The 121896-nt window shown below is 36.8% G+C and overlaps 2 protein-coding genes and 1 long non-coding RNA gene across 15 annotated transcripts; 2 read left to right on the plus strand and 1 right to left on the minus strand.

Annotated features, from left to right (window-relative positions):
- The first annotated feature begins 6353 nt into the window (after positions 1-6353).
- On the plus strand, positions 6354-47919 carry N6AMT1 (N-6 adenine-specific DNA methyltransferase 1). Of its 13 annotated transcripts, none has more exons than XR_003137858.3 (9): positions 6373-6539; positions 8903-8989; positions 10157-10247; positions 15737-15820; positions 19189-19330; positions 29839-29999; positions 37497-37645; positions 38366-38531; positions 41748-47912. XR_003137858.3 is itself a non-coding variant. In XM_049104675.1 (7 exons), exons 1-7 carry the CDS (start codon positions 6406-6408, stop codon positions 41787-41789), a joined length of 741 nt encoding a protein of 246 aa, XP_048960632.1. In that variant the 5' UTR covers positions 6373-6405; the 3' UTR covers positions 41790-47913. The 13 variants fall into 13 exon arrangements, 9 of the variants coding, with proteins under 9 accessions (XP_025305480.1, XP_048960632.1, XP_025305478.1 ...); XR_003137861.3 differs by having other exon boundaries at positions 37507-37645; XR_003137860.3 differs by having other exon boundaries at positions 43083-43213.
- Positions 47920-54359: 6440 nt separating this feature from the next.
- On the minus strand, positions 54360-120379 carry LTN1 (listerin E3 ubiquitin protein ligase 1). The gene is made up of 30 exons (XM_025449646.3): positions 120216-120379; positions 114543-114746; positions 113898-113996; positions 113169-113399; positions 110539-110591; positions 109650-109830; positions 101991-102164; positions 101224-101414; positions 100360-100495; positions 98578-99387; positions 98133-98174; positions 95422-95611; positions 94710-94949; positions 93754-93907; positions 92832-92976; positions 92157-92343; positions 90436-90595; positions 89137-89241; positions 85039-85181; positions 72118-72253; positions 71765-71909; positions 70498-70711; positions 69786-70023; positions 69428-69502; positions 67336-67522; positions 60598-60769; positions 59316-59536; positions 57138-57332; positions 56261-56428; positions 54360-55704 (listed from the first exon to the last, which is right to left on the minus strand). Exons 1-30 carry the CDS (start codon positions 120255-120257, stop codon positions 55642-55644), a joined length of 5301 nt encoding a protein of 1766 aa, XP_025305431.3. The 5' UTR covers positions 120258-120379; the 3' UTR covers positions 54360-55641.
- On the plus strand, positions 120374-121455 carry LOC118353042 (uncharacterized). Its single transcript, XR_004811179.2, has 2 exons — positions 120374-120587; positions 121238-121455. It is a non-coding gene; the product is annotated as an uncharacterized LOC118353042 (long non-coding RNA).
- The last annotated feature ends 441 nt before the right edge of the window (positions 121456-121896 follow it).

Raw genomic sequence — 121896 nt, forward strand, 5'->3', positions numbered from 1 at the left:
AGTGTAACTGAAAACCTCAGAGGGATGAGAATGGATACTGGATCCATGAAACCAGAGTATTTTAAGAACCCCATATTAGAAAAAAGAAAATGCTTACCAAATAAAAATCTCAATCAATAAGCCAAAAAGCAGAGTATATTCAACTGAAGAAAGGATATGCTGGCTGGAAGCCTAAATTTCTCTCAGAATGACAGAGATGGTGTAATGGGTGCTGTGGTGCACCACCCCAATCCCTGCGGAGGCCACAAGGCGCTCCTTCTGCCACCCGTTGGCTGCTGGCAGCTCACAACCAAGTCTCTCTCCAGGAACTGCCCTCGGGAAAGAACTGCTTTGCCCAAGGTTATGTCCTATCCCCAAAGGTACACAAGTCCCGTTGCTTGAATTCAGGACAACCTGAATGGTCATCTCAGCCCCAAAGTTCCCTGAACCATCAGCTGAGGCCTTTGTTACAACTGCAACACAGCTCAACTTCTCCCTCTACCCTCCCCTCCTTATCCTTCCCTCCCAGATATTGTCTCTTGGAGACCTTTAGCAATAGACCTTCCATCTGCTGATCTCCATCTCAGAGTCTGTCTCCAGCAGCCCAATCTAAGGCAGATAGAAAGAAAAAAATAAAAAGACCTGAAGACACCTAGTGTGTCTCCATCTCTATGACTGGAATTCCATTAGACAAGAAAAGAGAATGGAGGGATGGAAAAATCAAAGAATATATAGATTTCCCAGAATTGATGAAAGAAAGAAACGGATCATATTGAAAAGGTCCACCAAGTATCCGACAACATGAAAACTAAAAGAGATAGATAGATAGATAGATAGATAGATAGATAGATAGATAGATAGATAGATAGATGATAGACAGACAGACCCTGTATTATTGGTCAGTGTTCTCTAGAGAAATTAAACCAAGAGGCTATGTATATATATTGAAAGAGACCACATTTAGATTTAGATTTATAGAGGGAGAGAGTTAAGAAATTGATTTGCATGATTATGGTGGTTCACAAGTGCCAAGACCAGCAGGCTAGAGATCCAGGAAGAACTGATATTACACTTCAAATCCAGAGGTTATCTGATACAGAAATCCCTCTTGTTCTGAAGAGGGACAGTCTTTTTTCCTATTCAGGACTTCAACTGATTGTATAGTCCACTTACATTACAGAGAGCAACTGCTTTATTTAGAGTTCACTGATTTTAAGGTTAATCACATTGAAAAACACCCTCACAGAAACATCCAGAATAATGTTGGACTGCACAACTAGGCACTACGGCCCAATCAACTTGACACATACAATTAAACATGTTAAACATGTAGATATACATATGCACATGCACCTTCTACTTTGAGACTTTCAAAAAACCAAAGATAAACACTTCCAGGATCAAAATTTAAATGATCTACAAAGGAATAAGACTCAGACTGGCATTATACCTCATCAGCAGTACTAAATGTTTTCTAACATGAGACAGATATTTTCAAAGTTCTAAGAGAAAATGATTCTCATCCTAAAATGCTTTACACATACAAACTACTTTTTAGTTATAAGGGTGAAATAAAGATATTTGGGATATTACTGTCAGTAATAATTAGTAGAGGACACATTCCAGCTAAATGTGAGTCCTAGGAAAAAACGTAGGATACTATAAATATGTGAATCAGAAAGCCAGTAAAGCCATTCAGTTAAAATCACTGTTAGTTGTTTTAAAAAAACAGTAAGTATCAGGGGTGCCTGGGTGGCTCAGTTGGTTAAGCATCTGCCTTCCGTTCAGATCATGATCTCAGGGTGCTGGGATAGACGCCCCCTGCTCAGCAGGGAGTCTGCTTCTCCCTCTCCCTTTGCCCCTCCCCCTCACTCATTCTCTCTCTCTCTCTCTCTCTCTCTCTCTCTCTTTCAAATAAATAAATAAAATCTTAAAAATGGCAAAACAATAAGTATCATCCAAATTCTCAGGTGATCTCTCTCACAAATAAATAAATAAAATCTTTAAAAAGACAAAACAGTAAGTATCATCCAAATTCTCAGGTGATCTCAACATGGGTGTTTGGAGACATTGGAAAAATAGAAATAAAGGCATGCCAGAATTTTAATTTTTCTTAAGAGAGGGTATGATGTCGATCAATAGGAACACTGTGAGAAAGTGTGTGTGTGTGTGTGTGTGTGTGTATGTGTGTGTGTGTGTTTCAAAGTTTAAGGGTAAAAGAATAACAGTGAAAGAAAAATGCATATTAAGAAAACAGAAACAAAAAGTCAGAGTTGTATTCTTAATTTCAGGCAAGGTTAAACTGACGATAAAAAGCAGTAAGCAAGACAAAGACAGACACTTCTTAGCAGACATAATCCTAATCAAGATGCTTTAATTGGAGTGCCTGGCTGACTCAGTCAGTAGAGCGTGCAACTCTTGATCTCAAGGGCTCTAAGTTTAAGCCCCACATTGGGTGTAGAGATTACTTAAAAATAAAATCTTAAAAAAAATTAGAAAAAAAAAGGATACATCAATCACAAATATTGATTGCTATTGGCATACCATCAAAATTCAAAAATCAAAAGCTATCAACACATAAAATAAGTGGACAGAAGCAAAATAAATTTGCTTATTATTTTATTACATTTATAATAAACAATTAAATCACCTCATTCTCAGGCCATAAAAGATCAAGTAAATAAAAAATAAGATTCTAAAAGAGCTAATGGCCCAGTAATAAGGTAGATCCAATTAAAATAATGAAGTATCTATGCTTTGAAACCAGAAAATAAGCTTTTTTTCAGGAGCATTTTCTAAGCACAGTACAAAAATCAGAAACAAACAAAAAATAGATTAGTTTTTAAATATCTGCATAGTAAAAAATACTGTGAACAAAACAAAAAAGCAATAGCAAACTGGAAGAAAGTGCTCACCAACCATCTGTGAGACACTTCAACGTAGTAGGCATTTTGTGTTTCTGCCCAGCACCCATATCAGCACCAGGATTTTGCTCTTGGGGTACCATTCTGGCTATCTGGTGGTGATGATGAGGCCTCGTCCCACGCCCCAAGACAGATGTGAGGAAATCACTTCATCTACCTGGCTACAGGGTCAGTTGGAGCATAAGCATAGGACCATTTCGGGCCAATAAGAAGGAGTGAATGATAGGATTTTAGTGCAAGCAACTGAAAAAGACTGCCACTGAGTTTGGTGGTGTGAGGCTGTGAAGGTACAGCCATCCTGGTACCAGAGCAAGAGCTAGCCTGAAGATAAAACTGAAGCAGAACCAAGGGATGATTCCCAGAGACATATTGGTACCTAAATAGAAATAGCCAGAATGGTCAATGTCTTTAAATGTATTGGGATGGGATAGAGGGCAGATAGGGGGTAAATAGAAAAGATTTGAGGCTGATCTGTGATCTATAGAAAACTATGCAAATGAAAGAGTAGTTATTAGTAGGTGTTGTGGATTAAATTACATTCTCCAAAAAGATATGCTGAAATCCTAAACTCTCCCCCACCCCACCATTATACACACACACACACACACACACACACACACACACACACACCTACATGTCTTATTTGCAAATAGTGTCTTTGCAAATATAATCAAGTTAAAATGAAGTCATACTGGATTAGGATGGGCCCTATATCCATCCAATGACTGGTGTTCTTAGAAGGAAAGAGATTTCGAAGAAGAAAAGACACGGGAAACGGGTCCAATAAAGACCAGGGCAGAAATGGCAGTTATGCACTGCAAGCCAAGGAAGGCCAAGGATTGCTGCCAACCATCAGAAGCTAAGACAAAAAAAAAAAAAAGCTAAGGCAAAGAAGGATTCTTCCCCAGGGCCTTCATAGGGAGCATGGCCCTTCCCCCACCTTGATTTCAGACTTCTGTCCTCCAGAACTGAGAGAATAAATTTCTGTTGTTTTAAGCCATCTAATTTGTGAGATGTAGTAGGCATTTGTTATGACAAACCTAGGAAAGTAATACACCAGATGATTATTACCTTCAAGAAAACGCAAAAAGTTATGCAAGAATTAAAAGTAACAGGTATGATACAGAGAACAGTTCCAGGTAGCATTTCTATACACAAAATAATGTAAAATAAATAAATCACAATATAACCATATTGGTAAGATAGGAAGAGGAGGCCTGGTAATTCCATTTGTTTATTGGCAACAGGAGAATCAAATTCTTGTCTTCTATCCTGTGAACTTTATCGTCTATCATGGGAACTCAAAAGATAATGCAAAAATTGATAAATGAAGCAACATCATTATAACTTGGTACATAGAGATATGGATAAATGGCCAAAGAAACAGCTAAAAGTTGAAAATGGTCATCTCTGGAGAATGAGACATGAGAACTGGATGTTGGTGTACTAGACTGGACTATTTTTCAAATAAATCACGTAGCACTATTTGGCCTATTAAATTATGCATGTATCAACTTTGGTGAAATTAAAAACAAAATTAAAAAGGAAAAATAAGCAAAAATGAACAGACTGTTCACAAAGGAAGAAACTCAAATGAAGAACATATGAACACATGCCTAAATTCAATCACAATTAGGCCAATTCAATTTAAAATAAATTTTTAAAATGTCTAATAATATTAAATCAAATATTAAATCTGTCACCAACTAAGCACAGTTAGTTTGGAAAGAAATTTGGAAATTTGAAAATGTTTAGTGAAACTGAAAATGTGTATACAACACTGCTGATCCATTCTGGCTTGAATCCCAGGAAACTTTTGTGCAGGATCAGAAAAAAAACATGTTTGAGACAGTAAACTACAGTGTTGTTTATAATAGTGAAAATCTGGAGAAGATTAAATGTTTACCAATAGATATTTATCCATTCCAGATAGGACATTTTATATTTTCATATAATACTATCTGGCAATGAAAAGGAATAAACTAACTGTATGAAAACACAAAGTGATAATTTTGAGTGAAAAATAAATGAAAAGAACAGTTTGTCCAATCTATTACCAGTGAAACAAATTTGAAAACAGACAAGCCATATGCTGCTCATGGATATCTGAATGTAAAAGCATAAAAACACTGATTAAAGGGATACACACTAAATTCATGAGGGAAGTCAGGTTGGAGAGAGGTTTACAAAATGGAACGGCAGGTGAATATAGAAAATACATCCACTTCATCTGTAATATGTTAGTTCTTATATTTAAAATCTTTTTTAAGAGGTGGCAGGGTGGCTCAGGTCATGATCTAAGGGTCCTGCTTAGTGGAGATCCTGCTTCTCCTTCTCCCTCTCTGCCTCTTCCCCTACTCTCACTCTCTCCTACTCCTCTGTCTCAAATAAATACATTTTAAAAATTAAAAAATAATAAAAACTGTTTTGAGGTTGGGAAGTTGGCTCTGCAGATTTTGGTTTTGCCAGTCTCCATAATCATGTGAGTTAATTCCCTATAAAAATTATATTTAATATACATATTAAGTAGTAATATACAATATGTATTTAAAAAATAAAATAGAAACTCTTAAGGAAATATGAGAAAGTACTATTAATTGTCAGTTCTGGGTGGTAGGTACTCAGGGTTTAAAAAAAAAGGAATCTTCAGTACTTTCCAGTACTTTTATTACTCAAATTTTAAAAAATGTGTCATTGGGAAATTTCAAAAAAAAGAATGCAAATGCAAAAAAAAAAAAAAAAAGAATGCAAATGCCTGAACAGTCGAATAACCTATAGAAGGTGACCCAAAACAGCAGACAGCCATCCATGAAAAAGAAAAAGCACTATATCCAGCCAATTTTATGGGTGAGTTCTAACAAATGTTCCAGAAACAATGTCCTAACTCATCCTGTGAGGACAGCATAATCAAAACAGAGCTAGATTATCAGCATTCCAAATTCAGCAGGGTATTAAAAGAAAAAATCATCTTGCTTGAGTGAGGCTTATAAAAAGGGTGCATTCATGATTTAACACCAGGAAGGTTCATTTTTATAATATACCACAGGAAAAAAATTAAATTGAGTAAAAAAAAAAATCTTAAATTTAAATCTCAAAGCTTTTCAAAGTTCAGTTGATGTAAAAAAAAAAAAAAAAAAAAAAAAAGTAGAATTTAGCAACCATTACGTATTTTTCCAATTCTTTGCAAACAAGGAATAGAAGAAAACACTCCCTTTAGTCAAAAACAATCGAGGATGCCCTGCATCAAGGACCAACCTAGAAAATGAAATAAATCTAAGTATTCGAATAAGAAAGCAAATGTCAGCAGTTGCAGATTACATAACTGTTTACTTAGAAATTCCAAGAGCATTGACTGATAAACTGTTAGAAATAACAAGCCCGGGTTCGCCTCTCGGCCTCTGGCCCCGCCCCCCGAGGCCCCGCCCCCGCGGCCCCGCGGCCCCGCCCCCTGCCGCACCTGCGCACGCGCAACTAGGGCGCAGGCGCGCAGGACGAAGGGAAGATGGCGGCCCCGAGCTTCCCCACGCCGCTGCACGGGCACGTGGGCCGAGGCCCCTTCAGCGATGTGTACGAGCCCGCGGAGGATACGTTCCTGCTGCTGGACGCGCTTGAGGCAGCGGCGGCCGAGCTTACGGGGTGCGAGCAGGGCGAGGGTCCCCCCCGGGAGAGGGCTCCGGCGTTCTGGAGAGGCGGCGGCGAAGGAGGGCCCAGGCAGGACGGACGCTGCCCGCCGCTGCCCCGAGAGGAGGCGGAGCCCGCGTACTCGGCGAACGTTGACCCCGGAGCGCCCGGACGGCCGGTTTCCTTGTAGATCCCTGTACTGAGCGGGCCCGGGGTCCATCTGCTCTTGCAAAGGTGTTGTTTTGGTCCCAGGAGCTGCAGAGCTCCCGACCACGCCGGCAGGGGTCTTCTCCTGTCAGCCCTTAGTCTGAAGAACACCAGCCCCCGAGAGCAGCGATATCATAACACGCTCACAAACCAGATTTTCCGGAAACATTGGTTATTAGTATTAACTTTTTATTTTTTTAGTAAATATTAAAAGCTGCGTGGCATTGACTGTACACAGAAGCACCCTCTAGTAGCCGAAGGGCACACCAATGACATGAGGTGGGGGAACCCGGCTGGAGACGTTTTTTTTTTTTTAATCTCCATAATTGGCTATAAATACCTTAATATTTTTCAAAGACTTTTTTTTTTTAAGATTTTATTTATTTATTCATAAGAGACACAGGCAGAGGGAGACGCAGGCTCCATGCAGGGAGCCGGATGCGGGACTCGATCCTGGGTCTCCAGGGGCACGCCCTGGGCTGCAGGAGGCGCTAAATCATTGAGCCTCCCCGGGCTGCCCCAGGTGGAAAAAAAAAATTAAAAAAGACTCTTTTTTTTTTTTTTTCCAACTAGAGAAATACCCTTGAAAAATAAGTATTTTTAAACCCACTGAATGGCTGACACTGCCCTTTTGCAACGGCCGGTTAGCCACGTGGGCTGCAGATCCCTTGACGTGTGGTTAGTACGACTGCAGAACTTAATTTTTCATCGAACTGTAAAAAAATTTAAATAGCTACATAGCTAGCAGCCTATGGAATTTTCCCTAGCGCTCTATAAATATTAAACTTGACTTGTTGAAGGGCCCCATAAATTTTACATGTTTAAATGTGAATGTTACTACATTAGAGGAATGAATACCTACATGGTAATTTTTTAAATGATCATTTAAAGATCAAGACTTGAAATTGGTGATCTCAAGAGGAAACAGCTGTCCGGCTTCATAGATCTATATTGTGTTTATCTGTCTTCAACCTGGTCAGATTTTTCCATGTATAAAATGTTCCAACTCTTACTAAAGTAGCTCTTCATTGTAAACGATGGCACTTTGGGATTTACTGGAATGTGGAACGGTACGGTGCTGATTTGTAGAACTCGTCTCATAGACTCGAGATACCCCAGAAAGATTTACAAGCGCAAATTGCATTGCAAAGTAGGCTGTAAAAGGAACTGATTTTGTTATAAAGTCGGATTATTTCTGGTCTTGGAATTCTCACTGTTTATGAAAGCATGATGGTTGTTTTCAAATAAAAGCCGCCTAGTAAGATTCAACAGACCTTCCCACAGAATAATAAAGTTTCGTTGGATGATGTGGACTGCCTCCAAAAGTTAGAAGCTTAAGAGTTTCTTGTTGGATAGTTGTTCAAGGAGTTCGTTGCCAGGGAGACCTCCTCAATCCCATCAGACCCAATTTCTGTGATGGAGATCATTGGTGCTTTTGGTGTATATGTAAGATTATAGGCAGGGAAATACATGTAATTGAAGGATAAAATGCAGAATAATGAATTTATTTAGAAGCATTTTAAAGTTATTACTAATATTCTAAGATCAGATACTCTTCCCAGTTCAGTGTACAGCTGTACAAATAGGGAATTTCTTTGCTGCTCTTAATCTGTTAGTAGAGAGGGGACCATTGGCCACCCCCCCCGGCTAAGATATGCTAATGGTTTGGAATGTTTTATAGTTTTATTTATTTTATATATATATATATATATACATTTTTTTATAGTTTTAAATGAGAGAAAACATCTCTCATAAGTAAATATTGTAATGATACTAACCGTATCATTTTGGGAAATACTGAACTAGGAGCTTCTTGTGGGAAGGGTTGAAGTCTTTCATATTAGTATTTTCAATCTGAATGTTATTGCATAGTTTTTTTTTTAATATATTCCATAGTTTTTATGTAATGTTTTGTAGAAATTAATTGAAAGCCATCTATTTTATGGACTTAAATTACACACCCCAAACAATTTTGAGCTAAACAGTATTAAATGAGCACGAAGTGGTTTTCAGAAACTAGTGTGTTTATAAATTTCTTTTATATTTCCATATATTTGTGGGTGAGTGATAATGCTGGAGAAATATATGTTAAAAGTAGGATGGGAGTCATTTTATGTGATGTATATTTTTATCCTACTATACTCATATTTATTTTATTTTGCTTTTTTTAGAGTGGAAATATGCCTTGAAGTAGGGTCAGGGTCTGGAGTGGTATCTGCATTCCTAGCCTCTATGATAGGTCCTCGAGCTCTGTACATGTAAGTGTAAGTATATCAAATTCATCTACATTTTCCACTAAGAAATTCACTAGGGGTATGACCACTTGAATGAAATTATTTTTGTAAATAAATAGTGTATATCTGAATGGGTCTACTTAAGTGTAGTAAGGGCTCAGATTGTAAATTATTCTTCCCTAAAAATTAAAACTGCATGTTCGCAACTGTTCCATTGTACTACATAATTATAGAAGCAACACAGTAATTTTAGGTCATCTCTAAATTTGAAATATTTTATGTAAATAGTCTGATTACCAGGAAAAATCGAAAACTACTTACATTTTTAAAGAGAATTTGAGAATATGGGACGTATAAAGAAGGGGCGCCTGGGTGGCTCAGTCAGTTAAGCATCTGCCTTCAGCTCAGGTCATGATCTCGAGGTCCTGGGATTGAGCCACTGAGCCACTCCCGCTTCCTTCTCTGTAGGGAGCCTGCTTCTCCCTCTCCCTCTACCCTTCCCCCTGATTGTGCTTGCTCTTTCTCTCTCTCTCTCTCTCTCTCTGTCAAATAAATAAAATCCTTTTTAAAAAGTATAAAGGAGAAAACAAGAATCACTCCTAAATTTTTTTTTTTAATTTTTTTTTTATTATTTATTTATGATAGGCACACAGAGAGAGAGAGAGGCAGAGACACAGGCAGAGGGAGAAGCAGGCTCCATGCACCGGGAGCCCGACGTGGGATTCAATCCTGGGTCTCCAGGATCGCGCCCTGGGCCAAAGGCAGGTGCTAAACCGCTGCGCCACCCAGGGATCCCCACTCCTAAATTTTATCACACGTGGTCCAGGTGTGTTTCCTTCTTTTTGTCCCATTTCCTGTTTTTCATTTAATATTGTATCAAGAGTATTTTTCAGAAATTCCTTTTAAATTTCATTTTTGTAGTGGCGTAGTATTCATTGGATTCCCAATTTAATAAATTCCTTCAGATGTGTATGCATGTATGTGTATTTTTCTACGCTTGCACATTATATCAATATAACAAACTTTTTCTTTAATATAACAAATCTTTATTTTTTTCCTTCATTATTAAAGCATTTTGATTATTTTTAGATCTGCTTTATGTAAAAGCAGTGGAACAGTCTTTAATTTTCAGTAATAGATTTATTTGCCTCGTGGTCAGAAGATACAGTTTTCTTTATTTTCTGTTTATAGGTGCACTGATATCAACCCTGAGGCAGCAGCTTGTACTCTGGAGACAGCACACTGTAACAATGTCAGCATTCAGCCAGTTATTACAGACTTGGTGAGCTGTTGATCCTTGTCCAATAATAGTTAATTTCCTTTTAAAATATATTAAGGTTAAGATGATTTAGGTCAAAGAAGCTTGAGTGATTAATTAATTAACTTTTAATCCACTAAATAGTATACCCCATAATTTACAAAGTGAATTCTTGACTGATGTAGTTCATCTTGTCCAAAATTCAAAGGAAATTTGTACTGTCTTAGAAGGATCAGTCATCTTTTGGTCAGAAGTGACAAAGAATCTGGAGTACCTGGGTGGCTGAGTGGTTGAATGACTGCCTTTGGGTCAGGTCGTGATCCTGGGGTCCGAGGATCGGGTCCCACATCAGGCTTCCTGCATGGAGCCTGCTTTTCCCTCTGCCTGTGTCTCTCTGCCTCTCTCTCTCTCTCTCTCTTTCTTTATGTCTCTCATGAATAAATAAATAAAATCTTAAAAAGAAGTAGTAGTAGTAGTAGTAGTAGTAGTAGTAGTAGTAGTAGTGATAGACAATCTAGTTAAAACTGGCTTAAATAAAGCCAGTGTGTGGCTTCAGGCACAGCTGGTTCCAGGAATTCAAATGATATGATAGGCATCTTTTTCTTAGTTTTGAACTTCTCTCTTTATTGGCTCTATTTCTGGATAGAAATCTTTCCCTTCATGGTGAGAAGGTACTTGCATCTCTATCTATATCTTATTTCTCAGCAAACAGCCTCTCTTATCCCTCCAGGGAAAGAAACTCTTTATATTCAGTTAGTCTGACACGCCCCAAAATGAGCATTGCTTGGATCATCTTGGGTCATACGCCATCTCTCTACCTCTTATTGTGGCCAAAGGGTTTAAAATATGGAGATGACTGATTTAGGCCTAAGTCATAGTCCCACCCTGGCAGCTGCATTGGGATAAGCCCTATCCAAGCCACATGGACGGAGAATGAGAGGAACTAGAGCTTAACCCAATAGAGATCAAGGAGAATAAAATCAGAAGAAAGAGGGGAATGAGGCCTGGGCAGGTAAAAACAACACATGACAAATACAGAACCATCATTTTATTTTAAGTTACACATTATATATTTTCCAATCACAGTTCTCCTTTAATGTTTTAATTAGTGAGACTTGGATATTTTTGGATTTTTGTTGTTGTTATAAGTGCTTTTTTGTAAGCAAAAAATCCTAACAGCATGTACCAGATCGGGATAAGAAATAAAAATGCTTTCCGTGCTTCTTGACCTGTATTATTGTTACAATGGTAAGAGTATTTAGATTTTCTGCTTTTTTATAATTTTTAAAAAAGATTTATATTTATTAGAGAGAGAATGCATAGCTGGGGAAGAGGCAGAGGGAGAAGCAGGCTCCCTGCTAATCAGGAGCCCAGTGCAGGGCTCAATCCCAGGACCCTGAGCCGAAGGTAGATGCCTAACCAACTAAGACACCCAGGTGCCCCAGTTTTCTGCTTTTTTAAACTCACAAGTGACTTTTCAGCTTAGAAGGAATTAAGCCAAATAGGTAAGAAATTCTTACCTATTAAGAACTTACCTACTGGTATGAAAAACTAGATTATCAAGAAAGCTACTCAAGTGATTTACATGGGATCACTGTGGTGGTTTTGCCCTTTAAAATTTTAACTTGTTTCTTTAATGTGTCCATGATTAGTTTTACATTTATATTTTCGATATAATAATACTTTAGAGATACAGAAAATTCAGAATTTTTTTTTTAACAGAGGTAGAAACTGAGTGGAGGTTCACTTTTTAAAGTCATATAACTAATAGAATGATACAGAATTTAAGCCCAGATCTTGGGAATTTAAATCTAGAGGTCTCACAGCTGTTTCAGGGCATGGCTGGTGGCAGTCCATGCCAGATACTCTGTCAGTGATTCGTGACCCTGAGTGCTGACACATGACAGAGAAAGCAAGAAGAAGTAGGCATTGGCGTAGGCATTATGATCTACTTGCAAAACTCTACGTTTCTTTATATCCAGAACACTGGGTATAGATGATCACAGCAATGATACAAAATCAGTGTTTTGGATAGCTAAGCTTACCTGCATACAAAGTAGTACTCTGTATTTTGTTTCTTAGTTTTAGAAAAAAAGGGCTTTTTCAAATATGTTATATGCCTTTCCTTACATTCCTAAAACGAACTAAATATAACTACCTTTGATTGATGAAGGGTCATTAATATGAACATTAGTTACTATTCTGTGCTAGCTGTGATAATGAGGCTGAGTCAGGGATTTTTGCCTTTACACTGAGTAGCTAGAGCCTGCAGTAATTTTGAGTTTTTATTTCCTCTCTTTGTCTACCTGTTTGCTTGCTTTCTGTTGTCTTATTTTATTGTCACCTGTTCATGGCATTTCCTCTCTCTCTTGTCACATACTCTGTGCTAGAATACCAAACAAGTGATTCAGTCAGACTTCTATTTTTTTTTTTTTTTTTAAGATTCTATTTATTTATTCATGAGACACAGAGAGAGAGACAGAGACAGAGACACAGGCAGACTGAGAAGCACACTCCATGCAGGGAGCCCGATGTGGACTCGATCCTGGGTCTCCAGGATCATGCCCTGAGCCCAAGGCAGACTCTCAACTGCTAAGCCACCCAGGTGTCCCTTAGTTAGACTTCTATTTAAACTAAGAGCTCAGGGGCTCTGAATAAGTGCCTCTCATATGAATAAAGTACATTTTGCTGTATGGATTTAAAACTTCTTGTCAGAGGCCTTTTTTGCTTACTTCTCAATTCTTGGATCTGTTCTAATGCTCTGAAACCACCCACAAGTTGAATATGGATGGGTGAGGGTGCCTGTGATTAGATTTTATATTCAGTCTACAGTGACTTTTTTTTTTTTAAGATTTTATTTTATTTATTCATTAGAGGTGCAGAGAGAGAGAGAGAGAAAGAGGCAGAGACACAGGCAGAGGGAGAAGCAGGCTCCATGCAGGGAACCTGACGTGGGACTCGATCCCAGGTCTCCAGGATCATGCCCCGGGCTGAAGGCGGCACTAAACCGCTGGGCCACCGGGGCTGCCCTACAGTGACTTTCTTATTTAAATCCATTTTCTTTTTAAACTACGTCATTTTCCATGTTTTTTTATCATTTTTATTTTTTTAATTTGAATTCAATTTGCCAACGTATAACACCCAGTGTTCATCTCATCATGTGCCCTCCTTAGTGCCCATCACCCATTCACCCCATACCCCCCACCCGTTCTGCAACCCTTTGTTTCCCAGAGTTAGGAGTCTCCCCTGGTTTGTCTTCCTCTCTGATTTTTCCCCATTCAGTTTCTCTCCTTTCCCTTATAGTCTCCATCACTATTTCTTATATTTCACATATGAGTGAAACCATATGATGATTGTCATTTAGTATCATTTTTTCCCTACATTTAAAATCCAGTACTCCAAACATTTTAACATGTAGAACCTAGGGCCATTATAAACAATTACAAAGCAAATTCTTTTCTAGTTTCCTTACTCAACATTCCTGAGAAATTACCTTCTGGACTTCTTACAGTGTGAGAAACTTAATTTCTTTAAGGACTTGAAAATAAAGCTTTTGGTTTTTTCAAATGTATCTCCTCACTCTCCAGTGTCACTACTGAAAGGAATGGCAGATTAACTAGCCATCTTCCCACTTGCAGACAAATGTACACCTGAATCACACTTCCCTCAAAAATGTTACTTTTCTCTTTTCAAATGAATAGAGAAAGAAAAGTTACTGATATAACATTTCCTCAGAGGTACTATTCATGTGCTCTCTTTGAATTACATAGTTAACAGGCTTTTTAATAAGATGACAAACAGAGTTGCTTTTAGAAATCTGGATAAAATGGAAGTTTGTAAGGTAGTGTTTCATGCTGTATGTAAACAGTCCAGTGATGTGCCCAGTACTGAGATGGTATGACTGAGTATTAAACAACTATGAATCACTTAGTGTAAAAGCTGTTAACTCTCTAATTCTCCTTCAGCCATTGTGATCACATCTAGGAGAAGGTCTTCTAGTTTTAACACCTCTCCAACACTTGCAAATGTCTCTTTAACAAAGAGACAGATGGCCTGGGGTCACTCTCAGACTGGCAACAATAACTATAACCATAACGTTTTTTATTTATATCCCATTTATCCTTGTCATTTCTACTTCCAGAAAGTAATACTGATTTCCCTTTAGAGCAAATTTATTTAACAAAAAAAATCCATTTAAAGAAAAAATATTTAGTAAATAATGATATGTACCTGTGCATATATGGGAGAATTATAAGAATGTTAATAAAATAGCTAACACTTTGGACACTGCCTTGAAGTACTTCAGCTATTTCATCTCAAGAAACAGCCTCAAGAGGGCACCTGAGTGGCTCAGTAGGTTAAGCGTGGACTTTTTATTTCGACTCAGGTCATGACCTCAAGGCTTCTGGATGGAGCCCCATGTCAGGCACCACACTCAGCGGGGAGTCTCTTTCCTCTCCCTCTGCCCTCCCTGGTCCTGCATGTGTGCACATGCATTCTCTCAAATAAATATATCTTTAAAAAAGAGAGAGAGAGAAGGAAGGAAGGAAGGAAGGAAGGAAGGAAGGAAGGAAGGAAGGAAGGAAGGAAGGAAGGAAGGAAGGGAAGAAAGAAAAAAAAGAAAAGAAAGAAAAAAGGGAAAAGAAAAGAAAGAAAAAAAGAGCCTCAGAATTCATGGATAAGAGTCTATATAAAGTGGTAATTGAAGGAAATGTCAGCGTGAGAACCCATCCAGATACGGTGTTTTTACTGTGGAGGTGCAGGGTGACATGACCAGACGTGATGTTTTGCATACTTATTTAGTTCAATCATCAGAGGAATCAAAGGAGTACTTGAAATGGCATTTTGCCCTAAATGCACTTTGTTTAAAATGACATTTTTGTTGTGGTTCCACAGAAAATTGCACTCAATTGTTTAAAGATTTACAAAATGCCAAACAACTGAGATTTTTCACTCTCTCTTCCACTTTTTTCAGTCCTTTCTTTGATATCTAATTGTTCCAGCCAATACATTTATGAGTGATTAAAGTGAAAGCAAATATATATATGCATGCATATGTGTATATTTTTTTTACATATGTATCTTCTGATGTTCTTTGTCATCTCATAAAACATTTCTCTTGGTTATGGAAAGTAAAGTTTAAGTTATGGAAAGTTTAAGTCAGAGCAATAGCTTTAAAGCATGTGTATATCTGTGTAGAACATAGAACTTGCTTCCTTACTTAATCTTCTGTAAGTGAACCGAGAGTGTATACATATGAGCTTTTGAAACACAGAGGCTTTCTTGAACATTGTATGTTCATTCTGATAAATAGTTTAATTTCCTGTTTTTAGGTGAATGCATATAATCTTTATCTGAATGAAAATGTAAAAATATTTATCTCTCTGTCTACAATTTTAGCCCTCTAACACATTTTTCCCTAAAAACATGAGTGGAGAATATTTTTAAATATTTATTTATTTATCTATTTCAATTCTGAGTCCAGCTTAAAATTCTGACTTTTGAACATTTAGGTCAATGGCTTGCTACCAAGATTGAAGGAAAAAGTTGATCTTCTAGTGTTTAATCCCCCCTATGTAGTGACTCCACCAGAAGAGGTAAGACATGTAACAGAATTTAATTATTAATATTTTCAGTTATTTTCTTTAAAAAATCACATGAGCTTGATTATTTGACATTAGTGAGCTGCTGATTAACACAGACTGCTCTGATTTTACTCATAATTGTCAGTAATTAAGTATGTTGGTAGACCTAGGAAAAAAATCTGAAACTAATGGAAATACAGTGACCCATATTCATCCTTAAAATTCCCATCAAAATCAAGCTGTGTGTTTAAATATATGTGTGTGTGTCCTTTATCATGAATGGCAAATTTGCAAAACAATATTTTAATCATCCTTAAATTCATTATAGGAATTCTTTCTGAAAGTCTCAGATTTCCTCCTTTCACAGGTGGGGGGTGATTCATATTTCAGGTAGGGAAAAGAAATCATCTTGAAATATATGATTTGGAAAATCTCAATAATGAGGAGATAAATCATATCAACCACTTCCCAGTCTAAAGAGAGAATGGTCAAGGCAAACAAAGTAAGATTTGCTTTCCTTGAGTTATTCATGATCCTGTTTTATTCATTGATGAATCATTTTCTGGCAAGATGAATACACATTATATTTTCCCTCTACTATTACTACTAAGGGCGGCTAAGCAACTAAGAAAGAACCTGTTGTTCCTCTGACACAGGAACTCATATGAGAAGGAGAGTCAGTGTTACAAGGTGAACAGAGGCTGAGGGCAATGCAACTTCATGCAACTCTTTGAGAAAGGACTATGTGAGTAAATATCAAGAGTGATAAAAATGTTTCAGTCCAATAATCTCAGTCCTTTAAATATAATTTAAGAAAACATTCAACAATAGAATTAAAAGTTGACATTCACAAAATTATGTTTATTGCATGTTGGTTTATGATGACAAATAATACAAACCTATATATGTAACAGGAGATGCAGATCAGTAAATCATGTTTTATACAAAATAAAACATTAGAAAATGAATTTAAAGAGAATCTGGTCTATGTCAAGACCTGAATTGGTGTTCTGGTAACCAGATGAAAGATTTCAGTGCACAGAGCATGAAGATAAAAGAAGGAAATCATGAAGGCATAAAGATAAGAGACTTAGAGTTAGATCCTGGAGATACAATATTTAAAAAAAATAATGAGAGTTTGTGCATATAAAAAATTGTGACTGTACTTACTAGTATATTTAGAAACCTGAGGTTAGATACTGTGGCTTGTGCCTATGATCTATGAAGGACCAAGAGAAGGCACAGCAAGGCTCAGGTAGCAAGCAGGCAACAAACCACCAAACACACCTTCCTGTGAAGATGGAAACCCTCCCTGTGATCTATATGAATGTGCTTGGTGCCAGATCTTCCTTTAGGGGCATTTCTAATGCAAGCAGATAAACCTGGCCGAACATCCCTGGGGAGGCATGTAAACAGGGTCTACCACAGAGGAGTCCTAGGCCATTCTGGAAGAGAATGACAAGAGACAGACTTGGCACAGCCTTTTCTCACCAGGCACTCTGTCCACAGACCATTGTACCTGATGAAACATCCATAGAATGGGCTCAGCCAAAATAATGGTGTAAAGCAAGGAAGACGAAGACATGAGCCCCAGAAAAAGAAGTTAATTCTAGGAATCCCAGGAAAGGGAAGTCTCTAGTGGAAAGTCTTGACAAAAACAAACAAACAAACAAACAAAAAAACAGGAGCTGATAAATTTCCTTATATAATTTACTTTGTGGAAAATTATATTAAGAAGTTTATGATAGATATGGGAATAGTTTGAATTAGATACAAAAAAAATTAAGCAAATGAATGCATTGGATGCTCATCAATAGCTTCATAAGATATGATACTTTCCATTATAAAATCTTAGGCAAGCCATTAAAAGAGTAAATCAGAACCATACCTGATCATGTGAAGACCTCATCATAAGGTATTGTTGAGTGAGATAAGCAAGATATAGGGTAAGAATGTAGAATATAATCTTGTCTTTGTAAAACATGGATGAAAAAGAAAAAAATGTGTGAGGGATGTGTGTGTGTGTGTGTGTGTGTGTGTGTGTGTACGATGGAGGAGGAGCAGACAAGGAAAACAGTAAAAGGGGAAAGTACAATTACAAATTATATTTGTATATAGTTATCGGTATAAAGAAATTCACTTTAATGGAGAAATATATAGTATTCAGATGAATAAAGCAGTAGGCATGATTGTATCCAAATAGTTTAAACTAAAATATGGATAAAACCATTGGAGGATATAGAAAGAAAATAATTGTTAGGGTTAAAATAGTTTTGTTTTTTAAATATTTTATTTGTTTATTCATGAAAGACAGAGAGAGAGAGGCAGAGACACAGGCAGAGGGAGAAGCAGGCTACTCGCAGGGAGCCCGACACAGGACTTGATCCCAGGACCCTGGGATCACACCTTGAGCTGAAGGCAGATGCTCAACCACTGAGCCACCCAGGTGTCCTGTATTAAAATAATTTTTGAGTGATTTCTTCAAAATATTCTTTAGTTCTGAAAACAATGTACAATGATAAGAATCTAAAGATTTTTAATACCATATGAACTCTCATGGGTTTTTGCTTCTACAAAAGAATTAGTTGTTAATGCTTTAGTGAGCCTTTATATATTAAATGGGTTCTTTATAATTCATTCTTTAATCTAGAAGAGACCCAAATGCAATGGGACATGCTGAAACGAACTTTCTGCAGATAGATTTCTTAAAATGCAAGATCTCCCTTGTAGTTTCTTCTTGATTGTTCAGTATTAAGTATAGGAATCACCTGTGTCTATCAATATAAACATCACATAAATAGTAACAACCAGGAGAGCCTGAGTGGCTCAGTGGGTTAGGCCTCTGCCTTCCTCTCAGGTCATGATCCCAGACCCCCCGGATTGACTCCCATATCGGGCGCCTACTCAGTGGGGGGGCCTGCTTCTCCCTCTGACCCTCCCCCTCTTGTGCTTGCTCTCTCTCTCTCTCTCTCTCTCTCTATCTCACTCTCTCAAACAAATAAAATTGTTAAAAAATAGTAACAACTATTACTAAGCACTTGATATATGCAGGTAATTATTTTCAAACTTCATATATATTTCCTCAGTTATTCCTAACAATGGAAAAAATTAATTTGTTATCACTTTTCTACTTTCACAGTTGAAGCTGTTGTTTTTCTGATTTTACAGATAAGGGAGGAAACTAATTCACAAAAATGACAAACTTCCATATTGTCACAGGGCTTGAAGATGGTGGGGCTCAGATTCAAATTTTCTGCCTCCTAGAGGGCAGTAAAATACAAAGTATATACTTGTCTGGTGAATGTTACTTGTCAAAAGATTCTTTTTGTGATTCTAAATGTAACTTGAATCAAAACAGTCTTTCTTTTAAATGGTCACAGGTAGGAAGTCATGGAGTAGAAGCAGCTTGGGCTGGTGGCAGAAATGGTCGGGAAGTCATGGACAGATTTTTCCCACTGGCTCCAGATCTTCTTTCACCAAGAGGATTATTCTATTTAGTTACCATTAAAGAAAACAATCCAGGTAATCCAGACCAGTTTATTTTTTAACCACTTACTTTGCTGAAATCAAAAATTAATAATGTTAAAGTCTGTAATTTATGAAGTAACCTGAAATATTATAATCACTGACAATAGTTCACACAGATGTAACATTCATATTGAAAGAAGAGAGAGATGTTTAAGATGTAGTTTTTTTGTGGTTTTAGAAAGTACTATTTAAGAGGAAAGGACAGTTTTTCCCCTAATTGATAAACTAATATTCCAACACAAACTCTGTAATTTCTTCTTTTAACACCTCACCCTGAATATTATGAATTTTCTCTTTAGTTCATGTGAAAACTAGTTCATGGTACGGATTTTTAGAACTTGGTTTTCAGATGACTCCGTAACTAAATCGACTATAATCTTCCCTTTTAATACATGTTTGATTTTTATCTTATACCTTATATCTTCAGCCCCTCAAATCACATCGTGATTACTAAGTTTTGTTTTGTTTTTAACTCCCATTTTCTTAACTCAGTCTTTTTAGTATTATTTATTTGCAAAAGGGAAGGTGTTGCTTTTTCCAACATGCCTGAAAGAATAAGCTACCTCATTGACTTCCACTGTTTAGTATCACTGTTCAGTCTGCCCTACTTTCATTGACTTTTTTCATCCCAAAGGAAGTGTGGAAGGCCAAGATTGGAGTCAAGCAATTAAACCAATTACTTGCTATAATGACAAGTGTAATTAATGTTTCTGTTGAGTCCAGAGTAAGCCACCACTGCAAAACAAGTCCATTCAGTCTGATTAGAATTCTCTGTAACACTTTAAAAATACGAAGTTGCTCCAATTTGACCAAAGTCCTTTTTTTTTTCCTCTGAAGTCAATTTTAATAGAAATTGACTTGGTATACATTGTTTTCTCTGATAAGTAGAATTTGTAAATAGCCTGTGTTTATCATCTTATTAAACTGTTTAGTGATCTTCACTCTTCACCTGATGACTTTAATTGGATGTTACCTTTTGTTTTAATTTTTATTTTAGAAGAAATTTTGAAAACCATGACGACAAGAGGTCTGCAAGGGACTATTGCACTTTCTAGGCAAGCAGGCCAAGAAATTCTGTCAGTCCTGAGATTCACCAAGTCCTGATTTACAGTGTGTGCTCTGTGCTGTGTATTAGGCTGAATATGTATTGATAATAGGTATTATATTGAATATATGTACATATGAATATATAGAGAAAGAAGCTAAGTGTATTTGGCATATTTTGAAACTGCAGTCATTTCTTGGTTAACAAGTAAAATTGTCAGGTTATATAGAAAAAGGTAGAAAATGTACAACATTCCTTTTTACCCAGGTAATCAAGCCTATGGAAATAGTTGCATAAATGCTAATAAATGCATATATAATATATGTTATTTGCACTTTACATATAAAATCTGAACATGAGTGATACATTCAGCCACTAAATATGAGTCAGATCTGAAGGTATTCGTAATGTACCACTGAGTGAAAAAAAGCAAATTACAAAACAGTATTACCCTGTATGTATAATTTTGAAACCTAGCAGAAAGGGTATGTGTGTATGTGAACATAGGGACATTTCAGAAGATAAATGACAGGAGGGAATGGAGGGGAGGGACTTTTTCTCTTTTTATGGTAGTATTTGAACAATAATAACATACTACTTGTATAATTTTAAGAAGGTTTTCATTTAAAAATCTTTTTAATTTACTTTCACTTACTTATTGTCTACATTCTATCAAAGTTATTCACAATGCCTTCTGCTTCCATGTTTCTCACTGGTCAGATTTTTCCTACCTTTTATCCTTTGTTATATATTGCAAACTGTTTTTTTCTTGCCTATATATTGCAAACTGCTATACATTTTTTTTTTAATCAAGGTGAGTTGTCTATAAATAAACTCAACCACCCTTAGGTTAATCACATTTTTAACACTGACGTGTGTCTTTCAGGAAATATCAGATTACCTTTCACTAAGTTTAAAAACCTCTTCTTCCATAATTTCTATACCATTTAAAAAATATTTTTCTTTTTTTTTTTAAGATTTTATTTATTTATTCAGAGAGACAGAGAGAGAGAGAGGCAGAGACACAGGCAGAGGGAGAAGCAGGCATCATACAGAGAGCCTGACGTGGGACTCGATCCAGGGTCTCCAGGATCAAGCCCTGGGCTGCAGGCGGCGCTACACTGCTGCGCCACTAGGGCTGCCCTAAAAAATATTTTTCAAAATCAATGAGCAGGACTGTATAGGATCAGAGTGAGTGGAATCTAGAATTTATTTTTAATTTGGCTACATTCAGAATCAACTGGAGAAGTTTTTTAATATTATAAATTCCCAAACCCCACCTTAGACCCATGGAATCCTCTGATAAACAGACCTAAAAACTGCATCTTTTAAAATGTGCTTCCCAGTGTTCCTCAAGATAGTACACTAAATTTTAGAACTATTGTTTTAAATTGCATTCTTATGCAGAAAGAGTGGAATTACCCTCCTTTGATGTTCAGAAAGGTCAGCTTGTTCAAAGGAGCACAGTAGTTAAAGGGTAAAGCCTTATGGCCCCGCTGATGACAGATCTGACTCCCAAAAGCTTTTGTTCTATTTGCTTACACTGCTTTTAGCAGTAAAGATGCCAAAATTAGTATTTACTTGAATCTAGTATCTATAAATATATTCCCATTCCCAGAAATAACCATCTGAGATTTTACAATTTAAAAAAAAAAAAGGTTAAAAAAACTAACTTTATTGTGTGCTTTTAATTATAATTTTGGGGAATGGGGTCTTGAATATTTTCAGTTAATGTTTGAAACACTTTAAAATTAGCATAGAGGAGGTGCTTCTATCAAGATAGGAGATGAAAAACATAGAAATGCTTACATAAACGACCCCCAAAACTTCACATGCAGAGCTGGTAATGGATTGTTTCCCACTGAAAACTCAGATGTTGGGGTGCTAACCCCCAGAACCTCAGAAGGTGAGCATATATGGACATGGGCCTCAAAGAGGTAATTAAAGTTAAATGAGGCCATCATGGTAGGCCCTGATCCAATCTGACTGGCTTCCTTACAAGAGGATAGGACACACAGACACACTGGGGATGCTCATACACAGAAGAAAACCACAAGATGCAGTGAGAAGGCAGCGGTCCACAAGCCAAGGAGAGAGACTGCAGAAGAAACCCAACCTGCTGACATCTTGCTCTTGGACTTCCAGCCTCCAGAACTATAATAAATTCCTATTGTTGAAGACACCCAGCCCATGGTATTTGTCACAGGGCCCCTAGCAGACTAATACAATGATCAAAGACAGGAAAATACCTACAGTCTGTAAACAAGAGAAAGCAAGTATTAGCGTGAAAAGTGGGTGCTGTGTCCTGGTGGTTGGTAAGAACTGTGGCCTGGAGCCTTCAGGAGGAGAGTTCCAGATCCAGCTCTCCGTGTTCAAAAAGAGTTGTTAAATATAGGAAAAAAGAGGACCTGTAAAACTACATCATTTGGCCCAAGGGAAGCAGCAAAAAAAATCTTTGTCCCTTGAATGAAACAGAAAACAGTAATGATCAATTAATACTCTTATAAGATTGTGCTACCTTTTGTGGAATTTAATTCATACTATCTAAGTGAGGTAGCAACATTAACATGAAAAAAAAAATAACATTAAAATACCTAAGCCATTGATCATGGAGAAGCTATGATCCATGAAAGCAGAAAAGAAAGAGAGAGGAAGGAAGGAAAGAAAGAAAACAACAAAATTGGACACCTAAGGGATAGAAACAGTGGAGCTGTCATATTCAGGTTGTGGAATGTTTGAGGTGTTTAAATAATTTACATAAAAGCTCACAATAAGGGATGGCTGAGTGGCTCAGCGGTTGAGCGTCTGCCCTTGGCTCAGGGTGTGATCCTGGTCCTGGGATTGAGTCCCGTATCAGGCTCCCTGCAAGGAGCCTGCTCCTTCCTCTGTCTATCTCTCTGCCTCTCTCTGTGTGTCTCTCATGAATAATAAATAAATAAAATCTTAAAAAAAAAAAAAGGGCTCACGGGAAGGTACTATTTAGAAAGAACAAATTGAAGTTGACTAAAAAATGAGAAATAGAGACACAGAAATGTATGTGTTAATTTGTGCTTACCAAAAAATACAGTGTATTTTAAAATACAGGAGTGATACTATTCCATTCCAAAATTTAGTTGTAGTTCTTTTACTTATTATTTTTTCTTTTTCCCTCATACTGAGAAGAAAAAGGAATACAAATTAAGATAGAACTGAAAAAAGAAAAATTCAGACAGGACTGAAAAGACTCAGGAAAAAATTAAGAGAAATATAGCCATGGGAGGAACTCTTATGACTAAATGTAAATCATTGTATGTGTAGTTTGTTTCATATACATGCACTAAAATTACTTTGCATATAAAATATATACCAATGCCTATATCCATTCTGTTTTCATTTTTCTTTCTATGTAAACTTTGTATTGAGGTGGAACATACCTTATAGATTGTGTATGTCATAAGTGTCTAGTTTGATGGATTTTTATAAAGTCAATGTCCATTTATATTACACCCAAATCAAGAAACAGAACATTACCAGCATTCCGGAAGCTCCACCAGATTCTCTTCCCAGTCATCACCTCCCACTCACCAAAGGAAACCAGTACCTGGATTTTTGTCTTAGTTTTTTATTTCTACATAGCTAACGGCTCTAACTTGACTGACATTAGCACAAATTTATGGTCTCACAGTATCTGTGTCAGGACTGTGGATATAGTGAGTTGGATTCACTCCTTCCTACAACCAGGCTGTAGGATAGGTGTTGGTCTTGGCTGTGATCTCATCTGGAGGCTCAAGGCCCTTTTTCATGTGGTCATAGGACTAAAGTCACTGTTTTCTGGCTGTCGGCTAGACATAAATCTCACCTACAGTCCTCTCTTGGATCTTTGTACCATGATCCCCTCCACAGGCAGTTCACAAAATGGTCACTTGCTTCATTATGGCCAGCAGGAGAATTTCTCTACCTTCAAATCTATAGTGATGGCCTAGAATCTCTTTGAAAGAGCTCATCTGATTAGGTCAAGTTCACCCAGTATAATCTTCATTTTAATTAATTAATCCAAAAGCAACTGATTAGGGACCTTAACTACAACTGCAAAATTTCTTTACCATTGCCATTTAATGTAGCCTAGTCACAGAGAGAAACCGAGTTATTCACAAGTCCAACCCACAATCAAAGGATGGATGACAAAGTGCATGTACACCAGTGGGAGTGAACCTTGCAGGCCATCTTAAATTTTGTTATATTCCTTATATGACAGATCAAGTCCTCCTACTTTGAACCTGTATTAATGAATCTTGTACACACACACACACACATTCTGGTCAGTAATGTTTTAATGAGACTCTTCCATGCCCTTGTATACAGCAATGACCTATCCACTTTCATTTTTGAATATTCATTTTTGTATATTCATTCTCATTATCTCCATTCTACTGTTGAATATTTGGGTTGCTTCTAGTTTTGTATCATGACCACATTTGTATCTTTCAGCCAACATGTACACATTTCTGATAAATACATACCTACAAGTTATCTTCAGGTTTATTAAAAAGTTTTCTCAAAAGTTATTTTAAAAGAACAAGAAACAGTTCCTAAAATCAAAACCCACATGGACAGGGTGAACAGCCGGAAAGAGAATTAATGAAAAAAATTCATAGAGTGCTGCCCAAACGAATAAAAGGAAAATATGAAGGAACCATAATGATTATGAAGGATAGAATGAGAAGGCCTAGCAAAACAAGAGTCCCAAAAAGAATGTAAAAAAAGGCAATATTTGGAAGGGTAATGGCTAATGTTTTTCCAGAATTGACTTTTTATAGAGAAGATAGATTCTAGAAGCACAAAAGGAAATCCACACCTAGACATATAGTGGTGACATTGCAAAACATCAAAGGCAAAGAGATCTTAAAAGGTAATCAGAGAGAAGGAACCATTCACCATTAGGCAGAGGTTGGCAAACATTTTTGTAACTAAAATCTTGGAACACAGCCATGATTCATTTATGTATTGTGTGTAGCTGCTTTGGCCTTCACTGGCAGAGCTAAGTGGTTGCAACTTAGACCATAGGAACCACATGGCCCACAAACCACAAAATACCATTTACCCTTGAATATGTTTGCCAAGGCTGCTACAAAGGAAGTATAATTAAAGAAATGATTTAAACAGCAACAAGGAAAGCCAGAAACCAGGGGAGTAACAGTCCTCAAAGTGTTGGGAGTGATGGTCCTTCTTTCCTGTTCCAACAAAACTCAGACCAGGTTTTTAAAAGTAACATTTTGAGATAAAAATGAGGGAAATTACCAACAAGAGATCTACAGTAAAGGAACTTTTTTTCTAAAAGTTGTATTTGCAGGAAAAGGAAAAACATCCCAAGTCTCAAATGAATTACTGATGGCAAATAAAATGGACATGTACATAAATGCAAATAAACATAAAATACTAATAGCGTGGTTTATATAGTTTGAAAATAACTAAAATACTGAACAGTTGCATGGAAATTAAGTAGGGCATTTTGATCAATAGGGTAAAAGTGTTCTAAATTCTTTGTATTCAGAAGGCAAAGGAATGGCTTAATTTTAATATGTATGTGTGGTGGGCAAAATAGTAGTCCCCCCCCCCCCCCCCCATGTCCTAATCCCAAGAGCCCTGTAAATGTTACCTTATACGGCAAGTTCATGGGAACTTCATCCTTAATCCCCAATTAAGGGTTTGGGCATGGGCGATTAGCCTAGATTATCCAGGTGGGCCCTGAGTACAATCACAGTGTCTTGTAAGAGAAGAAGAGGGAGATTGTAAATCAAAAGAAGAGAAGGTATTGTGATTTTAGAGATGGAGCAAGGGACGATGAGCCAAGGAATGCAAAGAATGCACCTGGGAAGCTAAGAAAGTCAAGGAAATTATTCTTCCCTGGAGCCTTCTGAGGGACTCAGGTACGGCTGACACCTTGGTCTTGGGCAGGAGAAACCCATTTCAAACTTGTGGCCTCCAGAATGTGAGAGGATAAATTTCTGTTGTTCTAAACCACAAAAGTAATTTCTTCCAGCAGCCCCACGAAACTAATACAGTATGGCCAGAGTTCAAGGGTAACTAGAAAATAGAAACAAGAGAGGTAAACAGCAAATTAGAAAACAGAAGGCCTTGGGGGTGCCTGAGTGGTGCAGTCGGTTAAGCCTCCAACTCCTGCTTTCAGCTCAGGTTGTGATCTTGGGGTCATGGGATCTAGCCCCATATTGGGCTCTGTGCTCAGCACAGACTCTGCTTGAGATTCTCTTTCCCTCTCTTTGCCACACCTGCTGGTGCTCACTCTGTCTCTCAAATCTTAAAAAAAAAAAAAAAAAAAAAAAAGCCTCAATGAAAACAAATAGTAAAGGGGGAAGCAAATCAAAAAGTAAAGTGATAGGGGCACTTGGTTGTCTCAGTTGGTAGACCATGTGACTCCTGATCTTGGGGTTGTGATTTCAAGCCCCACCTTGAGTAGGTATATAGATTACTTGAAAATAAAATCTAAAAAAAAAAAAAAAAAAAAAAAAAAAAAGTGATATAATTTAGAATATCTTAGTTATCCAAATAATGGAATTAAACTAAATAGAAGACATGTTATGATTGTCTTTAATTTCAGTTATAGTGATTGGACACTGGAGGGCACCTGGGTGGCTCAGTGGGTTAAACATCTGCCTTAGGCTCAGGTCATGATCCCAGGATTCTGGGGTCAAGTCCCAAGACAGGCTCCCTACTCAGCGGAGAGTCTGCTTTTCCCTCTGCCCCTCCCCCCTGCTCATGATCTCTTTCTCTCAAATAAATAAAATATTTTTTTAAAAAAGAAAAAAACTGGAAATAAAGGGATGAAGGAAGATAGACAAATCAACAAGGTGAGATAACTCCCTTAATAGCTCATTGTAATGGGTTGAATAGTGCCTCCCCCTACCCCATTCATGTCCAACCAGAACCTGTCAATGTGACCTTATTTGGAAAGAGGGATCCTGCAGATGTAATCAAGTTAAGACGACATCACACTGGATTAGAGTGGGCGCTACGTCCAATATGACTGGTGTCCTTGTGAAAGGAGGGAGATTTGGATGTAGAGACACATACGGAAAATGTCATGTGAAGATGAGGCAGAGATTGGAATGATGAGTCTACAAACCAAACAATGCGAAGGATTGCCAGCAGCTACCAGAAGCTGGAAGAGGCAAGAAAGGACTCTTTCCTAGAACTTTCACTGAGAGCATGACCCTGCTGACACCATGACATAAGACTTCTGGCCTCCAGGACTCTGAGAGAATACATTTCTGTTGCTTTAGGCCATCTGCTCAGTGGTACTTTGTTACAGTAGCTCTGGGAAGCTCATACACTGACAGCTGGTCGAAAAGCATTGTTAGAAATGGGCCACTAAGGAATGATAAAAGATTTACACTTCACCACGCAGATATTCACAGTGCTAACCTTGAGTGCAACTAGTAAACTAGCCTCAAACTCTATAAAATAGAAATACAAGTAAAAATTGACAAATCTATCATACAGGAAAATTTAAATGATGAAGGTTGATTTACAACATAGAACTCTGGAACCAACAGAGAATACATAAGTATACACGGGATGTTTACAAATCTAATTACATATTAGACCAAGAGCAAGTCCCTATAAAATTAAAAGAATCAGTATCATATAGTCTGTATTCTCTGACTTCTTTTTTTTTTTTTTTTTTTTAAGAATTTATTTATTCATGAGAGAGGCAGAGACACAGGCAGAGGGAGAAGCAGGCTCCATGCAGGGAGCCCGATGTGGGACTTGATCCTAGGACTCCAAGATCATGCCCTGGGCCGAAGGCAGATGCTCAACCACTAAGCCACCCATGCATCCCTATATTCTCTGACTTTAAAGCAATTAAGTTACAAATCACTAAGAAAAATGTAAAATTAAAAACCTCATACATTTGCAAAATTCAAAACATGCTTCTGAATAATTCATACGTCAAAGGATAAAAATTGGCATTTTAAAAAAATTACCGAATGATAAGAAAATTTCACTATCTGAATGGGGGAATGCAGTGAAAGTTAAACTGAGAATGAAATTTACAACCTCATGTGTTTATTTAAAAAAAAAAAGAAAGGCTCAGAATTAATACACTAAGTGTCCACTTTGAAAAGTTGAATATGTTCAAGTAGAAAATAAGGACTATAATAAAAGAGCAAAAGTCCATTTTAGTGAGACCATAAATATCAAAAGGTGAAATTTGAAGAAAAAAAAAACTGTTTTATGTTGATAAATAGAAAAGGCACAAATGTAAAGATGATACTATGAACACTTTGATGCCCGTAATTTTTAAATGGAGATGAACTGGACAACATCCCAGATCAGTGGTTCTCAAGCTTCAACGTTCACCAGCAAACCTCTGGGGGGACTTGTTAAACCACAACATTGCGATTAAAACCCCCCTGGAGTTCCTTATTCAGCATGATTTGAGAATTTGCATTCTAACAAGTTCCCAGGTGTGACAAGTTTAAATAATTGTCCCCAAAGATAGCAAGTTCTAACCCCTAGAATATGTAAGTATTACCTATATGGCAAAGGGTGAATATTACTTTTTTAAAAAATTTTTTATTTATTTATGATAGTCACACAGAGAGAGAGAGAGAGAGAGGCAGAGACACAGGCAGAGGGAGAAGCAGGCTCCATGCACCGGGAGCCCGACGTGGGATTCGATCCCAGGTCTCCAGGATCAGGCCCTGGGCCAAAGGCAGGCGCCAAACTGCTGCGCCACCCAGGGATCCCTGAATATTACTTTTAAGACAAAAGATGTGGTTAAAGACCTTGAGATGGGGAGACTATCCTGGATGATCTGTGTGGGCTCTAAATAGGGTCGCAAGTATCTATGTAAGAGGAAGGGGAAGATGGCACCATAGAGGAGGAGAAGGTGCTGTGACCGTGGAGGCCGAGGTAGGAGTAGCCAGGGAACACCAGCAGCCACCTTCTCTGGAAGAGGTAAAACAGATTCTCCCCTAAAGCCTCTGGAGGAGAGTTGGCCGTGTTGTCACCTTGGTTTTGGCCCAGTGAAACCGATGTCAGACTCATAGGCTCCGGAACTGTGAGAGAACAGACTTCAGTTGTTGGAAGCCACCAACGTCGTGGTGTCGTGCTCTGTCACAGCAGCCACAAGACACTAACACACCGAATGATGCTGATGCTTACTGGTCTTAGAGGAAAAAAAGCTTATCAAAACTAATGAGAAATAATAAGCCTGAATAATTATTTGCTTATTATGAACTTCCCCACCCCCCAGAAAAGTTGGAAAGTTCAGGCACAGAGGGTTTTACAACATTTTCAAAGAACAGATTATTTCACTTTTATACAACTTCTTCCAGAGAATCGAGAAAGAGAGCCTACTTCCTGTAGAGGTGAGGGTAAGATAACTGCTGTCGCAATCTCCAAATGTATATGACTTAACTAAATAAATAAAGTGATTACTTGATTCCTTGCTCAGGTCACAGTCCACAGTGGTTGTGGGGAGGCGAAGGACCGTGGAGCCCTATTCCAGCCAGTTATGCGGGAACCCAGAATCTCCCATCCTGTGCCGCCTCCATGTCCACCACGAGCTTCCAAGGATGGAGGATGACCCACAGGAGGTTTTCATGGGCTGGTTTTGTAAGTGACTTCCCTCACATGGTCCTTAGTTACATTGGCCAGAACGCTGATGTATGACCCCAACCCAACTGCCAAGGTCCTGACTTCAGCCATCAGGAAGGAGAGGAGCCGAAAGGATAATGCAGAGCCCTAGCAGCTGTTGCTCTCTGGGGAGAACTGTCAGTTCCTGTCCTCTCTTCTTCCCGTGGCCACGTTTGACATAGTTGTTATCTGGTGCCACTGCCACATACAGCACATAACCTCTAAGTCACCATGAATGGAGGATCACCCATGGCATGTTTTTATGGGCCAGTTCTGGAAGCAGCATACACGACTTCTGTTCACATTCCAATAGTTAACGTCTTGGGAGGGGAGAAACTTTTGCCATTGGCTTCCTGCCCAACCAGGGGCTGTTCTAAGGCATATTTAAGAGTTATAGAGGGGTTTTGGGGAGGGGGGTAGGCACTGGGTTTCTTTGACAGATTTCCTCAAAAACTTAGTAAGTTTCTAGTACATTTGCAGACAGTCCCATTTGCCAGTCACTTACGTCCAACTTGCTCCTACACATAGTTCTTAAACCTGCTTTACAGCTTTACACCTGTACCTTTCTCTCAATTAAATGGCAGAACTGGGTGGGAAGATAGTACTCTTGATTCATCTTAATAAGACTGAGTCATTCTTACCCAGAATTTTGGGATCTAGAGGCCGTGAGGTTTTCATTCATTTGATACCTTGCGTTTTTGGAGTCCCTGTGACTTTCCATTATTTCCTAAGAAGCAGGTCAGTTTGTCCCTGTCACACTTCACCAGATGAAGTCAGTAACAATCAACATAAACCATGGTCACAGTTTTCCAACCTCTCCTCCTGAAGCTCAGCTCATATTTGTGTATTGTCAATCACAGTTTTACCAATTTACCAACACTGGCAAACAACTAATCAGTTTCTGTTAGCAATTTCTTCACCTTTCCCCAAATGACTAAATCAATGTGACATATCTTGGGATTTTATCAAAATTTCAGTCCACTTCAGTGCACCAAGTTCTTTATTAAGTGACAAACAATAGACGTTTTGGGGTGCTTGTTCATTTCATAGTGCAATGTGTTTGTCTAGGGGGTGGAGGGCGCTCTGTTCCTTTCAATCATTCAGAGACTCGGGGTGCTTCTATTTTGTACCACTGTCATGTTCAGCTTTTTAAGTCTACATGGATAGGGAAAAAAAGAATGGTGGATTATGCATGGGAGATTTTTATGAACCAGTCCTGGAAATAGCCTAAGTCCCTTCACATTCCATTGGCCAGTTTTCAGGCAGATGTCACCAATATAGTTGAACTGTAAGGAGAAGAGACAATTCTTTCCCCAGCTAATTGTATGAGGCAAGTATAGCCTAATCACAAAACCAGATGAGGATTGTGTAGAAAAGGAAAACTACCACCAGTCACATCAATGAGGAGGAAAAAAAAACAACAAAACTTCAACAAACTCAGGGCACCTGGGTGGCTTAGTGGCTGGGTGTCTGCCTTCGGCTCAGATCATGATCCCGGGGTCCTGGGATCAAGTCCCACATTGAGCTCCCTGCGGGGAGCCTGCCTCTCCCTCTGCCTGTGTCTCTGCCTCCCTGTGTGTCTCTCATGAATAAATAAATAAAATCTTAAAAAAAAAAAAAAAAACTTCAACAAACTAACAAACTAAATCTAGCAGTACCTATAAAACAGATGATACACCATGGCCAAGTTGAGTTCATCCCAAGAGTGTGAGCATGGTTTAACAGAAAAATCTATAAATTCTATTTATCAGTCTAATAGATTAAAGGGGAGGGGAACCCACATTATCACCTCAACAGATATGGAAAATCATTTTTTTAAGATTTATTTATTTATTTATTTATTTGAGACAGAGAGAGTGAGAGAGAGGCAGAGACACAGGCAGAGGGAGAGGCAGGCTCCATGCAGGGAGCCCTATATGGGACTTGATCATGGGTCTCCAGGATCAGGCCGTGGACTGAAGGCTGCGCTAAACTGCTGCCCTGGAAAAGCAGTTTTAATAAGGTTTAATACACTTAGAAAACTAAGATGAATAAGAAGTTCCTTAATCTGATATGATCTGTATACCAAAAACTATGGCAAATATTCTTAAGGAAAAACTGGAAACATCCAGCATTTCCTTTAGAAATAAACAAGATAAAGAAGCCACCTTATCACCACTCCTATTCAGTATTTCCACTGGAAGTTCTAGCCAGCAAAATGAGAGAAATAAATGAAAAAAGAGGAAAGTTTGAATAAAATTGAGGTTAACAGATATGATCATTTACCAAGAAAACCCCAAAGAAGCTACAGAGAAAATATTAGCAATAATAAAGAGCTTAGCAAAGTGGTTGCCTATAAGATCAATATTCAAGAATCACTTGTATTTCTTTTCTTTAAGATTTTATTTATTTATTCATGAGAGACACAGAGACAAAGGGAGAAGCAAAGACACAGGCAGAGGGAGAAGCAGGCTCCATGCAGGGAGCCTGATGTGGGACTCGACCCCGGAACCCCGGGATCATGCCCTGAGCAGAAGGCAGATGCTCAATGGCTGAGCCACCCAGGTGCCCCAAGAATCATTTGTATTTCTATACACTAGGCCCCTCAAAGAAGAAAAATGTGCTTTAATAAAACCATTTACAATGAAAACACAATTAGTCACTGTGAAGTGAATCTAACATATGCAGAAGACCAGCATGCATACATTTAAAAACTTTGATTAAAAGACATTTTAAAGACCTAAACAAATGGCGAGTTACTCAAGAATGTTCAAGAACATAAAGATACCAATTCTTCCTGTAGATACAGTGCTATTCCAGTCAAAATCCCAAGAAGTCTCCCCTGCACTCTCTCTCTCTCTCTCTCTCTCAAATAAATAAAATCTCAAAAAAACCCAAGAGGGTTTTTCATGGAACTGGAACAAATGGCCAAGAACTACTAATACACTCTAAAATAAGAGCATGGAGGAGCTTGAACTACCCAGATGTCAAAGATTAATCAACAGTAATAAGATGGTTTTTCATTGGCCCAAAGAGAGAGGTTGAAACAGAATAGAAAACCCATAAAGAAATGTGCACACATAGAGAAATTTATGTATGGTGGAGAGGACACTGCAGATGAAAGGGTAACTAGTCCCGGTACAAATGACTGTTCATTCACAACCTCAGGAGCTCCCCGGGGAAAACGTGAAACTGGTCCCTGCACAGGGAGGGCAGAAAGCGGTGGAAGAGGCCATCTGCTCCAGACTGGTGGGTGGCCGGTTAAATAAGCAAGGGAATTTCCAGACAAGGCTTGTCTCGAGCAGCAGCAAGATGAACAGATATCAGCACCCACCCACCCACCAGAATCTGAAAAGTCTGCATCGAGGCCTTACCTCGATGGTAAGTTCAGTCACATACACCATCCAGATGCTCTCCCCCGCCCCCCAGTGCTCTCTCAAAGCTGTCTGAGAAGGGCTCCAGCTGTGGGAACCGTGGGCAGAACAGACATTCTAAGGAAAGGAGACAGGGAAGGAGCCCTCCATTGCCCAGGCCAACTAGTGCGTCAACCGGCAGTCTCTTTCTTCTTCTTCCCCTTCCCCTTCCTCCTCCTCCTTCTTCTCCTTCCCCTTCCCCTTCTCTTCTTCCCCTTCCCCTTCTCTTCGTCTCCTTCTCCTCCTCCTCTTCTTCTCTTTCTTCTCCTCCTTCCTCTTCTTCTTCTTCCTCTTCTTCTCTTCTTCTTCTTCTTCTTCTTCTTCTTCTTCTTCTTCTTCTTCTTCTTCTTCTTCTTCTTCTCCTTTTCCTCCTCCTCCTCCTTCTCCTCCTCCTCCTTCTCCTCCTCCTCCTTCCCCTTCCCCTTCGTCTTTCCCTTCCCTTTCCCCTTCTTCTCTTTTTCTCCTTTCCCTTCTCTTCTCCTCCTTCTTCTCTTCTCCTTCTCTTCTTCTTCTCCTCCTCCTCCTTCTCCTCCTCTTCCTCCTCCTCCTCCTCCTTCTTCTCCTCCTCCCCCTTCCTCTTCCCCTTCTTTTTCTCCTTCCCCTTCTCTTCTCCTCCTCCTCTCCTCCTTTCTTCTTCCTCTTCTTCTTCTTCCTCCTCCTCCTCCTCTTCTTTTCTCCTTCTTCTTCTTCTTCTTCTTCTTCTTCTTCTTCTTCTTCTTCTTCTTCTTCTTCTTCTTCTTCTTCTTCTTCTTCTTCTTCTTCTTCTTCTTCTTCTTCTTCTTTCTTCTCTTCTTCTTCTTCTTTCTTCAGATTTATTTATTTATTTAGAGAGATTGAGTGCATACATGCTGGGGGAAAGGGCAAAGGGAGAGAGACAGAGAGAATCTCAAGTAGACTCTCCACTGAACTCAGAGCCTGATGCAGGGCTCAATATTATGACCTGAGATCATGACCTGAGCTGAAATAAAAAGTCAGATGCTTAAAGGACTGAGCCACTCAGGTGCCCTGGCAGCAGTCACACTCTCTTGATGACCTTCTCCAACAATCTCTCTCTCTCATCACTTAAGTGGATTAAGGTAGTAAATATGAAACACTGACATTTTTTACGTTTTAGAAAATACATAGGTGAATACCTTTAATGATAGCAGGGCAGAAAAGTATCTTTAGAAAACTATGAAAAAATACATGTATTAAAGAAAAAGATTGATCAATTCAGCTACATTAAAATTAAATAATTTTCTTCCTCAAAAGGCACCATATAAAGAAAATGAAGAAGTTTGTAACATGGATAGACATTCATTGCCAGAACAAAGAATTCTTAGCAAATCAGCAAGTAGAGAAGCAAACGATCAAAATCCAATATAAAAATACTTAAATGACAAAGAGGAAAAATATGTTACCATATTATTTCCATATTATTGGGAAAATACAAATCACAACTTAAATGAGATACCACTTTAAAAAACTAGGAAGTCTGACAATTCTAAGTATCAGTGAAGACATGCCATAAGGCAACTCTTCCTGCTGATAGAGGGCAAACTGGCCCAATGTCTCTGCAAAGTAATCTGGCATTATCAAGTAAAGTGAAAGATAATTATACTGTATCATCTAGAAACTCTACTTCTAGATACTGATATTAGAACACCCACAGGTATATACAAAAATGCTTTACAGCAACGTTACCCATAATAGGAAAAGCTGGAAGCAACTTAAAATTCATTGACCAAAGAATGCACAAATTAATAGTAGTATATATCAGTGAAAATGAGTTAATTATTCATCAACAGAAATAAATTACACAAAATATTGAATGGAAAACTCAAGTTGGAACTATATTTAATGTAAAAAATTCATTTATATATTGCTTAGAGATATATATACATTCATTATTGTGGGCGGAATGATGACCATGCCCTACTCCTGGAACCCGTGGAATATGTTACATTACATGGGGACATTATGGCTGTAATTAAAGATATGGGCCTTAACTTAGGGAGACAATCTTTGGTTATCTGGGTGGACTCAACTGAATTGCATGAGCTCTTGAAAGCAGAGAACTTTCTCCAGCAGATTGTATTAGAGAGATGTGTGCATGGGGTATGAGGTTTCAACCATTGTTTTTTTGTTTGAGCTGACTGGAGGCTACATTAGTGTGCATGTTTTTATTATAGTTATCTATTCATAACAAAGTACTACCCCCCCCCCAAATGGCAGCATAAAACAACAAACCTTTATTTTGGAGGGCTAGAAATTTGGGAATTTAGGGGCAGTCCCGGTGGCGCAGCGGTTTGGTGCCGCCTGCATCCCGGGATGTGATCCTGGAGACCCCGGATCGAGTCCCGCGTCAGGCTCCCTGCATGGAGCCTGCTTCTCCCTCTGCCTGTGTCTCTGCCTCTCTCTGTGTCTATGAATAAATAAATAAAATCTTAAAAAAAAAAAAAGAAAGAAATTTGGGAATTTAGCTGGGTGGTTCAGGCTCAGGGTCTCTGAGGTTACAATAAAGTGGTCAGCTAAGGCCATAGTTATGTCAGGACTCAAATGAGGATTAATGATCCACTTCTAAGATCATTCATATGGCCATGAGCAGAATTTAGTTCCTTGACATATGGGACTCTTCGTAAGGTTGCTCATGGTATGGATTCTCCCAAAACAAGGGATCTCAGAGCCAGAGACAAAGATGAAAGCTGCACTTTCCTATAATTTGATCTCAGAAGTAACATAACATCACCTCTGTTGCATTCTGTTGGCCATGTGAAGCCCTGCAAAGTCTCACCCCATGACATCAGCTCAGCATCTGGAACTCATCATCTTGTTTCTAACCTACAGCACCTAATGGTTCTGCTCTATTTCTTTTTAAGATTTTATTCTTTTTTTTTTTTTTTTAAAAGATCTTATTTATTCATGAGACACACATACAGAGAGCCAGAGACTTAGGCAGAGGGAGAAGCAGGCTCCCTGCAGGGGAGCCTGATGCAGGACTCAATCCTGGGACTCCAGAATCATGACCTGAGCCAAAGGGAGATGCTTAATCCCTGAGCCACCCAGGTGCCCCTAAAGATTTTATTCTTAAGCAATCTTCACACCCAACATGAAGCTTGAACCCATGGCCCCAAGATCAAGAGTTGCATGCTCCATGAAATGAGCCAACCAGGTGCCTTACCTAATAGCTCTGTTCTATGTAAAATAGCAGACAGCTGATGTGCAAGTCATCATAAATATGCCCAAGGGGAGAACTGAAGATGTAGTGACTGGCACATTAATAAGGCCCCAGTGTAGACTGGGGCTAAAAACTCAGGTCTAGGAGTAGATGTGACCCCATAGGTGCTGTTCCTTACCTATAGCAAGTGCAGTAACTCTTCATCTGTAGATCTGTGCACTAAAGATACATTGTCCGCCTCCCCCACATCCAGTGTACAATGTGGGACCAAGCATACAATAAATGCTGTGGGTATTACTGCTCCAAAAGGAGAGAAAATGGGAGATGCAAAGGGGTCACCGGTCCATAGCAATTCTGAAAATCAGCCAGGCAAATGTTGGATTTGGTCCTCCTGCAGCCCAGAACTGACTCACCATGGCTCTTGGTCTCATCTAAGCTCTTGGCTTGTCCTCTAATTTCTCTCATCATTAAAGTAGCATGTGATTGCCTCTGAGTGGTTTTCTCAGGCTGGGTCCTGCTTTTTAGATGTCCAGAGGTCCAAAATCTCTCATTTTATATGTTCTGTACGTTTCAGTCCAAACTATTAACACTGATATAGGCCTCTTTAAAATGTTAGGGTCTCTTGACCATCCATGGGGTTAACTCCATTAGTATATGACATACACATAAATCTCTTCAGATCACTTCATTACCTTGGCTGGTGCTGAGGTGTCTCGGGGTAATGCCCTTAAGCTTCCTGGAGGCCCTATTTTTGAGGCCATGAGGTGCATCCACAAACTCTTTAGAGAGCCTTTATTCTGACTTAATGTGCTCTGAGACATCACCTTGGCTTCTGAGGTCATGGGAAAGGATTTCATAGCCATACCTTTAGCTTTATCTTTAAGCCATGGTTTCCTGAGCATGCCCTGAATTTGATTTTTCTTTGAGATGGCAACAGTGAAAACGACTTAGGATGAGCTTCACCATCATCCTCAGAAATCTTTAAACTCCAAGCACATTGGCTAGTTCACTGGCAGAGGCAGTGGAATTGGCAAGAAAACCTCGTGTCTGAAGAATGGAGGAGGAGTGAGATACAGGTGAGAGCCCTCTGTGGTCACCAGGCAGGCTTGCTGGTTTCTAACCCATAGCACTGGGCTGCTGTGGGAGCTATGGTGGTGGTGGTGGGGGGTGGGTTGTGCAACTGTGCCAGACCAACCTTCTGGGAGTGGGCTTTCACATGAAGGCCCACTGGCTCCAGCACTAAGGAGGGAAAACTGTAGGACACTGCACTGTCGGGAACTGTAAAGGATCTAAGCTTTTACCCTACCTGAAGCTAACCGGTTAGTCTGACAGTTTCACTGGTGGCAGAAGAAAGATTCTGGGTCAGAGACAAAGAACTTGGCTACTCAGCATAGCAATTCCTATGAGCATCAGCATATGTTCATCCATTTCTCCTGGCCCGAGTCCCCAGGACATCAACATGGATTGGCCCCAGCAAAAACCTGCACACACAGTGGGTTGCCTTAGAGGAGACAAACCCTGAATTTAGGGAACCGTAATTTTTTATTATGGGTATTAAGCTTGCCTTCCCTTTGCTGTGGAGAGACACTACGTTTGTGAGACTGAGGAGTAAGGGTGCCTGCTCTTTGCTTCACCAGTGTCTTCTCTTTGCTTTGGAAATACTCTCCCTGTTTCCCAAGGATGTTCACTAGACACATATTCTTGAAAATATAACCAAGAGCAAAGGGCAGTTTGTGCCTTGCTTGCAAGACATGAGGAAACACAAGAGACCTATGAGAAATTCTCTTCGATTTCAGGTGCAAGTAATCATTAGTGAAGCATACCACAGAGACAAGTGCTGTTAATAACTCAAAAGTGATGATGTAGATAGACTTTGAGAGTTGGTCATAAAAAGCATTACAGCTTCCATCTTGGATCACTCACTCTGGAGGAATCGGACACCATGTTTGTGAGGACGCTCAAGTAAGTGGCCCCATGGAGATATCCAGGTGGTGAGGGAGGAGTCTCCTGCCACAGTCATGTGAGTGAATCATTGGGAACCCCAACCCCAACCAAGCCTTCTCATGACTGCAGATACAGCCAACATCCTGCCCTCAATCTCATGACAGAACCACCCAGATAAGCCATCCTTAAACTCTTGACCTACAGAAACCATGTTAGGCAATACATGTTTGCTGTTTTAAACTGCTGTTAGGGGTGATTTGTTCCATGCCAATTGATAACTAATAAAACCACCAAAATAAACAGGTTTTTATTCAGTGTTGAGGTTTTTCAACTTAATTTGCAACATGAACAAATGTACATGATGTTGAATCTTCAACAGAATGAATTTCCAAAAAGTTCATTCAGTTCCTTAACTGAATTCTTAAAATTTTGAACCAACTTTGGCACTGACTTACACTGATTTCTTTTGATGCACCCCATGACATTAGTATAAAACTGGCATCTAAGTTCTGCTAATGAAACACATCAATGATTATAGCCTTGCTTTTCATGTGAAATAAGAAAAACTAGAACAGAAAATGAAATTATTTTAGAATAATCCCTTGAATTACTTAAATGAAGTCAGGCTTCAATGTGCTTTCTGCAATAGCATGTGCTAAAACCTTTGTCTTAACATAGTCATCTTAAAATAGTGAGGAATTCTTGAAGTAGATGCGGATTAGTGGATTATCCGCTTATTAGTGGATTTGGTAGGTGCCGGTGTCTCCCTGGCTCCTATGGTATATATTAAATGTCATTTTCTTTCATTAGTTTTCTGACTTTATGCAAATGTAATCAAAATTTAGAGGGCTTGTTAGAATAGCCTTGATGCCGTTGTAGCACACTTATATGAATTACAGCATGGGCTCGAATCTCCAATGTATCTAAAACCCAATTTACAATAGGCAGCAAAGAGAAAAGTAATGCATTGCTCTGCTGAAATATATTAATATTAGCTTGCATGTTTATCTATAGTGTTCAGTTAGTAAAAAGAGTGCGTGTGTCCAAATTAACCACAGGGTATTTGATAGTGTATCACAGTTTGGATGTAATCCTAAATTATATAGTTACCTCAACCAATTTGAAATTTATTTCTCCTTCATAGCTTTCTTAAATTAAAAAGAACATTGTTTTTGCTGTAATAGTGCTCCATTGAAATCTGAATGTGCATTATCTCCATCATGGGGATTTTATTTTTATTTATTTATTTTTAAAAATTATTTAATTATTCATGAGAAACACACACAGAGAGAGAGAGAGAGAGAAAGAGAGAGAGAGAGAGAGAGGCAGAGACACAGGCAGTGGGAGAAGCAGGCTCCACGCAGGGAGCCCGACGTGGGACTCAATCCCAGGTCTCCAGGATCAGGCCCTGGGCCGAAGGCGGCGCTAAACCGCTGAGCCACCTGGGCTGCCCCGATCATGGGGATTTTAAAGTTATGTCCCCAAATTCTTTGACACTTGTCCCTTCAAAAGGTGGAGCCCACTTCTGTAGCCCCGAGTGTGAGCTGTGCTTAGTGATTCCCATCTAGAGATGACCACATGCATGCCAGAGGGAAATCAGTAACCACAATGAAGTAGAGATCATAGCCACAATGAAGTACATGTAGAAATTTATTTCAAAAAGTGAAAGTAAAGGGGATATCCAATATGCTTCCTGTATTAACAAACAATTTAAAAACGCTGACTTTTAGATAACTGGGTCAAATTAACAATCATATTGAAAATTATGAGATGAAAAAGCACATGCCAACTTTTGTGAAATAGAGTTCAAGAAGTATAGAGAAATACACCCCTCAAATGCACCTATCAGAAAACAAAAAATAGGCAAAATAAGTAAACATTCAACTCAACAAATTACAAAAATGCTAAGAATAAACTATCAGAAAGTATAAAGAAATATTAGAAGTAATAAGCCAAGAGAGAGGAATTTATCCCAAAAGACAGGAAAATAAATAAAATAAGTTAATAAAACATAAGAGAATCTGGGGGGGGGGTGTTTAAAAAAAAAAACACGTTTCTCTGGAAAGATTAACTAGATAAATGTATCTAATAAAGTAGACCAAGAAAAAGAGAAGTGAGGTACAAATAAATATTAGGGATGAAAGTATCATATTTACAAATAGAGTATAAGTGTTAAAAATTATAAGAAAATACCATGAATAACTTTATAGCAATAGATTTGAAAATAGATGAAATGGATAACTTCCATAAAAAATAAAACTTACTAACTTGTGAAAAACAGAACACTTTAAAAGTCTCTGACATTTAAAGCCACTGAATTAGTTGAGTATCTGCCCATTCCACCCTCACCCCATAAAATAAAAGCACCAGGTGATTTTTAGGTGAGTTTTACCAAACACTCAAGAACCCGAACTCATTTTATGATACTAGTATATCATTGATAGCAAAACCAAATGGAAACAACACAAAAAACCATAGGTTAATCTCACTTATAAATATACAGTACAAGAAAGATCATAGATTGACTTTATTTGTGAACAAAGATGCAAAATTTGAAAAAACTATTTTTTAAACTCACAAATATATTACTGGTAATAATAGCATTGATCATGACCAAGTAGGGTTTATCCCAAGACTGTAAAAATGGTTCAACATTAGAAAATCTATTTATGTAATCCACCTCAAGGATAGAGGAAGGAAAAAAAAAACTTGTCATTTAAATAGATGTGGAAAAAGCATTTGATAGAACTCATCAACCATTCAGGACTTTAAAATATAAGGAAAGAACAGAAAGAAACTTCCTAATACAGAATATGTGCCCCAAACCGGTATGTGTATCACATTTAGTACTTAAAATATTCCACCTTAAAGTTGATCAAGAAACAAGGAAGACTGTTTACTAAGAGGTACAGCACAGTAAGATGAGAAAAAAAGATGTGACATTCTATACGCACAGTCCTCAGAACTACTGGCAAGTTGACGACAAAGCTCCAAGTTATATAGAGGATTGAGGAGGTGTTAAATTAAGGAAAGTGCTTTCCCAAAAATATAATTAATTTTCATCTTGTGAAAATTAGCTATAAAACCATTTCTAGTAAGACATGTCAAAATGCATGCTTTTTGTTGATAGAAAATGTGACCTTTTCACTTTCTAAAGGCTGTCAGTTTTTGTTATTAGGTAAGAATTAAATTCTGACAACGTAGAGTTCTGTTTGATTTCTCTCTCTTTTCCAGCAATGGCCAGAATCCCAGCAACAGAGCTTTCAGAAGATCTGACCCAAGTAGTAAAGCAGTTTCTTCAACATTTCTAGCACCATAATTTGGCTCACCGAGAAGAAACAGTGTGACATGCTATTCATGTCAGATTCTCTAGCACCAAATTTCAAGTTAAGAAATATTTTTAAAACTCAAGTTAAGAAATATTTTTAAAACTATAAAACTGTGGGTGGTTCAGTGGTTGAGCATCTGCCTTCAGGTTCAGGGTGTGATCCCGGGGTCCTGGGATCGAGTCCTGGATCGGGCTCCCTGTGGGGAGCCTGCTTCTCCCTCTGCCTATGTCTCTGCCTCAGTCTCTCATGAATAAATAAATCAATCTTTAAAAAAATCTCTATAAAACTATCAATAAAGATCTCTCTGTGTGGGTCTGGTATCAGAACCTGACAGCCCACCTTCCACTTCACATCTGCCAGGGCAGTATCTTCAAACTTTATTGCTTGCATACCTCTGAACACATTTTGGGAAAACATATGCCACTTCACATTATTTTTAAATTGATAACTGACATTTACCACCATAAATTTAAATAAGTTTAAATAAGATAATTTCCAGTGGCATAACATACTTGCATTTTTAAGAACTGTTGTATCATTATTTTAAATGTATCTAATAGAATCTAAATACAATAGCAATTTGATTCCCACCATCATTGTATTGTCTATGGTCATACCACCCTCAACGTGCACCATCTCATCTGATTCCCACCATCATCAATATAATAATACAAGAACAAACTCTTCGTCAGACATTTAACATCATTCACTGGGTCAATACTTTTATTCCACTTTCGTCACAGAATTATAGCATATTTTAGTGCTTATTTTTATTTGCCCCCTATAATACTGTTCAGTAACGAAATATGAATATAAGTTGAAATTTTAAAAAATTTCCTGTGACGAGATTATAGGTATTAAAAATACATTTTCTAAATTATTAAATAACTACTAGAACACAAATGATAAAAACATGAAGAGAAAAAATATAATAGCAACACGGAAAAGAACCTAAGACACATGGTTTATAGTGAAAAATGAATAGAACAGGAGAGAAAGAATGAAGCAAAAGTGCTATTTGAAGAGTTCATGCCTCAGAATTTTCCAAAAATGACTAAGGACAGCAAATCACAGATTCAAGTAATTTTACAATCCCAAACAAACAAAATCCACACCTGGAGACACCACAGTAAAACTGTTTAAAACCAAAAACAAAGAGAAAATCAAAACAGCTGGGGGAGGGTTGGGTGAGGAATACATTTCTTACAAGGAATAATAAAACTCTAATTCTTTCCAACAGGAACAGTGGAATTCCAAAAGACACATGACACTGCCCAGGTGACTAACGACCAGAACTGCCAAAGACACAGGGAAGAGTGAAGATCAATACACAATAGAGAGTACATATGACAAATACAAACTAATACACAGACTAATAAAGCAATAATGTCTTGTGGGTTTTAAAATATAAAGAAACACTTGAAAGCAACAGTACAAAAAAAATAGTATTGAAGTTATTCTAAGGTCCTTGAATTGTCCTCCAGGAAGTGGTTAAAGTTTTAATTTACACAAGACATTAAGTACAAATTGTTATAAACTCTAGGATAACCTTGAATAATAAACCATACATATTTTTATGATGTAAAGATAACAGAAGAGTATGAGAATAAAAATACTCATGAAAACTATGGGTGCCTGGAAAACAAACTATGGGCGCCTCCCAAGTCTAAAAGAAGACAAAAAGAACACAAAAGCAATGAGACAGTTAGAAAGCTATAACACTTACCTATTATTACGTAAATGAACTTAATATTACCCTTAAAAAACAAAGATTGTTAGACTGAATAGAAAACAATTGACATTTTAAAGGCATACGCAACTCTAGAGAATGATGGTCATCCACGTTTGCAAATAATGACTACTATTGGGAAAGACCACAGCACTTACACAAATATCAGAACAGTTCTAAGAGACACTGTTAGTTGTCCTTCTTTATCTGTTCTCCTTACTTTCCTCAGCCATAGAACTCTTCATTTTTAGCTGGTCTTATAGCTAGTAGGAATAAGACTATATTTTCTAGCTTTTCTTCTCTTGAAAGCTAGGATTGAAATGAGAATAAATATATTGAAATGAGGATATAAGTGCACGTCGTGTGTGATTTGTGAAAAGTATCCTTATAGCGGCAAGCAAGTTCATCTTTTTTCCTTTGTGCTGACTGTAAAGTGCATAAAATAACTGTAACTTGAGCTGTCAACGTGGACCATGAGATGGAATCACAATCTGAGAATAGTGAGACAACTAAGAAACCCAGGTCCATGTATATACATAAGACACCTCAGTCTGTTATGATTATGGAGCTTTTATACCAGACCTGATGTGCTTACATCTGGACTTCATTTCCGAAGGAGAGAAATTTCTGGTTTAAACCATATTTGCTTTGGATTTTTTGTCATTTAGAGGAACCTAATTAATACTGAATTCTTAAGAACTGCCTCCTAAATTAAAGAGCATTAACATCCCTCTAAAAAGTAGATCTTGGTCTAGTATCCAGAATATATATATTTTTTAAGCCTTACAACTAAACAACAACAATTTAAAAACAAAGAATTTATGCAGCTATTTTTCCAAAGAAGACACAAATGGTCAATGGACACATGAAAAGATGCTCAACATCCTTAGTCATTAGAAATTCAAATCAAAACCAGAATGAGATACCGCTTCACATCATTGGAATGGGTACAATTGGGGGAAAAAAAAAAACAAAATTATAAGCGTTGGTGAGGATCTGAGGATCTTGGAACCCCTGTACACTCTGGGAATATAAAATGTGGCAGCTGCTACGGATAACAGTTTGGTGTTTCCCCAAAAAGCTAAAAAAAGAACTACCAGCAATTCTTTTCCTATGTCTATACCCTGAAGAAATGAAAACATGTACTCATAAAAATACTTGTACATGAATGTTCACAGACACATTATTCACAGAAGCAAAAAGAAACAATTCAAATGTCCATCAAAGGATGAATGGATAAACAAACTGTGGTATACACGTGCTATAGAATATTATCCAGCTATAAAAGGGAATGATGTACTGATACCTGCTACAATGTGGATGAGCCTTTAAAACATGCCACGTACCCCAAATAGCCAGGGGAATACCAAAAAAGAAAACCAAAGCCAGGGGCATCACAATGCCAGATTTCAGGTTGTACTACAAAGCTGTGATCATCAAGACAGTGTGGTACTAAAAAAAAAAAAAAAAAAGTGTGGTACTGGCACAAAAACAGACACATAGATCAATGGAACAGAATAGAGAATCCAGAAGTGGACCCTCAACTCTATGGTCAACTAATATTTGACAAAGGAAGAAAGACTATCCACCGGAAAAAGGACAGTCCCTTCAATTAACGGTGCGGGGAAAATTCGACAGCCATGTGCAGAAGAATGAAACTAGACCATTCTCCTACACCATACACAAAGATAAACTAAAAATGGATTAAAGATCTAAATGTGAGACAAGAATCCATCAAAATCCTAGAGAAGAACACAGGCAACACCCTTTTTGAACTTGGCCACGGCAACTTCTTGCAAGATACATCTATGAAAGCAAGGGAAACAAAAGCAAAAATGAATTATTAGGGCTTAAGATAAAAAGCTTCTGCACAGCAAAAAGGAACAGTCAACAAAACTAAAAGACAACCTACAGAATGGGAGAAGGTATTTGCAAATGACATATCAGATAAAGGGCTAGTATCCAAGATCCATAAAGAACTTATCAAACTCAACACCGAAGAAACAAACAATCCAATCATGAAATGAGCAAGACATGAAGAGAAATCTCACAGAGGAAGACACAGACATGGCCAACAAGCACATGAGAAAATGCTCCGCATCACTGGCCATCAGGGAAATACAAATCAAAACCACAATGAGATCCCACCTCACACCAGTGAGAATGGGGAAAATTGACAAGGCAGGAAACCACAAATGTTGGAGAGGATGCGGAGAACGGGGAACCCTCCTGCACTGTTGGTGGGAATGTGAACTGGTGCAGCCACTCTGGAAAACTGTGTGGAGGTTCCCCAAAGAGTTAAAAATAGATCTTCCCTACAACCCAACAATTGCACTACTGGGTGTTTACCCCAAAGATACAGATGGAGAGAAACGCCAGGACACCTGCACCCCGATGTTTCTAGCAGCAATGTCCACAATAGCCAAACTGTGGAGGGAGTCTTGGTATCCATCAACAGGTGAATGGATAAAGAAGCTGTGGTTTATGTATACAATGGAATATTGCTCAGCCATTAGAAATGACGAATACCCACCATTTGCTTCAACTGAGTGAAGTAAGTCATTGCATCTGCTGAGTGAAGTGTCAATCGAAGAAGGACAATCATTATATGGTTTCACTCATACGGGGAAATATAAAAAATAGTGAAAGTGATATAGGGGAAAGGAGAGAAAATGAGTGGGAAAAATTAGAGAGGGTGACGAAATATAAGATACCTCTAACTCTGGGAAAGGAACAAGAGGTAGTGAAAGGGGAGGCGGGCTGGGGGGATGGGTGACAGGGTGACAGGCACTGAGGAGGGCACTTGACAAGATGAGCACTGGGTGTTATGCTATGTGTTGGCAAATCGAACTTCAATAAAAAAATATACATATATATATATTTTAAATGCCAAGTAAAAGACACAGAAGGTCATGTGTTGTATAATTCTATTTATATGAAATATCTGGAATAAGGTAAATCCATAGAGATTGGTGGTTACCAGGGGTAGGGTGGGAGATTTGGAGGTATAACTGTTAAATGTACTAAATGCCACTAAGCTGTCCATTTAAAAATGATTATGTTATGTGAATTTCACTTCATTTTTCAGAAAGGAAATCTGGCCCAAAATTATAGCACCAAGAAAGCTATCAGAAACAGTTTTATAATAAAACCTGAATAAAAGACCCTAGTAAAAGTCCTAATAAAATACTGTTCTATAGCCAGTAACAAGTAAATCTGAACCAGTTTTATTTTTTATTTTTTTAAAGATTTTACTTATTTATTCATGAGAGACACAGAGAGAGAGGCAGAGACACAGGCAGAGGGAGAAGCAGGCTCCATGCAGGGAGCCCGATGTGGGACTTGATCCCAGGTCTCCAGTATCACACCCTGGGCCAAAGGCATGTGCTCAGCCCCTGAGCCACCCAGGCATCCCTGAACCAGTTTCGAACCTATGTGATCAATCATAACTTGCCTCAGTTTAATCTTAATTGACCAATGACAACTTGCCTCTTGAAGCCAATCATTCAGTGACAGTCTCATACTTCTAAGGTCAACCAATCAACAAAAAACTTATCAGTAAGTCTGCTGAGAACCGGCTGGCCCCACGTCTTGCCAGAATAACCATGTTTGTAAGGCTGACATCAATCTACTTCACCTCTGCAACCAACACACCACCAAAACAATCCCTGAGTCAAAAAAGTTATATAAAATTTGCAGTTGGGTTTACTCAAAATGATGGGCCATTAGCATAATTCCCTCTTTCCCAGCTCTTGTTTCAGTTATCAAGTGGTAATCTTGATCTCTTCCTTGGACAATTCTCACAAGATTATTTATAATACCTCACTTGACAGTATTCCAGTGGGTCCTTGGACCAACAAGGAAAGATCAGTGGCTTCTCAAGCCCCACACTCCCAAAGGTCTCAGATCTGTTGCCAGGTGAGTTTCTCAAAAACAATCTGAACTTCTGACCAGTTTCACTGAGTTCTTATTGCTGAATTTATTTTATCTAAGACTTCTAAACAAATAGATCTCCATCTAAGGTTATTTATTGTACTTTGTCTTGTCTGTATGATAATCAGACCTTCTGATTTAAAGGGGAACCATTTGGTAAATATTTTTGCCATTATCCTATTTTCCCACTGCTTGGTTTTCACATTTTTGTTCATCTATTTATACAAATCTTGTTTTACATACTCCTGCTTTGTCCCTTATTGTCTTGCACGTACTGAATGTCTAAGGAAGTGCTTCATAGGGAACACACAGAGGCACAGGCTAAGCCTCCAAATCAATATAAATTGGCCCTAAAGACTAATAGCCCATTAGACTGATGACAACTGGTTGCTAAAATGATTGGTCAAATTTTGCTTTGGGTCCTCTATTAAATCTTCATGAGTACTCCTCAAGGCTTGAAGATTTGTAAAAGAAATTCACTTTGTTTAGTCCTTATTTTAGGATCATCAATGACTGGGGGCACTGATCACCAGCTCCTTTCTCTTCTCTGCTTGGCTGGGGATGCTCATCTACCATAAACGAACACACTTTGAACAAATACAGTGCCTTTATCTTGTCATTGATTTGTCTATCTCAAAGGCACAACCTTCTCCTGACAGTTTTTTTTTTTTTTTTAAAGAGTTTATTTATTCATGAGACACACACAGAGAGGCAGAGGGAGAAGCAGGCTCCCTGCTGGGAGCCCAATGTGGGACTCATCCCAAGACCCTGGGATCACACCCTGAGCTGAAGGCAGACACTCAACCACTGAGCCACCTAGGTGTCCCGAAGTTTTCATTATAATCCTATCTTTTGTGCTTAACTTGGTGAGTGGCAAAATTTTGCTAAAGAATGACTTAGAATTACTTATAGCCATCATAAGGAACTTCTGATATGCCAAATATAAACAAAGGAGCTCTAGAAAAATCAGGGGAAAAAAGTCTGAAGTACTCAACAGTCAGTTTTTGATTGGTATGCTGAGACGTCAAACTAAAATAGTGACTCACTACCGTTCAAATCTTCTAAAATCCACTTCCTCACACCTCTCCCTCTACCCAGCGGCTCGATCTTTACCAAACTCCTTCCATCTTTCTGCACTTTCTTTTACTTCCAAAAAAAGTGATCTTTTGCTTAAAGTTTTTCTTAGGACAGAATGATTACATCATATCATATCCCTTCAAAACCATTAGGGCAGGATGCAGATATAAAGAAACTGATATTTGAAACTTGTCTGGAGTCAAGCAGAGAGCTATAATCAAGGATTTTCTTAACCTTTGGAAGACAAATTTGCTGTAGAATTCAGAATTTTGTTAGATACTTATTGTCCTGGAGTCTGTACAAACCAGTTCACTTAATTGTTAGCCCCTCAGATGAGAACAAAATAGTTAAAAACAGCAAAATCAGTAACAACAAAGATCCCAAAACTAGGAGATGGTTTAAATAACCCAGTTCTTCCTATTTCAAGGTATGGCCCTACAAGGGGACGCAAATAGGAAATGTACTACATAAGGCCAGAAGTCTTTCTCTCATGAGTAGGTTGGACAAAACCTCAAAATTATAAACAAATAAGATAGGTAGGTGGAAGACTCTAAAAACTGACCCAGGAAAAATTTCAAACAATGTTCTGGGGTATCCTCAAGCCCTCAAGAACTATTTTGTAATGGCAGATGGGCTTGTCATTTTTTTTTTTTTTTAATGAAAATGGGACTCAAAAATGCCAATTTAGAAATTATCACTTAACATTTCAAAAAGCTAGAGATCAAAAATTTCTGACCCTCAAGATAAAACACCTGGTATCAAAAATAAGAGCAAAAGGTCCATAGGAAAAATTAATGTCCTATAATGGCTAAAAACCGGACAACTATCTAAAGTCTCTTTAGTAATTCCACTCCAGTACACAATAGTACTTTAAAAAATTCCTTACCTTCTAAACTAGGGAGACAGGTTTACAAATATAGATGGACAACAAAATACAGATATGGGTCACTTTACCCACTAATAATTCCACTACCACAGAGCACCAGATCCCTCAGAGCACTAAAACCACTCAAATGGTAGAAATGTCTACATCTATTAACTGTTATTCTGGGACTAATATGAGGATATAGTACTTTCTTCATGACACAACCATTTAATAGGTAAGGTTCTACTTAATAAATGGAACTGCCAGGTAACATTTACTGCAGGATTATTTTTAAAGCTGCGGAAATTTCTATCTATGATTAAAGTATGGCTGATTTGGACATATAACTACACTATGTATGCGATTACAGAAATAACCAAATGATAAGCTATGAGCCCAGAAGAATTCAGGCAAAAGACTCTCAAGACACAGATAAAGTATTTCGAGCTGAAATTAACAGTCTAGACTGAGTCTTCTACCTTTCTTTTTGTCTGTACATGTAAAGTTAGGCCTGGACTACAACTGTCCCATGCAACAGTCACTAGCCACATGTGGCTAATGAGCCTTGAAATACACCAAATGTGACAAAGGAACTAAATTTAAATTTACTTAATTTTAATTAAAATTTCAAAATGGACATGTGATCCAGCTATTGGAAAACTTTCAAAGTATGTTTAGAAAAACTTAGGTATGTGAATTTACTTTCTTAATTGTAAATTTTCTGAAAACTAAATACAGATCAAGTATTTCTGATGAAAATTTCCTACATGAACTGAAATCTTCTGTAATTTTAAAATAACACTGGATCTCAGAAACTTAAAATAGAAAATGTAAAATCTCTGATTCTCAGATTACACATTGAAATAGCATTTTGGATACTGAGTTAAAATGTGTTAAAATTAATTTCACCTTACATTATTATTTCACATTACATTGTTCCCTTATATTTCACCTTACTTTGTTATTTCTTCTTATATATTTTAATGTGGCTACTAGCAAAATTTAAAATAACATATGTGGCTCACATTATATTTCTCTTCAATAGTGCTTGATTAGTCCATGCTTTACGGCAATGGTTCGCAACTAGCATTAATTTTGCCACCCAGGGGACATGTGGTAATGTCTGGAAATTTTTGGTTGTCACAGCTGAGATGTTGCACTGGCATAAAATAGATGGGGGCCAGGAATGCTGCTAAAGATCCTACAACAAACAGGGCAGCCCCTCAAACAAAGGATTATGCACCTTAAAATGCCAAGAGTACTGAGGTTGAGAAGCTCTGCTGAATTGTTTTTCAGCAGCATGGCACACATAAAAAAAAAATCCATTGTCTCTGATTAGCATTCCTTTGATCCAACAGCTTATTTTCCCTTGCATCAGAGAAACTGCAGACTAGACTATTTAAAATTAGTTGAAGCACCTTTGCATTTGTACTAAGTTCACATTAAGTCTGATTATTATCAACCATAGCTAATAATCACAATGCTGAAAGACTGAAATCAAGAACAAGACAAGGATATCTACTCTCAACACTTCTATTCAATATTGGAGGTTCCAGCCACGGCAGTTAGGCAAGAAAAAGAAAAAGAAAGGAATTCAGATTGGAAAAGAAGTGAAACTCCGATTTGCCAGTGACATGATCTTGTATATAGAAAATCTTAAGGAATTTACGCCACACACACACACACACAGCCCTATTAGAATAAATTAGTTCAGCAAGGTTGGAAGGTACAAGATCAATATGCAAATTAAATCCGACGGTACCATATAAAGTATATATTATCACTTTCTCATTTTATCCATTGGTAGTAGCCTTCTCAAATCCATTAACTCTATTATCTTTAACTGATGAAGGAGAATCCCATGATGAAGGTTCTGCAGTTCAAGTAGTGTCTATGTCCAGAACAGACATTTTGAACACTGCACTACTAAATTCTTTCAAATACTGCTTGTTAATGAGTTTTATCTTTAAAAATGAGAAGGAAGACTATTATCTGGATATATAATACATCAGAGTCTTTTAGAATCTAATCTAGTACCTTACCAGAATCCAAATAGGCTCAAGTGGACAAACTTGTGATCTCTTACAGGTCTCTTTTTTAGAGTCTTTTATAGGACACATCACATTGCTTAAAAGAGATAGCCAGTATATTTTTGAAATAACATATCAATCTGGAATGCCACAGAAAGAGAGGTTCCTTAACCTCCTCTGACACCCCTAATAAAATATGGATAGGAAATATACAAGTAATTTGATGCTTTGGTGCCATCTAAAGAAGTTGTTATCCTTAAAAAGAAATCCAGAGTTAAAAAGACATCACCAAAACTGTTCAGTTAAGCAGACCCCCATGCTAAACACCTTGCTGAGCTCAAATTCTTTTTGTAAGAACTTTTATTAAAAAAAAAAAAAAAAAAAGACAAATTCATGGAGAAGTTCAAGCATTCTATCACAATTAGCCAAAGTTATTGCTTCCAATTTTGAAACAGAGAAAAAATGGGTTGGAAGAACTTAGGGAGAAGAACTGGCAAAGCCAGAAAAGCCACCCCATTGCACCAGATAAAACCTAACGTAGGCACATGTCAAATTCTTCCATAAAACAACTTAGTACAGTGAGGACAAACTAACCATGATAATCAACAAGCAAGGCAAAGGAGCACCTGGATAGCAAAGGATATGGCTATCCGAGGAAAGTGCTGGAACAGTAAGAGTAGAGGACTACTTACCTCCTCTTCAAGATTAATTATAAAGCTATCTTACAAATAAAAAGAATTTTTGTGTAGAATTAACATAGATAAGTAAACCAATGGAATAGAATACAGAGTCCAGAAACCAATCTGCACATGTAAGGGGATTTGGTAATATGAGAGAAGAGGCACTACAAAGTGTAACGGGGAATGAGCATATTATTTAATAAAAGATGTTATGAGAATTAGCTATCAATTTGGGGTATGATTTCTACCTTACAAAAATCACAAAATTTAATGTGAGGTGGTGAATTAGACATATTTTGAAATTTATAACTTTTGAAACAAAATGGAATTTTTTAGACTTTGGGGAAGGAATAAATTTTTAAAACCTAACACAAAAAAGGCTCAATCATAAAGGAAAAAGATGATAAATCTGACTAAACTTAATTGCGAAATTCTATATAATTAAAGAAGGCCACAGACCATATTAAAGTCAACCCAACATACTAAAAGCAGCCATGTCATAGAAAAAAGTAGGCATATAGATAACAAATTCACAATGACCAATCAGTATATGAAATGAAGCTAAGGTTCTTGGTAGCCAGGGAAATATGAATGAAAACAAAAAGCTACTATCTCACAGCTCTGACTAGAAAATTTTAAAAATCTGATAAGACTAAGTACTGGTGATAAGGCAAGAAAAACAGAAACTCTTTTATATTGCTGTTGGTAGCGGAAACTTGCACACCACTTTGGAGGGCAATCTGACAATATCCAAAGTCACAAAGTATACATATCAACTACTAAAAATCCATTTGGAGGCCTATGTCCAGAATACCTAGGACATTTGCATGAGAAAATGTTATTAAGAATGTACACTGGCAGCACTGTTCAAAACAGCAAAAAATAATAACTGAAATGACCATTATTGGGGGAATTGGCAAGTAAACTAATATACTAAACAGCAGTTATGTTGAGGGGAATAGCAAGTTACAAAAGATTACATACATAGGCTATCGCAAATAAAAATATTTGTTAACTGCTATATATTATTTATGGATACAAACACAGTATAAAATCTTAAGTAGATATATTTCATATTTTTTATACTTTTATACTTCAGAATAGGACGTTAGCTCTAGGGAGGGAAAGAGGAGATGGCATCAGGGCGGAGTACAAAAGAGGAACATTTTATTTCTTTAAAAATCAGAAGCAAATATGGCAAAATAGTTTGTGAAGAGTACAAGGGCATTTATATTATTATTATTATTACTCTGTATATTTGAAATATTTTATAAGTAAAAAGAATCTTAATGGGCACATATGGTATTAACAATCAAATAACATTAATCATTCACACCACAAAAACTTATCAAATAATAACATTAATTAAGCCACAGAAACTTATTTACATACATTAGAGCATGTGATAAATAAGAGTTAAAAATAAATTCTAAAATTTGCAATTTACATTAGGGCTTTAAATTAATAATTCTGCTAATGGGCTTTGAATCTCATGCAATTTTTAAAAGTTCTTATGCTAGAATGTTAAGGGATGCTCTGCAGAGTTATTAAAGCTATATAAATAAAACTTTAATCAATGATATTCTGAATTTCAGTCTCATTTTGGAAAGCTTTTTCTTTAGCATATAAACAGTAACAAGCTTTACATTAATATTTACAAGAGTCAAGGAAATGTGTTAAGAGTCCTAAGTAGGAGAGTAGGTATTCCACTTAATCGTAGTGTTTCACCAAGAACCTGATGCCCTAAATACTAACATGGAAAAACAATGCTCCATTATTCCCGTTTTGTTCTACTTGAGGTTTGGGTCAGAAGCCAAGAAGTATCAATATTGGAAAAGTTATAAACAAGGTCTTATTATAAAACCACTTTTTTAAGGAAAAGTGTGTAACTTTCACAGAGGAATAACACAATCCTTTGGGATTACTATGTCAGAGAGAGACACCGAAAGAGAATATTTTAAGAAAGGGGTTAAGAAGAGGTAGTAGAATTTTGCTATCTGTTCTTCACTGACTGATTCCTTGAGTCTCAAGGCTATAAGATAATAAACACTAGGGAGAAAATCCAAGAGACAGACAAAACTGGGTAGGATACTGCACCTACAAATTCAACTCAAGAGATCTGTAACTCACACATAATACTTCACTCTCAACTACAATATTCTGATCACATTCATTCTATTTCAATAATAACCATTTTACCCAGTTGATGGTAAACAGTGATTTTATTTAACATGACTTGGTTTTTGCCAATTAAACATTTGCAACAGAGATGATTAGCTGATCTTTCAAGTAACTTGCTATTATATATGCTAATATTTCCTGTGTAATGGAAGACTGCAATAAAATTATTCCAAATCCCAAACTTCCATACTTTTATAAGTTGGGCACAATTTTTAAGGGTAACAGCACTGTGGGCAAATGGCAGGTTTTCACCTACTCCACTTCAGCCCATTATACTGAATTTTCCTCAGTACTAAAATTATTAACTTGTACTCTAAAGGCTGGAAAAAATAAACTCCCCCAAATCTTTAATTTAGTGTAACTTTGGCCAGTAAGAATAGCAAAATTTGCTTACAAAATTGAAAGCCTCCTACAGCATTTTAAAATTTTTGTTTTTTCCATCAATCTTAAGTTTCAGAAATATTCATTTGTTTCTTCCCTCTCGATAAAGGCGTAACTACCACTTTGCTTCATGAATGAAATAATCTAATTCCTGTTTCTCTCAGGATTCCTGTACCCTCTGGAGATGCACTCAAACTGAGTAGTAAATTCACTGACAAGTCTGCAATTCAAATTTCACTAATACATGGAAATTCTTCCACAGCAAAAGGTCAATGCCGTGAATTTAATTTTCTGAATTTCATAACCCTTGATTAATGGAGACACCTTAAAGTTCAGTTTACACTCTTTTATATAGGATTTCAGAGCATGCTTCAAATAGCTTATGATAAGCTATATTAATAGCTTAGCGTCATTTTATCATTAAAATAATCTACAAATATCAGAATACTAATTAATTTTGTTGTCATAACTAATAAATAAGTCTTAAAATATCTGTAGATATAAATCAACCCTCTCAATTAATTCGCCTCACTTGGACTCTTCTAGAACATAGATCAACAAACTGAATGGGCTTTTTAGTATAATATAGGTACAGTGCTTTCACAAATTCCAATTCTGTAATTTAGGGTTGTTCCATATTTATTTTTAAATATACAAAAAGATTAAACTATTAATATAAATATTTTCTCTCAAATATGTAATATTCTTATGTAAAAGAAAAGGTTTCCAAACATTTACAAAGCAATCTAAAGATAAGTAACCCGATTTTAGGATCATTACATTAACCAAAATAATTTTTCAGAGAAGGTCCTATTTAAAAGTAAGGGTCACTGGCCTCCTCCTATCAACACTTTTAGATGGATCCAGATCCACAGTCTTTGCTTGATTTACTTCAGGGATCACTTCCAATGAAAAAAAAAATTTCAGAAAAAGGTCTCACGACAGAGTGGACAAGTGGATTTGTTGCTAGACGTAAACCATTTGTACTGAAAAAGAAAAGGTTTCAAATGTTAAAAGAACCTTTTAAAGCTGTCATTTTACATTTACATCCAAGGTAAGCTGACCAATGATAAAATGGAAAAGGGGAACACCAAAATTTTAGCTTCCTCCATCTCCAAAAATCAACATAACTCAGTAATACTTCCAAAGGCCACAGTATGACTCTTTCTCCCTCGGTTCACACACCCAACCAGTAAGATGTGTAAGTAAGCTCTCCCTAAGAAGCAACTACTGTACACAAGGCGGCTTTCTTTTTAGTATGATGTTTAAAAAAGAGTAAAGAGCTCTAATGTCAGATGACCCTGGTTCCATTTTTTTCAGTCTCCCTTACAGTCTAGATCTTATAGGAATGTCTACTTTTTGAGTGAGAGCTCTCATAGAAACATTCATTTATTAAAGTGCTTTGATGCTACCAGTTTTAATTCTAATATGCCCCTCGTTAACTACAATTAAGAGTATAACATCGTTTCCTTTTCTAAAATTAGATGTCACACACATAAATACACATCAAATATAAATAAGTTCATTTTTCTTTGGACTTACCAAGCAAGCTGAATGGAACTTTTTCTTGCAAGTTCTACAGGCTTTTTTGGGAAGAGAATAGTTGAAACCATGAATGACTGAGAAACAGATCATGCAATCTTCAACACCCTCAAAACGTTTGTCTACGTTATTTTTCCATAATGCTAGGCCTTCCATAATACTTCCATTCTGTTAAAAAAAAAAAAAAAATAGAGTATATATACTCTGAAGACCACCAAAGTGATTTTTATTCAATTTCATAAATTTGAAAATCGAATTTTAATTTAGAAAGAGAATAAAAAAAAAAGAAAGAAGAGAATCTACTTAGCTACATTCACATCTCCTAAGTTTTCTGAATATTGGCTTTTAAAATGATTTCTCAAGTTTTAGAAACCAGATATAAGTTTTTCTCCATTAAAGACAGACTTGAAAGAGAGGTTCTGCACCAATACATCAAGTTTTATAGTCTCAATGTCCAAACAACTATACTTTGTTTAAAAGTCAAACATCTTTGAGATTCTTGGGATTTCTCTAATCACAGAAGGAGAGTTGAAACATTAGGCTAAAAGTAGCTCCGAAGACATTCATCAATCCGGTATCTTACAAAAAGATTCCCACTCAAACAATTTCTTTAATGCCATGTATTGTTCTATGTCACCTACAATGTCAGTGGAGTAAAGTCAATTCCTCTCAAACACCAGAAAAAAAAATTACAGAGCCTTAAAAAGGAAAACAGCTTGGCAGGTTCAGGTCACTTAGGCATATAGCTGTGTTGACCCAAGGAAATACAGTATCTCTCAACCTCAAGCAGAAGTGATATATTTTAAGTTTTACTGTCCTTTCAAAGAGGGGGTCAGTGGTACTACCTGGAAAGTCAAATGTGCACATGGAAATTTACCTGATGGGTGAGGTAAGTGCTTAACTGCAGCATCCAGTTTCGCCACTGCTGCACAGCCACACCTACTCTTTTCCCACTCTCCACAGTTATTGAACCCAGGGGGTAATTGGAAGGCAGCTGTATTATAAGTTCAATAACTATGTCCTCAATAGTGTAAGTAGCCATCACTTCTCGAGTGGTAGCTCGAGCTTTAACCTGCAACATAGGAAAGGTAATACGTTTTTTGCAAATTTCTTTTCTTTCTTTCATTCAAAAAACATCTTCCTAGGTTGATTATTAGCAGTCAGTCTTCATTCAAAGACAAAACAGGTAAACACGCTGGTTTACTGCACGAGATATTTAATAAATAGGTTTATATACCTGACCTATTTTATAGCCTTTTCAGTTTAAAAAAGAAATCCTGCTCATAAAATGTTTTATGATATTAAGCTTGTCATATAGCAGCTTTGAATAGACCCGTGACAGAATGAGTTCTTAATTACTGCTTTTCTTTCACACCAAGGGTATCAAATATCATTTATATTTAGAAGTCTCCCAACTCTTTCTCTGCCACAGAATTCCCTTGAGCTTTATTTATTTATTTATTTATTTATTTTAAAACAACTTTATTTTTTTTTATTTTTTTTTATTTATGAAAGCCACACAGTGAGAGAGAGAGGCAGAGACACAGGCAGAGGGAGAAGCAGGCTCCATGCACCGGGAGCCCGACGTGGGATTCGATCCCGGGTCTCCAGGATCGCTCCCTGGGCCAAAGGCAGGCGCTAAACCGCTGCGCCACCCAGGGATCCCTCCCTTGAGCTTTAAAGCTAACCATCAACTGTTAGACTATTTCCACCTAACAGCATTGCAAACAATATAAAACACTAATTATCATGCTTGACCAATGTATTCTTCTGACATCCTATTGCCAAGCTAAAAACCATAGCATCATCTTAAACTTTTCCTTCTACCTCTTCCCAGGTATTAATTAGTGACAAGTTTGGATAAAGTATCACAAAATTTTTAACATTCCTCTCCTTTTATGGAAAATTCCCACTGATACTGCCTCACCAAAGCCCTCTTTGTTATTCATAACATCTATACCAGTGGGTCTCCCTCATTATGCATTTGAATCCAAAGTCCATGCCAACAGCCTATACTATATATTGCAGTCAGAACTATTCCACTAATTGTAACACTAACAGTGACACTTGCTTCAAAGGAAAATTTTCAGTGGTTGAATAGGACCAAATGCTTTAGACTATCATTTGAGGTCTTTCCCAATATGACCCTAATTCATCATGGTAATGGCTGGTTCTCTACTTACCTTCAGGAATCCTGCTCTGTATGAATGCTGGCTTATTCAACATTTGTTAGGCAATTGCAGAAATTACATTCCCATTTCCAAGCTTTTTCCCTTTGCCATACTGTTTTCTCTATATTCAAGGCCTTTCTCTACACTGTCCCTAAACGACAATCCTGCCCACTTAATCTTCCTCTATAAAGTTGCACCTAATCCCCTCAGCCAGATGAACCTTTCCCACTCTGATTGCAGAGCACTCTTCCTCTTAATGTGACATTTTCAAGTTTCCAATTCAAAAAACAGTATCAGTATCACTCTTTTTTCCCTTTATTAGATTATGTGTTATTACACAATAGGAATCTGAACCCACTAAATCCTTCATTTCTCAAGTGACTGACACACAGTACCTAGAATCTATAGGTATTTCAATATATATTTTGGGTTTTTTTTGTTTTTTTTTAACAGTGGGTTTATTTACTTATTTATTTAATTTTTATTTACTTATGATAGTCACACAGAGAGAGAGAGGGGCAGAGACATAGGCAGAGGGAGAAGCAGGCTCCATGCACCAGGAGCCCGATGTGGGATTCAATCCCGGGTCTCCAGGATCACGCCCTGGGCCAAAGGCAGGCGCCAAACCGCTGCGCCACCCAGGGATCCCTCAATATATATTTTGAATGAACTAATTAATGTTCAAAAACTCTGATGGGGAGGAAATGAAATTATAACACTGTTTCACTCTATACATTAATATTGAGATTTGATACCTGAGAATCAGAAAATAGACAATTTCTGTAAATTCTGAACCAATGGTTAATATTGTAATGATACTACAAATGATAGACATAACCAATATTCGAACAACTTTTTTGGAAAAAAGTCAAGATAATACTAACCGTCATGCCATTAAATAGCTGTGTACTTGTCTGCACAGAAGAAATTTCTTGAAAAGAAAGAACACTGCTGACATACTTGCTTGTAAATCTGTCTACAATATTGAAAACACGCTTCTCACTACTATTCCACCACAGCCTAACCATGGCAGGCAAGTCTTTTAATGTCATATGATAGACTGAACAAGCCAAGTGTGGGATATGGTAGGGAAGAGTTGCTGTTTCTGAGGAAAAAAACAAATTCTTAGTTAGTAACATTTATTTCTTACATAGAATAACAGACTAAAAAATAATTTTTAATTTCCTAACACTACAGCTAGAGCCCATAAAACAAACTTACTGAAGAAGCAAGAAATCTAGAGTATTAACTTTCTCTTATATTACAAATGAACCAACAGAACGGCAAAAAGAATAAAGATCCCAATTGACACTGCAAAATCTGCCTAGAAATAGCATTCTATATTTCACATGACAGACGACAAAAAAAAAAGGGGTGGGGGGGAACATACGTATTTTAAAAAGGAAGACCCTAACTCCATATGCCCAGGGAGTGGGGGAAAAAAGTTAAATAAAAAGGAGGAAAAAATTTAGGGACTCCTGGTTGGTTTGGTCAGTGGAGCACACAACTCTTGATCTCCGGGTTGTGAGTTTGAACCCCACATTGAGTGTAAAAATTGTAAATAAACTTTTTTTAAAAAGGAAAAATTTAAAGACTGTCTTTATAATAATTTATGAAAAGTTTAGTCCCTGTACTTTCCCCAGAGCTCACTGATGTGTTATACAAAATTCCTAGAATATCCACCTTAATACTCACAAGACACAGTACCCTCCTCATATCTCCAAGACATTTAAAAAAATTCCAATTCTAAGGAAACCATTTAAAACACTGGAGTACAACTAGATGCATGCATGTCTATCCCCTCAGTTAAAATTTGAGTTCCTCAAGTAAAGGAAAGAAATTTTACTCATCTTTGTTTCCCCAACTGAAGACTACTTATTTACAGGCCTGCAAAACATTACCACTTAACGAATATTTGCTTATAGAATAAAAGATAACAGTCTCAATGAACAAAGCTTCACAAATGTATAGATTTCTTACCCTTACCTAAAAGATCTAGTTGTATGTTCTATTTAGATAAACATGGAAAATTGTGTACTTCAAACTTCTCATAGCCAGGAAACACATTTGGGGTTATTCTCCAAATTCTCAAGAGTAAAGTACAATAAATACAACCTAATCTGGACCTAGTCTTCAAGAAAGAACACAAACATACATCTTACTGACCTCTAATACTCAACTGGAGCTCTTCTGTAAAGAATGTTTTAGGGTCCTTATTTGAAAGCTCAATAGCTGTCTCTGCATAGGTTGGATTTTCTGGCATAAGCCTGAACAGGTGGTAGAGCAATTTATTCAAACTTTTTGTTTTTCGAAGGTACATTGAATACAGTGCCCGAAGCTGGTGGAGAGTGAAGAAGTTTGTTAGTAAACCCAATTAAACCAAGAGAGTCAGTGAAAAGAACAAATCAAAGTAGAATAGACTGTACAAGAACACAATGAAAATGGCATTAATTTGAACACTTAGAATTACAAGGAGGAGTCCTACAAAATATATGCCACATTCTTACTTTCCAAAGGTGCCATCTGATGGCACTGCTCCCTTTCTTCATAAACAAGCAAAAGTTTTCACTACCCTTTCATTATTAGCCATATGCTTCTAACACCTTTCTCAAAGCATCTCCGTTAATAAGTTCATCTTTACTTTCTCTATGAAAATCTACTCCCTACTTCCCACAGATGATTCACTCCCTTTCCTTCCAAGCCTTCCATATATGCCTTTCACACCATAGTCCTTAACCTTTAAAAGTCCTGCTTAAAACAAATTCTTTTTGGCTGACCTCACACTGTATCAAACACTCCAGCATCCCTTTAGACAAGAGAGCACAAACTAGTAGTCCAAACGGTCTTGTTTTAATTTCTCTCAAAAATAGGATGTGTGGGGGCACCTGGGTGGCTCAGTCAGTTAAGTGTCTGACTCTATGTTTTGGCTCATGTCATGATCTCATGGGTTGTGGGATCAAGCCCTGTGTCAGGCTCCCACTCAATGGGGAGTCCACTTGAAGATTCTCTGCCTTTGCCCCTCCACGTATTTGTACATGGGTGCTCACTCTCTCTCTCAAAATTAATAATTCAATCACTAAAACATACATGGAGGGAAGCCCGGGTGGCTCAGCGGTTTAGCGCCGCCTTCAGCCCAGTATGTGATCCTGGAGACCTTGGATCAAGTCCCATGTCAGGCTCCCTGCATGGAGCCTGCTTCTCCCTCTGCCTGTGTCTCTGCCTCTCTCTCTCCCTCTCCCTCTCTCTCTCTCTCTCTCTGTGTCTCATGAATAAATAAATAAAATCTTTAAAAAATAAAAAATAAATAAAAAATACATGGATTTCTGGTTCCTTTTTAAATAGGAAAATCTTGTAAATAAGTCAGTCAGAGAAAGACAAATACCGTATGATTTCACTCATATGTGGAATTTAAGAAACAAAAGAGCAAAGAGGAAAAAAAGGGAAAGAGAGGGAGGCAAACTAAGAAACAGACGCTTAACTACACAGAATTGATGGTCACCAGAGGGGAGGTGGATGGAGAATGGGTGAAACAGGTGATGGGGATTAAGGAGTGCACTTGTGATGAGAACTCTATGATGTACAGAATTGTACAATCACTATATTGTACACCAGTAACTATTATTACACTGTGGGTTAGCTATGCTGGGATTAAAATAAAAATTTTAAACAGGACAATCTGCCACCACCAGGTACACTACAGGCATCTGTGTGTTTCAGAACTCATTCCTCAATAACCCAGTTTTAATTTGTTCAGGTTTACTTTTGCAGCTCTTTGGTATATGTACCTGTTTTAAAAAGATTTTTCCCACTAAAGGATCCATCACCTCTTGGTGCAAGACACCATTTTCTGAACACTATAAATGCTCAAATACAAGTATCAAGCCATAGAATATGAAATTGATTTTTGAAGTATGTTGATCAAAGTACCTATAATGGAGAAATCTGGAGGACACTACCTTTTCCAGTAACCAACTTAGTATCACCAGTAAAGGACACAGTGACATTCTGTGCCTCCTTAGGTGACACACTGTGGACACATCGCCTCTTTGCAGTAAGTACTCTTGTTGAAAATTAACCAGAAATTGATCATAAGGAAACAATCAGACAAATCCAAATCCTAAGACAGTCTACAAAATAACTAACCTGGTGAATGACAATAAAGAAAAGGTAGGAAAACTGGGTTAAAGAAATATGACACATTTGATGCAAACATGATCTTGATCGAATCCTCAATAGCGAAGGAGTAAAACTATAAAGGACATTAAAGGGACAGCCAGGAAAATTTGAATACATATTAGATATTACTGCATTAAAATCAAATTCGAGTCTAATAACTATATTATTATATAGAAACATGTCCTTGTTCTTAGGAGATATATGTTTAAATACTTCCAGTAAAGCATCATGAATCTGCAACTTACTTTCAAGTAATTCAGCAGGAAAAAAGTAAATATAGAGAAACCATATATAAAGGTACTAATACTGGGGCACCCGGGGGGCTTTGTCAGTTGGGCGTCCCTCTTGGTTTTGGCTCAAGTCATGATCCCAGGGTTATGGGATCAAGCCCTGTGTTGGCCTCTGTGCTCAGCAGGGAGTCTGCATGAGTTTCCCTTTCTCTCCCTTTGCCCCTCCCCATCACGTACTCTCTCTCCCCAAAATTAAATAAATCTTCAAAGGTAGCAACATTAAAAATTTTTGACTCTAGGAAGAGTTACGTGACTTTTCATTGACTTATTCTTCTATCTCCTCTGTAAAAAATCAGTTGGAAGTAGAATTAAAAAAATAATTATACATATCAATGGGTTTTTTTTGATAAAGGTTAGTATCCAAAATATATAAAGAACATATAAAACTCAACACCCAAAAAACAAATAATAGTTAAAAATGAGAAGCTATGAATAGACATTTTTCCAAAGAAGACATCCAGATGGCTAACAGACACATGAAAAGATGTTCAGCATCACTCATCAGGGAAATAAATAAATCAAAACTATGATGAGATACCACCTCACACCTATCAGAATGGCTAAAATTAATAATACAACAAACAACAGATGTTGGCAAGGATGTAGAGAAAAGGGGAACTCTCTTGCACTGTTTAGGAATGCAAACTGATGCATTCTGGAAAACAGTATGGAAATTCTTCAAAAAGTTAAAAATAGAACTACCCTGGAATGCCTGTCTGGCTCAGTCAGAACACATGATTCTTGATCTAAGGGCTTGTGAGTTCAAGCCCCAGTAACAAAAAATGTCAGATAATCTTCATAGAAGAACAGAAGAGGTCTGTTGTAGGCGGCACAGATCAACTGAGCTGTAGCACTGAAATAATTAAAGTACTGCTGCATTAAAAAAAAAAAAAAAAAAAAACTAGACATATCCTACAATCCAGCACTACTGGTATTTACCCAAAAGATACAAAAATACAGATTTGAAGAGGCATATGCACCCCGATGTTTACAGCAGCACTATCAACAATAGCCAAATTACAGAAAGAGCCCAAATGTCCACTAACTGATGAATGGATAAAAAAGACATGGTAGGGACGCCTGGGTGGCTCAGCAGTTGAGCATCTGCCTTTGGCCCAGGGCATGATCCTGGAGACCTTGGATCGAGTCCCACATCGGGCTCGCTGCATGGAGCCTGCTTCTCCCTCTGAAAGAATGAAACCTTGCCATTTGCAATGTGGATGGAGCTAGAGAGTATAATGTTAACCAAAATAAGTCAGTCAGAGAAAGACAAATACCATTTGATCTCATTCATATGTGGAATTTAAGATAAAAAAAAAAGATGAACATAAGAGGGAAATAAAGAGAGGCATTCATAAGAAACTCTTAACTATAAAGAATAAACTTAGGGTTCCTTGGAGGGGAGGTGAGTAGGGGGACTGGTTAAATGGGTGATAGGTATTAAGGAGGGCACTTGTGATGAGCACTGGGTGCTATATGTAAGTAATAAATCATTAAATTCTATTCCTGAAACTAATATTACACTGTATGTTAACTGGAATTTATATAAAAACTTGAAAAAAAATCGGGATCCCTGGGTGGCGCAGCGGTTTGGCGCCTGCCTTTGGCCCAGGGCGCGATCCTGGAGACCCGGGATCGAGTCCCACGTCGGGCTCCCGGTGCATGGAGCCTGCTTCTCCCTCTGCCTGTGTCTCTGCCTCTCTCTCTCACTGTGTCTATCATAAATAAATAATAAAAAAATTAAAAAAAAAAAACTTGAAAAAAAATCAATGGATTTTTAAAAATCCATATATATTACCCAGAAATCCTACTCCTAGGTAAAGAACACAAGAAAAATGAAAATATACATCCACTCAAAAATTCATATATGATGTTCACAGTAGCTTTATTCATTTAAAAGTGGAAACAACCTAAATGTCCATCAAAGGATAAATGAATAAACGAAATGTGGTATACTCATCACACAATGGAATATTATTCAGCCATAAAAAATAAAGTAGTACAGATTTATGTATTTAATCCCCGAATCTGAAAATATGCTATGTGAAATAAGCCAACCACAAAAGACCACATATATGAAATGTCTACAAGGGGAAATCAACAGAGTCAGAACACAGAGAATAGTGGCTGCCATGGGCTGGAAGGTTTGAGAGAAAATGGGAATTGACTGCAAATGGGTAAAGGTTTCTTTTTTCAGGTGTTGAAAATTTTCTAAAATTAGATAGTAGTGATATTTATACAATTTTGTGAATATGGTAGAAACACTAAACCGTATACCTTAAATAAGTAAATCTGATAGCATGAAAAACATATCAGTAAAGTTATGAAACACACATAGGCTCATGGCTTTGTTCCAGCCCAATCTGATTCACTGGGAGTTGCTTTTGTTTTTAGGAAAAAAGTTTTTGTTTTGTTTTTCTTTTTAAGATTTTATTTATTTATTTGAGAGAGAGAGAAAGAGAGAGAGAGCGCATGAGAGAGAGCACACACAAGCAGTGGGGAGGGATAGAGGGAGAGGGAGAAGCAGAATTCCCACTGAGCAGGGAGCCTGATACAGGGCTTGATCCCAGGACCCCAGGATCATGATCTGAGCCAAAGGCAGATGCTTAACTGACTGAGCAATCCAGGTACCCAGGAAAAAAGTTTTTTTAAAAACCCAGAGTTAGGACCAATTGCAATGTTTTTTAAAAAAATTCTGTTTGCTTTAGGATTTATCTAATTAGGCTATTAACTGAGTTATTCTGGTTTAACTGCCACAGTTTGGTTTGAGTTCCAGGCTCAATAAATGCTGCCGTACAATTCTTTGTACCCTTTTCCCAATTCTGGTTTAATGAAAAAAGTGATGCATGGCCATTTTCTAAATTTCTGAATATAAGATGATAAAAACAAAATTCTTACATATGGAAGCCTCACTTGCTGCAATTTTTGAGAGATCAAGAATATTTTAAGAAACAAATGTAAAAGCCCAATTGGGAGTTTCTTGAAATACATCACCAGCAAATAAAACTAGCTCAAGTCACAAACATAAGTGGCTGGCCTATAGAAAAATAAAACAATTAGAAAATCTAGATCATTGTTGCCCCTGTAATTTGATTTTCCCCTTAGATACACAAATGCAAAGAAGTATATGGTCACATAGTTGTACCAAGATTAAAACAATTAGAAAATCGGGGATCCCTGGGTGGCTCAGCGGTTTAGCGCCTGCCTTTGGCCCAGGGCGCAATCCTGGAGTCCCGGGATCAAGTCCCACGTCAGGCTCCCGGCATGGAGCCTGCTTCTCCCTCTGCCTGTGTCTCTCCTTCTCTCTCTCTATGTCTATCACGAATGGAAAAAAAAAAAAAATCTTTAGAGTTCAGAGCATGACCAGAGAGAACCAGATAAAAGCCAAAGAGAGCAGAAACCTGGTTCTCTGAAAGGAAAAAAAAAAATAATAAAAAAAACAAATAAATAAAACAATTAGAAAATCTAGATCATTGTTGCCCCTGTAATTTGATTTTCCCCTTAGATATACAAATGCAAAGATGTATATGTTCACATATTTGTACCAAGATATGAATTATAAGCAAGGACATAAATTATAACTTACAAATTCTGAAAAATCACTTTGGAAATAAATGCCGTATTTAGTCACACCTTAATGAGGTAATAAAGTAAGTGTTTTTGTACTGACTGTCAAAAACGCTACTGTTTATATTTAAAAAGCCATCAGCTTATTAAACTGATTCAAACAACACTTAATTGGCACTTTTTAAGTGGGGATCTGTCTAAAGAATAAAAAGAAAAGAAAGAAAACTTGGAAATTTTTCCAGCTTTTCTTCCTAGACAATGAGGTTTTTCTTCCTAAATATGAGACAACAGAGACATCTAGTGGCTGCTAGAGTAATTTGGGCAAAATAATTATTTTAGGATATTTTTTACTATTTAGAGGTAATAGTTTGAATTACACAGGTTAACATTTCACAAATCTTTCTCTAAACACTGATTTTCAAAAAAAGTAAATTCCCAATGATGTTAACTAAAATCTCCACAAGGGTCAAAAGTTGAAAAAAAAACAAAACAGCAAGATACAATTCTTTTGAAATTATTACTGTGGTAGTACAAAATTAAATTATATAAATCTTGTTTGCTTCAATAAAAGGACTTGGTGGCTACATTCAGTTAGAAAAAAATTGATTCCAGTACATTCCAGAGATTACTTTTGCAAAAAAACTGTGTGTGTGTGTGTGTGTGTGTGTGTGTGTGTTTGTGCATGCGGGATGATAAGGAAATTAAGGGACAGAAATAAATTTAGCAGAAAGTCTGAAGTTAGCCAGAAAAGACTAGATTAAAATGTGAGGCATTTCCCTTTTTTTCTACAAGAGGGGAAACAAAGAATTTAAGATGGTAACAGAAACACACAGAGGATAGAACTGTCAAAAGTTATCACACATTTATTTACCTGAGATGAAGCAGCTTTGAAAAAAGTAAGTATTAATTTCCAGGTGAGGAGGTATCCCAGAACAAAGCAGAAGTCTTCACTTAGTGGCTTAATAGTAACTATCTGTCCAACAGGAATACACCCCAAAACATTTTCTAGTAAGTCCTCCTGAGTGCTAAGAAGAGACATCAGTGCTGCCGGTGGTGACCTATGAATCAAGGATTAAACACAATTTTCTTCATAACTTGTCCCTTAAAAAACTGATAGCATGTATAAACTTTAAGCATTTTAGAAAAACCTTTCTCTACTTTCCAAAACCATTTTAAAGTCCCCCATAAAGATTCAGTTTTAACTGCTAATTTTGCATAATGGCGATTACAAAATCTGAAAGACATAAAATGTATAAATATGTACTTTTTCATGTATATTTAATTATAAATTTATTAATATATGTAAACATAAAACAAATTTTGTATTATTATAAATACATAAAATATTCTTTACACCTATATATTTAAAATGCATAGGAAATATACAATGAAATAGAAGCTCTAGTACTTTAGTTTTTAAAGGAAAAACCATTCTAGAAAACATGTATTTCAACTTTGTTTTATGGATAGAAAAAAAAAAAAAAATCACACACCCATAGAGGCTAAACGGTTAATCTCAAGTCCCTCAGCTAGTTAAGGGAATGATGAGGGATACCAAGTCCTACCAGATCCCTATAAAGTAAAAAACAAAACTTCATGTCTTTTCAGGAAAGTAAATTCTATATTCATATTAATTCATTACAATGCAAGTTAATTTTCCTCTTTATTGAGCTACTGCACTGATTAACACCTTCAGATGAACTTAGGAGATTCTCAAAAAGTGAAAAACTTTTGTATATCCTGTCAGATTCTCCCTAACATTGTAGCTCAGTTCTCTCCTTCCACCTCTGCAGTTTCTTTCCCTGTGGCTTCCTTTTCCCAGCCCATACACAGGTATTTGAGCTTCTGCCCTAGGATAAAATTTTTACCTTCAACACCACTATCCCATGTACCAACCCTTCTCTCTTCCATACCAACAGTCACTAGATTTTACAAATACCAGCTCAGGTATCTCTTCATTTCCACGCTGTACTCCCTGTACTGTTTCTAGAATGGTCTCCATCTCTGTGTGCTTCCTTGTGTAATTTATATTTCATACTATAGCCAGAATCAGCTGGTACTTTTCCCATCTTCTGCCAAATAATGCCCCAAATCCCAGAAAATTTAATTTTTAAGACTCATTATCTTAAGTACCCTTCCAGGTTTATTTTTCACAATAACTTCCCTGCCTACTCCCCATATATTCACTTATCCTTCTACTAAACAAATAAGCAATATTCGTAAGTCTGCATTAGATCAGGAACCACTCTGGATGTTACGGATATAGTCGAGAACAAAAGACAAAAACTCCTGACTTTACAGAGCTTCTACTCCAGTGGAGGAAATAGACAATAAAAAAAAATGTCAAGGGCAACTACTCAACACTTCCATGCACATCCTGAACATTCATGCCTTTGCACATGGTGTTCTCTGAAGACCATGCTGAAATGCTACCTAACCTAACAGATCCAGCATAAATGTCTCTTCCTCAAGAAAAAGTCTTCCCTTCCAGTGCATGGCAGCTGTGTCGTTCCCCCTGTCCCATCCTTTTCCATAGTACTTGCCACATACTAACTATCTTTTATTATAGGGTAATGTGGTCTAAAGTAGATTATAAGCTCTTTATGAATAAGAACAATTACTAAACACCATATTCTCCCCTCAGCATTTAATTAATACTTTGCACAGCAAAGTGGGTGCTCATTAGATATCTGAATTGATGTACTCTTTCCACAGCTACCGTGTAGTTAAAGTAAGTTCTGCTATAGAGTAACAAACTGAAAATATGATTTAGAAACAATCAAGGAGAGAAATTACCTTTCTGGCTGGACACTAGCTTTCATTTTTGGCTTAAAGATGACTCTAAAAGATCTACTGAATGAATATTATACTAAATTTAGAGCTTTTGTGTTTGTCCACCTTCTGAAGTTATAAGTGAAACAGATTATGAAAATTTAATAAAACAAATTATTAAAAAAACTTACAAGGCTGGTTCTTCTTCTTCATCTCCATATGACTTTAGATTATCCTGATCATATTGTGGTAATTCAGGCATCAATCTGCAAGTCAGAATATATTACATTAACTTGTTCATTGTTAAATCATGCTCAAGAGGCAGAATGACTAATACTTACTCTGAATGAGTATATTTTTAAATGTAAGTTGTGTACAGAGAACAGTGACCTAAATCATCCAAAATTTGGCATCCCTGTTATTAAAATACATAATCAAGTTTTCTTTTTTTACTTTTACTTTTTTTTTCTTTAATGATCAAGTGTTAAAACTAAATATATATTCTACTTTTTTCAACCACAACACTGATTCAATTAGAAGAATTCTTACTTGTACAGCATATGGTAAACAGCAATTTGCACAGGTCGAGCTCTGTAGAGGAGTAATGGGGCCAATATATTTAACAAAGTCTGGAGATACTCTGGTAAGTTTGTTTTTTGGCCAGCAACCAGTCTTGAAGGGAGTTTTTGACTCAATAGCTGGTCCTTTGGGATATATGTTAATGTTTCACACATGGGCTTCAGCATTGCATTCTGAAAGGATGTTTCAGATGTATCTTTGCTTTCTCCTGATGACAGAAAGGAAAGAAACATGCACATTCTAAAACAAGGTAATAGAGTTTGACTGACTTATAGTCAAATGTCATTTAAGAAAATGAAACAAAAAACTGACAAATATTAGAGCAGTCCTCGCTAGAAACTGTTTAACGTAATCTTACATGATAATCATAACTTCTATTATCTCATCCTTAAAAAAGAGAAGTTTGAGTTATAAATAATCTTTTCAGGTTATCTGAATTACTATTATTTTAATTTGCAATAATCTTTGGGTTCTTTGCCAGTTTTCAATTCTTGCCTGGAAAGCAGAAGCATATATGATGCTTCTGAGATGCCAAGCTTTCTCTCAGGTTCTTTTTCTTTTTTTTTTTTTCTTTTTTTTTTTTACACTCTGTACTGTTTGATTTAAACAGCCAAAGTTTTTATTTTGAATTTTTCAGCTAGTCACTTGCAATGTATCTCACTATGATTCCCCTTTCACTTGCCTGTAACAGTCACCAAAAGAGGTAAAAGCAAACTGTGGATGCCTTGGGAAAAAAATTCTTTCCATTCACTGATTAGATTTACAGGGAGATTGCCAATGGTATCTGGAGTTGCAGAGTCGAAAAAAGCACTGAGCTCACAGGCCAAATCACAGCTGACACACGCAAACAGTTGTACAAGTGGAACAGAATACAATGCATGATTCTCACTTGTTGTCTGAAGAAACAAAGATGAAATAGGTAAGCAGACATCTACCACAAATACCACAAATCAAGGCAATAAAGAAAATGCTTTCATTTCTCTAAATTTTAAAATAAAAAGCAGTTGAAGTGTAGTCTCAGGAGACATTTACACATTTTAAAAATTAAATACTAAGAATTAGAATCAATCCACTTATTTTGAAATACTCTATTTCTAAAACTCTGAAAGAAAATATCAGTTACCATTTATCAAGTGAAATATACAAAACCATATTTATAATCTTCTCAGGAGCCCTACTAATTGGGCATTATTAAGTTATATTAAAAATAAGGGCACTGAGGATGACTGGATAGCTCAGTGGGTTGAATCTCCAACTCTTGAACTTGGGATCAGGTCATGATCTCAGGTTCTGCGCTTAGCAGGGAGTCTGCTTGAGATTTTCTCTTTTCTTCTCCCTTTGTCCTTCTCCCCTGCTTGCACTCTCTCTCTCTCTCAAATAAATAAAATCTTAAAAAAATAAAAAAATAAGGACACTGAGGCTCAAAATGGTTGTTTGAACATCCTAAGTCACACAGCTAATAGCAAACAAAGCAGAGGTTTAGCCCAATTCAACCCCAGTGATTTGCAGCCATCAGAGCCCACAAATATTATACCTGCTTTGTGTATAAAAAGAGCACTGATTCTCTCTGAATTTGCTTAATCTTTAACCTATTACTGACACAGTACATTTTAAGAATAATTTAATTAAGAGCCAAAAAGATAGAAAAAAAACTAATCACGAAGGATAACACCTGCAAGGTCTGTGCTACAAATATTATATTAAAATGAGCTATGGAGAGTACATTTTAATGGCAGGAGATTTGGTCATTGAATGATGCCAGCAGATATTAAACCTCTATCAATGCACTATCCTTTCAAATAGTAACTGGTGAGGAATATATCTACAGAGTTTAAATGTTTGCAAAAGAACTAATTACAATCATTACTTAAAGATTAAGATTAGTAATTTGTTCTAGCATACAGATATGCATGAAGACCCAACACTGATGATACATTGGTTTAATTTACCTCTAACCAAGCCAACATGGAGCACATGATGAAGTCCCATTCACTCTCTGCCAAAGGAGATGAGCAGTATTTCAGAAACAGGGAAAGGAACCGTATTATTTCTATATTTACACCTAGTATCTCTGGGCTGACTTCTGATAGATTACTGTGATAAAGACAGAAACAAAACAAAATAACATTAAAGAATTATATGGACATTCAATTACAAACTATTTTATTTTAAATCTTATATACTTATAACAGGCTGACTTAAGTGTTTACCAACCTATTACTATACAAAGTTGTGACTGTAAGATATACAATCTGGACACATATTGTAATGGGGGTGGGGGATAATATAAAATATCACCTACCAACTGAAAAGAAAAATATCTTCATGATCTTTCTTCCAGGATATTAGAATCTTTAATATACCATGTAATAACTCCCCATCATCTATGCTTCTGGTTTGCAGGCAAGAATTAAAAATGGCAAGATGTCCAAAACCTCCTAAAGTAAAATTCAAAATGAAAATTAAATGTACATACACATACATCCACATCTATCTACACATACTGCCTTAAATCAAAGTCTTGTCTTACACATGACTTTATTTTTTATGAAATTATGTTCTCTGATAAAACTTTTTTGACAAAAAATAGGGATGATTATTCTTAGACCATGCTAATGTTAACAAAAAAGCATTCTTTTCTTTCTTTGATACAAACCTTGAAATGAAGAAAAGCATTTCTAGTACTAATTATGTAAGCATTATAATTACCACAAATGAGAAAATTCAAGAAAAGCCAATCACTATATAGAATGGTAAACTACTAACTCATTTCTTATATTATTAAACTTGTGCAACAGACCAAAAGAAAAAAAGAAAAATCAGGAAAAAAATCTACTGCTATTACAAAAGAGAAATTCTATTTTGAGATAGGTCCAACACCTTCCCCAGAAATGTCTAGGTTAAGAATTCTAAAAAGGACTAACATGAAAGAGTCAACAAATGAGCATGTAAGCTCCACAGAGCAGAGACCCTGTCTCCATACCAAGCACCTACCATAGAAAAGGGAGTGGGGGTCGGGGTGGGTTAGGGTGAGTAAATGATACTGTGCTTTAAACTAACCTATGCTGGGGTTTTGTTTTTTGTTCTTGGTTTCTTACATATAGGACTCATTTAGTATGCCCCATCTCTTAAATAAAGACGAACATGAAAAACATAGCTAGAGTGTAAAGTTAAAGATGGAAAACAGAACATCTTCTTCCGTAATTCATACATTAACTCAATAGGCATGTACTATATCTGGAAAGTTCTCATAGGCTTACCACTCTTTAGAATCCCGGTTCCTTCTTACCCTTTAACACGCAGCTTAAATATTGCCTATACTCTATGCAATTCCCACATACATGAAGTACATCCCCCTGCATTTCTCTGTTCTCAATTCTCCTTTGTCTATTGTCTTTACAGCACTGTTTGTTACTTATTTGTTATCTCCTCAAAAGAAAGTAAGCTCCATGAAGGAATCTTGTCTGTTTTACTTACCACTGTGTACCTCCCCCTCGTACAATGCCTGAAATACAGACATTTATTTTGACTGACTAAATGAAGAATGAATAAATAATGAGTACCAGGTGCATTGCTAGATGCTGGGGAAAGATGAACAAAATTCAGTCCCTGAAAGGATTCATCTAGCAGTACTGGTAGACTTAAAAACAAATTAGAATATATTGGGGACAAAAACTGGGAATCTAGAAAATAAACAACTATCTCCATTTAGGTTGAGTCATAAAAGGCTTCCCAGGTGCACCCGGTGGCTCAGTCGGTTGGGCGTGTGACTCTTGGTTTCGACTCAGGTCCTGAACTCATGGCTTGTGGGATCAAGCCCTGCACTGGACTCCACATTCAGCAGGAGTCTGCTTGGATATTCTCTTCCTCTGCTCCCTACCCCGCTTGCTCTTCTCTCAAATAAATGAATTAATCATTTTTTAAAAAGCAAGAAAAGGCTTCCCAAAGCTGGTATTTGAACTGGGACTTATCAAAAGTTCGACAGTCTGTGAAAACAGCAAAGGGGCACACAGTTGTAAAAAAGGACAGAATAGAAGAGATACCACCAAGATGGCAACGTAAGTTGTTCTTGACTTTGCTCCCTCCTCATAAGAAAATCCACTAACGATTCAAGAACAAGATGTCACTGAGACTCTTATAGGGGTCAGGTTAAAGCACCCCCTCTGTCACTGAGACCAAGACAGGATGCATTAGGAAGGTAAGAGAAGCAGCTCCACACCGACTACACTGCCCCTCCCCAGGACAGTGCAGCTCCATGTGGGAAGGGCACCCTGGAGACTCTGGTTCTGCAGTAGGAAAAAGCCTAGGGTGAGGGAAAACCAGCACAACCCCTCCAGTACTGTGAGTCGCTGTGGTGGACCTCCTACTCTGATCTCAGAGTACTGGGATTGCTGGGTAATTTGCAGGCCTCAGTCCTGACTTTGACAAAGAATGGACAGGGTGCTTGTAACAACCAGCACACAGATCTAGGCAGATCAATTCATACCTGCAGTGTCCAGTAGTAATCCCAATCTGTGGCTTTGCTTATCTGCAGAACCAAGACAGGCTCACGCAGATCTGCCTGATTCTGATTCTCAAAGGAAGAGTCAAAGGAAGAGTTTTGACAGCCCCGAAGCCCAGTTTACCCACTCCCAGGTAAGGAGCAGAGCTGCAGCCCTGCTAATTGTGGAGCATCTTCCAGCCCCGACAGACCAGAAGGGCTGGAGACAATTCCTGAAAGCTGTGTGGCCCAAAAGCCACTCATAGCCAAGAGGCAACTGAGCAGGGCTGATCAACCAGAGCAAAGCCAGCATCCTGCACTGGGGCTTCTCCTGCTACACACAGGCAGAGGATTAATTCACAAAGCTGAGGGTCACTTCTGGCCCCTCCCCTTCCCACCCAGGCAAGGGAGCTGAGACATAGCCCCACATACTGTGGAGAGTCTTCCAGCCCATCTGACCAGAAAGGCTAGCAAAAATTCCTGAAAGCTGTACATCAGAGCAGCACTACAACCAAGAGGCGGGCGGGCAGGGCCCATACTTTGCAGACCAAAGCCAGTGGCCCAGTCCAGTCAAAGAACCTGGGATGCAGTTCTGCTTGAGTTTAGACAACACAGAGCTTTACTGGCTTTAGAGCTACTTCTGCCACTGTGCCCAGGCAAGAAACCTAATCTGTAGCCCACTCATCACTGAATGCAACCTTTAGCCTGTCTGACCAGGGAACCTAAACAGCACATGGGAAGCTCCACAGCCCATCCAACAGGCCTATGTCCAGTGGCACCTGAAAGAGCACAGTCCTTGGCTTCCCCCATCTACAGAGCATCACCTGACCAGGAAATTCTGCACACATTCCTGCTATTCAGGTTCCCAAACAATGAGCTTTACAGATTCTGGAATCTGTCCTGCTGCCAGGGCAGGGAAGCTAATTCATACCCCAATCTATTAATGAATATGGTACCCGGCCCGACCTATCTAGTGAGGCTGACCCGAGAATCCAGGTAACTGCAGAACCGAGCTAGCAGTCTTATCTAACTGTGAGCCGCCCAGCTTCATCAGAGCTCAAACAGCTTTGTCCAGAAGCAGACTATAATAGCAGGTCCTACTCTCTCTCTAAAAGTAAATAAATAAATAAATATATTTTTAAGATATAGTAAAAATACAGGATGCCTGAGTGGTTCAGTCTGTTGGGCATCTGACTCTTGGGTCATGGTCTCATGGGTAATATAATTGAGCCCTGAGTCAGGCTCTGTGCTCAGCAGGGAATCTGCTTGAGGATTCTCTCCCTCTGCCCCTCCACCCACTTAAATGCTCACTCTCTCCAAAATTTAAAAAACAAAATCCTAAAAAAAAAAATTAAGTATAACCATAACTACAAAAATTTGCTACTAGTTATATAATATTTTTAAAAATGTAAACTACAGGGTACCTACTAGGTGGCTCAGTCAATCATCTGCCTTCACCTCAGGTCATCATCCCCCCACATTGGGCTCCCTGCTCAGTAGGCAGTCTGCTTCTCCCTCTGTCTCTCCCCCGACTCATGCTCGCTCTGTCTCTCTCTCAAATAAATAAATAAAATCTTAAAAAAAAAAAAAAAAAGTGGGCGGCCCTGGTGGCGCAGCGGTTTAGCACCGCCTGCAGCCCAGGGCGTGATCCTGGAGACCTGGGATCGAGTCCCACATCAGGCTCCTTGCATGAAGCCTGCTTCTCCCTCTGCCTCTGCCTCTCTCTCTCTCTCTCTCTCCCCCCACATGTCTCTCATGAATAAATAAATAAAATCTTTAAAAAAAAAAAAATAAACTGCAGTAACAGTGGTAACTGAGCAGTGACTCCTATTTAAAGTCACCAGCTGCACTGGCCCCTAACAAGAGAATCAGCTTATTCTTTGAAGCCAGACACTGACTTCTTCCTCTAGCTATGAAAGTCTTAAATGGCATCTTCTGGTAAAAGGCTGTTTCATCTACAGCGAATACCTGCTGTTAGTGTAGCCACTTTCATTATCTTAAGCTAGATCTTCCAGGTAACTTGCTATAGCTTCTGTGCCAGCATTTACTGCTTCAACTTGTGCTATTATGATAGATGGCTTCTTTTCTTAAACCTCATGAATCAGGGATCCCTGGGTGGCGCAGCGGTTTGGCGCCTGCCTTTGGTCCAGGGCGCGATCCTGGAGACCCGGGATCGAATCCCATGTCGGGCTCTCGGTGCGTGGAGCCTGCTTCTCCCTCTGCCTATGTCCCTGCCTCTCTCTCTCTCTGTGACTGTCATAAATAAATAAAAATGTTTAAAAAAAAAATTAAAAAAAAAACAAAAACAAAAACAAAAAAAACCTCATGAATCAATCTCTCCTAGCTTCAAACTTTTCTGCTGAAGCTTCTTCACCTCATTTAGCCTTCTTAGAATAGAAGAAAGTTAGTATCTAAGGGAATGTAGTAGCTGGTTTGATCTTCCATCCAAACCACTAAAACTTCTCCACATCAGCAACATGGCTATTTTGCTTTCTTATCATTTACGTGTGCAATGGAGAAGCACTTTTCATGTCCTTCAAGACCTTTTCCTTTGCATTCACAACTTAGCTGTTTGGCATGAGAGGCCTAGCTTTCAAAATTACCTTCACTTTCAACATGACTTTCTCACTAAGTTTAATCATTTCTAGTCTTTGATTTAAAATTAAGACATGGGGACATCTGGGTGGCTCAGCGGTTGAGCATCTGCTTTTGGCCCAGGGCGTGATTCTGGAGTCCCGGGATCAAGCCCCACATCGGGCTCCCTACATGGAGACTGCTTCTCCCTCTGCCTGTGTCTCTGCCTCTCTCTCTGTGTATTTCTCATGAATAAATAAATAAAATCTTTAAAAATTTTAATTAATTAATTAATTAAATGCGAGACATGTGACAATTCCTTTCACTTGAACACAGAGGCCATTGTAGGGTTATTAATTAGCCTGGAATAGGCAAGCCCAAGGAGAGAGAGACAGACAGGGAATGGCAGGTAGAAGAGTCAGAACACACTGAAACACTTATCGATTAAGTTAGCTTTCTTATAGGGGATAGCCCATGGCACCCCAAAACTATTACAATAATAACAGCAAAGATCACTGCTCACACATCACCAGAAAAAAAATACAGTAATAATGAAAAAATTTGAAATATTGCAAGAATTACCAGAATATAAAAACACGAAGTAAACAATGCCATTGGAAAAATGGCGTTGGCAAAGCTGCTTGATGCAGGGTTGCCATAAACTTTCAATTTATAAAAAAGAAAAAAAAACACAGTATCTTCAAAGTGCAATAAAGCAAAATGCAATAAAACAAGGTGTGCCTTTACTTAGACAAAATAGACTTTAAAGATGGTTATAATATAATGATAAAAGGGTCAATATAGCAAGAAGATATTACAATTGTAAATATTTATGCATCCAACACTGGAGTACCTAAATACATAAAGCGAAAACTAACACAGCTAAACGGAGAAATAGTAATACAATAATAGTTGGAGACTTTAATACTGCACTCTCAACAATGAAAACAGATTATCCAAAGAATCAATAAGTAAACAGGGGACTTAAACAATACTACAGATCAAATGGATCTAACAGACATAAAAAGAAGAAGAAAGACTCCTATATCCTAACTAATAAATAACAAAACTACAGCTTATGTTTCTATGGTGATAATATTTAGAAAATTCATGCTTCCATTCTATCCAACAATTGCAGAATACACATTTCTTCTCAAGTGCATAATGACCACTTTCTAAGATAAACCATAGGTTGGGCCATAAAACAATCTTAGCAAATTAAAAAAAAAAAAAAAAACTGAAATCATATCAAGTACTTTCTCTGACCACAATATCATGAAACTAGAAATCAATAATGACAGTAAAACTTAAAAATTCACATGGAAACTTAACAACACTCTCCTAAACAACCAATGGATCAAAGAAATAAAGGGGAACTAAAACTTTTTAGATAAGCAAAAATGGAAATACACTATATCAGAACTAGTGGAATGCAGCAAATGTAGTTCCAACAGGGAGATTCATAATAATAAAATGCCTAAATTAAGAAGCAAAAAAGATCTCCAAGTAAACTACCTAATTCTATGTCTTAAGGAACTAGAAAAAGAACAAACTGAGCCTAAAGTCAGCAGAAGAAGAAAAAAAGATTAGAGCAGAAATAAATGAAACAGAACAGAAAATAAAACAAAGAGACTAAGAGTTGGTTTTTGAAGAAACAAAACCGACAAACCCTTAGCTAGACTAACCAAGGGAATGAAGAAAGAGAAAGGACTCATATCAACAAAACTGCAAATGAAAAAGACATTACAATTGATATCACAGTAATTCAAAAGATCGTAAGAGGCTACCACTGAACAACCAAATGCCAACAAACTGGACAAGCTAGACGAAATGGAAAAAACTCTTGGAAACATACAACTTACTAAGATTGAATCAGGAAGAAACAAAATCTGAATACACCAATTACTAACAAGGAAAATGAATCACTAACCAGAAATCTCCTAATGAAGAAAAAGCCCAGGGGCAGATGGCTTGACTGGTGAATTTTACCAAATATTTAAAGAAGAATCAACACCAATCTTTCTTAAACTCTTCCAAAAAATTGAAGCGAAGGAAAACACTCCTAAATTGCCATTAAAAGGCCAGCATTATCCTGATAACAAAACCAGAAAAAGACAATACTATTAAAGAAAACTACAGGCAAATGCTCCTGATGAATACAGACGAAATATTATTGCTAAAATACTAGCAAAATGAATACAGCAGCACATTAAAAGGATCATTCTCCATGACCAAATGAGATTTATCCCTAGAGTACAAAGATGGTTCAATAAACACAAACCAATCAATGTGATACATCACATTAGTAAGATGAAAAAAAAGCATATGATCATCTCAGCAGACACAAAGAAAAGCATTTGACAAAATTCAACATCCATTCATAATAAAAACTCTTAAAAGATTAGGCATAGAAATAACATATCTCACTATAATAAAGGCCATAAATTGACAAGCCCCCAGCTAACGTCATACTCAATGCTGAAAGACTGAAAGCTTTTCATCTAAGATTAGAAACAAGACAATAATGCCTGCTTTCATCACTCCTATTCAACATAGTACTAGAAGTCCTAGCTAAAACCACCAGGCAAAAAAGTGAAATACAAGGTATCAGAATTGGAAAAGTTGAAGTAAAATTGTCTCTTTACAGATGACATAATTTAAAATATAGAAAATCCTAAAGACTCAACCAAAAAAACTATGAGAGCAGTGAATTCAGTAAAGTTGCAGTATACAAAATTAACATACAAAAATCAGTAACATTTATATAGAATAACAACAAACTTTCTGGACAAAAATATCTATCCCATTTACAACAGCATCAAAACCAAAATACTTAGGAATACATTTAAGAAAATAAAAGATCTCTACTTTGAAAACTGTAAGACACTGATGAAGGACATTAAAGACAAATAAATAGGTATCCCATGTTCATGGACTGGAAGAATATTGTTAAAATACCAATACTACCAAATGTCATCCATAGATTCAATGCAAACCCTATTCAAGATTCCACTGGCATTTTTTACATAAGTAGGAAAGATACTTTTCTTTTTTTTAAAGATTTTATTTATTTATTCATGAGAGACACAGAGAGAGGCAGAGACACAGGCAGAGGGAGAAGCAGGCTCCATGCAGGGAGCCCAATGTGGGACTCGATCCTGGGTCTCCAGGATCACACCCTGGGTTGAAGGTGGCACTAAACTGCTGAGCCACCCGAGCTGCCAAGGAAAAGACACTCTTAAAATGTACACAGAACCACAAGAAATCCTGACTCGCCAAATAAATCCTGTGAAAGAACAAAGTAGGATGCATTACACTTCCTGATGTCAAACTATACTATAAAGCTATTATAGACATCAAGACAGTATAATAGAGCATAAACACAAACAGACCAATGAAATAGAATTGAGTGCCCAAAATATGACTGATTAATATTTGATAAAGGATCCAAAATTACTAAGTGGAGAAAGACAGACTCTTCAATAAATGGTACTAGGATAATTGGCTATTCACATGTAAAATAATAAACTGACCCCATATCTTAAATCATTTGCAAAAGTTAACTCAAAACCAATTAAAGATTTAAACATATAAGACCTGAAGCTAGGAAATTCCTAGAAGAAAATAAAGGAATTAAGCTCTTCACATGCATCTTAGTAATTAATTTTTGGATATGACTCCTAAAGAACAAGTAACAAAATCATATATAAAAATGTGAGATTACATCAGACTAAAAAGTTTCTGCACAACAAAATAAATCATTAACAAAGTGAAAAGACAACCTACAGAATGGGAAAAAATATTTGCAAATATATCCAATAAGGGATTAATATCCAAAATATATAAATAACTCATACAACTAAAGAGCAAAAAACCAATCTAATTTTAAAAAGGGCAAAGGGCCTGAATAGACATTTTCCCAAAGAAGATATTCTTACGGCCAACAGATATATACTATAAAAAGATACTCAACATCATTAGTCATTAGGAAAACGCAAATTAAAACTACAGTGAGATATCACCTCACACTTAATAGAAGGGTCATCATCAAAAAGATAGATAACAAATACTGGCATGGCTGTGAAGAAAATGGAACCTTTGTGCCCTGTTGGTGGGACCATAAAATGGCTCAGCCACTATGGAAAACAATACAAAGGACCTTAAAAAAATTAAAAATAGAACTACCATATGATCCAGTAATTCCATTTCTGGGAATACAGTTAAACCTGAAATAATGTGGGAGTTAGAGGCACCAACCCCCACCTCTACCCCATGCACCTGAAAATCTGCATATAACCTTCTGACTCCCCAAAAACTTAACTACTAACCGCCTACTGCTGACTGGAAGCCTTACCAATAACATTGACAATTAACACATATTTTGTTGTATGTATTAACTATATTCTTATAATAAAGTAAGCTAGAAAAAAGAAAATGTCACAAAAATCATAAGGAAAATACATTACTGTACTTTAGTTATTAAAAAAATGTGCATATTACTGGACCCACACAATTCAAACCCATGTTGTTCAAAGGTCAACATATATCCAAAGTAAAAAGAAACTCTAACTCCAAATGATATCTGCACCTCCATGTTCATAGCAGTATTAATTATAACAGCCAAGACATGGAAACATCTCAAGTGTCCATCAATGAATGAAATGGAAAAAAAGTTGTAAAATAAATATAGGATGGAATACTATTCACAGCCATAAAAAAGGACACCCTACCATTTTGTGACAGCATGGATGGACCTTGAAGACACTATGCTAAAGTGAAATAAGTCAAAGACTAATACTGTATAATCTCACTCATATGTGGAACCAAACCAAACCCAAACTCACAGAAAAGGAGATTAGGCTGTGGTTACCAGAGGGAGAGGATGGGGGAAGACGGAGCTTGGAGAAAGAATTTTGTAAAGTTACAACTTCCAGTTACAAGACAAATGTAGGTACCAGGGATGTAATCTACAACATGGTAACTACAGCTAACAACATGGTAAGTAGGAAAGCTGGTAGAAGTTAATCCTGAGTTCTCATCAGGAGGAGAAAGTTTTTTTCCTCTTTCCTTTCTTTTTATTCTATCTATAATAAGATGGATGTGAGCTCAACCTATTGTGGTAATCATATCATAGTATATATAAATCAAACCATCAAGTGGTACACCTTAAACATATACAGTAATATATGTCAATAATTTAAAACTTAAAAAAAAGTATATAATGTTCAAAAATCATGAAGATTTAGCATGGCCAGGGTCCAGGATGGAAGCAAAAAAGAGGTAAAACTGGAGAGTCAGTTGCAATAAGACTGTAAAATGTCCAACAGGCCAAACTAAGGCTTAGATTTTTACCCTGTACATAAAAGGGAACTGAGGAAGAAAGAAAAGAAAATGTATAATATATTTAACTTTCCTTTAAAGGCAGAGGAATATTTTTTTTAAAAACTTCCTGGCAAAACAGAATACACGGAGCTCAAGTGTAATAAAAACAATAAGTTTTCTAACAACTAAATACTAAAAATGCATTTGTTAGCTAATTGTTTCATTACTTTGGCTGTAAGAGCAAAATTAGTTATCAAATCTCAGAAACATTCTTCCTCCTGCAGGGCTTTCCAAACAGCGATGCACCTTGTGGTCTGTGTGACACTGCAGTCCTTCCTCCTGCCCCTTCCTTGCCTCTGCCATCCTTCAGTTATGATGTGTGCTGGAGGAACCACCTTCACTCCCATTAGGTACTCTTCTCCTCTATGCACAGCCACTTCAACTGCATCCTCATTCCAGAACTACAAATCCCTGCCTGATCCTATAGTCTAACTCTGTAAGTGAACGCAACTATAAAGCTTAATGCCACAATAATTTATTTTTGACATCAGCTGGCCTTTGGTGCCATAGCCTAATTCTTTTTGAGAAAAGTTTGTTGACAGGAGCATTTCTTCCACTACTTCAAACTTTCACTATCCTTCTTAAAATCTACAATCCAGTTTCCACTCATTAAATGACCTAGCCCGAAAGGACAGAGAACTGATTAGTAAGAACACATGAAGTTCCCTACCCTCTCTTTATTCACATCTGCATCCATCCTACATCTCTCCTTTCTTCCCTCTGAAGAAAGTCACTCCACCTACACGAGGTTAGTAAATCTAAGTAGACCCCATCCCTCTCATCTCCTCAGTGGGAGCTATCATCAGTTCTCCATCTCTATCTGCTTCTCCTCCTCCTCTGGAATACCGATTTTCTCTCTAACCTTGAATTCATCTCCAGCTCTCACCTTCTTTCTACATCCTTTTTCACCACCTTCTCACCACTCTTCGTTCCAATAATGCCAAAGCTAATGGACACTTTTTAGCCCTGAATTTTATTTGACCTTCTCTGGCATTTAACACGGGTGATGAATACTACCTACAACTCCTCCTCTGCTTCTCTTTATCTTTAATCCCTATTTTCAAGTCTCCCCCACCCACAGACCCCTTCTATCTATGTAATGGTGTTCCCTTTGATATTCTCACTCTTCACTCTCCCTGGAGAGCTCATCCTCATTTACAGATCATACAACCACCTACACGACGACGTGGGCTTTGAAAGCAGTATTTCCATCAACAGGCAATCTCCATTTGAGTATTATCCCATAGCTACCTTATTTAACATTGATTCCCTGTATATTCCCTTCCCTACTTCCTCCTAACCTTCAAGTCTCCTTTAAAGGTTCTCTCTAAGGCCTACTGGTATTTCCTTCTACCCAATTCAGAAATAGAATCACAGAGCCACACCAATTCTATTTCCTTAATTTCTTCCATCTATACCTTGATTTAAGCTCTGTTTATCTCTCATTAAGACTTTCTGGGGGCGCCTGGGTGGCTCAGTCAATCAGAGATCTGACTTTTGATTTTGGCTCAGGTCATGATCTCAGGTTTGGGAAACTGAGTCTCACCATCAGGCTCCGAGCTGGGCAAGATTCTTTCCCTCTGCCCCTCCCCCCTCTAAAAACAAATAAATAAAATAAAAATTAAAAAAATAAGGACATTCCAATAGCTTCCTGTCTTCTATTCCTAATCTTTTCCTTCATATCCACCCTTCACAGTTATCAAAATAATCTAATGAAATAGTCTTGCTACTACTCTCCTACATAATTTGAGCCAATAGCTCCTTATTGCTTACCTCTTAAAGTCCAAACTCCTTAACCTCCATGAGGCCTTTCCCTACTGCTTATCAAAATCCAGGTTCTTGGCATCCTACACCCTTTGTCCTAAACCTTCTACCTTAAATGCCAACCAAACTGAAATCTCTACACTCTTTCATGTTTCTGTGTACCTGAAATCCAACTACATCCCTGTGGAAAACTATACTTCATTACCCAGTTAAACTTTTCTTTGTGAAATCACCAATGATGCCTCCAAGCAGAGTGGGGAAGCTCCTTTTCTGCTGCTTTGACACACAGGACATGTCTCTGATATATTGGTTATCACAATATAATTTTATGTCTGTCCTGCCTACAAGAGGAACTGCCAAAGAGCCATGTTCAGTGTTTATTAAATTAATAAACAAATGAGGGCAGCCCGGGTGGCTCAGCGGTTTAGCGCCGCCTTCAGTCCAGGGCCTGATCCTGGAGTCCCGGGATCGAGTCCCACGTCGGGCTCCCTGTGTGGAGCCTGCTTCTCCCTCTGCCTGTGTCTCTGCCTCTCTATCTCTCTCTCTCTCTCACTCTGTGTCTCTCATGAATAAATAAATAAAATCTTTAAAAAAAAGTTTAAAAAAAATTAATTAATTAATAAACAAATGAACTAACAGAGTATTAAGTATCCCAAAAGTGTAAAATACAACAAAAGCTATTCTATTACCTTTAGATTGTCAATCATTGGTTGACTAGGGAGAAATTAAGCAATTAAGCATAGCTAAAAGTGCTATGGATGGAAATAAATAATGAAAGAATATTTGTGGTTTTAATCTTCTCTTAAAGCTGTAGTACTTCTATACTGCAAAAGGATAATTGTTATTTTCCAACGACATTCATCCTATTGACTGTCAACTTGTTACATAGCAAAAGTATAAACTAGGAATAAATCAGCTGCAATTCAACTTATCTCTGCTAGATTTGGGTTTAGATATTAAGAAATGCTTCTTTTATCTCAAACAGTAATTAAATAAAAGAAATATTTGTTATCAAGCACTAACCATTAGTACTGCAAAGATCTTCCTTAGTCCAGGCCAAAAGGGGAGGTATACACTGAGCAATGAACTCTTTCTTGTCTTCTTTTGACAAAAACGGACAGAGACTTTGAATGGTATGCATATTACCTTCCGTTAGTGGGAAAAAACTGTTTAAAGAAAAGGAAAAGTATGAATTATATTTATCCTAAACATGCAGTGATTTCAGAAAACTCCTCTCCTTCAGAATACTCAAAAAGACTAATAATGCCACTATGTAAAATAACTGTACAGGAAAAAAAAGCAAACTATGCTGGTTCTGGATGATGAAACTAGATATTTTTTGCTGCTACCTTCTCTTTTTTACAGGCTTCTAGCATAGCATATATAACTTCTCCCCCATTTTTAAAAATTACATAACAAAATATGATTATGTTCTCTTTAGGAGTCTACCGATTCATTTAAACAGTACCAGTTGTGTGTCCTTTCTATGAACTGATATTCATCTATGTGCATATATAAAGTTCATATTAAGAGATCACACTAAATACACTTGTATTACACTTACATTTTAGATCTTTCTATGACAAGACATATACATAAAAATTACTTTCTATTTTAAAGCTATATAACTAAGTTAAGAACAAAAACAAAAATATTCCATACTATCATAATTTTTTTTTTTTCATACTATCATAATTTAACTACTCCCCTTCTGGTGCACAATGAGGTTTTCCCCAAAATTCTGCTCTTACAAATAAGGCTGCAATACAATAAATGTCTGTGAGCAAGGTATTATTCTGCATATGTACAAATATAATAGAATTGCCAGAGCAAATGATTTGAATGTATTATATTTTGATAATTTCACATTGCTTTCCTAAAAAGCATAATCAATTTACACTTTCACCAAAAATGTGAGTGACTGCACACTTAATGAATCTTCTTAATTTCTAGCAAGATGGCAGATAAAATGTGCTTCTTTTAATTTGTATTTCTATCATTATTACTATGGCAAATCCTTTCATATTTCACATTTCATAAATGAATTACCATTGACTATTTTATCTATTAATTACCTTTTTAAAGTCCTTGACACATTTTTCAATCTGGATAGTTTTACTAATAGAAGCTATTTGTGTATTATGGATATCAATTTTTTTTTTAATTTGTAAATGTTTTTTCCCATTTTGTCACTTGTCCTTTAACCTTTGTTTCACTACATTTTTGTCATACAAAGTTTTCTTTTTGTAAAAATTTTAAATTATGGGTAAAATACACATTAAATTTACTAAATTAACTATTCCTAAGTATACAGTTCATTAAGTAAAATCTGTCTTTTCATTTCACAAAATTGGAACTCTACTCCTTAAATAAGAACTCTCCATTTCCCCCCTCCTCAGGTCCTGGCAGACATTTCACCTTCTGTCTCTATGAATTTGACTAAGTATTTCATTTAAATGGAATCATATAGTATTTGTTATTTATGCCTGGTTTATTCCACTTGGCATAATGTCCTAAAGGTTTATCCATGTTCAAACATATGTCAGAATTTCCTTCCTTTTAAAGGCTGAATAATGAATAATATTCCGTTGTATGTATATACTACATTTTTATCCATTCATCTGTTGATGGGGAGTTAAGTTGCTAGAAGTTTTTATTTTGACAAAATCAAGTATCTATCATTTGTTTTGTGGATTCTGGGTTTTTCTGCTTGGCTTAAGATCTTCCCCATAACAAGATTATATAGAGTCTCTTCTTTCCCTTAATAATTTTATAGAGATCTGTTCTTTACATTCAGCTTTCATCTGGACTTCATTCTTGTGTACAATGTAAAAGAAGGGCACCTTGCTATTTTTTCCAAATGTATCCAATTATCCTAATGTCATGTATTATTGACTCACACCTCTGATTTAAAAGGCCACCTACATCAAAAACTAAATTCTCAGGGCTGCTGGGTGGCACAGTTGGTTAAGCATCTGTTTCGGCTCAGGTCATGATTTCAGGGTTCTGAGATCAAGCCCCACATCAGGCTCTCTGCTCAGGAGGGAATCTGCTTCTCCCTGTCCCTCTGCCTGCTGCTCCCCCTGATTGTGCTCGCTCAGTCTGTCGAATGAATAAATAAAATCTTAAAAAACAACAACAACAACAAAATTCTCATATCTGTGTGGATTAGTTTCTGGATTCTATATCTGACCCACTGATTTGTCTATCTACCAACTTAATACTGCTTAGTTATTATATTGGTAGGGTAAGTCCTTCTCACTTTTCTCTTTCAGAAATTTCCTACCAATTCTTTTTTTTCCCCTACTGATTCTTGAGCATTTTTTCCCTCAAATGCAGTCTGTCACATTTTTCAAAAAATATTCCTGGAATTTTGATTGAGATTACATTTCAATTACAGATTGATACAACCATTTTTTACAATTTATCTTCCCACCCTCACTTGTAATCTTACTGAAGTTTTGTAATTGTATTTTTTTTGTTAAATTTACTTCTAGATATAGTTTTGCTGTCATTGTGAATAGAATCTCTTTTTTCCTATGGCATTTTAAATTATTATTACTGAATAAAAAATATGTGATTTTTCTGTTAAGTATATATCAATTATTAGAAATTGTTCTAATACTTTCCTAGTTAATTCCCTATTACTTTTACAATCAGAAAAAAAATTAAATTATGCTAAATAAAAAAAGCCAATATCAAAAGATCATATGCTGTATGATTCCATTTACGTAACTTTCCTAAATGGTAAAGAAAAGAACAGATTGCTTGTTCCTGGAGATGAGAATGAGAGAAAGGGAAGTGGCCCTGTTTATAACAACACAAGGGATCCTTACGATAAAACTGTTCTGTCTCTTGGTCTGTGGTAGTGGTCAGACATGTGTATTACAACACACACACACATACACAAATTAGTACATGTAAACTTAGTCAATGGATTGTATAAATGCCATTTTCCTGGATGTAAAATTATATTAAAATTATGCAAAATGGTACCACTGAGGGAAACTGAATGAAGGGCATATGGAATCTCTTTGTATCATTTCTTACAATTGCATATAAATCTATACTTCAAAATAGTAAGTTTAAATCTGGAAAAAAAATCAAAATTTCATTTACAATTCTACTGTACCAGAACATACATATCATTTCAGAATTCTTGGTAAATCAATAAATCTAAAATGTGTCTTGGTAAATTTCACATAAGTATTTGAGTGTTTAGCTTCTCTAATATGACCAACTCTAGATGTCTAGTATGTCCAACCTCATAACCTATTTCTTTAAGAACATAAATATCTTGGGGCAGCCCCGGTGGCTGAGCGGTTTAGGGCCGCCTTCAGTCCAGGGCCTGATCCTGGGGTCCAGGGATTGAGTCCCACATCGGGCTCCCTGCATGGAGCCTGCTTCTCCCTCTGCCTGTGTCTCTGCCTCTCTCTCTCTCTCTCTCTCTCTCTCACTCTCTGTGTCTCTCATGAATAAATAAATAAAATCTTAAAAAAAAGAACATATATATCTCATTTCTTTATTTTTCAATAAGATGATCCTTATTAAAGACAAGAGTAAGTAACTTTCCCTATCACTTCCAAATAGCAAATAAAGTAATGGAAGAAGTATATTAGGGATAGGAAAAAGAAAGATTTCTACCAAAAAGATTTCTGGGAAAATGAGAACAAGTTAACAAAATGCTTTTTAAACTAAGTATAAAATTCCACAACAAAATATTTTAAAGTTAAAAATGCTTATATCTCAGGGGAAATATCAGAAAGGGAGACAGAACGTAAAGACTGCTAACTATGGGAAACGAACTAGGGGTGGTAGAAAGGGAGGAGGGCGGGGGGTGGGAGTGAATGGGTGACGGGCACTGGGGGTTATTCTGTATGTTAGTAAATTGAACACCAATAAAAAATAAATTAAAAAAAATAAAATAAAAATGCTTATAAAATAAGGTATGTCTCAAACCTAAAACAACTGAAATTCTTTTAAAATCTTTCTCATTTCCTTTAATTTCCTTATTTCTTAAACATCATTTCCTTGATTGATTAGAGATTATTCATAAGCTGGGGTTGCCAAGGTGATTAAATACAACAAATTACAAAGTACAAACATTTTAAATATGAATACCCTTCTTTTCTCCTATAATGCCGTTTTACTTCATCAGATGAAACACTTCGGGAAAGGATCAACTTAGCAATAATAAGAGACCAAAGAGTGCCATGTTCCATGGATCTAAAAAAGGAAAAGAAAAAATCCATTTTCAAAGTGCTTAAGATTTTTAAAGACTGTCTGCCTGATTCCTTTTACAGAATTAAATAAATCACCTTGTGAGGGTATTAATTCACACAGAGCTTTTGCCCCCAAACAACTGCCATTACTGAATGGACTGGGAGGCTTAGGCTTCCAATGCTCTTTTATAACTGATACTGAGCTCTCATCCCAAAGCCCTTCAAATTCCAAGAGATGAGATTAGGCTTGAGGACCAGAGACTGTAGCTGGGAAAAGGACACATCACACAGGACACCAAGCCTGGTTAATGTTAAAGAACCAAGGAGGTATTAATATCTGTCAAGGAAATTTCTGAGTGTTAAGTATGTGGACTGAGATTGCAGAGAAATATGTGCTCAGCCTGGGACCCGTGATACCACAGAGCATACTCAAAACACTACAGGTACATGAAAAACAAAGAGAAGCAGTTCAAAACAGTAATTTCACTCAACATAGTAATTTCAACAAGCTCAATACCTAACTGCTAAGAACCTGTATGACTGTTTTTATACCTACTTCCCCAAGCAGAGGAGAGCATCTTGTGGTTATAATTTTAAGGCACATCTGTGACAACAAGCAAAGTAAAAGCTTTGATTTGAAAGTAGAAGAATGGATTATGGTTGACAAAACAATTTCTACAAGGCTTCTATTTCTTCTGTTGTCATCCAAATGACCATGTATTTAGGGACTTAAGAATACAGGCATGTATTTAAATTCTTGAGTATATTTATGGATTTAAGAACACAGGCAAAATTCAAGTATCTCCCCAGATGAGTAAATCGAGTATTTAGAATCCACAAAGTATTTATCATTAAGAATTGGGTTTAATTTAGGGGCACCTGGGTGGCTCAGTCAATGAAGTACCTGCCTTGGGCTCAGGTCATGATCTTGGGGTACTGGGATTAAGCCCCGTGTCAGGCTTTATGCTCAGCATGGAGTCTACTTCTTCCTCTTCCTCTATCCCTCCCCCCATTCATGCGTTTTCACTCTGTCTCAAATAAATAAATAAAATCTTAACCAAATTAAAAAAAAAGAATTGGGTTTAATTTAGATCAATCCCCTGACTGAAAGACTAGCATAAATGAGCTAACATTTTACAGAAACAAAGCCAAAAACTAGTAAAATCATATAAAAATGAAAGTTAAAAGAGATTCTTACCTGCTAAATAACAGCTGTAAAAGGCCAGAAGTATTACCAAGTCCACATAAGTTATCATATGTAATATTCATCTTTTGAAGCATTTCACAAAATCCGGTTAGAAAAATAGGTGGATTGTCTAATTCCTCATACCACTGCAGTGAATAGAGCAGTTCTGCAACTACAGAATGGACAACACATCATCAAGTGTATTCTGTAAACAGGCCTTTCGATCATTTCACTTCTCCGTCCCATTTTCTAATATGCTATGCCCACCAGTCTCAAAGTATCTATGAACTGATTTTCAAATCTGCTTTGAGATGTTCCATGGTAATGAAACCTGAGAACATTTGATACAAAATGCCATTCCTCTCCCAAATCTTACTTGCTCCCTTTTCTGATTGGTTAAGAATGTGACAAGCCTAAGTTACCAGAAATACTGGACAAATCTTCCTATTTTTGCCACAAGTGGTAACAAGTTACTACAGGACAAGCAATTAAGGGACCGAATACCCGAAATGAAAAGTTCAAATCAATGTGTTAAGAAATGGGAAATACCATGATACAGTAAACGTGGCATGGACCTCAGTAACAGACTGCGCTGGATTCAAATAAGCTTTGTACACTTAGTTCTCAATTAGAGTACTAAAATCTGCCTCAAGGACTGCTATGAGAATTCAATGACCAGTACCTATCCCAAAACCTAGCACATCACAGTAAATTTTAATACATAATTAGTCACAACTCTCTCTTATAAAGCCATGTATGGATTTTGAAGTCAGAAGACTTCAGACCTGGTTCAAAATCTAATTCTATCCTTTCCAAGCTATGTAATTCTAATTGAGTCAAGCTAAGAAAACAATAAGGTGAGAAAAACAACAATAATAATATCTGATACGGCTGATAAGAAGATTAAAAACATAATGTTGTCAGTTTGTAATTAGTAACACAGTTAATAAAAGCAAACTATTACAAAGATTATTATTACTCCAATTTCCAGTTTTGTTTTTGGACAGATTCACTCTGTGGGCAATGTACACTGCAGGCGAATCTCTTTGCCCTTCCCTGCCTATGGAACTGGCTAGTCAGAAGAGGTGTTCCAGCTTTCTTCCACAGGGCCTATGTTCTCTTCTACTAGTAACTATGCTACAACTGAAGGCTTACAAACAAGACTGACAGAGAAATTATGTAAATATTCTGCACCTTTAATACCATTTTGTATAGGTCACACTGCTTCCTACAATTCTGTGCTATTTCCTGGAATGGGGGGATGTTTTGAAATCCAAAACCCCTTTGGGATTCAACATTTGAACCTCTACTTGCCAGGAGGGGGAAAAAAAAGGAAATATCTATCTATCTCCCCACTATGAACACAAAGGTATAGTGGTTCAAAAACTGGAAATTCAGAATCCTCGATGAAACACCAGACTCACTTAACCATTTTCTTTAGGGTTATATGCCATGGGATCTACCTGTATCAATGTCTTACCAGCTTGAATAACTGTTCCTCTACCAATTCTGCTCTACAGCTAACAAGATTCTAGCAAGATTTCATGTTTCCACCCAATTTGAAATTTACCATTCATCACTCAAGTAACCTCAAGTTCCTCATTACTAAAACAGTTTTTAGGAATGGAAGATTCTTATCTAAATTGTAGGTTCATCAAAATTATTTCAAAATTATATTTATTGTAATTATTTCAAAACATTTCTATTATATCTGAATGCTCATATATACTTACTTATTTTCTCAAGCTCATTATTTTCTAGGACTATTTCCTTTTTCAGTGCAACTAATATCATTTTGCTCAATAATGCTGAAGTACACAAATGGCTGGGAAGTTTCTTTGTATCTTGTTCTTTAAAATCTGTTTTGAAACACTCATAATTCAAACTCAATCTTCCTTCTAAAAGAGGTCTATGCAACCACTGTAAAAAGAATACATTAAATTATATACAAAATCATTAGATATTCTAAGTTATTTACTACCTATGCAATTAAGACAGGGAACAAAAATGAAGTTAGAGTATCCTTAAAATGTTATTAGAATAACTTCAAAAATGAAGTTATTACTGGTTTATTAGTAGAATCACAGAAGCCTAGAAGTTTGAGTTTTACTATAGGAAATTATCAACATCTGTATTTCTTTAAGGCTCCTTCAGGACAAAACTAGGTCTAATTCACCTTGTACTATGGCAACTGCCACTGTCTTACAAACAAAAAACATCCAATATATGAGCATTCAGAGACGTAAAGGCAAAGTAAGATATCCATTTCATTTACCTTTTTTCTCCCCAGAAAAAAAAAGAGATTGATTTTGTTTCCATTTTCTTCCCCAGAATAAAATAAAAATATTTAAGCTTGCATGAAGTCCAAACTTCAGAATAAGATAAGCACTGTCCAATCTCAAATATACCTGCATAGGAAGAGACTGTCTCATCTTTTCCCATTCACTGCTGCTTGGCATTACACTTCCAATATATACTCCCAGAAGATTAGTATCTTCACTTTCTAGAAGTGTATTTAGCAAGTCATCAACAGCAGACAAGAGTACTTGAAGACTGGAAATAATGAAAAAAAATGTAACTATTATAGTTATGCTATGACTACTTTGAACATCCTGGTACATATTAAATACCCTATGGCAGGTAACAGTTTATCTGAACAAAAGGACAAGTAAACTCCCTCTTCTCTGTATCCAACATACACACAGCCAAATTACGGATTTAATCCAACATTTATGATTTGAATTTGAGTGCTGCTTCTATCTCAGAATGAAGGGAACTTGACCTATTTCAGATATTTCTGAAATACACCTATCTTATTCTATGAAAAAAACCCCAGGATAATCAGAAAAATATATGACCCAATCCTAACAGCCTCTGGATGCATTCTCTTGGTTTTTACTTTTATATATAGATTTAGGCATGAGGTGTGAAATATATTTGCAATTCAACACCTTAACACAGTGGCTATTCACTCCCCAAAAATAAACAATGAAGAATAATCACTATGTGTGGTGGCCATGAGAGGTTACAGTTATAATCCACACCAGCCCACAAGACACAGTACAGCACCACCATCACATCATTGAGCATAAATTAGAAGTCCAGCAGATATGCTATGACAAATCACTCTTCAATTAATGGAGTTTAAACGAATGATCATTAAAACAAATTCCTTTTGGAAAAATCTTTTTGTCTGGATCATCTTACAGAGTCCTATAGATTTCTATGTAACAAGTCATTTTTCATAGGCATACTAATCGTGGGCTCTTATTTAAAGACAGTTATCAGGTATTAAAGAGATACTGCGCAAACAAGCACAAAAAAAGTTACCTTTTGATATCCAAAGATGAAGACTGAACTTGGTTCTTCAGCCACAGAGCAGATAAACATAGGAAGGTACTCTGTTTATATGCATTGCCAGTTTGGTGGATCAATAAATTTACACCAGAGAGCCAAGTATTTTTCAGTTTACAGACAAGAAAGTCTAAAATCAAGATGTCAACAGTAATTTGTAATCCCTGTGAAGCAACTGTAATCAGTATAAAATATCTGAAATAACTCGATGCAGACTTGAGATTTTTAAGACACCATTAAAAAAGGAAAACATAAAATTACTATTCAATTGCCAAAATAATCATGTCATATATGTGCAATAATATAAACTAGCTCATGGCATGAGCTAAGATACAAACATGTTAAGATTTTTAAAGTTAGCTTTCTTCTGATCTGAACTTATTTACAAGAGCATTGTCCTTTTGGTGATGTGAAAAATATTATACCTTTTCCAAATATAGAAGTTAGTATAAAAAAAAAGGGCTGGGGAAGAAGGCTATCAATACTGGTAATTTAAATATTCTTTTCATTATTCTCAATTAATACATAAGGCCAGATAGCCCTTAAAAAGACTATCTCAATGTCATCTTGATATATATTAAGAGGAGGAGATATCAATATCCCCCCCCTTTATGAATGTGGAGATTGAAGCATCAAGAAATTAGGCAACTTGAAAAACCATAGCCAATGAGTGAAGGGACTAAGATTTTAATTATCTATCATGGCCCCTTCTAAAACTGTCTTTAGTATCAAGAAAGAATTTAGACAGAATGTCTACATACATCTTTAACTTAGTTACTAAAGCTGAAAGTGTTTAAGATTTGTAGCCCTTTAAATCAAAGTGCTTTCAACTTTCAAGTATATTATGATTCAATTAATAAAGCCTGGGCACTTACACTATGAAGGTCAGGGCCGGAGATTCCCAACAAAACATTTGAGCAGTAGGCTATTACCTGGCAAATGTGTATTTTCTTTGCTTTGAGCACATAACTGAAAGAGAGTTAACAGTAAGTCTTCAGCTGATGGCATTAGCAAGCATCCTTTTGCTGAGCTGAAATAGTTATAAGCCACATCACAGATAAAAGACACTGATGAGTCATTATTTTCAGCTTCTGACAATTCCTTTGCTTTGGATAAAGTTTCATGAAGTTTAACAATAATTCTTTCAACATACACTTCTCCAATCAAGTAATCTACAGAAAAAAAAATTCACACAGACAAAAAATTTAAAAATATCAACAGTGTGGTTTTTAATACTTGGGGTTAACAACCATTTAAGTCTTCTGTATGTTTAAGATCTATGTAGTAGACAAAAGAAAATTCTATCAACAAATCAATCTGATCTCTCACACACAAAAGCAATTTTATTTAAGCAATTTTCTCTCACATAAAAAAGCAATTAAAAAAAAAAAAGCAATGCTCACCAAAATTAGTAAACAGCTTTGCTACTCAAAACCCTTTAGAATATAAAACTAAAAATAATACAATGTTTTCCAAGTCTTGCAACAAAGATTAATAAACATTCAGGGTGCTTACAAGATTAAAATACTGAATGAATGAAAGCTTGTTATTCTCAATTACATGCCAACTTTGCAACATGGAATCTCCCCAAAAAAGTGAAAGATTTATTCTCTACTAAAAAACAATAGCCATATTTTCGCCTACCATTTTTAACGTGTTGGGATAATACCAAACTTAGAAGAGCCCATCTTTCTGAGAAGTAAGATTCAGAAGGTACTGAGGATTCCAAGTCCTTATTACAAAGATGATCTGCCAAGGTTACCAATTTCTCTCCAAGGATTTCTCCTTTTAGCCAAGGAGTTACTAAAGCATGTTTATCTGAACTAGAACATGCCTAAAACCATAAAATCAAAGCAATGATTAGAAGCAAGATCAAAAAGCATATCTGCCTAAAATATTACTTGTACCATATTACTTCCCTTCATCATAATGGCCCCAACACTATCCCCCAATCTTCCTCAAGTTCTAGGAAGCCTAGAATTGTCCCTGTTCCCCACTAAGCCTTGCTTACATATACTTTCATGCTTTACTCATGCTATTTTCCCAACCACAAATATTTTCCCTCTTCTTTACTTATCAAAATACCATCCATTCTCTCAGAATTGTTACAAAGCCCACCTGCTTTACGAAGTCTCCCCCATCCACTCCAGTCCATACTCATCACTGCTTTTCTCTGAATTTCTAAAGCACTTACTGGATTGTATTATTATTTATAATGTTTCATCTGCGTATGTCTTGTTTCCAATGGGATTGTAAGTTCCTTGAGAGTAGAGACTGTCTTAAACTTCTTTGATACCTGCTATCAACACTGCAGATATGTTCAATGAATAATGAATGGATGAACTTTGAAGACAGATTTTAAAATGCTCTATATATTAAATTTTTGTTCATTAATTTTACTAAAATTAAAGAACAATTATTATTTAATAGTGGTAAATTACTTCAATATGAACGATGGGCCTTATTATTTCCCCTAATTCTCTGCAATAGTAACTGAGGTCAGATATCTAACAGCAACTGGTTTATTTTCATGGAGTGGGGAAGCAAGAAAAAACAAAACAAAACTGTAAATCCACCCCCAAAAGCATGCTGATCCATGTTTCCAGAGCTTCTTTTGCTTTAAGGGCTGACAAGAAAGGAATTTGCAACTTGGTTCATTTCAAAGCAATCTGGAAAAAAAAAAATCCAAGTGCGGATTGGGTAGTGCCTAAAAAAACATTTATCCTTTTATTTAAGAAACTATAAGTAACTAGGGCTTTTATTTTAGCCCACACTTTATCACTATTCTGCCTTTATGACCTTAGACAAATCAATCTCTTAATCAATCTGGGCCTCTGTCTTCATTTTAGAAATGGAGATTAACCTAGAAAATCTCTAATGTCCTTTTCTGCTTACAAAACTCAGGTTCGTTTTTAAAGAAGCTGAATTTATGACTCTGATCCTAAAGTATAAAGCTGCATTAAAAACAAGAAAATCTAGAGTGTAGATAGCTATAATATAGGCTTTCCTAACACAGTTTACTAAATAAAACTGAACTACTTTATAGAATCCAGGAAATAAACTTCTCAATAAAATGTCTCTCAGGTTAGCAAGATATGAAGCACAATATTTAATGTTTTAACAAATCTATAGAAAGAATCTGGTCATCTTCAGGGAGATGAAAAGACCAGTCAGTCATGGAAATACAGGAGGCAAACATTGCCCATGAACTTCTAACTCTGCCCAGGAAGAGGATAGTCTTCCAAACGGATGTATTTGAGTTACCTGGAAGGTACGTTCCTAAGTTGGAAATGGGTATTAGTCTCCTCTAATCAAATTACTAACTGCTTTAGCTCTGATTCTAGACTTACCAAGTAGCTTTCTGATAATCTGGCTTTTCATGTACCCTGCTTATATAGAGAGAATGTACTGGATAAACTAAAAAAAAATGCTGTCTGGTAAATTATATTCTCATTGAAAAACAGTAAATTAATATTCTGTATTTTTCTTGTAAAAAGTAACTATTGGGGGAAATAGGGAGTACTATTTAATGGGAATATAGTTTCAGTTTTTTAAGATAAATTCTGGAGTTTGGTTCACAATACTGTGAATATACTTAATACTACGGAACTGTAAACTCAGAAATAGTTAAGATGGCAAATTTTGTTATGGGGCTTTTACCATAATTTAAAAAGATACCAAAAAAAAAAAAACTTGTAAATTAAAAAGTTATTTGTGTAAAATTTAAAAATAATATAAAACGCTAAAGCAAAAAGAAATTTAGGTAATTAAACATTTCTATGGTTGAAAAGTATTGTATCATTTACATCTTTATTAGGAAAAAACACTTAAGCCATTTTTTAAAACTTCTAAATTGCTTATGTTCTTTGATTTTTTTTTATCACTAATTTTCTTATTTAGTCAAGTGGCAATCAGACAAGTCTGGAAGATCTTAATTTGCCTGTATAGTATTCCAGAGTAGGACAAATTTAATTTCCTGAGGTATTCTAGTCAAAGGTAAAAACCACTCAATCCACTTCTATAGAAGAAAAGGATAGGATAAGGGTAGAAACTTGTAGTCTTAATTTAAAGGTAATCAAATATTTAACTCTTCCTTTATCTGCTAGGGAAAAAACACTGGATTTTCCAGAGCCTGTTCCTTCTTTGCTGATATTTCTAACCAGGAAAATAATACTACAGACAAGAGCAAATATCAAAAGCTTTCCCACTTATGGGAATAAAGTTACAATAAGAAGGAAGTTCTCCAACATAGACACCTGATCACATACCAGTGTGTGAATATTGACTAGTTTTTATTTTTCTATACCCATAAATACAAAAAAAGGAGAAAAAGAAAAAAAAAATCCCTAGGATACCTTTTCAATGACCTGAAGAATAGAACTCCATTTCAGATCCCCCTGAAAGAGGAAAAAGAGAGTTAGAAATAATCTGCTAGAAGCAATGAAGTCATTATGCAATAACTACAAAAATCAAAACTTTTTTAGCTACTCCAACTTTAAAAACGATAGACTAAAACATTTAGCCTTTTATTACCAAGCATTTGTCATCTTACCATACTTACTGAACATATACCCATAAATCTCACACACTTCCCCATCACGATCAAGGATATATTGCTTGTGCTCGTGTTGGCAGCACATATACTAAAATTGGAAAGAATATATTACTCTTCTTTAAATAGATAGATATTCACAGCCAAGAAACCACCCAAGAATAACCTCCATGCATGTCTCATTCGACTTATCTATAATTAGTGTGGCAATGTAAGCCATTATAATTTAAAAAGATACACAGTTATACCTCGATGAGATCATCCAAGACATATTTTCTTTCCATATTATTGTCACAGCAATGGAGGGCACTGTACAGAATGTCGACCAAGAAACCAGCATCCTTCCTTGGATCTTCATTTAGCCAACCTATCAGTTTCTGATATAAAAACTGTACCGCAGGATTTTTTTGTGCAAGTTTGGCTATTTCAAGAGGTTTGGCTTTGACAATACTCTGTTTTTCATCACCTAACAGCATTTTAAATACTTGAGTTGAAGAAAAAGAGCTGAGCAGTGTAGAAAGTAACCTTAGATGTTGCTCTGACTTTTGCTCATTGACATAATTAATACTCATTGTTGCTAGTTTACAGACTAAGTCTTCCAAAGGTTTCTTCCTTAGTGGTGATATAAAGTCTGAACAATTAAGAATAAGAGAAGTTTCAGCCATTGATTCAGAGCCTTCACTGTTCTCGCCTTCTGAGGAGACACATTTTTCATTCTCTTTATTACTTTCAGGCAGCTCATCAGCAAATCTAACCTTACCAACTTTTTTTTTATTTAACTTCAGTGAGTTCTTTGGCTTCTGAAGGACCTGTAGCAGGTTAGATACACCAGACACGGATTTCACATCAGCTTCTGGTTCATTGATTTTCTCCACACAGATCTCTGACAGTCTTTCCCAAAAATTCAGTAGTACTTTGTCCAAACTGTGGGCTGTTTTATCATCTTTTTCCACATCTACTTTGGCTTCCCAGGAACTTAAAGTTTCTGCTAAATGGTTAAACAGCTGCTCATCTTGCAATCTTGGCTCTTTGAGAACTGCATCAATAAAAGGAATCAACTAAAAGAGAAGGTAGAAATAGAAAAGTTCAGTTTTCAGGAGAAATAAAATTTAAACAAGGTATTTGTAAAAAAAATAAAATAAAATAAACAAGGGGGGTGGCGCTTGGATGGCTCATTTCCTTAAGCGGCCAACTCTTGATTTCCACTCAGGTCATGATCTCAGGATTGAGAGATTGCGCCCCAAGTTGGGCTCTGAGCCGGGTGTAGAGCCTGCTTAACATTCTCTCTCTCTCTCTCTCTCTGTCCCTCCTCCCACTCATTTGCTTTCTCTCTCAAAAAAAAAAAAAAAAAGAAAAAAAAATGAAATAAACAAGGTATTTGTAAAACATTATAAAATCCCACATTTGAAACTGAAAAACATTGCTTTTCCTCCCAAAACTCTAAAGAGTTAACTTTTAGATCATTTTCATATCATACAAAGAGGTTAATGATTTCACTGCATTCCCCCTATTCTTTTTATGATATAATTAACCAAGACTATTGGTCATGAACAAATAATATAGTTTTCTTTGCATTTTCTGAACTTATTCAAGTTTTTTACGTTCTTCTAAACCAATATGAAAGACATACAGGACCCACAGAATTCAAAACGCTTTTTCTTAAATTATAAAGATAAGTTAACTGAGACATTATCTAGGATCTTAAATGTAGCTGAATATTTTGAAAGTAACAAATTATTGTATGATTTACACTTGCTATAAAAGACCACAAATAGCACCTTCGAAAATATGTTTTGTGTTGCAATTCTACAAAACAGTTAGGGTTTGCACATCCAGAGATTAATTAAGGCATTATGGTATTATTTTAGCAATCAACAATATAGAATTTTTATTTATCTGGACAGAAATACACATTACTCAATTTGAAATCTGTATGAAGGTTAATTAATAAAAATGGCAACAAGACATAATGAGCTTGATTCTTTATAGTCAATATGCAAAGGCAATGATAATTTTTAGATTATAAGTACCTGGTCATTGACGAGCATCTTTTCAATTTCTTCCTCACCTAAGTTTTGTTGCATTATAAAACGTAAGCATTCAAAAAAAGCTGATATTACTGCTGAGCACTCCGAAAAGCTGGTTTTAATTCTCTCTGTTGACAGCCTAAGAAATAATAAAGAACTATGGCTTACTCTCACAAAAAAGAAAACAAGCAACTCAGAATCACCAAAATAAAGACATGGAAAAGGCATCATACCAAAAGAAGAGAATTTTTTTACAGTAAAATTCTTAAAACTAAAAACTAAGAACTTGAAAAAGTGTGAAAAAAAAGCATATTTTCAAATAAATACGTGTCAACAAAAGATAATACATATCTATTTTTTTTCAGGAAAAAATTCACCTGAAAATTTTCAAGAGAAAACAAAGATAATAATGTAGTAAAATATATTTGTAATCATTAATAAAATTGAGTATCTTTTATTAAGATCAACAAATACACTAAAAAATTTTTTTAAACTGTGATTTTAAACAGCTATCATATTTAAGTTTATGGAGTTCTAAGTACTTCAGTGGTTCATTTTTTCCCCTTTGGGCATTTGTATTTATCAGCATACCAAAAAATTATTCATTTAAAAAATGACTATTTCCATCTAAGGGCCTTACAATCAATATTCAGTGCACCTTCCATTGTGTACTACCACTGAAGCCTTGAAAGTATCAAAGAAAGAATTCCAATTGTATTCTCTGAAAACTTTAAAAGTGTTTAATAAGTAGCAAAACAATTTGGGGATAATTTAAATAAGACAATAATGAGTATGGCATTCTACCCATTTATGCAAATAAAAAAAATCTCTTTTGCTTTAAAGATCAAGAAATTTAGAATTCCTTACCCTGCAACTACAGAGGTGAGGAAATTTCTGAAGAAATCCAGCTTTGGATCTGTAATGGTCTGAGGCAGTTTGCTGATAAATGGCAAAAGATAAGGATATATGACAGTGGCCAGACCCCGACCACCTTCACGCACCACAGCTGACAGCTTTGGAAACACACTTTTTTTTGCATTTACATGAAGCCAACAGTCCTAACCAAAGAAAAGATTATAATAATAATTAGAGATCATAAAATACTTTTCCCTATTAAAAGATATATAAGCTCTCAAAAGTAAAAATCATGTATTCTACCTCAAGAGGCTAAAATCTCTCACCACCATTAAAAACTAAAATTTTAAGAAATTTATTACATATAGTAACCATATACTCCACATGCTCAGGACATCACTGATCAGAAATAATTATTTAACTTATTAAAATTATTAACCTCTATAAAAGCTACATAATAAAACAGCTAAATATATTTAATATTAAATATAAGATTCAGATATACTGACTTCACTATATCACATAAAGAATAATTGATACTGGCTAAACTGAAAGAAAAATAAAAACTCTCTGCCGTTTTATAGTCAGTTTAAGATTAGGCCAAGTTTTGGATTAAGTATTTTATTTCTAAATTTTATTTCTAAGAAAGCATTTTTTTCCAGTAAGTTTTAGATATTATAATCTGATAGGCTCTTTCTCATATCTTATCTAAGGATTCTAAGATACAAACTTAGAAAACAAGTATTCCCAGATGTACTAAATGTACCTTTCTTACACACCTCAATAGTTGTAAGTGTATAAAGTACAGCTTCCCAGAGAGCTGGGCATACAATGGGGTCACTGTCATCAATGCTAAGTAGAACAGACGGGCTCACTTTGGATGCTTCATCTTTCATCAACTGTGGAATACGCTGGCACAAAGCAGAAACTAACTCAAAATAAGCTGAGCGGATCTAAAACAAAAAATAAAAAGGTAGATTAAATTAAAGCTTCACAGAGCTATGAGAAGATTTTTTTATTCAATAGCTGACAGACTATTCATACTAACCCTCCCATTAATAAAAACTAAAAGGGCTAGAAAAAAATTTTTTAAATCTTCTGTAAAGTATCAGTGGCTGAAAGGACATTAGGAATTGCCACATAAAAGTGAAGGCAGAAAGAATTCACTATTTCTTTGGCTGAAGCAAATGTAAGTCCTCTCTAGCTGGCGGAGTCCTTCAGCAGGGGTCGCAAATTATTCCTATTAATGCACTAGGCTACTAAGCTGCACAAAGTTAAATAGAGCCAAACAAACAAAAACTAAGAAACCATGATCCACTATCAGCAGAAACAAAAGATGACACAGAGATCTGAGACTTTAAAATCTTAGAATTATCAGTTACAAATTCCTTATCAACAATTCTTACTATATTTAAAGAAACAGAAGTTTAAAGAAATCTGAAAGGAAAAGGATCTCAGAAAAAGTACAGCAGATGTGAAAAAGAATGAAGCACAATTCCTAAACTAAATAGAAAGACAGATAACATGACAGATTAGAAGCTAATTCATAGTTTAAAAACAGATCATGAGACAAACAGTGTATGTTCTCATTTATTTGGGGAATATAAATAATAGTGAAAGGGAATATAAGGGAAGGGAGAAGAAATGTGTGGGAAATATCAGAAAGGGAGACAGAACATAAAGACTCCTAACTCTGGGAAACGAACTAAGGGTGGTGGAAGGGGAGGAGGGCGGGGGGTGGGCGTGAATGGGTGACGGGCACTGAGGGGGGCACTTGACGGGATGAGCACTGAGTGTTATTCTGTATGTTGGTAAATTGAACACCAATAAAAAATAAATTTATTTAAAAAATCTTGTTACAAAAAAAAAAAAAAAAAGACTCCATTATCAGCAGATCACCACAAAAAGAAATCCAAGGTCACGTTCTACATTAAGGCAGATGATCCCAGATGGAAGGCAAAAGATGGAATAAAGAGCAAACAAAGCAACAAATATTTACGTAAATCTAAATGGCTGAGTGAAGTAAGTCAGTCGGAGAAGGACAAACATTATATGTTCTCATTCATTTGGGGAATATAAATAATAGTGAAAGGGAATATAAGGGAAGGGAGAAGAAATGTGTGGGAAATATCAGGAAGGGAGACAGAACATAAAGACTCCTAACTCTGGGAAACGAACTAAGGGTGGTGGAAGGGGAGGAGGGCGGGGGGTGGGCGTGAATGGGTGACGGGCACTGAGGGGGGCACTTGACGGGATGAGCACTGAGTGTTATTCTGTATGTTGGTAAATTGAACACCAATAAAAAATAAATTTATTTAAAAAAATCTTGTTACAAAAAAAAAAAAAAAAAGACTCCATTATCAGCAGATCACCACAAAAAGAAATCCAAGGTCACGTTCTACATTAAGGCAGATGATCCCAGATGGAAGGCAAAAGATGGAATAAAGAGCAAACAAAGCAACAAATATTTACGTAAATCTAAATGGCTGAGTGAAGTAAGTCAGTCGGAGAAGGACAAACATTATATGTTCTCATTCATTTGGGGAATATAAATAATAGTGAAAGGGAATATAAGGGAAGGGAGAAGAAATGTGTGGGAAATATCAGAAAGGGAGACAGAATGTAAAGACTGCTAACTCTGGGAAACGAACTAGGGGTGGTAGAAGGGGAGGAGGGCGGGGGGTGGGAGTGAATGGGTGACGGGCACTGGGGGTTATTCTGTATGTTAGTAAATTGAACACCAATAAAAAATAAATTAAAAAAAAAAGAAAAAAAAAGAAAATGAATAATTTGAATATGTAAAAAAAAAGAAATCTAAATGAAGATTGGAAGTATAATAATATTTTCTGGGATTAAAAAAATGCACATACATATATATTTAACCCCATAAAGTACTTTATTTCTGCATGTTTTATATAAAATATTACCAAATTAACGTTAGCAGTATATTTAAAAGGATAAACAGACAGCATGACTATGTTTATCTCTTAAATGCTAGGTTGGAAAATTATATGATCATTTAAACATGTCAGAAAAAGCAATCAAGAAAATTTCATCATTAATTTATGACAGAAATACTCAGCCAACTAAGAATAAAAAGTAAATTTTAAATCGTATGAAATCTACAGCAAACATCATACTCAAAATAATAAGAGTTTAAAAATATTTTATTAAGGTCAGGAATAAGAAAAGGATGCCAGCTACTACCACATCTACTCAACATGGTACTAGAGGACCTAATTAATACAAAGAGACAAGAGAAAAAAAAGAATTGGAAAGTAACCTAAATAAGTAACTATAATCATAGCAAAATAACTGGCTATAAAAATAAAATATTCAAAACATCTAAACACTGACTATAGAACTAACAAGAGTTTGGTAGAGTTGCTGAATATAAAATTAGCATACAAGAGTATAGAATGCCTATGTTGGTAGAAACAAAATAAAAAATATAATCAAAAATATAATAAAAAACAAAACCCATTTCACAATAGCAACAAAAACTATAGATACATTCAGGATGGAACACATTATAAAATATTATTTTAGGATGAAAAAGGCCTCACAAAGCCTAAAAGAACAAAGTTAGAGCGTTCCCAAATTTATTATAAAACAATAATAATCAAGAAAGTGTGGTATTGGTGTAAGGATAAACATAACATATAAATAAATTAAACAGCATACAGTCTAAAATTAAAATCCATGATATATGTTCAACTGAATTTGACAAAGCTGCCAGAGTAAGGAAAAGACAGTCTTTCAACTTTCAGGATACTTCTGTGAAAAAAATTAATTTGAGGTGCCTGGGTAAGCCTCACTTGGTTAAGCCTCTGCCTTCAGCTCACATCATGATCCCAGGGTCCTAGGATCGAGCCTCGCATCAGGCTCCCTGCTTAGTGGGGAGTCTGCTTCTCTCTCTTCCCCTTTCCCCCACGCTCTCACTCTCTCTCGAATAAACAAAATCTTTTTTAAAAAATTAATTTGACGCTCACAAAAATTAACACTCACAAAAATGAACCCAAAGTAGGGGCTCCTGGGTGGCTAAGCAGCTAAGTGTGTGCCTTCGGCACAGGTCATGATCCCAGAGTCCTGGGAGAGTCCCCAGAGAGAGCCCACTTCTCCTTCTGCCTCTGCCCCTCTCTGTCTCTCATGAATAAACAAATAAAATATTTATAAATAAATAAACGAACCTAAACTATAAAACTTCTAGAATAGCGAAAATCTCTGCAACCCTCAGGTAGGCAAAGATTTTAGATAAGAAATCAAAAGCAAGTATGGTAAAAAAAAAAAAATTTGATAAATTGTACTTCATAAAGATTAAAATCCTACTCTCTAAAAACCATTAACAAAATGAAAAGTTAAGCCACAAACTGGAAGAAAACACTCACGATTCTTTATCTGACAAAATGTATGTATCCACAATAAATAAAGCACATTTCCAACTCAAAAACCAAAAACTCAATTTTAAAATGGTCAAAAGAGGGGCACCTGGCTAGCTCAGTCAGTACAGTATGAACTCCTGATTTCAGGGTTGTGAGTTTAAGCCCCATGTTGGGCATGGAGCCTACTTAAATGTTTTTAAATAAAAATTAAAAATGAGGTGCCTTGGTGACTCAGTTGGTTAAGCAGCCAACTCTTGACTTTGGCTCAGGTCATGATCTGAAGATTGTGAGACTGAGCTCCACATAAGACTCCACGCTGGGCACAGAGCCTGTTTGGGATTCTTTCCCTCTCTTTGCCCCTCCTCACTCCACCTGGCTTGCATGTATACTCCTTCTCTAAAAACAAAAAACCAAAAAACAGCCAAGTTCAAACTTCAGAAATAAAAATTAAAAAGTGAGAAAAAGCCTTCAACAGACATCTCAAAAAAAGTATACAAATGGCCAACAAGCACATTAAAAGATGCCCAACATCATCGGCCATCAGGGAAATACAAATTAAAATCACAATGGAAAATCTCTACCCCAGAGGTCAGTAAACGTTTTCTTTAAAGAGCCATACGGTAAATAGTTCAGGTTTTGCAAGCCCATATAGTGTCCCTCCCCACTACTTAGCTCTGCTTTATTAGGATGAAAGCAGCCACAGACAACACAAAACACTATTTACAAAAACAGATGTGCCAGATTTTGACACATGAGCTATATATATCGTTTGCGGATCCCTGATCCCACATCTGTGAGGATGACTTAAATTAAAACAACCAACAATACTGAAGTGAGGATATGAAGCAACTAAAAATTCATACACTACTGACAGAAGTGCAAAATAGTACAACCGCTTTGGTCAATGGTCTGGTAGCTTCTTAGAAATTTAACATATACTAACCCTATCAACCATCAATTTCTTTCCTTGCCCAAGAAAAATGAAACCCATGTCCATGCAAAGACTACATGAAACTTAGCAATAAAAAGGAATGGACTACTGATATATGCAACAACGACGAACAGATCTTAAAAACATTATACTAAGCAAAAGAAGCCAGATACAGAGTTATGTTTGGCTCCATTTATATGAAAACCCACAAAGACTAATTTGTAATGACAGAAAGCAGATCACTGGTTGCCTAGAGTTGGGAGGATGACATAAGGAACCCATTTTTGGGTGATAAATCTTGATTGTAGTGGTTACATGGATATGTACATGTAGATGGGTATATACATTTGTCAAAACTTACCAAACTCTATGCCTAAAATGGCTAAATTTTATTGTGAAAAACTTTTTTTACAATAAAGTTGGTTGAAAATTATCCTAGGAGGGGCGCCTGGGTAGCTCAGTGGGTTGAGGGTCAAACCACAGATTGCAGCTCAGGTCATGATACCAGAATCATGAGACTGAGCCCTGAGGGAGGCTCCACACTCATCGTGGCGTCTGCTTGAGATTCTCTGTGTCCCTCTCCCTTTGTTCATCCCCCAACTCTCGCTTGCTCCATTTTTCTCATAAATAAATAAATAAATCTTTTAAAAATTATTGTAAGATATTTTTTAAATACCTGAATAAATTGAGATACTCATCACAAAGACAAGCGAGACTGGAAGCCTCCTCAAATCATTCACTGTAACCCCAATCAATACTGCAGTTAGATTTTTTTCAGAAATTCAATAAATTTACTGAAATTTATATAGAAGAATGAAGAGTTATTTTTGTTTTTGTTTAAGTAACCCCTACTCCCAACATGGGGCTCAAACTTGTGACCCTGAGATCAAGAGTCACATGCTGTACCAACTGAGCCAGCCAGGTGCCCCAAAAGAATAAAGTTCTAAAACAACTTGGTCAATCTTGAAGATGAGGACAAAAAAAGTTAACTCACCTGACCACTTATTAAGACATATCATGATGTTATGTTAACATGTCGTATTAAAATGGAATGGATGCAAACTTCTGGTACTGGCATAAGAAGGAACAAAAACTAATGGGCCAGAAGAGAGAGTTTAGAGATAAACTTAAGACTATGTAGAAATTTAATGTACCATAATGGCAGGACCACGAATCAATAGGGAAAGAATTAATAGTTTACGGGTAATGTTAGGAAAACTTGCTCACTATACATGAAGAAAAAGGTAACTAGATCTCTACTTAACATTTTAAAAGGTGGATTATTGATAGACTTCATATGAGAAGCAGAACTGTTAAGAAAGATATAACAATTAAAAATATGGAATATTTTTATGGCTTAAAAGTAGGAAAGGCCTTCATGCGGCAAAATCAGTGACTCTGATTACATGAAAATTACAATTTCTTTCTAAAGAGGACATTAGGAAAGGTGATAGAATGGGATATTATTTGCAATGCCTAAAACCAACAAAAGTTCGAGTATTTAGGATATACAAAGAACTCTTGTAAAATTAGAAAAATAAATTCAAAAGAAAGAAAGGAGAAAGATATAAACAAGTAGTTTACAGAAAAAACACAAAAATTTAAAAAGCTTATGTACAAATGTAGACATGCTGAAAGTCACTAGTTAGCAGAGTAATTAAAGAGAACTATCATTTTGAACTCCTGTTAGACTGATAAAAATTAAGAGACTGAATGGTGCTTAGTCCTGATTAGAATATAGGGATCTAGGGCTCATTATGCAATGATAGTTGAGTCTAGAGTAATGTTCAGGTGAATAATCTGGCACCACTCAAAATATTAAGTATGCAGGGACGCCTAGGTGGCTCAGGGTTGAGCGTCTGCCTTTGGCTCAGGGCGTGATCCTGATCTTCGGATCAAGTCCAAATTGGGCTCCCTGCAGGAAGCCTGCTTCTCCCTCTGCCTATGTCTCTGCCTCTCCTTCTGTGTCTCTCATGAATAAATAAATAGAATCTTTAAAAAAAAAATTAAGTATGCATATACTCTTTGATCTGGCAATTCAGAAGTTAAGAGAATTTCAAAAAAAAATAAATCCTTGCAGATTTAAAAGCACATGAATGAAGATGTTCCCTGCTGCTCTGTGGGGGCACGGAGTTAGAGGCATCAGGACATCTCTCACTGAGAAAATGCAGGGGGGTAAAATGGAAAGGATGCAAATTCCTGAATACTACATAGCAGTATTCAGAACATGATAGATTTAAAGTATTTTAGTACTTTATGGTTTTTTTTTTTTTTGGAGAGAGAGAATCTTCAGCAGGCTCCATGCTTAGAGTGGGGTCTGATGCAGGGCTCAATCTCACGACCCTGAGAGGATGACCTGAGCCAAAATCAAGAGTTAAAGAAACTTAACTAACTGAGCCACCCAGTACTTAAAAAGAACTAAGTAAAAAAATAAATGGAATAAAATATAACACAATACCATTTATGTGAAATAAAAATACATGCAAAAAGGCTATGATGTGCCTAACAGGGAAAATACTTGTTAGGTAAGCTTCATTCAGGCATGACTTCTAGTGCTATTGGCTATGAGTTTGATGTTAATGAATCAACAATATATATTAAGATGTCTTTAAACAAACACACAGAAAACAAGGTTATATTTTGACCAAGTGGCAAAAATGTTGTGACCAGAGACTTGCAGGGCACCTAACCCTTTAAGAGCAACACTTCAGTATTCACTAGTTGAATGTTCATGCGCTCCTCATAAAACCTAATTACCATGAGTAACAAGAATCAACTATTTACATATAAAAGGACATATACTAAGCATATTTAGAATGGTTAAGTGGAGGATAGAGAGTGAGACAGAGACAAAAGAGAAAAAAATGCACTAAGTTAGAAGAGCCTCAAACACACCAACAATTTTAAAGTACCATGAACAGAGGAGTGTGATAATACAACTCTGAATCTGAGGTCTAAATAACTAAACAAAAAAGTGAAAATACAGTAACATTGCAGTAAAAGAGGAATTCAGTCTAACCACAAAGATGTGTTCATAGAGTTTTAAGCATAAAGTATAAATATAAACTAATATCACAGTGGGAAAAAAGGAATCACAGAATGTTTACAATAGAAGATTAAGATACCTGAGGTATACTGTGTTTTCCATACTTCCAAAACTTATTCTGTGATAAAAGAGACTTAAATTTCTCCTCCAGAGAATCAAGCTCATTTTCAGGTAAGAGGCAAAGCAATTTTTTTAATGCCAATAAGGAACAAGTTACAACACGATAGAATTTAGCTTCTCTTTCTTCCTCTGGAACCGTTCTTGATGTGGAAAGAAAAGAAATATACATAAGGATTGAGAATAAGCCAAAGGAGATCATTGTCACTTCTATGTTAAGTGGTTTATCATTAAATATCTACTGAAGTTGCTTTATTTCTACATTCTATTCTCCCTGTGCCAACCCTCCTCCCTTAAAATATAAAACACACAAAATTTTAATCATGTATTTCTCAACAAGTACAAAGTAAAAGTAAATGAAAAGCTGTGGGTTGAGAAAAGTGTGCAAATAAACTGCTCTCAGCAGCAAGATGATTCTAGGGAAGGGATATCAGTGCATCTAAGATTACTTTCCATTATGAACTTCTAACAGTTTGATTAACACATAAAAATAAATGGGACATTTTACTTCTCTTTCAACAGAGTAGTACTATTCATACTATTCATAGTTCCTTATTATTTCAACCAGACCTTAATATGCCTCCTGCTAGGATTCTCAAAAGGTAAATATGGGGAAAAATACCTCTTTGTCGAAGAACCGAAGGTGTAACTTCCAGATAATTCAAATTAAATAGCAGGACAACTTGTAAGTAAAAGCATTTAAAATGGCACCTGGCATATAGTATTATATCAAGTATTTTTATCTCTACTTTCACAATCTCTTTTTTTAAAAATATGGTCTTGAAATTATCATCTCATTACCTTTGAGCAAAACAAATCCTTAATATGAGTTACATAGACAGATGACTTACTGTGGGTCACTGAGTGTATCAGGTGTTTCTTTTATAAGATGATCCTGCAGTACCTATAGGGGGGAGAAAATCCCATAGTGTTGAGATTTTATTGAATTGTCAATGGTGAACAGAGCATAAGCCTTATCTTATCTAAAAGTTTCTACCCCTTCCCAAAAGAGTAGCAAAATTAAAGCAGCAAAACTAGAAGGTTTGAACTGTAAAGTTCAATTGGTAACAATTTTTCTTTCCCTATCAATCCCCAAGGTTGACTGCTTTTGCAGTTAGAAAGAGAGGGTACTTCTTCTGAACATCTTCAGTACCTTCAAGAAGAGTTTTCCCTTAAATACTCCTGGTCTCTCGCTCCTCTATCCCTCTTGTACACAACAGTGAAGTAGAATCACCGATGAGTTTTAAGTTTGGGAGAGAAGTTAGGCTGTTTTCCCCTCTGAGAGCCTCCCTGCCCATAACAGGACAACACATATTGTGTGTGCTCTGCTTCATCAAGGAGGAAAGTTTAAGGCTCCATTCAAAGTGAGTAAGCCTGCCTACTACCAGGGCGCAGTACTAGGGAACCTACTGTTCTAGTACTGCTTTTATCAGCAGTAACAATAGTTATCATTTATTTAGCTTTTCCACAAGCCAGGTATTGATTTGAGCACACTTCATCCATTAAGTTAATCCTCACAACTACTCAATGAAGTACAAGTTAATTTCCACTTTAATAAATGAAGAAATGGAGGCACAGAAACTTGCCCAAGGTCACACGAATAACTAATGGCACAGTTGGGGCTAGAACCCAATGTTACGACTCAGAGCCCATGTTCTTATAGACAGTATGACATAATGTTTATAAATCTCACATTTTGGTCTTCATTTGCCTAACTCCTCTCTAAAAAATTGGTTTTGAACTTGGGAAAGTTCAAACCCATTATCTATAAGAACTGTGACATAACTAAGTAAAGGGGAAATAATAGAGGAAAAATCCACATATTCAATGATCAATTATCCATCCATAACAAAACCAAGAACAAAAAAACCAATATAATACTATATAATACTATAATACTATATGCAAAACTATAGACAGCCAAATTAGTTGTCTCAAACTCCATCTTCTAAAACTCTTAGTATCATAACTCATCATACTTCATTCTCACAATACTTAAATAAACCAATGATTCTTGGATTAGACAACTCCCTTTGAGAATATGATTAAAGCTACAAACCCTGTCCCTAGAAAAACAAACTTGGTAAAACTGAAAAATAAAGAATGGGAGAATCAAGAACTCAAATGGGGAACTAGAATGCACGTATGTGTGTAGGAGAGATGTTAGGTGCAAAGATGAGACAGGTAAGCTGGGACCAGACCATGCAGAGTCCTGTAGGCCAGGATAAGAAATCTGGACTTGTGAGTATAATGGGAAGCCACAGGAAGGCTGGATAATTGAAAGGAGAGAGGATGTTTAAGAAAATATTGTACACAGGGTGTTATGGAAACACAGGTGTACTAAATAAAGGAATGAATGTCTTTGAATTTCTATGAATTTCTAAAAATCCATGAATTCTAAAAATCTTCAATTCCTCTCTTCTCTCACAGTCCATCTACTTTGATTTCTTGAGAGAATACTAATAAGCTTGGTTGTCTGGTTTTTCCAGCCCATATATTAGGAATAACAGAAATGAAGAAGGACAATATAAGACACAAATTGAAAGCCACAAAAAAAAAATTATGGCTGATACCAGTCTCGCAGAAGTGCTGGCCATGTGTTGGAGAGACCTTTATATCATTAAGAGGAATATAAATTTATATCGCCTTTTGAAGGGCAATTTATCAGTATCCATGAAAATTTTAAATGTTCCTATCCTTTGACCCAACATATGCTTACTAGAAATTCTATTATCACTCCCACAGGGTCTGAGGAGATCTGTTCAAGAATGTTTACTGAAGCAGTATTTGTTATAATAAAAAACAGAGGGAAAATCTCAGATGCATATTAATATAAAAGGAGTTATATAAACTGTTGTACATCTATATCATAAAGCCAACAAAAAGAATGAAGTTTATCTGTATACATGTATCAATATGGAAATATGGGGAAAGTAAATTTAGATTTTTTAGATGTATTCTTTTTTCAGATCATGTAACATAAAGCATAAACTTAAATCTTTTTGGTACTATGACTAAAAGTTATAAATTAAGGACGAAAAATTTAAATAACTTAGAAAAATTCAATCTAAAATGTTAATTATGGGGCAGCCCAGGTGGCTCAGCGGTTTGGTGCCACCTTCAGCCCAGGGTCTGATCCTGGAGACCTGGGATCGAGTCCCATGTCAGGCTCCCTGCATGGAGCCTGCTTCTCCCTCTGCTTGTATCGCTGCCTCTCTCTGTGTCTCTCATGAATAAATAAAAATCTTTAAAAATAATAATAATAAAATAAAATATTATGTTTAAAAATCAAAACCAGAAAAAAAAAAAAATCAAAACCAGTCAGTTTTATTAAATACCATTTTTAAAAACTGTCTTCCATTAGGAATATTTCACTTAGCTATTCCTTCACAATACCATGTAAAAGAGCTATCATTATAATAAGCCTCATGTTCCCTAAATACTTGTGGGGAAAAAAAAGAGGACAGTTCCAAGAACTTACACTTGTAATTTCATCCTTACAAAATGCTATGGCTTCAGGTTGCTTGCTTGGCGGAAAAGCTGCTTCAAAGGCATCTTTTGCTGCAGATGCAGCTGGTGTGTAAGTATCACACTGAGCCATTAGCCAATAGCCCATTAAACTTTTTAAATAAGGAGCCAAGTGTTTCTTCACTTTAAGAATAAGTTTTTCAAAAGCCTGCTGTGTGGCTTCTCGAACCCGGCGATCATGATCCTATTGAAAATATAAAATGATTTAAAATAGCTCTACCCCATAAGAATAAAAATACAGACATTTCTGAATATGCTATGATGACCCATTAATAAGAATCCACCGATATGCAGAGCTAAACTAAAATTAGTAAATTCAAAAATTGTGAAAAAGTTCATTTTTTCTTTTTCCCTTCTTGCAATGAGATAAAAACTCTTCAAGATAGACTCAAGGTCAGGCCTTGAATATTGGGCAATTCACTCTCATTCTTCCGCAGTAAATATCCAAAGAAATTAAACTGTTCAATTTTACTCTAACTAGAAAGTATCTAGGTAATTCTCCAGTAATTACCTGATTTCTGAAAAAAGATTCTCAATATACCTTAAAAACATGATTCAATCTGCATAACAATACTGACATAACATTTTATCATCCTCACCAAAAGCAATCATATAAATTTAATAGTCCTCATGACTTCAAAAACTGTACAAAAACAAACTACTACAAGTTTTTAATACTTACAAGTGAAATTTTGCAGAAAATTCTTGGCCAGTATGGAAGAACTCCTTTTACAATTTCTGTGTCTCTCTCTGTACACATGGTTCCGAATTCCTGCATAGCCTAAAAATAAATTAGTGATATTACTAAGAATCAACAGTCACACTATTGGCTATTGATTATATTTATCCTGTTCTAAAAGCTTAGCCTATTTCACGTAAAGGGAGAATACGCTGCTTCTGTTTATGCCTTACGGGACTAACCTGAAAAGTTCCATCACAGCATACTATAATAGAAACTTTTCTGTTTTTTAAAAAAATAAAACGTATACAAAAATAAAATAAAGTGTGTACAAACAAAATATTCAATTTAATATTATAGGGTCAAAATTACATTCCCTAATGGGAAAAACTGTAGTCAGAATTCCAAAGTGGTTCAAATAAGTGCAGAACAATAAACTAATTTATAAGCCAGAAAAGATAAGACTAAGCTTAAGTCTATATATCAGAAAAAAGTACAATAGTAAAAGAACTTATTAGTGATAAATGATTGCTTATTTTTCTTTTTTTTTTATGATTGCTTATTTTTCTTTACATAAAATATACTAATGACATTTCGCTCTAACAAAAGGATTTTCTTGATCATTTTTACAGAAAACATAAAACTTGCTTTTAATTTTGTGGTGACATCTTTCTTGGAAAGTTTCCGCAGCACCATTCGGAAATCAGAATCTACAAGACTGTCAATTTCTTCAGCTCCTTGAATAGCAGGAACATAGCCTAAGTCACTCTGAGATGTTCCAAAACCAATAAATCCAGGAACTGTTCCCTGTTCTTTGGCAAGCAGTTCTGCAGCTCGGCCACTGTTTGAAGGCTGATAAGAAAGTTGGGGGGGAAAAAGTCAGAAAGAGTTCAAAATTTAACTTTGACTTGTCTTTGACAATTCTGAGGAACAAGCTTTTATTTGAGAACTTTTTATTTTCCAGCCTAAGATTTCACCTACTGAAACGTTCCCATCACAAAGAACCTATCAATAATGATCCTAGGAGTTATTTCCTGGTCTGCTAAACATCAGAACAATGTTTGTTAAATTGGATACAATCTATTAGCAGCTCATGATATCAACTTAATGGGTCATAACAGCCTTTCCAAAAAAAAAAAAAAAAAAACAAAACAGAATAAAACTTTAAAACTCAGAATGCATCACATATGGTAAGAATAAGTACTATTTTGGGATGCCTGGGTAGTTTTGTGGTTGAGCGTCTCTGCCTTCAGCTCAGGGGGTGTGATCCTGGGGTCCTGGGATAGAGTCCTGCATTGGATTCATTACAAAGAGTCTGCTTCTCTCTCTGCCTATGTCTCTGCCCCTCTCTCTGTGTCTCTCATGAATAAATAAATTCTTAAAAAAAAAAAGTACTATTTTATAAAATTTTTATTTCCAAATTTATATAAAGAGTATAAGAGTATAAAGAGTATATGATATAGGGATCCCTGGGTGGCACAGTGGTTTAGCGCCTGCCTTTGGCCCAGGGCGCGATCCTGGAGACCTAGGATCGAATCCCATGTCGGGCTCCTGGTGCATGGAGCCTGCTTCTCCCTCTGCCTATGTCTCTGCCTCTCTCTCTCTCTCTGTGACTATCATAAATAAATAAAAATTAAAAAAAAAAAAGAGTATATGATATAAAATTAATTCATACATGAATTACATCTTTTCATTCAACCATTCAACAAGTATTTATTAAACCACCACCATGGTACAAGTCTAATAATAGCTCTTTCTAAAACTAAGAGTTCCTTTAGGACAGACACACTTATTTCCACATATCCAAAATTATCTTAACTTCTTTCAGCTCTAATGATAGACATTACTCTGGACATAAAGTCAATACAGTGGTCAGGATAGAAGATACACTCTTTTGAACCAAGGTCAGTAGTATGTTAGATGGATACTCAATATAGTAGCTTCCTAGTGCAAAAAGTTAAGGGGTTGGTTGTGGAAAAAAAAAATTAAACTATTGAAAGAAAGTTAACACACTCATTGCCATCTAACAGAAAAATACCTCTGGGACGCCTGGGTTGCTGTCAGTTAAACCTCTGACTGTTGGTTTTGGCCTACATCATGATCTCAGAGTTATAAGATCAAGCCCTATGTGGGACTCCACATCTAGTTCCGGGTCTGCTTGAGAGTCTCTCTCTCCCTCCGCCCTTCCCCCTGCTCCTGAGCCCTCTCTCTCTAAAGCAAATAAATAAAATCTTAAAAAAAAAAAAAAGCCTTACTTCAATGTCCAAGATGACATTACTAACCCTTTAAAAATAAGCTAATTAATTAATTCACCTGTTTCTGATTTCTTTCTAAGAGTGGTTGAAAGGGTTTCCCAAATGTGTGATTAAATTTGCTCCTATCTAGCAAAACTGTGTTTGGGAAACTATTTTGTCAAGAACTAATTTGTATGAAATGAAAATGATAACCTGAATTACATTTTTTTCCCAAAACAGTAGCATTTAAGACTAATTTCAAAAAAGGTTCTCTATTTTGGAACTGTATTAAAATGAACTAACATTATTCAGTTCACCCTTTTCAATACTGGTACATGAATTAACAGCTACAAAGGAAGTTAGTGAATTGTAATGCAATTCACTGAAAACTAAATATGATGACATTAGGACGTCAGAATTTTATCTATAACATCGTTTATAAACTTTTATTATAAAACAGAATGAAATAGTATAAAAAATTAATTAATGCTAAAAGCTAAAGGAGCCAAGGGGCACTTGGGTAGCTCAGTCAGTCAAGCATCCCTCCATGCTGGGCATGGAGTGTTAAAAAAAATAAAAAAATAAAAAAAAGCTAAAGGAGTCAAGGCTGAATTCTGAACTGACCTGAAATAGCAGACTGATGGTGATAATTACATGTAGAAGAAAAAGTATCCGATTTCCAACTTCTATTTTAAAATAACAAATTATTTTATACTAACTGTATCCTTTATTCAATGTCTACTCTTAGTTTAAAATACAGTTACTGTTTCTTAGTATTTCCTCTACTGTATGTTAAATGCTTATACCCACAGTTCAAAAATTAAGGACCTTGATTCTATCTGGCAGCTAATTTTCTTATGCTACTACTTCATTCTTTTGTGCCTGTTTTCTAGAGGTATTAAAGGTGGAAATCCTGAATTTACAGTTTAAAGATCAAACTCAGGAAGACTTGCAAGATCCTTCCCCACCTGGTCTTAGCTTTTCCCAGGTTTATCTCCTGACACTTTTCTTTCCTTGTCACATCTCCTACTCTCCTCTCCCATTTTGCTACCACCATTTATGTTCTAGTCCCAAAGTGAATTCACAGTTCTCTGAATATGTTGTCTTTCAATATCTGATCTTTGTGTAATCTTTTCTCTCCACCCAAAAACCTTTTCTTCCTGTTCATTTGCCTGACAAACTCCTATTCATCCTTCTAAACACACAGTTATTTTCAATGCTTGGCTCCCTCAGGTCAGTTACCATCTTTTTCTGTTCCTCCATTTCCTTTCTACTCATACCTATATCATAATTCTTAAATATATTATAATCATTTGCTTACTTACATATCTATCATTACACTAACAGTTCGAGAATAAGAAACATCTCTTTGAACACATGGCATTCAGTATTCAAAGTCTTACATTGAATGAAAGACTGCCACGCTGAAGTTCAAATCTCAACAATGAAATTTCCTGGCTACATGAGCTTAGGTAAATTAATTTCTCTAAGCCTCAGTACCATCATCTTTAAAATGAGAAAAAGGTAACTAAGCCATTACTTGGGTTGTCAAAATTAAAGGTAAAATTTTAAACCATTGAAACTGATTCAAGCAAGAATCATCAAACGATGCTAAAACCATTAGGTAAAAGTTTGTGAAAGAGCAAATTATTTCCAGTCTCAAATACCACTCCCCATGTTATCTGTTAATAGCTGATAGAAAAAGACAACTTTACAAAGGACATCACCTTAACCAAGTGATTAAATAACACCAATAATGGGAGAAACATCATGTATATTCTGATGCATTGACAATGATACATCTATGAAGCATTTCTATCAAAAGCTGTGTAACCTCAATTTCTAACCATAAGGAACAATAGGACAATTCTCAATTAAGGAAAACAATTAGCCTAGACTTTTCCAAATTGTCCCTGTCATAAAACAAGTGCCCTCAAAAGAAAAACGAAAGAAAGAAAGAAAAAAAAGAAAGCAAGCAAGCAAGCCCCACTGGAAAACTACCGAGAGCTAAATGATTAAATGAATGGAATCACTCAATCCTTGATTGGATCTTAGGTGTTTTTAAACATGCTGTATCTAAAAATAAGTTAAAGAGAACCTTATTGAGATGACTACAGAAATCTAAATACATTGTTATATATTAGTAGTAGTAGTGTTATACTTAAGTTAAATTTTCTAGGATGTTTAACTGTTCATGATTATGAAGAAGAATGGCATTTGTTTAGAATATCACGTTGAAGTACTTAGGAGTTAAGTGTCATGATGTATGCACCTAATTCTCATATGGTTCAGCAAAATGCATATATTTAGATAAAGAAAACAAATGTGACCAAATATTAACAATTGATGAGTATCGGTTAAGAACATATGGCTTGTCAGTCTAATATTTTTGCAACTTTTACTCATATTTGAAATATTTTAAAAAATAAAACAAGAAAATCATTAAAAAAATTAAAATTAAATGAGAATGCAAGTAGAGTGCTTAACACAGTACCAGCACAAGGCGAGTTACTATTATTACTGTTGGTACTATCTGCTAATGACAGATTAAGCGACTAATCTAAGAAATCGTTATACTGGTTTCACTAGAATTTGACCAGAAGGGGAGAAAAATGCACTCCCATAAAACTGGACTGTGCCGTAACAAACCTGGTACCATAAAAATATACCATTATAACATCCCTAAATCACAGGTTTAATCCACTTTGGAGTCTTCTTTAAAGAAGTGTTTAGAGGGGGATCCCTGGTGGCTCAGTGGTTTAGCACCTGCCTTTGGCCCAGGGTGTGATCCTGGAGACCCAGGATGGAGTCCCGCGTCGGGCTCCCAGCATGGAGCCTGCTTCTCCCTCTGCCCGTGTTTCTACCTCTCTCTCTCTTTCTCTCTCTTGTCTCTTATGAATAAATAAATAAAATCTTAAAAAAAAAAAAAAAAGAAGTGTTTAGAGGCCCCTGGTGGCTCAGTCGGTTAAGCGTGTGCCTTTGGCTCCGGCCGTGACCTGGGGCTCCAGAATGGGGCCCAGCATTGTGGGCTCCCTGGCTCAGTGGGGAAGCCTGCTTCTCCCTGTCCTGCTGCTCCCCCTCTGTGGTCTCTCTCTCTCTCTCTCAAATAAATAAATAAAATAAAATGAAATAAACATGTATTTAGTGGGTTTCTACTATATGCTAGTCCTTGTTCTAGGCCCCTAGGACAACAACAGCTTTCATTAAAAAAAACAAAAACAAAACCAAAAACACCTGCCTTCGTAATACTCACATCCCAGGGAAGCAAGACCGCAAATGAAGGGAGACAGCAAATTACACGGCGTGTGAAAAAAATCCTGACGTGCACAGGAGTAAAACAAAGCAGGAAAGGAGCACAGGAAGCGGGAGGAGGGCTACAATTTAAAATAGGGCGGTCAAGACAGACCTTACTGGGGTGTCTACCTGGCAAAACTGGTAGCCACCTGAACAAAAGAGCGTCGGGGAGCCTGCCAGGCAAGGTCAAGGCTCCGTGAGCAGGTTAGGTCCGTGTGGCTGGACCGAGACAGCCAGGAGGAAGCTGAAGATGGTGCCAGCGACGGGAAGGGGCCGGAGCCTGACCACATGCCATGTACACACACCATCGTTAGGAGGGATCTGGCCTCTACCGCGAACAATCCTGGGGAGCCCCGGCAGGTTTCTGAGCAAAAGAGTGACATGATCCGAGATGTCCTGCACACCAGGATCACTGTAAGTGCTTTCTACCCAACTCCCTGGCTCCCCAGTCCCACCCACCACCACCTCCCCACCCCCACCCCCACCCAGCCCCGACCAGGTAACCTTCCAGTTGAAGCGGATACTGAACCATCTCTTAATGGAAACCGCGAGGTGTGTGCCCGGCTGCAGACAGCTCCGGCCGGGAACACCTCTCCTCTCACAAACCCCCCATCTGCTCAGACACGACCCAGCCCGTCCGCGGGGACGCACACACACAACAGAGAGGTCACACTCGACACGCACACACACGCCTCCCGGCAGCCGCGCTCCGCACGCCCTCGGGACGCGCGCGTGGTGCAGCCAGCCGCTGCGAGGCCGGAGCTCCCCGGTCGGCGAGGCCCTCCGCACTCACCCTCAGGTTCCCCTTGGTCCGCTGCTTGTTCTTCCCGCCCATGGTCGCGGTGTCAGCCGCACTCCCGGCCCGCAGCCCCGTCGTTGACACCGCCGGGCCACAACTTCCGGTCCCCGGCGCCGGAACAGGGCCGACGAGAGCGACTTCCGCGGCCCTCCCCTTCCGCCGCCCACCCCGCCCTCCCGCCGCCCCACTTCCGCTCCCGCCCCCCGCCGGGGCCTGCGCCAGCCGCCGCCGGAAACGTCACAGCTAGAGCCACGCCTTTCGGAGTGACGTCATCTGTGCCCAGTAGGAGGCCAAGTAGGAGCGCCGAGGCTTCAAACCCCGTCTTTCCCCGCGTTCCGGGAGTGCGGTCCGTTCCCCTCTTAGCGGGTAGGAGCTTTTTCACATAAGGGTAGCAGAAGAATGACGTGGCAGTGGAAACAGGAAATGTTTGACCTAAAGTGCAATCATGAGCATCACCTGGGAGTTTATTAGAAATGCAGAGGGGACCCTGGGTGGCACAGGTGGTTAAACCACTGGACTCTTGGTTTCAGCTCAGGCCCTGATCTGGGTCATGGAACTGAGCCCCGCCTCTGGCTCTGTGCTCGGCGGGGGTGGGGGGGGGGGGGATTCATATTCTCTCACCTTCTCCCTCTACCCCTCCCACTCCTTCTCTCTCAAGTAGGTAAATAAATCTTAAAAAAAAAAAAAAAAAAAAAAGCAGACTGTCAGGTCCATCTCAGGACTACTGAAGCAGGTTTTGCATTTTTTTAAAAGTAGGCTCCATGCCGAGCCTGGCTGGAGCTCAGCTAGGGGCCTGAACCTACGACCCTGCGATCAGGATCTGAGCTGAGATCAAGGGGGAAAGTTTAACTGACTGGGCTACCCAGGAGCCCCAGATTTCTGCAATTTTAACAAGATTCCCAGGTGGTGTTGAAATTTGAGATGCTCTAGGCGATATTCTCTAAATCCATCCATCCATCCTTCCTTCCTTCCTTCCTTCTTTTTCTTTTTCTTAAAAGACTTTATTTATTTGACAGAGCACAAGCAGGAGGTGCATCAGGCAGAGGGAGAAGCAGGCTCCCAGCTGAGCCAGGAGCCCAATACCGAACTCAACTCCAGGACCCTGGGATCATGACCTGAGCCAAAGGCAGACCCTTAACCAACTGAGCCACCCAGGCACCCAATCCCTCCTCCTCTTCATGTCAAAATGTTAAGGGTAGCTTTTAGAAAAGTCTAATAAAATCTGACATGTACAGATCTTGTACTAAGCGACTTTGATTCTCAATGACGCTAGAAAAACATAATCACACGTTGCTGGTTATTGTATTCTCATGTCCACACACTCACCCCTTTATACTCAACTTGATCATTCTAAAACTCTGCAAACTATTTCTCCTTTATTCTACTGGCTTCCTGTTAGGCGCCATCCACAGTGGGGACTAGAAAAAGTGACTTGCTCCATTCTGTTAGCATCATCCTAGCAGCAATGCCCCCAGCAGTGTTAATTCCTTTAGGTGGCAGTCGGTTTCAATCTTCATTGCTTTTTCAATAATCAGTCACCTTTATTGTGCACCTCAGGGGTACCAGTAACAGCAGCAGGTAGGAACATCCTCCTCAGATGTCTGATTCCTAGCTCCATGGGTCACCTCTACTGAGCTCTGCTCTGAATATAGTTTATTCTTTAGACTGCAATTCA

The sequence above is a fragment of the Canis lupus genome, chromosome 31, assembly GCF_003254725.2.
Source record: "Canis lupus dingo isolate Sandy chromosome 31, ASM325472v2, whole genome shotgun sequence".
Lineage (NCBI taxonomy): Eukaryota > Metazoa > Chordata > Mammalia > Carnivora > Canidae > Canis > Canis lupus.

Bases quoted from the DNA above. Each gene is read 5' to 3' on its own strand.
- N6AMT1 (XM_049104675.1), top strand. From the start codon at position 6,406: ATGGCGGCCCCGAGCTTCCCCACGCCGCTGCACGGGCACGTGGGCCGA. The intron at 10,248-15,736 runs GTGAGCTGTTGA...TTGAACATTTAG, and splicing joins AGCCAGTTATTACAGACTTG to GTCAATGGCTTGCTACCAAG. The intron at 30,000-41,747 runs GTAAGTGACTTC...TCTCTTTTCCAG, and splicing joins GGTTTTCATGGGCTGGTTTT to CAATGGCCAGAATCCCAGCA.
- LTN1 (XM_025449646.3), bottom strand. From the start codon at position 120,257: ATGGGCGGGAAGAACAAGCAGCGGACCAAGGGGAACCTGAGG. The intron at 93,908-94,709 runs GTAATAGCCTAC...TCTTGATTTTAG, and splicing joins AGAAAATACACATTTGCCAG to ACTTTCTTGTCTGTAAACTG. The intron at 92,977-93,753 runs GTAACTTTTTTT...CATTATTTCCAG, and splicing joins TCATCTTTGGATATCAAAAG to TCTTCAAGTACTCTTGTCTG.